General features: G+C 45.3%; 1 protein-coding gene across 1 annotated transcript; it reads right to left on the reverse strand.

Moving 5' to 3' along the window:
* Positions 1–124,979: 124,979 nt before the first annotated feature.
* On the reverse strand, positions 124,980–129,322 carry LOC147711794 (uncharacterized). The gene is made up of 3 exons (XM_086920238.1): positions 128,617–129,322; positions 127,783–128,045; positions 124,980–125,444 (listed from the first exon to the last, which is right to left on the reverse strand). The coding sequence occupies exons 1-3, from the start codon at positions 129,320–129,322 to the stop codon at positions 125,013–125,015; spliced, it is 1,401 nt and encodes a 466-aa protein (XP_086776364.1). The 3' UTR covers positions 124,980–125,012.
* Positions 129,323–144,179: the final 14,857 nt, after the last annotated feature.

Raw genomic sequence — 144,179 nt, forward strand, 5'->3', positions numbered from 1 at the left:
AGTTATTTGTCGTTATAATATAAATGAGTGGTCAGATGGAGGGATAAAGATTGAGTGGGGGTTATCCTTCATAGAGTGATCACGTCGGGTTTCGTGTTATCTTAATACATCAAGTACCTGGACTTGCACAATCTAGAGCTTGGAATCCCATTGGGCCCTTGTAAATTTGAGAAAATACAAGTGGCGCTTGTGGACTCTGAAGGAAGTGGTTGCAGAGCGTGGAGGAATAAAGGAAAATGCCCCCGAAAGGGAAGCCACGCTGGATCAAAAAGACCTTGAAAGAGGCGGTACTAAGAAAAGGAAAGAAAAAGTGCCAGCAACAAAAGTCATTGACATTGGAGAGAATCAGCATAGATTCCGTGGAGGAAACAATGGCACCAAATAGGCATGACCGTCTGCCAACCCCAGTAGAAAAAGTGAGTGGGACTTCGTTAGGGCAATCTATAAAGAAATTTGTGGGGAAGTACTTTAAAAATAAGCCGGAAGTATGTGAATACTCCCCGCAATTGAGGGGAACTCTTGAAAGGGACAGCATGAGCGGCCAAAGGACTGGAACTGGATTAGGAGTATTAATGGATGTAACGCATAACTCCCTCCAGCCATTATTTTTGGACCAAGGGGGGATAAATGAAGGGGAAATGTCTGAACTGGAGCCCAGATTGTCATCATCACCCCGTCTATCTTGTAATGAAAGGGAAGGGGAGAGCCCTAGTGTACATAAAACACCACAATGGGAACCTAATAGTCAGAAGAGGGGAACAGCAATTCCCAGGCAGAGCTTTAACTCCCCAGATTCCCTACAATCATCCTTGGCGCTTGACATGAATGCGTCCCCGGAATCATCTCTATTAGAGGTGATGTTCTTAATGCAAAAAACCCTCCAAGCAATAATAGAAGCTTTAGTTGAGAACAATGGACAAGGGAAATCCCACAAAACCCAACTACAATTGATTGCAGAGAAGTTAAAACAAATTAATAACTGTATGCAAAATATAGTGCGCCCAGTTGCGGAGAAAAGGAAACAGGAGGTAAATGTATCCCTATATATCATCGAGAATAACGCCACACAGGTGAATGAAGTTGTTCAGATTGAAAACCCCCCGACAGTATACATCTCAAAGTGCCCTATGTGGGTAATAAAGAGGAGTGCATGTAAAAGAACTAAAAGGGATAGGATTATAAGGAAGAGAGGAAGGTTCAGAAATAAGTTAGAGAAGATGTTGGGAAAGACAAGGGAGGTATACCAAAGCCAGAATATAAAATAGGGTGCCGTAATTTCAGGAAGTGAGGGACCACTGACAGATGAGTTTATAAACAAAAAGGACCAAGGGAAGATTCAGAATAGGAAAGTGATAAGTACATCAAAGAAGATGAACACCCTGTGCCCTGTATCACAGGAAAAAACAGAAAGATTGGGGAACAGGGTGAAGCGCGTACCTGCGGGTTCAAGAATGAAGGGTGAGTCCTACTTAGATAGAACAGGATTGAGAAGAGAGCCCTCTCCTATAATTAGGAGAAACACGAGGATGTACGTTAATATTGAGGACCTTTGTGTGTTTATGGAACCATGGGGTCAAAGGGTGGGGAAAAAGCGACAAAGAAAAATAAAACCGCTAAATCGTGCAAATCTATTGCAAACCCTGGTTAAATGCCCAACACTGGGAGAGGTTACAACTGAAGATGTAAGACAAATAGGTTTTGTAACAAGTTTAGAGAGAAATGAGGTAACTAAGGTGCTTTTTTATTCCGAGTTTGTAAAACATGCGGTGGTAAATGCAGAGAGAGACCTGGAAAAGAAGGGTATAAGATTTGTGCAGGGTAATGAAATTGAGAGAGAAGGGAATGAACTCTGTGGCGCTCCTTCACCACGCAGGTCTTCGTCCGGAGCAAGTACAGTATGAAGCGCTAAGCGTCCACAATAGAAGAATCTGCGCAGATAAAGATCAAGGAGGGTTAAAAGTAACAATACCGAATTCCACATATGAGCCAATGTTGAGTAACGGATATGACCTCCTAAACGAGTCTTCAAATAGTTAGGAGGAAAATCTGTCTGGTGTGTTAAGTGAAGTGGACTAGGACTCAGGGTACTCACACAGCCTACGGATTCTGTCTTGGAATATTGGGGGTTACAAGAGACTGCTAGCACAAGACACCTTTAGAGAAATGTTAGGTGTCTACGACATATTGTGTCTGCAGGAGTCCTGGTTGTGTGAGGTACCCAATCCAATAGATGGGTTTTTTATGGTATCCAAGGAGGCCGTATGAATGAATTTGGGCCAACCTTTGGGGGACTTAATTACTCTGGTATCAGTAAAAAAAAGCTAACAAAATAATTAAGCTAAAAATTAATTGTAGGTGGCTACTGGCATGTCAGGTAGAACTCTACAGTGGTACCGGGATAAAAAGACAAATTATTGTGATAAATGTATACATTCAACCAGGAGTAATAACAGACTATGAAATCCAATTGTGCATGCTAGAGAAAGATCTGGAATCTATATGTATGATTAAAGCAGCAAATTTGATAATGGTTTTAGGAGATTTTAATCAGAAGTTAGAACCATACCTTAGTGAAAAAATTGTTTAAGGAAATTTTAGCTACCTCACAAATTCCTCATGCTAATTTCGGTGGCGTAGTTAGCACCGTACAAGATAAATATTTAGTACAATTCCTTGGATCAATAGGACTATTCAGTGCCAATGGACGGACGTCTTTGGATTGCCCGGCAAAGAAGACTTTCCGTTCAGGGAATCAGAACTGCCCAATTGACTACGCTTTTATTGATGCATGGCACTTTTAGGACGTGGAACAATTGGTGGTATTGCAGAGTGATGGTAGTGATCACTGGCCTTTAGAATTGTTAATTAAGATGGAAAAGGAACCAAAGAGAGGAAGAGTGATCCCCTTGCAGATCAAATACCCCAGACGCATAACCACCCGTATAACCGAGGAAAGTCTGCAATTGCTCAATAATTTGTTTATAGATTATACTGCTGTTGGTAACGTACCACAAAAAGGAAAAACTTTAACATGGTACAAGCGGACTATCGTGCAGGTGGTACATTGCCTAAAAATAACATTTAAAAATGGGCCCGCCCACAATAAAAACGGAAGGATAAAAAACTGGTTTAATAACAAGTGTAGAAACTTGAAACTTAGGGTAAGAAAATGGGAAAGGCAGTTTAAAAAAAAACAGACAAGGAGATAGTGGAGAGCCTTCGAGTGGCGAAATTGGAATATAAAATTAAAATGAGTGAAAGGAAACTAGAATATAAATCCAAAAATTGGCAAACAATGTTAGAAGTGATATATACAAATAATATAAGGTTGTTCTGCCAATTGGTAAAAGAGGGCAAGGTGCAAGGGGAAATGCGATGCTTGGTGGGTGAAGATGGTTGGGTAACTCATCTGAGCAACCTATATAGGGGTAAATATTTGAGGAACACCTTGAAAGTAAAGCCTGAGGAGCTAGAACAACTAAAGCAGCACTTTTGCTTTCAGAATATAAAAAAACAATTCAATCTTTAAAGTTAACTAAAGCTGCAGGGCCAGACAATCGTCTGGCTATTATTTTGAAAAATAACACAGATTGGTGGGCCAGCTTCTTAAAAACAAATTTCCAACAAATTCTTGAGGTGGGGTCTTTCCCAGAAAGTTGGAAGGGAGCAACTATGAGACCAATCTATAAAAAGGATAATGCTATGTGGCCCCAGAACTATCGCCTCATAAGTTTACTGGATGTGGGGGAGAAGGTCTTCTACAAAATATTGCTAGGGGTAGTGAAAGCCTGGGCAGAACAGCATGACCTGATACCCATAGAACAAGGGGGATTTAAAGAAGAGCACTCGACCGTTGACCACTGCCTTAGTTTATGGGCATTGGCAAGAAAGGCAACAGAAGTGCGTGGGAGCTTGTTCTGCTGTTTTGTTGATTTCCGAGCCGCATTTGATTTGGTAGATCGTAAAATATTGTGGAGTATGTTGATAAAGCTCGGAATCAACAAAGCTGTTCTTTCATTAATCCAGGATATGCACTCTAAGAATTGGGCTAGAGTAATCCTGGATGATCTTGGGACATTATCTAAGAAGATTCCGATAATGAACGGCCTGAGACAGGGCTGCCTTTTAGCCCCTGTGTTATTTTCCTTGTTTTTATCTGACCTACCAACCACATTGAGTAAAGCGGGAGGCTTAAGCCCTAAGATGGGGGGAACCCATATTTCATGTCTGCTATACGAGGATGATTTAGTGATAACAGACATGACTGAGTTAGGCTTACAAAAGAAATTGGATACCTTTTTAGAATACTGCAACAAGAAAAGCCTCACAGTTAATCTGGAAAAGACCAAAATAGTGGTATTTGGTAAAAGAAAAAGTTCCTTCTACTGGAGACTGGGGGAAGTCAAAATTGGAATAGTAGATAAATACAAATATTTGGGAATGTGGTTTGATAGTGGATTAATTTGGAAAGACCACATACAGTCCTTAAAAGCGAGGTCCCTTTCCACGGTCTGGGGCCTCAAACAATTTAAACAGAAGTATGGAGGCCCTTCACTGCGACCAATACTCTCAGCTTTTACTGCATCGGTCCAACCACAATTTTTATATGGTGTTGATGTTTTAGTCATGGGTGGTAAATCAGACTGGAATCAAGAAGAGGGAAAATGTGTGAATCAACTTCTTGCCCTCCCATCTTCAACTACGTTACAGGCTGTGCGAGTAGAATGTCATCTCACAGCCTGGAACTATCGGGGCATGCAAGCGACATTTAATTTTTGGAATAGGCTGAAGGGAGAAGGCCCCCACAAAATAGCATATCTTTGCAAGAAAGAAATAGAGACCAGTGACTTTACCTGGGCAGTTCAAGCACGGAATACACTAGATAAGCTATGTGTTAAACTTACTCTAGAGCAAGACCACTGGAAATCAATGCAGCAGATCTCTAAGCGGGAGTTACGGGCCATAGTTGATGTGAAGTCACGATAAGAAGTCCTATGCTATTTGAAGAGTAAATCTTCTGTTGAGTTTCTGATAAATGGATGGGTCAATGACAATATTTTCCCCTATATAGAAGCTATGCCTAATCCTAAGCTTAGAAATTCAATATTGAAATTTAGAGTCAGTCTGAACCCAAGTAACATTAATGGGAAGATAAGATCACTTATGTCAAACGACCAAGGACTGTGCTCTTGTGGCCTACAAGTAAAATGCAGTAGCGAACATATTTTGCTGGATTGTTTGCGCTTTTTAAAAGAAAGGAAAATATTTTTAAAACCTATTTTTATTGTTTATAAAAGTTTTAGTAGAGACCGAGCACTTAGTTTAATGATAAATATGAGATTTTTAGACGTGGCATGTGCAATAGGAAGATTTTTAATTGCTATACAGGAATCAATGAATGAAATGGCATAAGTTGAACAGAACATACGGTGAAAATTAAATCTTACCTATGATCAGGGGACTATGCAGGATTTTGTACAAATGCATAGCTAAGTTATAACGCAAACCCTTGCTGCTTTGGTTAAGATTTAAGAGCCCTCATATAGGAGCCTTTTATGATATGTCTTAGTGGGCCTTCATCGTGTAGTATACTGTTTTATGGGAAAACTGTTGGGTTAAATTATGTTTTAAATGTTAGTAAAGTGGTAATTTTTATGGTTAAATACGGCAAATAAAAATATTCGGTAAACTAAACTAAAGTTATATAATGAGCCAAACCCAGTAGGAAGGCTCTGAAGCACCGGGGTATCACCAGCACATGGGCTGACCCAGGCTCAGCAACCTTAGGCTTGCTATACAGGAGGCCATTCTCCAAGTAGATCCAATGTGATCCAGACTGCTCACCTGCTGCCTGGTTTGTGGCCTGTTGCCGCAAACCCACAAGAGAAGGGCACTTCTTCTGCTCTTCACAGAATTCCTCCCTGGAGAGTCCTCCTTCTTGCTGCCAATGGGTCAGCTCAGGCAAGTCCCCCAGTTCGGCTACTTGCTCCCCTGTAAGTTCCAGGGCATCCCACTCAAGTTCTGCCTCCTCCTGGACCATGGAAACTATGGGGGCTGGTTTCCTGTACCCCTACCTCTTCTCTTTAAGGCAGGTACCTGGGCAATACTTTTAGGCTCCAGAACGTCTTGAACACCCTTATTGGCTGCCATAGACTGAGTGGTCACACATGCCCACTCAGGCAGAACCAACATCTCTAAATGAGACCTTCTCTCTACCTTAGCCCAAGGAGAGCTCTATAAATCATTGCCCAACAGACAATCCATGGGCACGGTTGGCCTCACAGCTACCTGGAGAGTATCTGAGACCCCCCACACGCAAAGGGAACCTGAGCCACCTCACACTGGCTCTCCGAGTTGTCTGTGGCAGCTACAGGGACTAATGCATGGGGTATCACCTGCTACTGAGACACCAGACAACAACTGATAGCTGTCATACTGGCCCCTGTGTCTCTCAGAGCCTCCACCCTATGACCATTGATGGTCACCTACTGCCTGTATTTTTTAGTGTTATCAGGCAGCTGGGCCCTGGTGACCACCTCACAATCTCCTAAAGAGACAAGGGACATTTTTGTGGGACCCCACCCACCTTGGGCACACATCTGCTCACCTCCCATGGCTACACTTGCCATGTGACGGGGTGGTGTACACGGTGGTGCGTTACAACCCTTCAAGGGACACTGAGGATCATACCAATGGTGGCCTACTTGCTTACACTCAAAGCATGTAGGGGCACCCTGTGAACAGGTTTACCTGTCAGGGGCTAGGTCTTCTTCGCAGGGGCAGGCTGGGAACCCATACCTTGGTTCCCTTGGGAATTACTTTGGGGCCCTTTCTGGAACTCCCTCTGTTTACCCTTGTTTCCCCCACTCTTCTGCTGGTGACCCTGCCCACCCTTGGCGGAGTCTCCCACCTGACCCTTGTGGACCCGGGTACTCACACAGCGGTCCGCCGCCTCAGCAAGCTTCCTAGGTTTAGTAAGCTTGCTATCAATAAGGTGCTGGTGTAGCTCTAGAAAACAATTACCAGACAAGTGCTCCCATGCAAACAAAATATTGAAATCCTCAAAAGTACTCACTTTGCTACCCTTCACCCAACCACCCATAGCTCTGCAAAAGAAAGAGACATACTCTACCCAGGTAGTTGCCTTCAGTTTTTTACAATTCCTGAATCTCTGTCTATAGAGCTCTGGGGTAAACCCATACCCGGTCATCAGGGCTTCCTTCATGTGGGCATAACACATCATATTCTCACTGGGCAGGTCTAATAAAATATCCCTCCCATCACTAACAAAGCGGCCCCACAATCCTGCTCCCCAATCCTTCTCAGGGACCTGGTGGGCCAACATTGCCATTTCATAGGCTGCAAACCACTGCCCAATATCCTGATGCTTATGGAAATCCTTGATGGCATCCTTGGGGAAATATACCCTGCCTTCTGGAGGCACAGATGGTGCGCTGCCACCAGAGGGACTAATTTCTAACTTTTAGCCTTAAGCTTCAATTCCTTCAAAAATCTCTCATGTGCTCATCTCTCTTTTCCCCCTTCAAAAGCTATCCTGTTATTATCATGCTCCAGCTTCTTACTCTCTAGATTATTTTGACCTTCCATCTTGAGCTTGGCCAGCTCCATTTTGTGCATTCTATTTTTCTCTCTGTCCTCCAGCTCTCCTGGGGACAGGCCCTTTGAAGAAACACTGCTGCCTATGGGGGAAGACAGTCTCTCCCTGGCTGGACCCAATGACCCATCTACCTGCCCTTTTGCACCCTCAACCTACTCTGCAGGCTCTTCCACATTATCAGAGGCATTTCTTGCTTCCATCCATGTATTTTTCCATTCTACGTTCAGGCATACTAAATACATTTTTCTACCATGTTCCCTGGGTCAGTTAGGATTATAAGATGTTATAATCAAACAACCCATTCTGGCCTATGGGGACAGGTCCCCTTGCAATAGTGAAAAATTAAATTGGCTGTAATTCACTATTAGAACCTGTCATGCACATCAGGGCATGTTCTACCTTTCCTATACAATTCGCCCTGCCTAGGGCCCACCTTAGGGGTGGCTAACATGTAGAAAAGGGAAGGTGTAGGGACTGGAAAGTGGGTGCACTTACCAAGTCGACATGGCAGAAATAGACTGCACACAGGCTCTGCAATGGCAGGCCTGAGACACACTTTACAAGCTGCTTCTGTGGATGGCACAATCAGTGCAGCAAGCCTACTAGCAGCATTTGATCTAAAGGCCTTGGGCACACATGGTGCACTGTACTATGGTCTTACAAGTAAATCAAATAAGCCAATCATGGAGTCACTAATCCATTACATCAATTTACAATAGGGAGCCCTTGCACTGTGGCACTGAATAGCAGTGGCACAGTGCCCAAAGCCTGTAACCAAGCAAAACATGTAAAAACAGAGGAGACAACAGCGAAAACTGGAAAGGAGACTCACCCCAATGGTACCAGGTCTAACAGCCACAAACCTTACAGAACTACTATATGTATGCTCTTACCGTTTAGCTTTACTCAAAGATCTCCATTCCCCTGACCCCAGTGAGCAGTGCATCCCAAACAGTGCACTCAATATAATAGTCTTCTAGAGACATGGAATAAAGATTCAGCCAAGGGAGGTCGTTTAAGGAGTGGCCAATCTCAAACTTTTGTAGGGATCAGGACACATACACTGTCACTGAATTACAGTGCCCAGTGCACAGTCTTATAATCAGCAATACATTTTAGGAAAACATGGGGGTAACCATCCAAAGAGGGTATTTTTTTCACAGTAATGTTCCAATTTTCTAGCACTTTGGATTTAAACATATTCTGTCTCTGGGTTTGTTGTGGGTAAAGGGGTTGCTTCAAAATGGATTTTAATGTTAGATCTGGGAGTACATGATGATTGCCATAGTACACTAGCCAGCCTCAGAGCTAAATTTAGTGTGGCCTACAACACCATTTTGGACTTGTCTTGGCACATTGCATTTTGGACCTTTTGGCTAAAGCAAACAGAAACTACTGCAAAAGTAGGTAGGCAGGCCAGGAGCCTTTACTCCATTACTCAGAGAGAAACTATTAATGTCTTGGGTTGTTACACACCCACAAGCTGGTAAACCTTCACCCAGCCTTCCTCAGAACACTGCTGCACTTGTGAAGGGATTTAAAATGGACCAAACCTGCTGCATTTGGCAAGTGTGATCTGTGAGAAGGCCCTGAGGAGGTTGGACCCCCTTCCACTTGAAGTCTTAGGATAGAAAGATCTCCAAGGATCATAGGGTTTATTCACTGGGTGAATGCAGGGACATGGAAAGTTGAAGGGGACATTCCTGTTAAGAATTCCAGTGGCAACTGGACCTAGACTATAACTATTGAATTTCTGAGTTTATTGTTATTCAAAACGTTAATGTTGTCACTGACGAGTTCACCAAACCATAAAGTTAATTTAACATTTGCTTTTTTCTGTGAATTTCTATGGTTTTAAAAAAAAGATCTTTTTATCGCACCTAACTAATACGTTAATTTAACCTTTATTGTTTCAGGGAATTTCTTGGCATTATTTAACAAAATTATTGAAAATGGGGAGTAGGCCACATGGCCTTCCTCCGTAAGCCATTCATGGCACCGGGGACCCCACCCCCAGGGCCAGTTCACTAGCTATGTCCTGAGGAGTGCATCCCTGGGACATAGTGGTTTCCCTGCCTGCACCAGTGCAAGCAGGGAAACCTGTTTTTACTCTCACTTGGCTAAAGCATTTTTAAATTTTCTGCCAAGCGGTAGCAAATACCAAGTCCACTCCCAGTAGACAGGAATTTTAAGAATGCTCCTGCCTGCCGGGGGTGGCCTTTTGATCTGTTTCTCTGCCAGTCGTAAAGTGGGCAGGGAAACCGCTGAAAATATTGCTCCCACCCACGCTGAGCAAAATTAGGAGTGGCTCCCTATGGGGGGTGGGCAATGCCACTCCAGATGCTTGCAGGGAGCATCCTGGGGCCTCAAGGGCCACAGGCTACTCTAGAGGCCTGCAAAAACTATATGGTGGTTGCCCTGGGTGGGTACCAGGGCATCCACCTTTTAGTGTTCAGGGCCAGGCAGATGGGACCCCATGGCCTACAGTGTCGGCAGAAGGGAGGCTGTGCAGCCCCCTCCCTTTATTTAAAGAAGTTTCGTGGGGATGGGCCCTGGGCCAATAATGGTTTGAGGAGGGGGGCTACATGGCCCCTCTACTTTATTTAAATGTATCCTTAGGGGATGGGGTACCTCGGTCTAATAACGGCTTGGGGAGAGGGGCCATATGCCCCCTTCTCCTTTTAACTTATATGTACAGCCCTGGGGAATGGGGTCCTCCAGTGCCTAAAAAGGTTGGGGAAGGGGTTCCATAGCCCCCACCCCTTTTATCTTATTTTTATGTCTCTGAGGGATGGGATCCGCTGGGTATAAAAAAAGCTTGGGAGGTGGGCCACATGGCTCCCTCTCCATACATAAAAAAGCCCTGGGGAATGGGCTCCCCTCCCCTTTAAAAAAGTATAATGCCCCGGGATCCCCAGGGCCTAATGAGCTTAAGTAGGATTGGGAGTCGGCCACATGGCCTTCCTCCCCTTTAAAAAAACATGACCCCTTGAGGCTAAGACCCATCTGCCCATCTGCCCACAGCCATAAGCTGTGCATGGTGGGGAGTTGGCTTTATGTATTTTAACAAAATATTACTTTACATTACAGTAGTGTACAGGCTCAGGGAGGTGGGCTGTGCCTCTCTTTGGACCAAATTGTGGCTGTGGGGATGGGCTCCCAGGGTCGTTTATGCCTCGGAGAGGAGATTGCGTGGTCTCCCTCCCCTTTCTTAAGAAAATCTGCCAGACAAATGGGGTCCTATTCCTGCTTTTTAAGTCGAGTCTCTGAGACCTGTTGTATACAATTTGTGAGCTTACATTCCTCCAATTGCTTTTTATTTGTTGCGTTGCTTGTCCTTCCAAAATTCTTGCTTGCTAATGGTAAATCCTTCCTTTTTATCCTTTCTTTTTTGTCTTTCATTTCCTTCCATGGAGCAGGGATCAAGTACTGCATCTATATGCTTTGGTTGTTTATATGACGTTTGGGGGACCTTTTATGTGGTTTACTGCTCATGTTACTGTTTGCATGTGTTCAACTTCAGCACCCACAGCTGCTTGCACTTTCAGGCCACATTCCGACAGTAATCCATGGAGGCTCTGTGCCCTTATCTGCTACTGTTCTGGAGCTTGAAGTAGCCTTGCCAGTGTTTATAGAAACCATGAAAAGCCTCTTGCTTTCTGTGGGACGTGTCAGTTTACATCGCTTCTGAGGTGCACACACCCCCTTCCACCTCCTTGCCTCATTGTTCTTTTGTTGCGTCCATGGCTGACTGTACCTGGCTCCTCTTCTCCTGAGAGCACTGAGGGGCACGGAATAGCTGGTTTATAAATCTTCATCATGTACTACACTGATAATGGATCATAGCAGAAGTTCGAATAATAGAAAGAGGCATTGGTTTTGAAATCGAAATGACAATTTTTCTTAAACGGGCTCACTCACGAGCAAATTATCACCCGCTTGTCCCCACTCCATTTACAGGCTGTAATAGTGTTGATCTTTTGAAATGTTAATGAATTTACAATGCTTTTTAGGGATGCTGAGATGCAGAATGTAGCATCTGAATTCCACAGGAAAAGAAGCCAACCCCCTTTGTCCAGGGCACTTTGGCACCTGGACAGGCAGGAAAATTAGCTAGCCAGATTAGCGTGCCCACCCTCTGGCCAGAACCACCCCTAAGTTGGGCTACCTGAAGTGAAGGTTACTTTTTAGAATTAGTCCTCTTGGTGATGGCAAATTTACGATCTCTGGGACAGGGTTATGTCTATTTCCCACAGGAAGTGGTCATTCCAATGCACTACCCTATTTCTCATCCTATACCCATATCAATATATCCTCTACCTCCACTCTCTCATTCATCCCAAACCCCTATACCACTACTATGATCCCAAAAATAATCCTCTGAAGACTCTTCCCTAGTCTATCCCTCCTTGCATCATCTCATCCCTTTTACTATCCAGATCTCCCAAACAATCCTTTCTAAACACCGCTGTCTGACTTTCCCCCCTCCACCTCCCTTTTACTCTTCCAAAGCGTCCTCCTACTGCTATGAGCTAAATAAAAATCTAATTCCTACCCTCTTCTATCCTTCTCAATACAAAATAACTGACTAACAAATCCACCACCCAAATTGCTTTCATACTTCACTATATAATTCACCACAAATCCTTTATGGGTTCCGGAGCAGTGTGCTACTAGCCGCAAAAGCGCTTCAATGCCTCATCACAGGTAGTAGGCGCTATATAAATGCAATTACAATACAATACAATACAACAGGTGTAGTGAACCCACAGCTAGGAAGCCCAATGGCAGCTACACTACAAATCCCTCATGCCCCTAGTTTTAGTATTTCAGGTAGTCCCAGACACCAGAAAGGCAGTCCTTGATGATCTACAAAGAAGAAGGACCCTGTAGAAACATGAAAGCAAAAGACTGAAGAAGAGCCACTGACTTAGCACCAGCGCTGCCAGCCTGTCTGCTGTTCCATGTCAAACCTGTGGCAAATACATATTATCCTGCAGCTGTTGTGCCTCCAAAGCCAAGCAGGGTTACCGGCCTTCAATAAAAACTCAAAACATTTGTGGAGTAGCAGAGCTGCTCCCCTGTATCCTGTAAGCATCCCAAGAGGAACAGTGAGGACTCCAGAACTACAAAAACATGACGCCTCTAAGCACCACTGCACTCACGCCCCCAGCTCATCTTGAAATGGGTCAACAATGTTTTAAATGTCTAAATTTGGGGGGTCGATTGATGGCCAGTGCAAACCCAAAGCACTTACAACAGCAGCCTCCTATTTTTGGTGTTAGTCTGTCTCTAGGCAAATTACACTTTGACTCCATATTAGAATAGAGCTGTGATCAAATGCATTTCAAATAAAATCTCAACTTTCAGTATCTTAATGTTCAGTTAATGATGAGAGGTTTGGAATCATTTCAATGCTTTATTAGTCATTTTTTTGTCGTTTTCATTCAGATTGCTGCATAATTTGTAAAGCGCTCTGATAACCTTGGTGGTCATGTTCGCGCTATATAAAACTTTATAAATAAGATTAGTCAATTTACAGAAATATCGAGAAATGTTTTGTTAGTCAGCATAAAATAGACAGTGTGTTACATAAAGGAAATAGACCCTATAATATTCTAAGTGTCCTAACCTAAATAAGAACCCATAAAGAGTTCTTCTGGAAAAGAACATGATGCTGAAGCTTCTAATCAGTCAAAAGAATGTACTCCCCATAAATAGTAGTTCCAGAAAACTCAGCCAAGTTTCCAAACAAGTTGCAGTAGCAACTGTTAATAAATCAAAAGTGATTAATCACAGCAGTAGTTATGATCAACGTGAGGAGAAAGTCTCCCCCAAAAGTTCCAGAGTAAAAGGAAATTGCTGTTAGCTGTAGTACACAGCAATTTGGGCAAGAATAAGGGGTACAATGCATAATGCATCGAGGGTAAGATAGCATTAATGCTAGCCGTTGTCAGTGTCCTATTGTGTGGACAATGGGCTAGTCTAAAGCAACTAAACATGTCTATCAGTAAAGTCCTGACCAAACCATGCAAACCCAGTGGTTTAGCAAGGGGAGGCTGTCCGCCCCAGATGGCACAAGTTTTGGTGGTGGCGGCCTCGACCCCACCATCCGCTCTTACATGCATTTGCGACAAACGCAGTAATCATCGCCAGCACCCCCACTCTTCAGCACAGCCTCGCGGGGTGGCAGAAGAAGGGACTGCCATGGGTGGCAAAGTGCCTAGCTACGCCACTGTGCATTATCTTAAGTAAGCTTAACGTTACTAATACTCATTATAAAATGTGGCTAAAAAGTACTTTGTTTAGAGAAATACAGAATTCATATGGTGTGAGGAAGCAAATAAATAAATTTCTCTAGAGCAGCACATTTTAAAGTGATCAACGACTTTGCAGTCAGATGATTACGCCAACAGTTTCTAAAAGGCGTTTTATTTAAGTGTCAAACAGAAGTTGAAATACATTTTCAGACCTAGTCATAGAAGCACATTGGGTATGAGAATCTACTACTTTATTTAAGCTGCGCGTTTGTTCTGCACATTCAAGAAAGCACCCTCTCCTATGGTTTAAAGCTGCATGATTTGTTTTTCACAATTAAAGAAACATTTTTCTTTGTTTTTTCCTATCGTCATGACAAAGTTAGATATATTTTCTAATGTCAGGCAGATTTTTTTCAACAATAACCAAGGTAAATTTTTCATAAAGAATTTACGCTTTAACAGTCTCTCCCTTCTTATGATTTTTAAATCACCACTCAATATTTTTTCCACAAGGGAACTTGTTTTAGAATGCACCTTCTTCTTCAGTTGAGTCCAGTCGTTTTCTTTTCATTCCCCTAAATTTTAGAGATTGTATGTAGTCATCATTCATGATGCCATGCGTTCCCATATCTCCTTCATATAATTTCTCCTGGATATGGTCCTGTCTTTTGTGTAAGAAATATTTACAACTCAGAAATAGAACATAAAGAAATATTAGACAAAGACCCACTATTACTATTGGTATTAATATAGCTCTCAATATTCCTTTCCCTGCTGTTGAGAACCAGTTCCCAATTGTGGCTATTCCTTTTCGAGAATTTTCATACAGACTTGGCGTTTCCAATCCTTGTATTTTGGGTTCTAAACCTGAAATCTTCTTTGCATAACTCTCTATCTCTTTGCTTCTGTCAGGTATGCATGAGCAGCAGTCAATGAGTAATGTGGACAAACGGCTTGAACGGTCGACCTTGGAGCTGGGGAACAGGGTTTAGTCTCAGCAGGAACGTACAACATCCTGTGATTTTGGGCAAATCACTTAATCTCCCTGTGCCTAACAAAAATTAATGTGTCCCTCCGTAACTCAACTGGTACTCATGTAAAGCTCTCTGATACCTTTGCGTTTAGTCTACGCTATATAAAACTCCCCCAAAACCTTGCACCTAACCAGGCCGGCTTCCGCCCTTGCCATTCAACCGAAGCAGTCATTCTCTCGGTGCAGAACACCTTGAGGCGGAATGCGGACAAGGGGATCCACCAGGCTCTGGTGCTGTTGGACCTCTCTGCTGCGTTCGACACGGTCGACTATACCATCTTGGTCGACCGTGTCAAGCAGGCAGGCCTCAGGGGCCCGGCACTGAGCTGGATCCGCTCGTTCATTTCTGGCCGAACTCAATCGGTTAGACTGGGCACTTTTACAGCTCCCACCATATCCACCAACTGTGGAGTGCCTCAAGGCTCTTCGTTGTCCCCCCTGCTTTTTAATTTGTACCTGTGTCCTCTTTTGTTTTCACTCAGAAACGCCAAGGTAACCATCTTCAACTATGCAGATGATTTGCAGCTCATCTTCCCTCTTAACACCAAGGACTCTGTGGTAGAATTTCAAAACACCATGTCCCACATTCCGAGTTGGATGAGCTGCAATCATTTGAAACTTAACCCAGGCAAGACCGAACTGGTCTTGCCTGGACAGAGTATACATAGTTGGAACCCTAGCTTCTGGCCCTCCTGCATGGGTACCCCTCCATCTAAGTCATCTTCGGTCAAAAGTCTGGGCATCCACATCAGTGAAGACCTTTCCTTGAAGAAACAGGTGGGAGCAGTCGTATCCTCCAGCTTTTTCCAGCTGAAAAAAATTTAAAAAATGGCATGTTTCTTTTCTTCTGCCGCTCTCACTCAGATCGTTATCTCCTTGGTCCTATCCAGATTGGACTTTTCCAATAGTCTTTATCTTGGACTCCAAAAAGGAGAGCTTAAACGCCTCCAGTTGGTTCAGAATCAAGCAGCCAGACTTCTTCTGAACATCCCTAGAAGGCAATCAGTCAGACCTGGCCTGAAACAATTACACTGGTAGCCGATGGAACAACGTGTGGCCTTTAAAGTGGGTTGCATTTTATTCAAATCCCTACATGGCATTGGCCCCCAATTCATTAGGGACCTATTCCAAAAATACAGCCCCCCCCGTTATCTCCGGTCCACCCATAAATCCCTCTTGATTGTGCCTCCGTACAAAAGGAAACGTCACGGAGGCAGCTGCTTTGACCATCTCGCAGCTGCCTTCTGGAACTCTCTCCCCCCTCATCTAAAACTAAGTGATAATCTCCTTAGTTTCAGACATCTTCTGAAGACCTGGCTCTTTTCTCAGGCACATCATTGAGCTTCCTCCTTCTATCAAATGACTGACGCGCCCTGTTCCTTCCTACAGCGCCATGAAGACTCCGGGCGAACGAGCGCTCAATAAATGACAGTTAACATTAACATTAACATTAACAAAAACCACACAAAATAAAAGTAAGCATTTGGCAATCGCCACTGTATTCTGCAATTGGTATGTTTAAAGCAAGACATTCCGTCGAAACCATGGACCTCATAGCAACTAATTCAGTGTTGATTGCAAGCAAAGCTCTAGATGTGCTGGTTGCCATTTTGTTGACAACTGTTGTTAACTTCCTAATCTTTCATCATTTGCGATGACACCTACAGGTGGAATTATTGCTCCAAATTTGTCTCCTGCTAATCTAGTTCCGATTTCTGTACTACATTTCTGTCTATGTGCTGGTGTTAATGTTAGTGCATCTAAGCTTGTAACGTGATACATCTTCTGGATTAATATGTCTAAATAGCAAGTTCCCTCTTAATGAATTGGCAACAGGATAAAAGCTTTTGGTCCACAAATATAGTAAAACACTGGACTTGCATTTTCATCTCCCTGTAATATATGCCAAGATCCCCCTCTCGATTCGAATGTGTGTTCACAACTACTAATCCGTACATGTCTTGTCATTTTTGGGATTCACCTTCTATAAATGCAAAACATACCCTTATGTCAGCTGTCTAGTCTGAGTAAACCATATTCTTTCTAAATTAATTTCTTTCTTTTGCCATGCATTCTCTTAAGACATCACCCTTTCTGTCTGTAGTTTTTATTATATTAGTATACCTTTCTTCTAAGGCCATTATTCATGCCTTTTCTACAGATCATATTGGAGCAGTTAAATTGTTTTCATAAGCATTTACACAATCTATAAGTGTGTGTAGAAAGAAATAATACCAAGCAGTGCCCATCTCTTTTGCTTGAGGGTATAAGTACATGCTTTCTATCAAGGGTACTCTAGAAAGTACAAAATCATGATTAGAATAGATGTATTAAAAATGTTCTCATGTATAAAATAATGATAGTAAAATACTTCAGGAAACAGCATAAGACAAATGTATGTAATAGTATGTAACCTCCTCAGAAACAGAAATGGGTAAATGAGCACAAACATAACAACCATTTGCATCCATAGCATTAGTGTATCCTTGAACTAATCTAGAATAAATGTTAGTAGAATATTCATCCCTTTTATAGATTACACAGGCCTAACAAAAATAATTTCCTCTAATGTTAGAAGTGTGTGTATTAGTAAGATCCTTTGCTTTAAGTTGTGACTCAGGTGTTCAGTAACACCCTATTAGTACTATAGTGATCATGGTGTGCAGACAAAATATTGAGCTGGAATTATTGAAGTACAGGAATATCGAGTCCTAAATATCGTCAGTGGGAAATAGTAACAGCAAGAATATCGTGGCCAAGAATTTTGAATTCAAGGAAAGAAATATCCTTTTTAAAAATATAGAAGTCAATATTATCTTTTGCAAAAATTTAGGCCCTCATTAGGATCGCGGAGAATCCGCATCCTCCGGGCCAGCGGAAGCCACCGCGGGCCCGGAGGATGCGGATTCTCCGCAGCGGAGCCTCCAATGCCCCCCCGCCAGATTAGGATGGCTGGGGGGACGAGAAGTCCGTCCGCCGCTTTTCCGTCGCGGTCACCTTCCGACCGCTGCGGAAAAGCTCTAATATGGTGGCGGTGTCTATCAGACACCGCCAGCCATATTAGGATGGTGGGAAAGACATGCTTTTCCGCGGCGGCTTTCCCGCCGTGGAAAAGCATAGGACTGTCACTTGAAGCTGCACTCGCCGCAATGTTGAAGATAGTGGATGTGACCGCCACCCTGGAATTCACATCCTAATCTGCTTGGAGGGAACGTCGCAGCCCCCGTGGACGTTCCCTCCTCCCCAGGGGTCGCGGACTAACTGAAGACCGTCCGCGATCCTAATCGGGCCCAAAGTTGCTTAAAATATCGATTTTTTTAATTAGTGTTATGCATTTTAGTATATATTTTAACTGTTTGTGATGTATTTTTTGTGCATACGTTTTAAAAAATGTTTTTAATATATGTGTTACATTTTTAGTAGTTGTCAATTTTATTTTAATTACATTTTGCGTTTTTTAGTTCCGTAGCAGGTGGTGGGTTTATAAAAGAATAAGGTGGGAAGTAATTAATTATGATAAATTAATGATAGCTTTTATTTAATAATATTTATTTAATTGATATTTTATAGTGGTAATTGTGTGAAGTAATTCATTTGTAATTAATTATTAATTATTTCTTAAGTAACATTAAATAATTATTTAGAACTTAGGAGCTCATGCCTTTCCGTGGCAGCATTTCCGCCTTGCGACCGGGGCAGAAAAGCGGAGGACGGTCTTTCCGCCCGCCTCGGTCCCCCCGCCATTCTAATATGGCGGGGGGGGAATACTGGAGAGGATGTCGGGCGGATTGCCCCCGCCAGGCCGGTGGTGGCTACCGCCAGCCTGGCAGGGGCATTCCGCCGACATCCTAATGGGCCCCTTAATATGGAAATGGTGTAATTATTTTAGGTACAGATTCTGGGGTTTATAGGGGTAGAAAGTGGGAAGTAATTTATTCTTATGTAATTAATAATTAGTTATTAATTAATAATAATTCCTTGAAAATTAAATATTTTAGGTGCAGGTTATGGGGTTTATAGCGGTATCGGGTGGAAAGTAATTTATTTTTAACTAATTAAGCATTAGTGGTTAATTAATATTAATTCATTGAAAATTAAATTTTGAAATTGTGTGATTAATTTTAGGTACAAGATGTGGAATGTATAGGGGTAAAGGGTGGGAAGTAATTTATTTTTAATGAATTAATATTTATTTGTTAATTATTATAAATTCATTTATAGAAAATGTAATATTGAAATTGCGTAATTAATTTTAGGTGTGGGTTGTGGGATTTAAAGTGGTTTAAGGTGGGAAGAAATGTATTTTTAATTAATTGAAAATTAAATATTGAAATTGTGTAATTAATTTTAGTTGAGGGTTGTGAGGTTTATGGGGGTAAAGGGTGGGAAGTAATTTATTTTTAAGTAATTAATAATTAGTTGTTAATTATTATTATTTAATTAATTGAAAATTAAATATTGAAATTGTTTAATTAATTTTAGGTGCAGTTTTTGGGGTTTAAAGGGGTGAAGGGTGGGAAGTCATTTATTTGTATTTAATTATTAATTAGTTGTTAATAACGATTAATTAATTAATTGAAAATTAAATATTACAATTATGTAAATAGTTTAAGGTGCAGGTTGTGGGGTAAATAGGGGTAAAGGGTGGGAAGCCATTTATTTTTAATTAATTAATATTTCATTTTTAATTAATGATATTTCATTAATTGGAAATTAAATATGAGAACCATGTAATTAATTTTAGATGTGTTTTGTGGGGTTTATAGGGCTAAAAGATGGGAAGTTAATTATTTTTTATGTGTTTTAATTTCTTTTTTAATTAAGGATATTTATTTAATTGATAATTAATTATGTAATTATGTAAGTACATAAATTATATGTGGGTTGTGAATTGTGTGATGTTATAGCATATGATGAAAATAAGATAAATGTATGAATAATGTTTTTGTTTATTAATAATTTGCGACTAAAATATTTCTTAGTCTGATTTTTTAAAATATTTTATTTAATATAATATTTGTAGGTATTTGTGATATGTATTTAACATTATAATATACTTTTATTTATCTTTTAATTATTAATATAATAATATATTTGTATTTTCATTTTTTACACTCATTTTTTTTTCAAATATTTGTTGTTGTTGATATTTTGTTGGTTTTAAAGTTTGAATTGATTTCAGTAGGAATAGTAACTTTTATTCCTCTGCAGTCCAACACTTCCCCTACTGTTACACTCACTGGAGTGGGAATAGTAATTTGTATCCCTCTGCTATCTAACACTTTTCCTGCTGTTGTACTCATTGGAGTGGGAATAGTAGAATAGTAATCTTTACCCTTCCACGATCCAACACTTTCCTTACTGTTGCACTCATTGGAGTGAAAATAATATTTTTTTCTCCTTCGCTACGTAACCTTTTCCCTACTGTTGCACTGATTGGAGTAGGAAAAGTAATTTTTACCCCTCCACTATCCAACCCTTTCCCTACTGTTGCACTCATTGGAGTGGGAATAGTAATTTTTACCCCTCCGCTATTCAATACTTTCCCTACTGTTGCACTGACTGGAGTGGTAATAGTAATCTTTACCCCTCCACTACCCAACACTTTCCTTACTTTTGCACTCATTGGAGTGGGAATTTTATTTTTTCCCCTCCCCTATCCAACCCTTTTCCTACTGTTGCACTGACTGGGGTTGGAACAGTAATTTTTACCTCTTCGCTCTCCAACCTTTTCCCTACTGTTGCACGGACTGGAGTGGGAATAGTAATTGTTACCCCTCGCTATCTAACACTTTCCCTACTGTTGCACTAACTGGAGAGGGAATATTACATTTTATCCATCCTCTATCCAACAATTGCCTACTTTTTCACTCACTGGAGTGGGAATAATAATTTTTACCCCTCCGCTATCCAACACTTTCCATACTGTTGCAATGACTGGAGTGGTAATAGTAATCTTTACCCCTCCCCTACCCAACACATTCCTTACTGTTGCACTCATTGGAGTGGGAATATCATTTTCCCGTCCCCTATCCAAACCTTTCCCTACTGTTACACTGACTGGGGTGGGAACAGTAATTTTTACCTCTTCGCTCTCCAACCCTTTCCCTACTGTTGCACGGACTGGAGTGGGAATAGTAATGTTTACCCCTCCGCTATCTAACACTTTCCATACTGTTGTACTGACTGGAGGAAGAATATTACATTTTATCCATCCGCTATCCAACAGCTGCCTACTGTTTCACTCACTGGAGTGGGAATAGTAATTTTTACCCCTCCGCTATCCAACACTTTCCCTACTGCTGCATTGATTGGAGTGTGAATTCAAGTTTAAATATTTTCAAATAGTTTTATGTTTTAACATACATTTTATTTTATTAGAATATTTATTAGTATATGTAAATATATATATATTTGTTAAATTTGTATATATTTTTAAAGTTATAAAATACATTTAAAATTAATAGTCTATTTATTGTTTTACAGTAAATATATATAATAATTATTATATATGTACGCTTAATGTTTTTAGGTTAAGTTCATTTGTTATTTGTGTTAAATGTATATTAAATCTATTTTTTTTAAATTAAGTTTACTTAATATTTACTGTTTTTGTTTATATATAAATATATATATTTCCAACAAGACGCACAGTCAGAGTGCTGGAGGCCCCGAGGGAGGTGGCGTGCGTTCCGGTCAAGCAAGCCGGAAAATAGTAATCCACACAACAGCAAGATGCACGCTCTCAGCAGCTGCCACAAAACACCAAAACAGGTATAATCCAAGGGTGTTTATTCACAAGCTACATGTTTCGGCTTCTCACAAGCCTTGTTTGGCGTGAACAAGGCTTGTGAGAAGCCGAAATATGTAGCTTGTGAATAAACACCCTTAGATTATACCTGTTTTGGTGTTTTGTGGCGGCTGCTGAGAGCGTGCATCTTGCTGTTGTGTGGATAAATATATATATATATGTATATATATTTATTTATATATATATTCAATGAAAAAACCATTGGTTATAGAACATATATAGTTAGGAATTTGCATTTACAAAACCTTATTTTACTCGCATAAAACCATTGAAATTCCATATATAGTTAGATGCGCTAACTATATATCGCGCACCCGCAATCCACTGCTGATGATGTCACATATTACATCATTCATGACATGGTCCCCCAAGACTTTTGTACAATCTTCAAGGCTGAGGGGACGCTTTCGAGAATGGAACCCAAGCTCTGGCAGACAAGGTCCGAGTTCCAAGGTGTCCCAGGGCCATTTTACTGGACCAGGCCCAAATCCGAAGAGCCGGCCGCCATTTTAAGAGTCCTGTGGCAGCCGCCTATCGCTGCACCGCAAGAGTGGGAGCAACTCAACTACATGGTGAGCGAGACGCTGTAGCCGTAAGAGCGGGCGGTAAACAGCTGAATGGCGGAAAAGGCACAGTGTAGCAAAAGCGGGCGGAATGGCGACTGAAACGATAAGGGGCGCCCCACTACAGCAGACGAGCCTCCGCCATGTGCTTCAAAACTGCATACGTATCTCGTGATATTAAGGTTGGGCAACCAGTACACAACAAGCAGTTACGAGTCCCATTTACACCGGCGCCATTTTGGGCGCGGCCGGGCAGGTCCAGGATCTAGTCAAACATAACAAATGAGGCTGACGTCTCTGAAGCAGTTGACGAACAGCAGGACATAGCAAATAAACATGAAGTCTCTAAAGCTGTTAACTCACTGCAAGACAAAACAAGTGAACCTGAAACCTCTGGAATAATTGTCGCTCAAAAGAACAACACACAAAACTCTGTAGAGCCTGAAGAAAGAAAAACAGAAGGGCACTGTAGTTTCAGACACACTAAACACTAATGACTTAACAAAGATATCGTCTGTCTATGAAGCAGTTATCATGTTCACAGAATTGACAAAGAAGTGTGCAGACACCAATGCTATTAAGAAGCACAAGGAAATCCCTAACGCATCAGCATTCTCGGAAGAGGTTGACACAGATAACATCTTAAGGAACAAAGAAAGACAAAATAAGGATGAGGAAGTTATCACTTTAGTTTTTTCATCAGCTAGCGACAGCAAGAAACATATTGTAATGGAGATTAGAGAGGCTACGGATGGATAAATAAATTATCAAAAGAAATGGCTACTCCCCCCTTTAGCAGATTAGCTAAATCTTTGCGTAATTTGGGCATAAAAGTTATATTATTGTTGTTGTTGTTGTTATCGTTATAGTTTCCGGAGAAGTATAATTCACCAATAGTTTTCTTTGTAGATGTTTTTCCATTAACAATCCCAGTTCCATCACCCGCCAAGGATATCACCACTGTTCCCCATGTCATAAAACCTTAGGATGTTCAATAACTGAAACAGCTAATATGGGTTTACTTACAGGGGACATCTTTTGTTCTGTTTTGTAAAGTAAAACTATTGTGAACGCAAGTATTATACATAGTAAGTGTTTAATATAGCATTTGTCAGTCATTGGTTAAGCAGCTAGGACCTGTTCACTCTTGACACCCCAGGTGCTGTGTATGTTGCACTATAGTGCTGCATCGGGAATACGGACAACCCTATTGATGTTGATTTTTCATTATTGATTATTGTAAAGAAATGGCGACTCCCCCCTTTAGCAGATTAGCTAAATGTTTGCGTAATTTAGGCATAAAAGTTATATTATTGTTGTTGTTGTTGTTATCGTTATAGTTCTGGTTAATTTCAAAAAATGTTTAAATATATTTACAGTTTTTGTTGCGTTCGTTATATTTAAAAGTTAATAAAGTTTTATAATCCTACTTTGTTGGAGTGCTGTATATTTTTAAAAAATCGGGTGAATGGGGCCTTGAATCGGGTTATTGTCATGTGTGGGCTTTGCAAGTGTACTGCTACAGGATCGGACATTTCAAACTCAAATGCACGTTCTTTTTCTTACCTTTCCGTAGCATGGAGCGCAATAGCAGGCAGAGAAAGGGTGATGCACGTGTTGAACACTACCTGGCCTGGCAAGTTGCTGGCAGTACCCCCCCGCCCGCTCCTGAAAGAGGGCACACACACACTGCCGCCCCGAGTACTTCACAAATCTTTAAAAGACCATGCGCTTGTTCATGAGGCTTAAATGGTTTATCACCCCTTCTAGAACCCCTGCATCGACCCTCTGACGTTTCCTGGAAGAATTAGCATGTAACACAATACCAAGCCCTGTCAGCTGAAACCCCCGAGGAATCGTGGGGCATATTATCAAGGGGGTTTATTTCAGCTTTTTTGGCTTTAAAAGCCCAAAAAAAGGAGATAAAATTATCTCCCTATTACCAAGCTGTCGCTAACACCAGTTAGTGACAGCTAAAAGGAGATAGCGACCATCTTGGGCCCCGCTTTGCATGTCAGTGATATTTATCACTAATGACATGCAAAGTGGGCGTGCCAAGATGTTAGCGACTGGAAACAGTCCCTAACCATCGCTATCTCCTATTACCAACTTTTGGAGATATTCGCGCTAAGCGCGAATATCTCCAAAAGCTAACACCGGCCCTGAGCAGTTTTTAGCCATGTTATCCAATGGAAGGTGGATAACATGGCTAAGAGCATTTGCTGGATAATGCATGAATATCGCTGACTTTTCAGCGATATTCATGCATTGCGGCCGTTTTTTATCGCATTTGCGATAAACCTTGCTAATAGCAAGGTTTATCTGCGATAAAATTCGCCGATGTGCGGCGATAATTTTTGTCTCTAAACAAGTTAGAGACAAAAATTATCGCTAGTTGTTGGTAATATGCCCCCGGATTTTTCCTTGCAGGAATCGGGAGGCGGAAGACTAGCACTGAAATCAGTAGTCTCACGCCTCAATCGGGAGGGTTGGCATGTCTGGATTCTCTACAGCTGGGGCCATAAACTACATCCGCAGGGCTAGGTGATAGCCTGGGTCCGGCCTGGACAATCGGACACAGAGGAAGAGGAGTGTCAGAGGGTGCGGTAGTGAATAGGGTGAAAGGGAGGTGTCGGGCGAGCACAGAGTGTGATTCTCAGGGAAGAGCAGCACAGATGGGGGGAAGTATATGGCCGATGCATGAGAGAGAGAGCGGGGGTGACCAGTGCGTGGGGGAGATGCTTGCGAGGGTGGGGAGCCGTGCTGAGAATCGACGGCGTGCAGAGAGTGGGTCTGGTCAAGGCATCTAAAATGGCTGCCGTGCACGACAAAATTGTGGCATTGGACAAAAAGGCAAGATGGCGCAGACAATGTTTATCAATAAGGATTCATTTATAACAAAATATTTACTCGCAGTGACAAAATGGTGGTCAACACTTCCTGATTTCCATCGAATCGAACGTTAACAGACGTCACGCAGCAAAAAAAAAAAAAAGCTCACGCACAGCCACTGGAAGACATGTATCAACATATATGAGCCTCCTCAGCCACCCTCAGAAAGCATAAGGGGTCAGGATACGTCTCCCGCACCCCCTTATACCTAGTAATTTAATTAAAACGAAACACAAAATGGCGAATTCCCGTTTCGCTACCAGTTTGCGGCCCAGTTCGCGGCCCGGGAAGCGCTTCTACCGTGAAAAATATATATTTTTTTATTTTCCCCACGAGACCCTTTAATAACCCCAACATCATTCCTAGGGGGTCAAGAGAGGTATACCTTGCCCCCTTTCATTAAATTCCCCCTTCGTTTTTCACCTCTTCTTCTCTCTCGATCCTACCGAGAGATAAGATGGCGGCCGCTCCGGACTGTTTAGAATGTTGACAGACACCGGAGAGCCAATCAGCTTTCTGCGCGCAAAGTTCAGTTTCGCGAAAAGTAAGCGAACCGGAGCGCAGCCCGGAGCGCTGTTACAGATATATATCTTGTTTTGAACGTTAATTTCTCAAAAACTACTGGAGCACATATATTGAGACCTAGCAAAGGCACATCGGGCTACCAGTCCCTACAATTTTGCCAAGTTTCGTGCAAATCCATTCAGCCGTTCGAGCTAAAAGTGAGTCCAACCGCCCTATGGAAATTAACATGGGGAAAACGTGTTTTGGGACCCCCCTTTTTTCTCGGCCCCCCCTCGACAAAACCCCCCCAAATTTTCAAGGGCTGCTCAGAAACAAAATGTGCCATTTTCCTGAGAATTTCAGCCGATTCCGTCCACAAACGCCAAAGTTATTAGACATAGAATTTTCAAAAGTTCCATAGAGAATTAATCCTAACTATATATACCTACTGGCGATAGCCAGTAGGTAATATATATATATATATATATATATATATATATATATATATATATATATATATATATATATATATATATATATATATATACCAACAGTATCCTACATGGGACCAGCTTTCACCCTCAACCCCTGTTGGCTAGTATCCCATATGGCGAATTTATTTATTTATTTGCATGAAAAGAAATTGCTCCAAGGAAAAATATGCTGAAAACAAAATCATGGAGACCACAGAAAGACTAAGATCAAGAGGATACAGTGAAAGAATACTGGAAAAAAGCAATAAAAAAGTGGAACTCAAAACAAGATCTATGATATTAACCACCAAAACAGTGAAAGACAAACTGGATGGACCACCAAGATTTGTGACAACCTTTAGTAAGGAAAGTGGCATCATCATAAGTAAAATCAAGAAATACTGGCATTTGATATCGGGGGATCCTGATTTGAGAAAAATAGTAGGTGATGGACCAATGATAAGCTACAAAAAGCCATTGTCACTAAAAGACCATCTTGTCAAAAGCCATTTCAAATCTAAGAAATTAGGAAATGAAAACAACTGGCTGACTGAACAACGAAATGGATTTCGAAAATGCAATGCCTGCAAAGCGTGCAAAATTGGCCTGAATAAAAACACCTATGATGAACCGGATGGAAAGAAAACACCTATTGAAGGAAAAATCACCTGCTCCTCAACACATGTAGTATATGTTATACAATGCAAATGTGGGTCATGCTACATTGGAAGCACAACCTGTGCTCTAAAAAAACATATACTAGAACACATCAGAGCTGTGAAAAACAAGGACATGTCGTATGCAACAGCTAAACACATGTCAATATGTCAGAAAAGTGATTGGAGAGCAATGTCATACTTCGGTATACACATGGTGAAATTGGATGAACGTGGAGGCAATAGACTACGCAAATTGCGACAAATCGAATCCAAATTTTTAATCAGACTCAAAACAAAGATGCCCGTGGGATGAATTTTGACAAGGAACTTTACATACATCTAGACTAAAAACTGATAAAACTGTAATATGCGGACAGTGAGCATACATTGAGTTGATACAGTATGATGGGGTACTATACCCGTATAAGAAATAAATGTTATAAATACCCCTGCAATCTGAATGGGTACTATACCATTCATAAAATACTCATTCTCTATATGACGTATATATGAGATATTATTTACCCTGTGCGCGTAAAGCAGCGCGAACAAAAATTGGTACACTTTAATATGTGGACAATGAACATACATTGAGTGAACAGAGAATGATGGGGTACTATACCCATCAGGGACTCAATGCTAGAAAAAACCTTGCATATTGAACGGGTACTAGACCATTTGAAAAAATGCATACTCTGCATATGACGTAAATATGAGATGTAAATTACTGTATGCGCGTAAATCAGCACGAATATAAAATGGAATATCTTGTAATGTGAATACTGTGGGCACACGTTGCATGTATTTTGCATTAAGTAACTGAAATGTAACAAACTACTAGTCCCATAATGCACCCTTATTGCCAATTGGGATAAATAGTGGACGTAGAAAAAAGCTAACTTACCGTGAACAAAGCCTGTGATGGCTGAAACGCGTTGGTCCGAGCTGGAGAAATAAAGTGAAATTGTTGAACTTTACAAACCCTGAGTGCCGCTTTCCTGGTGGAAAAATTAATTGGGCCTGGATCCTGCCCCTTGGCTGAGCACCCACAGTTGAGCGCGCAGAGTCTGAGGATCGCTTTGGTGAAGGAATATATAGTTAGTTGCACTAACTATATATCGCGCACCCGCAATCCACTGCTGATGATGTCACATATTACATCATTCATGACATGGTCAGTGACATCACTGATGACATCACTGATGACATCTCAAATGACATCACTGATGACATCTCAAATGACATCACTGATGACATCACTGATGACATCTCATTTGACATTACTGATCACATCACTGATGATATCATTCATGTGATAATACGATGAACCTCTTCAGACTCTAATATAACCTTAGATACAATCAGTGTAAACAGACACTCACAGACTGTCACTCATCCATGGAGTTACTCACACACCTAGTCAGTCATGCAAAGAATCAATCACACCTCCATTTCCTCAACTATACAGTTATACAAACTTTACTTATTCAAACATATACTAACACATATTTACTCTCTTATACAATCCCTGATACAAGTTCACAATGATCCATACAGCCACTCACACATTCACTGGCTCTTATGCACAGTTATTTATATATGTCAACTCTCACATGTACTGTGTTTTACATATGTACTTACTTTGACATGTAGCACTGAGATATCCATTCACTCACCAATACACTCATGCACACAGTCAACCGCCCATACAGCTGTTTCCACATGCACTTTTGAAACCATACATCTAGTGAATCAACTGCTCACACATCTATGCACAGAGTCATACACCTCCCAGCCACCCACACACACACTCAGTCTCCCATACAAATACTTGGGCAACCAATCAATAACCCATATAGTTACTCATATAGCTACTTATCAACACATGCAACAGTTTACAGAACAACAGACATAATGATGCACAAATTAAGACAGTTTAGTCACTAACCCATGCACTCAGTGAGACACATTTAATCACTCACTCATACAGTCAGTCATGCACCTACTAAATCCTTCATCCAGACACTTATACATCCACTCATTCTTCAATGTGTAAGACATATTTTAACTTTACAGAAACATACAGTCACTGGATGTTGTCATCAGTGATGTCATCAGTGATGTCATTTGAGATGTCATCAGTGATGTCATCAGTGATGTCACTGACCATGCCATGAATGATGTAATATGTGACATCATCAGCAGTGGATTGCGGGTGCGCGATATATAGTTAGTGCAACTAACTATATATGGAATTTCAATGGTTTTATGTGAGTAAAATAAGGTTTTGTAAATGCGAATTCCTAACTATATATGGTCTATAACCTATGGTTTTTTCAGTGAATTTTCAAGGTTTTGTAAATGCTAATTCCTAACTATATATGGTCTATAACCTATGGTTTTTTCAGTGAATTTTCAAGGTTTTGTAAATGCTAATTCCTAACTATATATGGTCTATAGCCTATGGTTTTTTCAGTGAATATATATATATACATACAAATATAAACATATATCATCTGTATATCTATATAAATACAAACATAAATGCATGCATACATATACTTATATGCATACAGATGTATGTTATTACATGAAAGTTGAAAAAACACTAATAAAAGCAAAGCTAAAAAGCCACCTCATTACAAATAGAATGGCTTTAACTTAAACAAGGGCGAGATCTATTGCATTTTCAATGCTTGTTTACTTTGGTTCCATCAAGAAGGCATTCAGATGTGTCACACATTTGCCATAAATTCTGAATGTTAGCACTCTAGTTGCACATTAGATCACTGTAGTAAAGCTACTGCTCACCAGGGACGTCTGCTGCTGGTATTCAAAGTGCATGTTTCAGTCTGCATGTCAGAATTTTTTTAATGAAATAGAAGAGGATTTGAGAAGTCACTCAAAATGATCCCTAATTTTTCTTTCTGAAGCACTAATCATACTTTCTATGGCAAAATTAACCCCCTCATGTTGTTCCTTTTTAAATTGAGTGTTTTCAGACTTACCACTTCATTCCAATCAAGATGGCTTCTGGTGTGCCATACTTTTGTCATAAGTAAGACTGTTAGCGCTCTAGTTGTTCTTTAGAACACTCTGGGACATTCTGTAATTGGGCTATACTTGGGCTACATCTGGGTGATATTTGGGCTACATTTGGGCTCTTTTGTCTCTGGTGGCCATTTTGGGAGACTGCATGTCAGAATTTTTTAATGAAATAGAAGAGGATTTGAAAAGTCACTCAAAATGTGCCCTAATTTTTCTTTCTGCAGCACTAATAATACCTTCTATTGCATAATATACCCCCTCATTTTGTTCCTTTTTAAATTAAATGTTTTAAGAGTTACCACTTTATTCCCATCACGATGGCTCCAGGTGTGCTATACCTTTGTAATAAGTAGGACTGTTAGCGCTCTAGTTGTTCTTTAGAACACTCTGGGACATTCTGTCATTGGGCCTACATCTGGGTGATATTTGGGCTACATTTGGGCTCTTTTGTCTCTGGTGGCCATTTTGGGAGACTGCATGTCAGAATGTTTTAATGAAATAGAAAAGCATTTGAGAAGTCACTCAAAATGTGCCCTAATTTTTCATTCTGCAGCACTAATCATACTTTCTATGGCAAAATATGCCCCCTCATGTTGTTTCTTTTTAAATTAAATGTTTTAAGAGCTACCACTTTATTCCAATCAAGATGGCTTCAGGTGTGCCATACCTTTGTAATAAGTAGGACTGTTAGCGCTCTAGTTGTTCTTTAGAACACTCTGGGACATTCTGTCATTGGGCTATACTTGGGCTACATCTGGGTGATATTTGGGCTACATTTGGGCTCTTTTGTCTCTGGTGGCCATTTTGGGAGACTGCATGTCAGAATGTTTTAATGAAATAGAAAAGGATTTGAGAAGTCACTCAAAATGTGCCCTAATTTTTCATTCTGCAGCACTAATCATACTTTCTATGGCAAAATATACCCCCTCATGTTGTTTCTTTTTAAATTAAATGTTTTAAGAGTTACCACTTTATTCCAATCAAGATGGCTTCAGGTGTGCCATACCTTTGTAATAAGTAGGACTGTTAGCGCTCTAGTTGTTCTTTAGAACACTCTAGAAGGCTGCTGTAGAACACAAAGGAATCAACTGACAGTCTCTGTCCTTTTTGGATGTACATGTTTTACTGAGAATGTCAGACTTCATTTTCACATGACTGAGAAAGATAATGTGAATTTACAGAAAATATGCTTTCAGTTTAACTTATAGATCCCCTTCCAAACCACTGTGGGAAAATCATGAGATATTAGTTTTCTTTCAAACAATATTCATGATATCACAGCAGAAGGTTTTTTCACATGGTAAAATCACCTTAGAACCCACCACAATTCCTAAAACGAGTATGGTACCATCAACAAATGATTTATAATGTAACTAAAGTCCTAAAACCCTCTATTAACTACAATGCTTTTTAATGAGGTGCTATCATGTATATTGGTCCCAAGATGGCTGCCAACACTTCTTGGATGAAGTGCTGACAGCCAATCAGATCAGATGTGTGGTTAGGCTCCGCCCAGATATATATCTTTTTTTGAACCTAAATTACTCAAAATCCACTGGAGCACATATATTGAGACCTAGCAAAGGCACATCGGGCTAACAGTCCCTACAATTTTGCCAAGTTTCGTGCAAATCCATTCAGCCGTTCGAGCTAAAAGTGAGGCCAACCGCCCTATGGAAATTAACATGGGAAAAACGCGTTTTGGGACCCCCCTTTTTTCTCGGCCCCCCCTTGATGAAACCCCCCCAAATTGTCAGGGGCTTCTCAGACACAAAATGTTCCATTTTCCTGAAAATTTCAGCCAATTCCGTCCACAAATGCCAAAGTTATTAGACATAGAATTTTCAAAAATCCCATAGAGAAAAAATCCTAACTATATATACCTACTGGCGACTGCCAGTAGGTAATATATATATATATATATATATATATATATATATATATATATATATATATATATATATATATATATATATATATATTACCTACTGGCGATCGCCAGTAGGTAGTTATTGTTAGGATTATTTTCAATAGAAAATCTCAACATTCTATTGTGAATAACTTTGGCGCCGGTTGAGGAATCTGCTTGAAAAGTTCCTCAAATTTGCCTCGCGGCGCTCTGGTCCTTCCATGAAAGTTTAGGGGGGATTCGTCAAGCGAGGGCCGAGATAAAAGGGGGGTCCCAAAACGTGTTTTCCCCATGTTAATTTCCATAGGGTGGTCAACCTCACTTGTAGCCCGAACGGCTGAATGGATTTCCACCAAACTTGGCAAAATTGTAGGGACTGGTAGCCCAATGTGCCTTTGCTATGTCTCAAGATATGTGCTCCAGTGAATTTTGAGTAATTTAGGTTAAAAAAATATATATATCTATAAGCGCGCCCCAGTACGCGCACCGGGGCGCTAACCAGCACGCTACACAAGTTCGCGCGTGGAAAGCTGATTGGCTCTCGGGTGTCTGTCAACATTCCAAACAGTCCGGAGCGGCCGCTATCTTGTATCTCGGTAGGATCGAGACACAAGAGGTGGCAAAAACACAGGGGGAAATGACCATAAGGGGGCAGAGTAGACCCCCCCTGACCCCCCTAGGTTTGATGTGGGGGCTATAAAAGGGCCCCGCGGGGCAAAAACATTTTTTTTTTCCGATTTGCGCGGGGGGAGCGCCCGGTACGCGCACCGGGGAGCGCTTCGGGGAGCGTACCATGGGGAAAAAAGAATGATAGAGTTTTTAAAAAATGTAGCCTTTTTTTATAATTTGGAGGTAGTTCTAAAAAGAACTGTTTTTTTTCTTCTTTTTGTTGTTTAATATTTTTTTAATGTTTTTTTGAACATTTTGTACTTTTTTTGGCTTTATGAACTATTTTATATTTTTTTTGTTATTTTTATGGGGAGAAACAAAAAACAGGGAATTGAAAACGGCTCAACTGGAGCAAAAAAAACTCAGGAAAAAATTATGGATTTTTGGAGCATTTGTGGTTGTCAACAGCACGGTTGATGAGCGTTATGCTTTGCTCACCATAGGTGATGGTCTTACCACAAAAAATACAAGTAATCTTGTATTGCCAAAACTTTGGTTGAATGTTTGGGACCATCTCCCTTGTCTCTGGTCCCAATGGAGTGGGTTGCTTTCTTTTGGAGGTGCTGGGTGAAAATTGGGGAGGGTTACTGGCCAGTTCTCTCACCTCTGCGGCAGCATAGTTGTTGGGATGCTTGCGCTGCATGTGCCGAATCATGGTGTTATTGCCAAAGGAATATTTCTTATTAGGGTTCCCCCTTGAAAGTTCAATGCCACAGATTTGGCAAGTCACCTTTGGCGCATTCACTTTCTTCTTGCCCTCTGGGATGGAAAAAAACTCCCATACAATGTTCTGCTTTGGCCTATATGGGGTATTGTCTTCTGGCAGCCACCTCCTCCCCTCCTCCTCCTCCTCCTCCTCCTCCTCCTCTTCTTCTTGACCACCAATGTGATGTTGTGGTGGTCTTCTTGGTGGTGGTGGTGGTGGTGCAGATGCTCCAGCTGCTGCTGCTACTGTAGCCATTTTAAAGTACAAAATATTACTCAAAGATCTCCAAACAGGTCTTCCTCAGTCAAAGGACAAAGTCAGAATAAGGAAACATCAGTGATGTCATGAGTGATGTAACTGATGATGTCATGAGTGATGTAATATGTGACGTCATCAGCAGTGCATTGCAGGCGCGCTTGTTATAGTGAGTCCAACTAACTACAACGTTGGAATTTCTATGGTTTTATGTCAGTAAAATTTCCAGCTAACTATAACTGGTGTGAAACCTATGGTTTTTTCAGTGAATATATATATATATATATATATATATATATATATATATATATATATATATATATATGAAACCAGCAGACTCCCAACTGCTATGGTCGCAGTATTTGGCGAGCGCAGACCTCGAAATAACTCCTTAATCTTCAACAAGCAATAGATGAGCCAGACACCAACGTTGTTAGTTGAAGCAGTGCATTTTAATTAGCAGTGGAAAGTGCAGAGCAAGTGCCCTCCATGACGCGTTTCGCCCCGCGGACGGGGCTTGGTCACATGACGCGCCAGGAGTGGGCGGTGGGTTAAATAAAATTAAAAGCCCAAACACCTAAAGAAACAGGTTGTAAGGGTAAAATAACGACATCAATTGGCAATACAATATATGAGATGATCAATACATAAACAAACAATTTCAAAAAATTAATTAATGAAAAGTTTGCAACAAAATTAGAGCATAGTGCTCATAGGCGATTAGGGATAATATACCATATCTACTTTAAGAAAAATAACAGAAATTCATGATAAAAATGAAACCACTGAATTAATGTGCAAGTGCAAAAAAGTGAAATATTTTTCTAGAAAGATATGTAAATGCATCATGTCCCTCACCATCATCAATAGAACATCACAGGTTGCCAATATATACAAGTCAACTAATTTAGACCAAAAAAAATTTTTTTTTTCTTTACGATGTTATAAATATGGGGAAACAAATGGCGACAAAGACTTCCATTCATGGAAATTTGACATAAACACACTTCAGATTTCATGGCTATACTGAGCCCAGCTGTTATTTCATTTTATGAATATCTGAAAAAACTGAAAAAAGACTGCAAACAACTCTCCCTTTTCACAAATACCAGAAGGTACACATTTTTTGATATGCATCAAGAAAAAACAAACTGAAATTATAAATAATGGTGCAATTCATCAAAAGCATTCAATCCGTTAGGGGATCTGGTATCGAGCAGGGCGATGAAATAAGCCTCTCTTTGACGGAGAAGTCTCTCTCGGTCACCCCCCCTACCTGGATTAGCCACTGAGCATAACAAGGTATATGTGAGATCTTTCAGTTTCTTGTCATGAACAGATTTAAAATGGCGAGCAACCGGGTAATTCATGTCCGAATTCACTATTGCCCGGATGTGTTGCAAGATGCGTTGATTTGCTGGCAACTTTGTACTCCCTATATATGATAATGAACATGTGCAGGTCAATTTGTATACGACAAAATCGCTGCGGCATGTCAGGTGTTCCCTGATTGGTATAGGCCGATTACTGAATGCAGATGTATATTCCGTGCCGTTGACTGCAAACGTGCAGGCACGGCATGAGGTGCATCTGAAGAAACCAGATTTATGAAGCCAAGTTGTTTTCGATTGGTTTTCTGGTTGTGCACGGTCCAGGGAATCTTTCATTGAGGGAGCCCTCCTGAAAGTTATTGCAGGAGATTTAGGCAAAAAGGGAGCAAGAATCACATCAGTTAAAACAATTGGCCATTCAGATCTAATAATCTGGCTAAGCTTGGAGCTTTGAGCACAAAAAGTAGTAATGAATCTAGCAGTTGTAGATTTGTTAACATCCATATCAACTGTTGTCTTAGGGGTCAGCAGTGATTCTCGTGTACGGATAGACACTGAATTAAAGGCCTTATCTAAAACTGCTTTTTTGTAACCCCTCCGAAGGAATCTATCCCTAGATTCTGTGAGACATTGTTCGGTGACAACTGGATCACTACAAATGCGCTTAATCCTGATAAATTCACCCAGGGGTATACTGTTGATCGTATGGCGGGGGTGAGCACTACGGGCATGTAAGATGGAATTGCCCGCAGTGCTCTTCCTGAACAGCTTGGATTGAATTTTGTTATCCTCAATGTAAACCAGTACATCTAAAAATTCAGCTGATGTATCAGTGATTGTGGCAGTGAATTTAAGGTTTCTGGTGTTCACATTGATTTCATTAACAAATTCAGCAGCTAGGGTTTGCGATCCTTTCCAGACGATAAAAATATCGTCTATGAACCGCCAATAGGCCAACAGATGAGGGAGCCAATGAGCATGGGTGACGCCAAGCACATGCTCCTCCCACCAGCCAACATGCAAGCATGAATAACTGGGGGAGAAGCATGAACCCATTGCCACCCCACGCTCCTGGTGATAGATCTCCTTGCCAAATTGGAAGTAGTTGTTGTAAAGGCATATACGGATCATATCCAATAACATTTGGTTGTGATCCCTCATGGTTGCCTCACGGGAGTCCAAAAAATACTGAACTGCTTCCAAACCCTGGTGATGATTAATGCTGGTGTAAAGTGCTTCTATGTCCATCACCAGAAAACATAATTCAGGACCCCAGGTGATACAACTTAGCTTCCCCAAAAAATCAGTAGTGTCTTTCAAAAAAGAAGGGAGAGAACTCATGTGGGGCTGTAAAAAAAAGTCAACATACTTAGAAATATTCTCGTTCATGCTCCCCTGTGCTGAAATAATAGGGCGACCTGGGACTGGGGTAGTGCATTTATGGATTTTAGGCAACAAATAAAATAGAGGCGTGATAGGGTGTAAAACATTCAAGAATTTAGATTCTTCTTTGGTTAAAAGACCGTTTTTGGACCAGGTGTTAATGTCCTTTCTTGTTTTCACATGACTGTTCTGCATCACAAACTTTGTTGATTTAGAATAACAAAGGGGGTCATTCAATTGACGAGTTGCTTCTGTCACATAGTCGTCCTTAGCCCAAAGAACTGTGTTCCCCCCTTTATCCGCACTTTTCACAACTATCTGATTGTTGCCTTGGATTTTTTTCACCAATTTAGTATATTGGGAGTTGTTATAGTCACACTGTTTTTTCTTTCCCAGTATGGTCTTATTTCACATCTTGAGCTCCGTGATGACCCTATCGCTGAAAACATCAACAGCGTCCTTTGGCATCAATGGCATGAACGTAGACTTTCCCCGAAATTCCGTAGATGGTGAGCGGTTTACTGTGACAACTTGACTGACTGTAGGCTCATTTTGTGAGCTATCCTCGTGGGCCAGAGAAATGAGGGTTTGTAATCCCTGCAAATTCCTGACTGAAAGAGCCGCATTTGTAGAAGGATCAGCTCGTTGTCTATTATCATCAGGTTTCCCAGGATGTAAAAGGAAATATTTTTGTAACTTAATTTTCCTTATAAATTTGAAAACATCGATTCTTGCCTGCACATAAGAGAAGTTGTTCGATGGGCAATAAGAGAGACCTAAGGATAACAGTTGCTCTTCTGCTTTAGACAATACAAGGTCAGTCAGATTGATCACGGTGTTATCTTGTGTTTCAATTACTTGTTCCAATTCCTGCGCGCTCTGCCCCTCCCTCCACCTCTTTTTGGCAGCTCGTTTTCTGCGCCGACGTTTTTGGCTGCTGGTTTGCCTGCTTGGGGAGGGTTGGACCGTGGGCGCAGGGAATACCTCCGGTCCTCGCTCACAAAATTTAGTTCATCAATCACTGTAAAGGATGTTGGAACAGTTGACCCAGTGTCTGTAGATAGCGTACTGTCTTCAGAGCCGGTAAAAGAGGAAACTGATAAATTGTCCTCACTCGCACCAGCAGTGGCAGCGGTTTGTGTAGTGGAACCTGGAGCAGCACTTGGTTTTTGTTGAAGAGACATTGCCTTTCTCTTATAAGAGTCGTACTTACGAGAGAAGGTAAAAATGCGTCCTGTGGCATAGTCTTGTTTGTCTCTAGCAAACTTGTGAATCTTGCGCTCTTGAATGGTATGTTCCAGTTTTGCTAGACGTAGATCAATTTCCTTCCTGGTAGTAGTTATTAACTCTGTTTCACCAGAGGCTTCCAACAAGTTGTTAATTCTGTCAATTTCCATCAGTAGCGCTTCTCTATCTGTATGGGCATATTTTATTAAGATTTCCAACATCTTTTTGGATGATTCCAAGCTGTTGTCTGCCCATTCCTGAAGCATTTTGGGGTCCGGATTTTCGTAAGTGGGAACAATCAATATTCTCAAACCACGAGGAACTCGGTTAGCCTCGACATACTTCTCCAATGACTTCTTTTCCCACCACTTCGATAATTCACTTCGAAGCAGTTTTTCCAGCGTTTTTAAGAGTTCTTTGGTATTGCTGTTGGTGCTTGCAATACGAGTCTCTTGGGCAGTTTCTCTAGAAGTGGTCGGCAAATTACCATAAAGAGCCTCTGCCGCTGACTCCCTACTCCTCAGCGCCTCCGTGGAAAACATTATTTTCTGCAAAGTTATTCCGCGGTTAAAACAATATACCGCTTCACTGCTAGCTGGCTTCAATGAAAGGAGAATAAGCCCCAACCCGCTAAATATTCAGTCTTTTGGGACAGGTAAACAAACGCACCACCGGTGCCCTACCAGCTTCCGCCTCCAAAACCGTGGAAAGTCCGCCGACCTCCCAGGTTGCGAAGCTCCTCACCGGAACCGGTCACCAGAGACGCGTTGATCAATGCCGAAGTCTCCTGAATAGCGGGGGGCACAGCAAGAAATACTGAACACAGTACAAGTCCCAAACTCCGAAGGCGTAGTCGGATTGCAAACGCCGTGCCTCTCAGTAGGGGCGGGTCCACGAAACCGGAAGCAATCCACTCCCGGTAGAATGAATGAAAACAGCAGACTCCCAACTGCTATGGTCGCAGTATTTGGCGAGCGCAGACCTCGAAATAACTCCTTAATCTTCAACAAGCAATAGAGGAGCCAGACACCAACGTTGTTAGTTGAAGCAGTGCATTTTAATTAGCAGTGGAAAGTGCAGAGCAAGTGCCCTCCATGACGCGTTTCGCCCCGCGGACGGGGCTTGGTCACATGACGCGCCAGGAGTGGGCGGTGGGTTAAATAAAATTAAAAGCCCAAACACCTAAAGAAACAGGTTGTAAGGGTAAAATAACGACATCAATTGGCAATACAATATATGAGATGATCAATACATAAACAAACAATTTCAAAAAATTAATTAATGAAAAGTTTGCAACAAAAAATTTCCAGCTAACTATAACTGGTGTGAAACCTATGGTTTTTTCAGTGAATATATATATATATATATATATATATATATATATATATATATATATATATATATATATATATATTACCTACTGGCGGTAGCCAGTAGGTATATATAGTTAGGACCTAGTTTCCATAGGAAATCCACAGCATTCTATTGGGAATAACTTTGGCTTCGGTTAATGAATCTACGTGAATTTCTCAAAGAAGATGGCCCGTTACGCTCCGCTCCTTCCCTGAAAGTTTGAGGGGGGTTCGTCAAGTGGGGGCTGAGATAAAAGGGGGGTCCCAAAACGTGTTTTCCCCATGCTAATTTCCATAGGACCTTTAGACACGGCTACAGCCCGAACGGCTGAACGGAATTATTTGAAATTTGGTAAAATGGAAGAGACTGGTTCGCAGATTATGCTTTTCTTTAAATGGTGTAAATCCGTCCAGTAATTGCTGAGAAAATTGCATTTAAAATCAATTATATATCTATCAGCGCGCACCCGTGCGCGCACTGTCCCCGCCTGCCTGCCTGAAAATCGGGCCGCCGCGCTGCCCGCGGCGACCCGGAAGTGCTGGGGCCGGCCGGCCAATCCCAGTGCGGCCGGCCGGAAATGCCCGCCCCCGCCGCGAGGGGGAAGAAGGAAGATGGCGGCTGACTCTGCATGACGATGTCATTTGAGATGTCATCAGTGATGTCATCAGTGATGTCACTGACCATGTCATGAATGATGTAATATGTGACATCATCAGCATTGGATTGTGGATGTGCGAAATATATAGTTAGTGCAACTAACTATATAGGGAATTTCATTGGTTTTATATCAATAAAATGTGCAGCTAACTATATATGGTCTCTAACCTATGGTTTTTTCAGTGAATTTCCAAGGTTTTGTAAATGCAAATTCCTAACTATATATGGTCTATAACCTATGGTTTTTTCAGTGAATATATATATATATAACAATGGGGCCTATTAGGATGGTGGGCGGAAAATCACTCCAACCGCCATGGTAGCGGGAAAACACTGCCCGCTAGGACCGCGGCATAACCGCCTGTCCAATTAGTATGCTCCGCAGTCGAAATCCGACCGCGGCGGTCAGATCCCAGCATTTAACATTGCGGCGGTTGCTGCTACCAGCAGCACCTCCAGGATGTCCAGAAAAGCATGTCCTGCATTTCCCTGCACTGTGTGGCAGGCACTGCACAGTGCCTGCCACCTGGCACAGGGACATGTAAACCCCCCAGTGCTCCCACACCCCCAAACACATTGGGGGCTCACAATGGGCCCCTGTAGATATTCTCTGCTTCTCCGCCGCGGAAAGGCTTGCTACCGCCAGCATCATAATCATGCTGGTGGAGCCTGGCCCAGCACCAGCCCCATTCTAGTGGTCCAGCTCCGCCCGTCAGGCAAGCATGCGGACTGCTACTGGCGAAAGGTAGGGGTGGGCAAAATTTGCGTAATCGCGTTACGCAAATCCTCACGAAACGGTAAAAAATCTCCGCCAACACTCAGAAATTCCGCGAACACGCGGAATTGCGTGTTCGCGATGCTTTTTTACTGTATGCAATAGCGTGCTCGGGGGAAATATCTCGCAAACACGCATTTGAGAACGCAAACAAGCAAAAAATTACGCAAAGTTGTGGAACTGTGAATTTTGGGTGATTTCGTGTTCTCCGCAGAACGCAAAATCACTAAAATTCCGCAAATTCCGCGAACGGAACAAAATTTACCGCCCAGGCCTAAAAAGTGGCAGGCAGAAAATCTCACTGCTGCAGCCATCACCGCCATGATAATTGGACTGGTGGTTTTCTGGGTTGCGATTGCGGGCGGATGACTACGGCTGGCCCGACGGTGGTCTTCCAACTGCCATCCTAATAGACCCCTATATTTTTAACATCTATAGTTATTTCATCAATATTTTTGTTTCGATATTATTGCACTTACCTTTATAAATATAGGATGTCGATATTTTTTACATCTATATTTATGACTCGATATTGTGGTATGGGGATATTTTGGGTGTTGATGAGTTATCAATGAACCAGTGATCATTATTACTGTTATTACAAAAATTGATCCTATGATATATTTACACTTATTTTGAATGCCACACATTGTTTGTGAGTCAGAGAAAAGCTTACATTAGTTGGTTTAATGGATTGTTCCTTTGGTACAGTATGGGGTCTACTATGATGGCGGGCGGACTTTGTCTGCCCGCCATCACCCCGGGGAAATGGGACTGCCCGCTAAGGGTGCGGCTGCACAATTAGGATGCGCCCGCCACTCTGGCGGGCGCATCCTGCATTTTTTGTATTGCTGTGGGCAGTGCTGTCAGCAGCATCCTCCGCAATACAAAAAAGTCATGTGTGCATTTGCATGCACAACGTGGCAGCACCACGCGCTGCCTGCCACGTCGTCCATGCAAACGCAGGGGGGTACCATAGGTACCCCCATGTGCCCCTTTCACCCCACCAACATCCTGGGGACCCGCAACAGGGCCCCAAATAAGCATGGGCAAATTTTGCGAATCTCGCGTTCGCGAATTTTGCGGATTTGCGAACTCGCAATCCGCAAAATCCGCGAATTCTCGCGAATTTGCGGATTATTTTTTTGGTGTAATCGCGCGGGTTTCTGCCAGTTCGCGAGGGTTTTGTACAATTTCGCAAACGCGAACTTACCTGTCGGGTCGCAAGTTTTGCGAACTTGTTGTTTCTACGTGTCCAGCCTGTTTGGGACACTCTTCTTCATCACTGCCACTCTCTGTCACCACTGCCACTCTCTGACTACTCATGCCACCCTCTGGCCCACCCATGCCACCCTCTGTTTCATCACCGCACCCTCTGGTTGTCCAGTGTACATTATTTTCGGCAAAGCAAAGCACACCTTCCCTGCCTCAAGTGACCTGAATTAATTTGGGGCTGATTAATGTGTCACAGAATATTTTTTTAGCTGGCACCTGCTTCCTTAGTGCTTCCTGATTAGTGATCTTTTGCACTTGCTAAGTGCTTTCATTGTTGCAAAATTAGTTACAACACCTGCCCTGCCCCAACTGACAGTAATGAATTAGGGGCTGATTAATGTGTCACTGGATTTGAACTTCCAGCCTGGCTCCTGCTTGTCTGCCTTAGCTGTAATTCAGGACCTTTGTGTAACTATTCTGAGGGTCAGAGCAGGGTCACATAATAGTTTCAAGTAGGCAACTGAACTCTGGAGGGGCCCCTCAGGAAGCACTACAGGAAATAGCTACTAATGATGAGCTTGAACTTTTGAACCTGGTAAGTAGTTTCAGTTTTGCTAAAATCGTATTTCTGCAATTTAGCGCTTATTCGCGGGGCGCGAAGTTGAACTGGGAAGCCGCGAACTCACACGAACAGTGCGAGCAAGCCATAAAATCCGCTGCTCGCGGATTTGCGGATTTTGCTGGAAATTCGCGAATCTCGCGGATTGCGAATTTACCGAAAATCCGCAAAATCCGCGACCGGAACGGATTTTCCGCCCATGCTTAGCCCCAAATCAGTAAACTGCATGCCTTTCCGTGGAAGCAATGCTGCCACGGAAAGGCTGGTTCCCGCTGCCTTCCTAATATGGATGCACAACAAACAAAGGGGCCAGACAGATTTGTTTTTTAGGAGATTTTTGATCCCGCCCAGCCAATCATTTCTGGAGGGTCATCTATTTTATTTTAGTTTTTTTGTATTTTTAGAAAAACTTTGAACCATTTGATTATATATGTCATCAAACGAACAGTCAGCGAGCAGTGAAAAAATACATACAGACAAGTGAAATGTGCAATAATGTACAAGTGTTATACAAGTAATTAAAAATATATGTACATAGTCAGTTCATACAGGCAACACCAAAAGTAATGAATCAAATACCCAGCAGTAAATTGACATTAGGAACCAGTCCTTTGTATTAGGCACAAGAAGACAGGCGGACAAACAGTTCAAAGGCACTGCCTGCCTGTCTTACTAAACCAAGGATACAGAAATTAATTGGGGGGTTACAAAACTAGGGATAACACTGTATAGATTTAAACGGCCCTAGTAGCACCCTTGATCTTTTCCAAGGCTTAGGGTCAACGCGTTTCGAACCACAACGTCAGTATGGGTTCTCCTCAGGACACGGACTGGAAGGAGCCGTAACTGGGCACGGCAGGTGGATGTCACTCATAAGTAGTTGCAGTAAGATAGATAGATGGCCTCACACGGTTCAAGGTTCTGTCTAGCGGTGCGTTGTTATGAAAGATAATGAAGATCTTTTGGGGCATCCGTAGTTATGGGCAATTTCCGGCAGGAGCCTACTTAGTTACGGGCGACCAGCGCCGTGGCTCCTGGATCCCCAATGCACATTCAAGTGCTTCTGTGTTGGTCCACAGTTTTCAGCGCAAAATTGCTATAGAGACTAGTCGGTCTGGGCGGTCTGCTCTCATCGCTCGACGGCGGCGTTTGGCCAAACGCCGCCGTCGAGCGATGGGGAAATCAATAACTACGAATTATAGGAGTTGTAAAGACAAATGTCCAGCCTCCGTTCACAAATGCTTGCAGAGTTTTTGGGGGGCTTCCACAAAACTATATCTGACCTCACTTCTGCTGACACAGGAGCATTCACAACTACCCAGCGCGTAACAATAGATACTGGGGCTGTGGTAGGCACAGCAACAACAGTTTTCCTAGCAGGAATAACAGCTGGTGGTTGAGCCATAACTGGCAGTACAATCTGCAAGTCTTGTAAGGGTAGTTCAATTGGTGTTAAACTTGGATCCACAGGTGCAGTAGCTACTGTTTGACTAATACTGGCACTCAAATCTCGTTGCTCGGCAAGGGTAGTATGCGGTGGTGGGGGTCTGGCATTCAACATCTGTTCCAATATTTCATCCCCTGAATCAGTATTTGACTCATTTCCTTCTTTCTTGATGCCAGACATATTATTTTCCTTATTAGCAGCTTTCGAGGTAAGTATTGGATATATCCTAGTTCCCTCAATATTAGTTTTTCTCCATCTACACTGTCCCTCATCAAATTGAGCATTAGCATAATTCTGCATTCCTTGCCCAGTTCTCCTCTGGTACTTTTCCTTCTCCTTTTCCTTTGCAACTTCTCTCAGACATGAAATGTCTCATGTTGAATGAGTCGAGGGGCTGGCTTCATTTCAAACAATTTTTCTTTCAAATGATCGAGGATTCTGGTGTTAAATGCCCCATATCTAGGAAAACTCAATGCACCCTCATTCTTAGTAATTCTTCTCCACTGTTGAAGCCAAAGACATGTGCTCATACCATGTTCAGTAGTCATAATGTACGCAGGGGTACCCTCAGAAGATGCCTCCTCTCTCTTACGTACTGGAGTAGTAATGTCCCATCTCCCCATTTTCTTGAAATCTTTGAAACATTTCATGATCGTATTTTGGTTTTGACATTTTAAATCAAAACAAAGATTATGATTCTATTATGTATAAGTCGATTTCCAACAACCCTATCTAATTTCTGCTGTTATTTCTCATGAAACTTACTACCAAATCCAAAGACTGTATTCACATTTAAAGATCCAATTCCAGTGTGGCACTGTGACGTTACAAGTAATCCCAGTGCAACGCACACCAACCGACCATTCCCAGGGCAAAACACAATTGTGTGCAATCTCACTCCTCACAAAGTTCACCCTCCTTTATAATTTTCTCAACCTTTACACAACACTGTTAAATAATATCTTATTAAATACTTGTTTGCTCTACTTAAAGAATCAAAGTATTACAGCCACTCAAGAAATGTTCCACAATCACAAGTGAGTTCTCGACCAGTGGGAAATCACCCAGATCAATGCAGTTTCCCCCGTCTGTGCAATTAGGTTCCATTAAAATTCATCAGTATTTGTTAATCACAAACAAATATTGAGTAACTATAATACTGATGTAGGTGATGGTACCTCACACACTACACCTAAATCCTGAATACAAGTTTAAAGCTTATATTATGCCTGGATCTTTCGGCCACTACGAACCTGAAATCTACAACCTCTTTTCTTCAATGTCTAATCAATACTTTTACCATTCACTCTCACACCCTACAGAAAATCAGAATACAACCCACTCACAACCACCTCATTTGCCCTATTAATACCCACATCTTCTAAACTGCAAACACCTTCAAATACCGCCTTGTCGGATCTTCACGTTCTGGAAATTGGAATCAGGATTTTAAAGAAATGTTTGAGATTTGTTTTATATTTCCATTCAAGGCTTAAACCGTCTCACTGCTACCAGATCTGCCAATGCCTAAAATTTGGGGGGCCAATTGATGACCAGTTCAAGTCCAAAGCACTTACAACAATAGCCTCTGATTTTTGGCACCACTCCATCTCCAGGCAAATGGATCTTTGCCACCATATTAGAATGGAGCTGTAATCAAATGCATTTCAAATAAAATCATTAACTTTCAGCATCTTAGGGGTCGATTCCGATTCGGGAAACTAATCCGTACTCCGATTCAATTTTGTAGCCGTTTCCGTCCGAATCGTATAAACCCATCCAAATCGCATAGTACGATCGGTACGTAAAAACATACGTCCAAATGTTTGCGAACCGTTCGAAAAGCAAGGGAAAATTCTTACGAAGCGGACCCTGAAAGTGAACCGTACAAATCATAAACATGCTGTACGACCCGACAAGTATGATCCAGACCCGGGAATCAGAATGCGATTTGTATGGAAAACGTTGCGTATGAGCTACGATTCATACAGAAAACTTTGCGTATGAGCGAGCCACAAAATCAAATACCAGACGAACCCTCCCTGAACGAAGCTCACGCAAACCCAGTAAAAACATCGCATATTGGCCACAAAATCCAATATGATACGAACCCCCGAACGAAGCGCAGGTGAACCCCGTAAAAATGTCGCGAATGAGCGAGCCACAAAATCAAATACGATAAGAAACCCCCTAAAAACGTTGCGTATGAGCGAGCCACAAAATCAAATACGATACAAACCCCCCCTGAACGTAGCGCACGCGAACACCGTAAAAACGTTGCGTATGATCCAGCTACAAAATCAAATACAAGACGAACCCCTAAAAACAGCACAAGGGTGTAGAAAACAACTTGTACCGCAACAACGTCACGTTGCACACACAAATAAACAAAAGCAAATACAAGCAAACGAGCCATACTGAACCACGCGGATACTGTAAAGCAGCACAAGGAGGGTGAAAATGACTCACACAACATCACAAAACACGTCTCCAGTGTACAAACCATGGAAATGAATGTCCTGGCCAGATCCAAACAGGCAAACAGAGGGGATAACTCAGGAACACCCTTTATAACACACCCACCAAAAATTCAAACTAAGCCCCACCTACAAATGGACCAATAAAAAGGGCCCACACACACAAACCATGATCCTTTGCAAAACACACAATTAGCAAGACACACTAACAACACACCACCAACTGCACACATCGCCCTTCACACATTCCCCCATCACATTCTGATCCACACCCCCCTTCACATTCAGACCCACACACCCACATCCATACACACCGTCACCCCACACCATGTCCGCACAGCAGAATCCAAAGTTCACAAAGGAGATGGAGATCCTTGTAGATGAAGTCATCAGAGTTGAGCCACAGCTGTTTGGCGCATTGGTCAGACGGACCAGCATAGCTGAGAAAACACAGCTGTGGGAGAGGATAGTAAATAGGGTGAATGCTGTTGCACCCATCAGACGCACAAGGAAGGAGTGCCAGGCTAGGTGGTACGATCTGCGGAGGATGAGTAAGCGTAAGTTGGACGAGGATTACCAACAGAGCCAGGACACGGAGGTGGTGGTCCCCGCAGACCAGTGTAGTACCAGCCCTGGGATGAGAAGGTGATGGCCCTGCTACCAACGGTGGGAGTACATGGAATTGAATGAGTTGTAGAGTCTGGTGAGTACACAAATAACTCATGTAACATGGGGGTAATGGCATCCACACCCCAAGCACAAAAAATACCTGCACCAACCCCCAAACGCCCACTGCCCACAACTACATCCAAAAACAATGCTAATGCCACTAACATGTGTATGCCCCATTTAGAAAGCAAGGCCATGCTATGTCCCATGCCACAGGAAACACAGATCCAAAAATGGACGTCAGTTATGCTGGGAGGGTGGGTGTCACAAAATGCATTGTGGGACTCCAAATCAGACCCAATTGCATGGGCATCCGCAAGGAGGGGTAAGGGGGGGCTCTCTTTTTTTTTCTTCTTTTTTTTGTTTTCCTCATATACCAATTATGGGTATTCTAGATAGGGAATCTCCTCCTCTCCTTTAGACTCAACATCACGATGTTCCAACGTTAAGAATTTGGTCCCAAATGAGAGAGGAGAAGGGAACCCCTCTAGCCTTAGCTGTTTGCTTTATCCACTCCAAACCTTTTTAAACTGGGAAGCCATTGGTTAGGTTGGAGACCAAGCGCCAACAGGACCCAGGTGAAATCATCGGAATACTCTCATCTGTTCCGCCAAGCCACGAGGGCCGCCCAGGTCTTATCTTGGCTAGAGTTATCGCACGCTATATCGGACTCAATAATGTATATGATATATTTCAGGCAGTCGGAAAAAATAGGAGCATTCTCCGAATTCCAGGCCTTACATATTTCCTGTCTAGCTAAAATCATTACGTAAAAAATTTAACTTGGTCCTCATATCATTAAGATGATACTTTACGTCCAGACCGAAAACAATCATCCTCGGTGTAATCACTAGATGTATACCTAAAACTTCTCCTATGAATTCTACAATTTTAGACCAAAAGGGTATCAATCTTGGGCACTCTACAAACATGTGCAGATCATCGGCTGCGGGAGTCTTGCAGCGTGGACAGCAATATTCAAGACTTGTGATCTTTACCAATTTCTTTGGAGATATATATGCTCTATACAGAGTGAACAAATGGTTCCGTTTTAGGGGAGCCGACTTCACTACTGCATTTAGCAGATTAAAGGAATCTCCCCATAGAGCTGATAGGTTATCACATTGCAGATCTTCAGCTCCTCCCCACAGCTTATTGAGTTCTAGTTCTGTAACTTCATCTTTCTCATTTAAGGCCTCATACCAGAAGGAGATTTCTTTTTTCCAGCTCCCCTTTCTCTTTAACAAATCAAACTTAGGGTTAACTGTTAAGTCCCAAGATATGGTAGTCCACCAGCCAGATAGCTGGTAATATTTGAACCTGGTGAGCGTTCCATCTGTCAGCCTAAAAAGGGAATCCCACCCCAAAAGCTGTGAGTAATCGAGTAAGTCCTGCCACTGCATGATACCAGCGGCTTTGAGGGGAAGAGATAATTGGTCCTTGAGACATTCTGGTGTCCCCGGTGAATCCCATATAGGGCCCTGAGGTGTGTAATACGGGATTCCTAACTTTTTTCTTACGAATACCCAATTTCTTAGAGCCGCACCTAACATCTTAAATCTAACCTTCTTGTAAAATCTAGGGTCCCCGAATTTAAATAGGAAGAATTCATGTCCTTGGGGAATACCATGTAATAATGCCTGAAATAGATGGCCCAAACAAGACGTATCAGCTTTATCAGCCATTTGTCTGAAGTTTTTAAAATGATATGAATGGCAATAATGAAGTATGTCTGGCATAGCAAGTCCACCTGTTTTCAATTTTCTCCTCAGTTTTCTCAAGGAGATTCTGGGCGATTTTGAATTCCAGATGAAAGATCCAATTTTCCCCGGTAATCTGGCTATATCTATTGGACTGAATGTCAGGGGTATTGAATTAAACAAGAAAGTGACCTTCGGAAAAATAACCATCTTTACTAGGTTCACTCTCTAAGATGTTTAGTGACAGTCCAGACCAACGATGCAAGAGCCCACAGATGTCCTTGTAGACTCTATCCAGATTTACTTTAGATGTCTCTGAGATGTTCTGAACCAGATGTATTCCGAGGTATCTCATCTGGTGCTTCATTTCGGGGAATAAAACCTCCTGATTCCACTGCATGATTTCTGTTTTTTCTTTATTAATTCTATATCCCGAGACCTCTCCAAAAGCTTCTGCTTGATCAAAAAGTCGGGGGATTGCTACCTCTGGATTAGATGTGAACATTAAAAGATCATCCGCGTATAAGGCACATTTTAGATCTAATTCAGTTATGGAAAAAGGTTTAATTAAAACATCGTATCTTACCTGGTCAACTAAAGGTTCTATGTATAAATGAAACAATAAGGGGGAGAGGGGACAACCCTGTCTAGTGTTGCGTGATATTTGAACCCAATCTGTGAGTAAGCTATTAACAAGAATCTTGGCCTTAGGATTATGGTAAAGTGTTTTTATAGATGTTAAAAAAATTGTTGGAATACCAAATCTCGATAGTGCTTCCCACAGATATAGCCAATTAACTTGGTTGAAGGCCTTGGCGGCGTCGATTGCTACAATAGTTAAGGGGAATTTCCCATCTGTAGCAAAATCGATTGCAGCAATGGCCTGGAAAGTCAGCTCGTTCAACTGTCTACCTGACATGAACCCCCTCTGATACTCGTGCACTACAGACTTGATTACTTTAGCCAATCTCGCCACCAGAACCCCTGCAAAGATTTTATAATCAGTATTTAGCAGCGATATTGGCCTATAGGACTCGACGATCAGACGGTCCTTATTGGGTTTCAAAACCAGCCAAACTGTGGCCTCCAACCAAGTTTGTGGGATAGGCTCACCAGCCTGATGTATTTTATTGAATAAAGACGTGAGGATAGGGACAACGATATCTGAGCCTATATGATACACTTCCACGGGGAGCCCGTCTGGGCCGCTGCTTTTCCTTTAGACATTCTTTTCAACTGATTGTGGACCTCCCCCTCTTTAATGGCTGAACCCAAAAATACACTGTCCACCTCAGATAGCTGTGGAAGACAGAGCCCCTCTAGCCAATTAGCTGCACCTCTGGTTGTTTTATCGTTATCTCCAGTGTATAGATTCTGCATATACATTTTTACTTCTTCAGAGATCTCATCATTATCATATGATATATCTCCAGTACTCTGTATCTTTAATCCACTGATTTGATTTCTTGCTCTATCTCATCTAGCCAAAATCAAATACAAGACGAACCCCTAAAAACAGCACAAGGATGTAGAAAACAACTTGTACCGCAACAACGTCACGTTGCACACACAAATAAACAAAAGCAAATACAAGCAAATGAGCCATACTGAACCACGCGGATACTGTAAAGCAGCACAAGGAGGGTGAAAATGACTCACACAACAGCACAAAACATGTCTCGAGTGTACAAACCACGGAAATAAATGTCCTGGCCAGATCCAGGCAGGCAAACAGAGGGGATAACTCAGGAACACCCTTTATAACACACCCACCAAAAATTCAAACTAAGCCCCACCCACAAACGGACCAATAAAAAGGGCCCACACACACAAACCATGATCCTTTGCAACAGACACAATTAGCAAGACACACTGACAACACACCACCAACTGCACACATCGACCTTCACACTTACCCACAATCACATTCTGATCCACACCCCCTTCACATTCAGACCCACACACCCACATCCATACACACCGTCACCCCACACCATGTCCGCACAGAAGAATCCAAAGTTCACAAAGGAGGATATGGAGATCCTTGTAGATGCAGTCATCAGAGTTGAGCCACAGCTGTTTGGCGAATTGGTCAGACGGACCAGCATAGCTGAGAAAACACAGCTGTGGGAGAGGATAGTCAATAGGGTGAAGGCTGTTGCACCCATCAGAGGCACAAGGAAGGAGTGCCAGGCCAGGTGGTACGATCTGCGGAGGATGATTAAGTGTAAGATAGGCGAGGATTACCAACAGAGCCAGCACACGGAGGTGGTAGTCCCCGCAGACCAGTACAGTACCAGCCCTGGGAGGAGAAGGTGATGGCCCTGCTACCAACGGTGGGAGTACATGGAATTGAATGAGTTGTAGAGTCTGGTGAGTACACAAATAACTCATGTAACATGGGGGTAATGGCATCCACACCCCAACTACTAAAAATACCTGCACCAACCCCCAAACGCCCACTTCCCACAACTACATCCAAAAACAATGCTAATGCCACTAGCATGTGTATGCCCCATTTAGAAAGCAAGGCCATGCTATGTCCCATGCTACAGGAAACACAGATCCAAAAATGGACGTCAGGTATGCTGGAGGGTGGGTGTCACAAAATGCATTGTGGGACTCCAAATCAGACCCAATTGCATGGGCATCCGCAAGGGGAGGCAAGGGGGGCTCTTGCCCCCCCCCCCCCCCTGTATCGCCAGTGCATCTGGTGTGGGTCAAGTCAGAGCCGGACCCAGTCCATCATGCTTTTGAAATGGTGACATTGTGCCAGGTGGCAGCCCCCTCCATTGAGTGGGAAGGGTGCAAGAGGTTGTCTGAGAAGGGTGCAAGGCAGAGGGCGAGAAGGGTGCAAGGGGGAGATGAGAAGTGTGCAAGGCAGAAGGGAGAAGGGTGCAAGGTATAAAAGGGTGCAAGGCAGAGGTGGAGCAGGGTACAAGGCGGAGGGGGAGAAGCTTGCAAGGGGGAGGGGGAGAAGAGTGCAAGGGGGAGGTGGAGAAGGGTGCAAGGGGGAGGGTGAGAAGGTTGCAAGGCAGAGGGGAGAAGGGTGCAAGGCAGTGGTGAGAAGGGTGCAAGGGGGATGGTGATGAAGTTAAAAAATTGCCCACCACTAGAAACATTTCTGTGGACGCCCATGCCCAATTGTCCTCATCCCATGTGGCCCAGGTACACACCCATGCATCATGCTCAATGCACAGGGAGTGGGAAAGTACTGACAAGATAGCTGACACTGGGCCCTGGTGTAGGCAGCACAAGGTTCCCTGGGACCAGTGCAAACACAAACACCAGGACAACAAGGTCAGATATCTTTGACAGGAACTCACAACCACTGTCATGGCAGCATGCTCCATGGGGGGACAGCCACACCATGAGGGAGGCCCAGTTCCAAATAAGACTGTAACTACCAGCACGGCCTGTGAAACACCCCTTACACAAACATACCCTCCTGGGACAGGCAATGGAGTGCCCCACTGTCACAATGGTCATGTAACACAACAAAACCAATATAGATCTGCTGAAGCACCCAAGCGAAAAATGCAAGATGCAGATTCACAAGCCCCTTGCGCTACTTTCACGCCGCCCTTGCGTCACCTTTGTGACGCAGCAGCCGCACAAAAGTGGCACCATGGTGCTGTGTATTCACAAGGTGACGAATTTGGGAGATGCGTCATGTTCTACAGCCCTGAGCCAGAAGTAGGTGTTCTGGCGTGAGGGGGGGGTGGGCGGCGTTCCGGCACAGCAACGCCTCCCAAAAGTGGCTGAGTGAAATCTACAAGATTTCATTAAGTCACTTTTAAGCACATGCTGCGTCAAAACCCAGTGCATGCTTGAAGCAGGCGTAAGGATTGATGCAGCATTGTGCATATAGGGCCCCACAGAGCATTGCTGGAGCTGCTTTGGGTCAGTGACGTAACTCCAGCAATGTGCCCCTTCTATGGCACAGATGCGTGACATAGCTGTGCCATTTTTCCCCCATGGTGCTCCGCATTATAAATGTGTTGCATCCATGCTGGCATAGCTGTGGTGCACAATGACTGGCCAGTCCCTGCTGATATGCAGGGCTGTGCCAGTTATTGTAAATTTGACCCCACATGTCAATGACTCCTGAGCACAGATCAATCTGACCCCACAACATACCCATCCACAAGTGAATATTGAGGACAATCCAAAGCATAGCCAACTACCAGGTACCAACTACAATGTGTATGAAAAATGGATGTTGCATTAAATGACATTAATATTGTCTGTCTCTCACACCCACAGGGCAACGTGCGGAATCTACCCCAACAATGGGGGAGATGAATCACAGTCCCAGGCTCCGCTGGACACCTGATCCCACCGACAGCAATGTCTCTCAGCACTCCACGGATGACCCCGACCAACCTGGCACCTCTGGTGCCCAAACCCGTGCAGCACCTGGATCAGGAACATCTGCGCCAACCACCACTACCATTCCTGCCGCATCCCAGCAGACATCTCGGAGCCCTGCCCACAGTCAACAACTGAGCCAGTCGGACAATGAGGAACAAGGTTCGCCGGGCACCCAGGAGGTGGCAGACAACACCACCACTGCCATCCCTCAGGGGTCCCGTCGAACCGATGTGCCCACAACGGCAGGCCAGGCTCATGTGGGCAGGGGTGGTGGGAGTGGCGGCGGGCGGAGGCGAGAACCTGACCAGCCAGCTGTAGGGCCCAGTATGTCTGAACTACGCAACATCCTAGAGGCATACTGGCGGGACACCAGGGAGTTCAGCCAGGTAGTTGGGACCCTCACAGAGATCAAAAACCTGCAGGCTGAGCAACACGCCAGTCAACAAGAACACCAAGGACGGATGGAGGCAAGACTGGCTGAGCTCCTGGCGGTGCAAAGGGACATAAGCCATTCACTCCGTCCGATCGCAGACAACATGGAGCACCTTCCCTGCGTAACCAGGCAAGAAACATCTAGGCAAAGACCGCCACCAGGCACAGGGAGGGAGGAGGAGGAGTAATCGTCCGACACAGCATCCCATGCATCGTCAAGGCCTGCATATGAGGGCCCCCCAAGGAAGGTGGGTCGTCCACGGAAAAGACAGTGAGAGGCAGCGGGCCATGTGCATCTCCCAGGTCACCTGGTCTGGCACCTTGACTTTGTGTGCCACAGCATCACCTCATTGACTGTCCTACTCTCCCACATGAACTTGCTGGTTGCAGTCTGAACAATGATGCCAAGCACTGTGGTCTGGACTCTGTTGACTCAAACTGAAAGGCATCACAACTCCCTCTGTGTACTTTGGATTCCCGGCATTTTTGTACAGCACCTATCACTTACTCACGTTTCACGCACAAGACAGATAAAGAAACAAAACAATCACAAGTAAAATTGGTGTTGCAGTCATTTAGCATGAGTCAATAACATACGTGTGGGGATATGTCAAAGTATGCCAGAGTGTGGAATAAACTCAAGCTTTCCATACACTGGGATCTGAGTCTGGTCGAGGACACACATAGGTCACAATGTATCATCAAATACATACATGGAGGGCAATACTCACCTGTGATGGTTTCATGCTGCTTGGGGGGGGGGGGGGCTTGCCATACTGCTTGGACAGACAGCTTTGGAAGAGTTTTATGAAGGTGTAGAGGTCATGGGTCATGTGCAGGTGCCCAGGGAGGGAGTACCAGTTTGGTGAGGTGGGAGAACTATCTCCTGCATGCAGCTGTACTGTGGATGTGATGAATGGTGACCAGGGCAAGGTTGGATGGACGGAGTTGGGGCAATGGGGCGTTGGACGGGAGACGTCCATGTTCGTCTTTGGGGATGGGGTTGTGGCGTGCCTCCTGAGTGTGGCTGAGGAGTCTGAAGGTGATCCTGCAGTTGACAGTAAGCCTATTGTAGGCATCTCAGGTGGACGGTCATGTGGCTGTGGCAGGGGATGTTGAGGATGAGGTGTGCGGATGCACCCTGGATGTGCACAAGTCTTCCTAGAGTCTGGATGTTGTTCCTGCGTAGAGGACGTTGCTGTAGTTGAGTTGGCTGGTGTCGTGGACCTGTGTGACTGTCTGTCTTGCCTAGGAGTGTATCTATCTGAAGATCATTTGCAGCATGCGGAAGGGAGTTGTAGCATGAGGTAGAGATTGTGTTGAGTTACATGGTTATGGTGAGCGAGGAGTGTAGGATGAACACCTGCTTGCGTGTGTTGGCACTGTGTGCTGGTGCGCTGCCCAGGCCGGTGTGGCACAAAGAGATGTCCCTACTGTAAGGGGACAATCCTTAGATGATGACCTCAGTCTTGTCCATGTCCAGCCCCAGGTGGCTGATGGTCATCCATTCGTCAACGCACCTCATGCCCTCTTGAAGGTTGGATCTGGGAGTGGCTGGGTCTCTGGTGAGGGTGAAGAGCAGCTGGGTGTCGATGGCATAGGACATGATGATGAGGTTGTGTGCGCATGTGATGGTGGAGAGGGGGGTCATGGAGACATTGAAGATTGTGACGCTGAGAGATGAGCCCTGGGGCATGGGCCCGATTACCCCAGTGTACTACCTGCTAAAGGGGGAAGGCGGACTCCCTGGGCATTGCTGGTGAGGTACTTTGCGATTTCATCCTGGGTCCTCCTCTGGATCCCAGTGTTGGAGATGTGTGATCTGACAGTGTGGTAGCACATGGTGTAGAATGCTATTGAGAGGTCGAGGGGGTGAGGGTGGTGGTCTGACCATTGTTGAGGAGGGTCCAAGATGTCATTGGTGGTGTTGATGAGGGCTGTTGCAGTGGGGTGATGACTGTGGAAGATGGGGTGAATTGCCTGGAGGTGTTTGCTTGGAGGGAGATGGTCAGTTGCTCGTTGACTGTCTTCTTGATGACATTTGCCAGGTAGGGAAGCAGGGTGATGTTCCTGGCGATCCTGCAGTACTGCCGTCCATTGTTAAAGAAGGGCCTGGGTCTCTGCATGCCTCCAGCTCCCATGGAATGTGGCGTACTCAAAGGAGACATTCATGACTTGCCGGAGGTGGGTTCCAAGGATGGGGTAGGCTGTGATTGAGATGTTTTGTGGGAAGGGTCCTGAAGGAGAGCCGGAGTGGATTGTGTACATGAGCCGGGTGGTGTCTTTGCTGCTGACGGGAGTCCAGGAACTGAGGGGGGGTATGTCCTGTGGATAATAGCGCTGTCTGCCTCTGTGTGGCGAGGCTGTCGTGTACGTCCATGAGCTTGCAGTGGTAGAATGTTGCGAGCGATCCGCTTGGCCTTGCAAAGGTGGGATGTCTTTTGGATGGAGGGCTGGGGTTAGATAGTTCACACACAATGCCGATTAGCTCCTTGATGTTGTGTGTGTTGGTGCCTATGCCCTACCTGAAGGATGTCCTCTTGTCCGTGCTGATGATATGGTAATGCCTGTGTGTGGCGGGTTTCAGGGCTGAAAGGTAACTGATGGTTGTTTGTTTCGCAAGGTTTGCACGAGAGTCCGGCTAGACTTGTATGAGTCCAGTAGGTCTGCCTTGTCCCAGGTGGCTTAACTGTTGTACTTCACAGGAAATTCCGCCAATGTGGCAAGAGTGTTGGATCAGTCGCTGATCCAGTGTGTGAGGTTGCAGGGTGTGGCGGTGGCATTGGTTGGAGTGTCCTGGGCGAGGGTGCCACACAGCTCGTCTGTGGTGACTTAGGTAAAGCATCTCTGGGGGATCTGTAGCGGAGTGTGGGGCAGTGTGTTGCTTGTCAAAGAACTGGATGCAAATGTTGTTGTACCAATGAAGGATGGTGGTGTGGTTGTCCCCCAGCCCGAAGTTGCTGTCCCCCTGCCACACGTGGTCTGTGTAGGTGAGGGCCTGCGTGCTGATGTAGTTGTTGATGGCTTAGCGGAATTGTGGTTGTAGGCCTGGAGATCTGTAGATGAGTGTTAGACTGAGGGTGGTCAGGGGGTTGGAGTGAAACCTGAAATGCAGGTTCTTCACAATGCTGAGTGTGTCCTTGTTGTTGTATGTGACTCTGAGGGTGTAGTTCTGAATGAATTGCAATTCATCCTCCTGCATTGTTGGTGCGGTCCCTGCGGGTGATCTTGTATCACTCTGTGATGGCAATGTCGAAGTTGTGTGCTGAGGTTACTGTAATGAAGGGGATGTGTGGAGCTGTTGTGTTGAGGAGGTAACAGAGTCCAATGGCGTGCTGGTGGATGGAGCGGGTGTGCAGTAGGAGGCACATGACCTGGTTGTCCGGACATGGTCTGTGAGGCGGGGGAGCACAGTGTAGGCAGTAGGAGTTGCACACACAGCATGTGAAGCTGTTGTGTGTGCGCTTAGGGGTTGCCTGATAGCAGGTGGTTGATTGTCTGGTGTTCATTGTTTGGAGGGTGGCTGGAGCATGAGTCTGTTGTGTTACGTAGGTCAGGCAAGGATCAGAGGGTCCTGCACTGTGCATGTTGCAGGCACTGATGGGCGCTGAACAGCGCTGACGGTCCTGACTTTGGCACGGAAGTGGCGCAACAGTGGCACAGACAAGATGTTGCCTGCATTAAGAATGGGTGGAGGGAGGAGCATCTGAGAGGCGTGTGGGTTGCAAAATCAGGGCACTCGGTGGTGCGGTGCTGCATGGGAGGCAGCAGCAGGAATGAGTGAACACCTGGCGGCGGAAGGGGTGAGACACCAGGCAAAAAGTAGCACACAAAGAAAAGGAAGTTAGAAAGGCACAGTGTAACAGGTGTATGGAAAGGCAGGAGTGTCTGGTTACTCATGGGTCACTCAAAGAAAATGGATGAATGACGGGCCTAGGATCGGGCACCAAAAGGCCAAGCTGCGCCCAGGATAGTTGGACACACAGCGTCAGCGGGTGTTGCCTGCCCGTTGTGGGCAGCAACCTGCACAAATACATTTGCAACCAAGTACTTCATGCACAATAGGGATAATTAGCCATGAAGAACTGCATGCATGTTGGCAAAATACACATACTCCCATATGTACAATCTTTGTCAATTATTCCATAGATAACTCATGCAAAGTGCCAAGAGATCTGCGGTGACAGTGATGAGGCACATTGTACTGTGGTGAACACATTTGCTACACAAACGGATCAAGTATGTGTTGAGGCCATGCTGCATAAGCCAATGTCCATGGCCAGTGCCATAGCTCTGAATAAATTAACAGTCATGTAATGAGTTTACCTGTACTGCTGGTGAAACAATGTGCACAGGACTGCCTGTGACTGTCAGGGCCTTGAATCCTCAGAAACGTGCAATGCTCAAAGTGGTCCATCTCCAGATAGCCCCTTGGTCTGAGTGGAAATGACAGACTCAAAAGGGTGATCAGGCAAGGGAAGGAAAGGAAGGGAACAGCAGGGAGGGAGATCTGAAACAAAGGTAAACAAGCATAAGGATTCAACACTTCTTGTCACTGAATCACAGAATACCTCAGGACCTACACCTGTAAAGGAAAACAACAGCCACTGTATCCTAGTTGGGATCACAGTAATGAAAGTGCTACTAGATCTAACGATCAAACAAGGACATTACTACACACTTACAAAGAAGGATGTTCCATAGTCTTACATGTATTTATCCAGCAGTTATCAACATACCCAAAAAGGTCCTAACAGCCACGTAACTGGGAAATTTGAGCTTACTTCTGGACGAGCTCTACAAGCCCTTGCTGTGAAGACAGAGATGAACAATGCACATGAATTCATAGCACAAGGAAAGGTGATGAAACACCATAACACACCAAAGATTATGTTGTACGATTTGCAAAGGAAATGGACAATATTATGATCCTGTTCCAAGGATTTTGCAAGTAGCACAGGGATCACAAAAGACACATAAAAGGTAGCAGAGTATTGCAGCGATATGAAGGGGGTATGACGCTCTGCAGGCTGCTTCAAGGCAAGTTAAGCCATGCAGTAATCCTTGAAATCACAGTGTATGAATAAGGTCCAATAAACAGAAATTCAAATGCGCTGCAGCGCCACTCACCCAAAGCCAACAATCCGTAGTTAGCCCAGGGAATCAGTGAGGGTCAAGAATGGAAATTACACATCCCCCGCAAGACCCTTAAGAAGCTCATCCAACGAGGGAGGGAATTAGGTAAACACAAGTAAGCCCCGCAAGAGCCAGTCATGGGCTCGGCCAACTGGGCTTTGAAATGCCAAACAGAATAAGCTGCTGGGCCGGAACTCAACAGAGAGTAATGAGGAGCGATGGCACAAAAGCACCCCTACCGTGACCAGGATATGCAGCACGCCACAAAAGAATGCTGGAATTCACGGCACCCGACAGGTGCCATGGAAGCGTTTACATTTGCTACAGCGCAACGTTGTGACATCATCAGCGCAACGTTCTTGGCTTCATGGGAATAGAAATTTCTTATCAACTTACCGAGAAGGCTTGCAAAGCAGTGTTCTCCACCGGCCCTGAGGAAGCAACGTGACAGTGACATGACATACTGGCACAAAGGGCAATGCATCCATACGAACAGACTCACAGGACAGTTGACAGAACATGTGGTACATACACTGGCCCACACCTTCGCAACATGTTTGTTGGAAATCAAAATGTACTGACACACAAGATTAAGTGGATGAGCCAAACACATACTGCTGCACACAGCGAGGCTGCAATTCCCCAAAGGACCTGTTGTTGTGATGTCCCACACAATGTCAACACGTGGTATCCGCAATGTGTCAGGGGCAAGGTTTACACACATTGATGCCTTCACCAGAGTCCACACTCCACTACAGATGACTGTCAAGAAGGGTGACTGTCATTTCATGGGAGTGGTGCAACATGTAATTTGATCCATGGTGATGAGACATGTATGCATCGTACTACAACATGTACAGAAACAGTTCCCACATATTCTCAAACCATACCAACACAAAAAAGCCTGTTTGGATCTCTTACCCGAACTGACATTTACACATAGAACGCTGATTCAGCCCACTTTGCAATCATCATGAGGAATAGCAGGAGGACAAAGATGACACAAACAGACAACTGGCACAGCAACCTGGGAATGACAGACGCAAAAGAGTCCACCGGTAAAAATCTTTGCAAAAGACATGGGCAGTTATGAAACAGGAACTATGTAGGACACATGCAAATTTCAAGGAAAGTCATTGCGCATTACTGTGTGGCATGACATCAGCACTTGAGTGACATATCAGAACACACATCAAAGTCACTTTGCATACAGTCAGCTGGACACACACATTGCAACACATGCCACTCAATGCTTCAAGCTTGCTCACTCATTCCCAGTGACTCACAATTATGAGAAGAAGTTGCGTATGAGCTGACTCCGGATATCATCCTCCTCCTCCTCATCACTTGCATCGTGACCAAGCCCTTGATCCTCAACGGGTGGATGTTCCTGATCCTCAGGATCCAGGATGAGTGGCACTGCCTTCTCAACTGCCATGTTGTGCAGGATGCAGCACACGATGAAGATCTTACAGACCTTGTCCGGTGCATATGGGAGGGATCCGCCGGTCTTATCGAGGCACCGGAATCGGCTCTTCAGGAGGCCAAACGTCCTCTCAATCACTCCTCTGGTCTGCCCGTGTTCATTATTGTACCGCTGATCTGCAGCTGTTCTTGGGTTGCGGAGAGGTGTCATTAGCCATGGCATGTTGGGATATCCCGAGTCCCCTACATAGATACATCATGTAAATAAGTGGGTCAGGAGATGCCGTCAGAGCAAAAGATACTGAAACACACAGGACAAACAGAGTTTACCTACCAACAAGACATGCCCTCTCGTTGCACAGCTGCAGCATCATTTGTGGCACCCTTCTACGACTCATGATCAATGCATCGTGTGCCGATCCTGAAAAACGTGCACAAACGTGGGAAATCAGCATGTTAACAAGATACACCACAAGGGCATTTATTGAATGATAATGTTTATGGACGGTTGCGGTAAGCCTGCTTCTGTGCCTGTGGTGGCACCAAAGCCACATATGTCCCATCAATGGACCCAATGACATGTGGCATCTCTCCCAGGGCATGGAAATCACCCTTGACATCGCTCAACTCTTCAGGAGTAGGAAATTTGATGAATTCATCAATGTGCTCCAACATGGCTGCCAAAACATCACGTAGGGCACGCTGAAAATTGTCTGTGACATTCCACCAACATCAGCTATGGTTAATTGAAACATACCTGTAGCAAAATAATGGAATGCTGCCATCACCTTTATCTTGGGGATCAGCGCAGTAGGATACCTGTGTTGCAGTTGGAGATGTAGTGCCAGCTTGTTTGTCAACTCCTGAATCAACTGTTGAGTGAATCTGTAATGTCGGATGCAGGCACATTCCCTCATTGTAGCCAAGTCTGGGAATGGCCTCGGTAGAGGCGGTGCCCTGCAGGACATATTTGGGAATAATGAAGATTAACAGTAAGCCAACATCAATGGCAATGTACATAACACATGCAAAACTGCTACTGGACATCATGTCACTTTGGAGTCTGGCTTGTGCAATACATCCAGGACACTCCTACGAAAAGCCAGATACACCTGTTGATTGACAAATAAACATGACATGCCCTGAAATGAGCTGCTGGGCCGGTCTGAGTGAACAGACCGAGGTATCACTGGAGTGACACACGTGACGTCACCATACCTGCAGTGGAAGGTTATCATCCCATCTAGACAGATGACTGCAAGGCACATGCACAGGTCACATGCAATATCAAATGTACATATCAAACACATTGCGATTAAGGTGTACACGTGACAACAAAGCAACACAGCCATTGTCACGACGCAGGCATGTATGCCTGGGGAAATATGATGTCTGATACCATCAGACCCAACAGCCGTGGGAATGCATATGTAGCATGGTGTGCACGGATTTGAAACCATTCCCATCTCAACACAGACCCATGTTAGACACACTAACAGCAGATGCAGTTTACGTAACACAAACAGCAAGCTCATAGTAACACATGACACACACCTGACATAGTCACATAGGGTCATGCTGAGCATGACATGTGCAGGTGTAGTGATGTTGTTTCACTGTGTCTTCCTGACAGGTAACTACCTACGAGAAGGGGGAAATCTGGCAGGACATTGTCAGGGCCGTCAGGTCTGCGGGGGGCCCTCGCCGGCGGCTGTGCAACGTGCAGAAGAGATGGCAGGACATCCGGTGCTGGACCTGGCTTATCGCCCGGGTCCAGCTGAAGCTGTCACCTCCACGCCAGCATGGTGGACGCCGTCACCTGACCCCCCCCCCCACATGATCCGTGTCCTGGCGGTGGTGTTCCCAGACCTCGATGGGCAGTTTGAGGTGAGACAGCAGCAAGGAGCGGGTAGGTACATGGCTGTTTGTTGTGTTGTGTGTCACCTGCTTTTTGAAGTGCTCTGAAGCCTGGCTACACTCCCACAGTTGGGGTGTCTGGTCAGACAGGTTATATGTGCAGTGTCTTTTCAATTCCCCATAGTCACCTGGTGCTCATTTTCATCCCTTCCTCTCCTTAACATGTGTCCTCTGGTCTTTGTGTAATCACATTTGTACATGTTCATCTAGGGTGCAAGAAAATAAGACAGCACATTGATTTCCGCATCATGTGGGAGGGTGGTCTGTGTCATGTGTTGGGACCTTGCCTGTGCCATGACCTGTGCACTGTGTTTGGGCTTCATATTTGTTTGCACTGATGATGAGTCTCAACATAGGAGTGTGAGGTTTCAACTGCACACCCTTGCAGCATGCATGACCTATGTTGTGTTCTCAGACATGATGTACATCAGTGGGAGATATGCATAGTACCATGACGGTTACTCATGGTACAGTCAGCTCATTCCAGACCCACGGATCAGTGTGCCCACTACAGTCCCCTGAGACACACTGGCCTCCTAATCATGTGTGTCATCCAGCACTGTGCCCATTCTATGTGGGTTCAGCATGGGTCTGCCTCTGTGGCATTGGTCCCTGGCATAGTTTGTATTTTTCCTGTTTCTGCTACATGTGTCCACTGGACAGTGAAACAACATTTGGCTTGTGCATACTCACACTGGGCAGTGCCTGTGTGCCTATTCACAACAATCTGTTGATAGTTGTTTGTCACAAATATGTATTGCCAGCCCCACAGGGTGAGCTTGGGTTACTTTTGTTACCCCGATTCAGAGGTCTCACTTCTTGAGCTGTACCAATCACATTGACTGAGGGATGGGGGTGTTGTGCATGAGCCTGCCTGATTTAGCCTTGCCAGATCTGACCTGTGGGTGAGAATTGGCTGACCAATAATTCACCATGCACTGCCCCTGTGATGGTGGCCAGTGCTTTAAGTTGGGGCTTGGCAGCCTATGTCATTTTGTTCCAGACATGATTCAGGCTCATACATTTTTGCCACATGTATGTAGTTCAGATGCAATGCTGTTTTGTCTTAGTGTGCACACTTCTATGTTGACATTTTTCCTGGGGATAACGGTGTGTCCACAATGCAGCAATGATTTTGTTCATCACAATTGCTTGCCCAATAGCTTAAGCATTGCCCAGAGTTCGAACATGTATGCCACTCCACATGACAGCCAGTAAGTTTTATGTGCAAGCAACTGTGTCATCAGGGAATGGATGCCCATGTGAGGAATTACCTATTTCAAGTTGTGTCACATAGATGATTGTACCTTGGCACTCACAACACTTGTTAAAAGTTGTTCATGTTTAGAATGTGTTAATATGACGAATTGTGTAAATGAAACTTATGTGCCTGCATGATAGATGTCTCACAAGGTAGTGCACACAAAACAACATTTCCACTTTCTTGAAAGAAGCTAGCACCTTCTTAAAGAGGTCAGTGTTAGCAAATAATGGTGTGCCTTGATCTCCATATACATGTCCCCACAGTGGTCTTAAGGTCTTGAAACTCCTTTGTTGTCAATTATACAAACTAATGAGTGTAAAGACATCAAGACCTCCGTTGGAAAATGTATATGGACAATCTGAAACACCAATTGTTTCTAACAGTGTTTTATCTTAAAGGGTGCCAGTTTTTTCAATGAATGTGTAAATGTTTTTTAATTTGCATTTCATTGTGAGACATCTTTCATGCAGGCACATACGTGTTCCCTTCACAAGATGGCGAATTGCCACATCAATACATGTTGATTGTGTAAAGTATGGTGAGTCCCAAGATACCAACATTTGATTACATTTATTTTTTGCCCAATGTACTTACAGGGCTCTGAGTGTGGTGTCACCTTGGGGAGTGAGGTGGGTTAGTTTGCCCTGAGAGGCACCACTACTGTTTATTTCTTTGTGAACTTCAGGTGGCATCACTTCATTGCATTGATCTGCTCCCCTGTAAACAAACACTAGCTTCTCTGTGTATTTCTCCTTCAAGTTGTGGCCTGGTGTGTCCAAGTAGCATTGTGTCTATACCAACTGGGCAGTACAAGGTTCAAATATGTGCAGAGTTATCTGGCTGTTACTCATGATGCATGGCATGATTTGCAGTGTGACCTACTAATTTTGTGCTCATGTGTCAGATGTGTACAGGTGACTGATGCATTTCTGTTTCTTCTCCTTGACCACAGCATCATCACCAGAAGCAGGAGGAGACAGCTGCAAGGAGGGTGAGGGGAGTCAGTCTGTGGACCTGTTGGAAGGCGAAACATCTTACCACGCCGACGGATCCGATTCTGGCTCCCTGGAGGAGGGGGAATATGCAGCAACACTGGGCAGCTGCACAGAGTCTGTACCCGCCCCCTCCAGCACCATCTCCACCCTCTCAGTTGCTCCCGTCCCTTCTGTCCGTGCAGCCCCCCATGTCTCCTTCAGCCCCACACCGCAGCCCCTGCACCTGTCACCCTTTCTGCCCTCAGTGCGGAGTCTGTGGACTTACTCCTCCAGTTGCAGGTAGGTCCGACATCGATGCTGAGTGTCCTCCATGGCCACACTCAAATACTGATCCAGTTGTTTTCTTTCATGGAGGGCATGTCAGCAATGATGTCTGACCAACGTCAGATTATGCACTCCATGGACTCATCATTGACGGCAGCAGTTTCCCTCCTGCAGTGGTCCGTCCCCCCCTCCTTCGGACCCATCGATACTCCCCTCTCCCATACCTGTCCAACGCACACGCAGGAAGACACCATCACGCACCCCAACAGACACAGGCAGCACACCCTCACATATGGCGAAGCGCACACCTCCTGGCACGCACACTCAGGGGGCTGCAGGCACACCCAAAGGGACTGGGCTAAGACCCCATACACGCAGCCAGAGTAACAGTGCACAACCCTCACAGCCCTCTCCCTCCACTCCAATTGTGTCCTCAGGTGTAGGGGTTGGGCTGGCCGATTGGCTGCAGTGTGCAGCTCAGAGTATGAGTCCACCTTCGGTGCTGCACACACCACTGAGGAGGATACGTCCACCCCTGCACCCACCACACCTACCCTTACCACTCCTGTCCCTGCGGTGCCTGGCACTGCGCCCGATGATGCACCCCAAGGGTCCACATCCCATTAACTACTCCATGTGCAGGCAAGTTGGGGTAGATGGCCTACCCAACGTCCCCCTACAAGGACATTTGTCTGGACTGGCCATTGGCCTTATTTGAGCAGAGACTCATTTTTGCACATCTTTTTTGTTCCTCCTGAATAAAGCCTTTTATTTTACGTTCAACACTATTGCATTTCAGGTACTTGATGTTGGTTATGAGGGACCTGGAGTTGGTGTCATGGTAATGTTTTGGGGTTCTGAAAGATGTTTTTTGTTGATGGTCATGATGTGGACCATGGTATCTGTGTGCCATCACAATGTCTCTGCAATTAATCATTGGTTGTGTGGGTTCAGTTTGGCTAGAGACATTGTCCCAAGGAGTGTTCCTTCCTCTGTGGCACCTGACATCTTCAATTCAGACAGTTGCACAATTGTTGTGCTGACATGTGTGCACATTTCCTTTTTTGATGACGATGCCCTTCAACAATGGCCATGCCTGCTCACAGATGTCTACTGCTCATTCGTCTGTGCCATGCTTGCAAATCACTGTACTTGTGTTTTGAGTATGTACAAATGCCTTCATGGACACATTCAACCTTTTCACCACTATGTCTGTGTATAATCACAGCCTACCCCTATGTTGGGGATTGTTATGCAGGGTATTTGGGCACATGACTCACAATTTTGTGCATTGTATCTAAGGGGTTTCAACCCTATTCCTTCCATGATAGACTATATCTTGGTGGTCTGACCACCACCTGGACATTCATATCAGTCCTGGGATGTGCGTGACAGTGTGTGTTCCCTTTCGCTCTTTTTGTTTGGTAGGCTGCTACATCACTATACACTATTGTGTCATGATGGTAGGGTGTGTATTTCGCTAACAACCTCCATGGGTGGGTATGGATGTGGAATTTGACATCACACCCACATGTGGTGTGTCACGCAGTGTGTGAAAGTAATCCATCCTCCAGGGAGTGGGACACTGCCGTAAGTGATGTGTTGCTATGGCACTATCATTATAGTCACAAGTCAGGGATGTGCACATACCCCCATGTAGTTGTGGTTTGCTGATGATGATGTACCCACCCTATATCTGAGCACTGCTGGGAGTCCACTGCACCCACCCCTCATATGTCTGGCCACTGATGGGAGTCCTCTGCACCCACCCTCATATGTCTGGCCACTGCTTGGAGTCATATCCACCCACCCCTCATATATCTGGGCTCTGCTGGGAGTCCTCTATACCCACCCCCACACTGTTGGCCTCTGCTAGGATTCCTCTGCACCCACCCCTCATATGTTTGGCCACTGCTGGGAGTCCTCTGCACCCAACCATACTGTTGGCCTCTGCTGGGAGTCATATCCACCCACCCCTCATATGTCTGGCCACTGCTGGAAGTCCTCTGCACCCATCCCTCATATGTATGGCCACTGCTAGGAGTCCTCTGCACCCACCCCTCATATGTCTGGCCACTGCTCGGAGTCATATCCACCCACCCCTCATATGTCTGGCCACTGCTGGGAGTCCTCTGCACCCACCCCTCATATGTCTGGGCACTGCTGGAAGTCCTCTGCACCTACCCCTCATATGTCTGACCTCTGCTGGGAGTCCTCTGCACCCACCCCTCATATGTCTGGGCACTGCTGGGAGTCCTCTGCACCCACCCCATACTGCTGGCCTCTGCTGGGAGTCATATTCACCCACCCCTCATATGTCTGGCCACTGCTGGGAGTCCTCTGCACCCACCCCTCATATGTCTGGGCACCACTGGGAGTCCTCTGCACCTACCCCTCATATGTCTGGCCTCTGCTGGGAGTCCTCTGCACCCACCCCTCATATGTCTGGGCACTGCTGGGAGTCCACTGCACCCACCCCGCATATGTCTGGCCACTGCTGGGAGTCCTCTGCACCCACCCACATATGTCTGGCCACTGCTTGGAGTCATATCCACCCACCCCTCATATATCTGGGCTCTGCTGGGAGTCCTCTACACCCACCCCCATACTGTTGGCCTCTGCTGGGAGTCATATCCACCCACCCCTTATATGTCTAGGCACTGCTGGGAGTCCTCTGCCTCCACCCATACTGTTGGCCTCTGCTGGGAGTCATATCCACCCACCCCTCATATGTCTGGCCACTGCTGGGAGTCCTCTGCACCCATCCCTCATGTCTGGCCACTGCTGGAAGTCCTCTGCACCCACCCCTCATATGTCTAGCCACTGCTCGGAGTCATATCCACTCACCCCTCCTATGTCTGGCCACTGCTGGGAGTCCTCTGCACCCACCCCTAATATGTCTGGGCACTGCTGGGAGTCCTCTGCACCTACCCCTCATATGTCTGGGTACTGCTGGGAGTCCTCTGCAGCCACCCCCATAATGTTGGCCTCTGCTGGGAGTCATATCCCCCACCCCTCATATGTCTGGCCACTGCTGGGAGTCCTCTGCACCCACCCCTCATATGTCTGGCCACTGCTGGGAGTCATATCCACCACCCCTCATATGTATGGCCACTGCTGGGAGTCCGCTGCAACCACCCCCCATACTGTTGACCTCTGCTGGGAGTCCTCTGCACCCACCCCTTATATGGCTGGCCACTGCTGGGAGTCCTCTGCACCCACCCCCATACTGTTGGCCTCTCCTGGGAGTCATATCCACCCACCCTTCATATGTCTGGGCACTGCTGGGAGTCCTCTGCACCCACCCCTCATATGTTTGGGCACTGCTGGGAGTCCTCTGCTCCCACCCCTCATATGTCTGGCCTCTGCTGGGAGTCCTCTGCACCCACACCTCATATGTCTGGCCTTTGCTGGGGGTCCTCTGCACCCACCCCCATACTGTTGGCCTCTGCTGAGAGTCATATCCACCCACCCCTCTTATGGCTTGCCACTGCTGGGAGTCCTCTGCACCCACCCCTCATATGTCTGGTCACTGCTGTGAAGAGGATGGGCTTTGGGCCAAAGTTCATACAGGCCGTGAAAGCACTCTACCGTAATGCCTCGGCCTGTGTCTCTATTAAGCATGGGCGAATTTTGCGAATCTCGAGTTCGCGAAATTTGCGGATTTGCGAATTCGCAATCCGCAAAATCCGCAAATTCTCGCGAATTTGCGGATTTTTTTTTTGTGTGTTCGCAAGTGTTTCTGCCAGTTCGCGAGGATTTGGTACTAGTTCGCAATTGCGAACTTACTTGTCGGCTCGCAACGGTCGCGACTATGTTGTTTCTACGTCTGGTTCATCATCACAGCCTCCCAGCACCCTCTGTTTCACCACTGGCACCCTCTCTTTGACCCATGCCACCCTCTGTTACATCAATGCCACCCTCTGGTTCATCATCACTGACTGTAGAAGATGGGGGGGAAAAGCAAGCCCACCTGCCCTGCTTGAACTGACATGAATTAATTTGGGGTTAGTTTATTAACAACACCTGCCCTGCCCCAACTGACAATAATGAATTAGGGGCTAATTAATGTGTCACTGAAAGAATTTGAAGTTCCAGCCTGGCACCTGCTTGTCTGCTCCTTTAGCTGTAAATCAGGACCTTTGTGGCATACAGTTAAGGTCAGAGCAGGGTCACACAATAGTTGCAAGCAGGCAACCGAATTCTGGAGGGCCCCCTCAGGAAGCACTACAGGGAATCGTTACAAATCATGAGGTTGACCTTTTGCACCTGCTCATTGCTTTTGCTTTTGCAAAAATCGTTTTTCGGTTTTTTCGCGCTATTCGCGGGGCGCGGCGTCGTGCGAAACCGACCGCGGAAGCCGCCAATTCGTGCGAATGAGCTTTTTATTTTTTTGCGGCTTGTTGTTTCGCAAGTTTTTTTGCAGTATTCGCGAGCCGCTTGCAGCGCAACACGCGAATTTACCCCAAGGTCGAGTACGGGCGCGGCCATTTTGTTTGCGTGACGTATTTCCGTTTCCGCCCGCTATGTATAATCTCGCGCAGTAAGCGCATTGCGAGTAGAGGTTCGCACGAGATCGCGAGGAAAATCTCACGCGAACTTACTTTCGCGCTCGTGAACGGGCGCCGGCCATCTTGTTTTTCATTCATTTCCTGTGTCTGGGCATGGTGTTTAATCCTCTTGCTATCTTTGCCATCCTTTGCTTGTTTTCAGTTTTTTTTTACGATTTTGCTTCTTATCTATCCCTCTCTTTTCCTAGCCGTATATTTTTGTCTTTTCTGCTATTTTTCTTTACTTTTAAACTACTTTTTTAAACTCTTTTCTTTTCTTCTTCCCTATCCTATTCCTTCCTAATTTTCTACTTCCTACCTTACCTGCCCAGACCATGGTGAAGCCAGGCGCCGTGAAGCTGCCCAGGCACTTGAGGGCGGCAGCGGCGGCGGGGAGGAGGAGTCCTGGACCCCGTGCCAGGACACCATGCGGTCGATTGAGGAGGGAGCAGGTGATGCGACGGGAGATCTTCAGCCCGGAGGAAGTGGGCGCGCTGGTCTACTTCGTCCAGCGCCGCCTGCCCAGGACCATCGCGGGAGGCGGCAGGATCGCGGCCGGCGGCTACAACATGCGGGAGCGCTGGAAGCGGTGGGAGAAGGTGTGCTGGTCCATATCCCACCTCTACGGGGTCCAGCGCACCTACAGCCAGGTCACCCATCGCTGGACGGACCTCCTGGACCGGGAGCGCGACCTGCTGGACCAGCTCGGCTTGGAGATCCCCGGGCTTGGTGAGTAGTAGTAGCCATTTCATCACTCACTACTATGATGTTTTCTCCTGCTCTGTGTTGTTGTATTGCAAATATTTGTTTTTTACATGGAGCAAGCCAATAATGCCGCTGATGACGATTACAAAGTAGTTAAATTATATTTCAAAATCTTCTGTGCATTTCAGGTGCACTGCTCTCCTTCTCAGTGGCGTTGCTACTATGCTTATTTGTTTTCTATTTTGTGGTCTCATTGGCCTGAGTAACTATTATGTATGAGTGTACTTTACAGAACTGCGTAATGATAGACACTAGGGGGCAGATTACATTTACAAGCCCCTTGCGCCACGTTTACGTTGCCTTGCGTGACGCAACAGCGGCGTAAACGTGCCGCATCCCTGCGAGTCATTTACAGCATGACGCATCTAGGGAGATGCGTCACGTTATAAAGCCATGGGCCTGCACCACAATGGGTGCGTTCCTAGTACGCAGGGTGGGCGGTCCGGCGGCTGTGCGCCTCGCAAAATTGCCTGCGTGAAATCTACAAGATTTAACGCAGGCACTTCTGCGACGCTGCTACGTCAATTCAATTGCTTGCTTGAAGCAGGCGAAAGGACTGACACAGCATGTTAAGTATTGGGTGGCCCTGAGCATTACTGGAGTTGCATTGCATTGGCGACGTGACTCCAGCGATGCGCCGCTCTTACGTGACATGATGCATCACGCAAGTGCCTACCCTTGCGCCAGGGCGCGCCGCATTGTAAATGAGGCGCATCTGCCGTGTCGCAAGTGTAGTTTTGCGTGACGCATTTGATCTGGCGCATCTCTGGAGATGCGCCAGAACGCGTAAGTAAGTATGCCCCTAAGGGGCAGAATTACAATTACCGTCGCATCCCTGCAAAGTAGCAGGGATGCGCCATTAATTGTGCGGCCCGCTACCACCACCAAACATAGTGCGCCGTATTTGCAATGCGGAGCACCATGGGCCCAAAACGTCACCAAAGCTTTACTGCTGGAGTTGCGTCGCAACGATGGCGCAGCTCCAGCAATGCTCTGGGGTACCCTATCTCCCCAATGCTGGGTCAAGCCGAACGTCTGCTTCAAGCAGGTGCAGGGTTTGTGTGACGCATCATTGTCCTAAAGGTGACTGATTGAAATTTTGTAGATTTCCCTGAGCCACTTTTAGGATGTGTTCCAGCGCAGGAATGCCCTCCCTTGCGCCGGAACGCCCCCTGATGGCGCAGGGCTTTATAACGGGATGCATCTCCCAAATGCATCACGTTGTTATAATATTATACGCCGCACCATGGCGCCCTTTTTTGTTTAGCTGCTGCGTCACAAAAGTCACGCAAGAACGGAGCAAAAGAGCCGCAAGGGGCTTAAATCTGCCCCTTCCTTTGTACCCCTGACAATAAGAAAAATAGTGGCGGTGGATTGATAGTTTGACTATTTAAATGACTGGTAATGTAGCAGGCAACTGTTAGTGTTGTCACTGATCTGACTGAAATCACAATGGAGTTTGTCTGTCACTTTGCGTCTTGCCTGCGGACTGCTGCCTGCCAGTCCTAGGTGAACCTTTCAGTACTTTGTTTAGTGAGTTACGTGACTTTTGAAGTCACAGGTCCGCAAATAAATGAAAAGTAATCCTAATCAATATAATTTCGTGGAAATATTTTGTTATTGTTCTTTTGAAATGTTTGATTTGGTTGACATTGACAAGCAACAATCATCCATGTTTTCTGTTCTTTCTTTCATGTTGTACGTCAGCTCCCCCCAGGGGCGAGGGGAGGACACAGGAGCAGCAGGCGGCGGATGCTGTTCAACAGGGCCAGGATCGGGCAGGCGAGGGCTCCTTTGCTGGCCCCAGTAAGTTTTCATTTTAGACTAGTACCTATTTTTCCTAGCGTTCCTCATTTGATTTTTTCAAAATCGTCTTTGATCTTCTTGTAGACTCTATCTAAATTCTTATCCTGCCTCTACTATGACTCCCTGTGGTATTACTAGATTATTCTTATTAGTCTGTCTGTGTAGCTAACTAAGATTGCACGGTTGGCGAAACTCCCATTCTAGTCAGCAACAGCTCTATCAACTTAGTGCAGTCCTCTGGGATTGTCCATAATGTCTTTTGAAGTGTTCTATCTGCTTTGAAAATTCCCAACTATAAAATGTGAATGACCACCAAGAAATAATAAGATACTACCTTTTGGTTTGGATAGGAGAACAATCCATACCACTACAGTGGCGCGGACAATTCTTCTGCAGAAACAGAACTATGGACAATAAATAGTGCATTGCTTATGAATTATAATAGGCGCTGTTAGAGTTTCCACATACCTCTGTGATAACAGACTTTGAACCCCCAATGTCCTTACTGACTGACTACTACATAGTGTGGCACAGTCATTTACCTCCCGAATTCATCGATCATTGATCCCCAATGATGATTATTATCCAACGTAGCTGAAGAGTACGGAGTCAGAGTCAAGAAGTGTCAGAGGCACGGACTCATGCTTGCAAAAATTGCAAAACCTTTCGCTCAGTCACTCTAGTCACTCTGGACCAAAAAACACAGAGTCTCTCTAAGTTTAAAAGCTTTATTAAAAGTAAACACATTTATTAAAATGAAGTCATAATTAAAAAACGAAACGTTTAACTGAGAATGTAAAAGTGGTTAGTGCTGACGATTAATTGAAGACATTTCTTGTGGTCGAGCCGAGCTCTCACCTTGTTTCAACTTGATCTTGTTGTTAGAAGTCCATCTTCTGTCTGTGTGGAAAAAAATGGTGCGTGTTAAAAAGCCAGCCTTCATCAGTTGTGCCAAAAAGTGCTGCATTACATTGTTTTCACATGTCTTCATTCCTTGACCAAATACTAGTGAGTGGTTTATTCTAACATTCTTAAATGTACTTTGTAGGTAGAACATCAGGTGGCGGGGCCAACGCGGAGGTGGTGGTGGTGCTCGACACGGAGGCGGAGGGCAATTCCTCAGGGGAGGATGCGGCGGTTCCAGTGCGGGCTGTGAGAGTTCAGACGGTGGTGGTGGCGGGCAGAGGTAAGCTCTTATATATTCCTTACTTATTGAGATTGAAGACGTGGCTGGGAAGGAAAGAATATGAGATGCATGGCTGGGTGAATGATGAAGCAATGATTGGTGGAAGGACAACAGCCTGGGTGGGTGACACAGAAACTGTATGTGTCCATATACCTGGATCATGCTACTATCTGACTCTTAGATAGCATATGTGTATCTAGAGCAGGGGTACTCATAGTACGGCCCGCGGGCCGGTGGCGGCCCGGCAAGCCTTCCTTGGCGGTGTGCAGACCTTGCAGACAATCACTGCTCCCCCGGCCCCCACAGAGCAGAGTGGAGATGCAGGGCCACAAAAAGGTGAAATAGAACAAAGCCTCTGCTCTGTGGTGCCGGGCAAGCAGTGATTGTCAGGGTGGAGATGCAGGGGCGCTACAACAAACAAAGCCTCAATAATATGTTAATGGTCTCTTTAAAGATCTGTTAAGTACTTTGGTGTGGCTGTCTGTGTGTGCGCGTTGAGGAAGCTGTCTCAGCCCGGGCTGAAGGCTGACACAGACAGACACACACACAGTGAGATGACAGAGGGGGAGGGAGAGGGAGGGCAGGAGGGAGAGAGAGATGGAGAGGGAGGGCAGGAGGGAGAGCATGAGTGAGAGAGATGTATGTAAATGCTGGGTCTGGTGGCTCAGTGGATGAAGGCATCTGCTGCAGGGACCTGTGTGCAACCTCATGGTCACAAGTTTCCGTTTTGATTTAGCCCCGCCCCCTCTGACTCCGCCCCCACCAGTGCAGCCCTCAGCCACAAACTACACTGTAAATTTAGCCCCTGAGAGAAAGTTTGTGAGTACCCATGATCTACAGAGAGTAGACGGTCAGTGGATGAACTAAGTGTAACTTTGAAGAGCATGTAACACTGCACCCGCACGTCCGTTCCAGTGTAGGAAAGGCAAGGAAAAGAAGTTTTAATTTTGTCCAAATACTACCATCAATAGTAGCAGTAGTTTGTATTGCAAGCACAGCATAGATCCGGTTATTAGGGTGGCCACTCCCTACCTCTCTTAATAAGTTTAGTAGTACTCAGTCATTCATGTGTGGATGTATCACTGGTCACTCAATAAAAAGCAAAGCACCTAAAGTCATCCCATATATAAGCAAAAACATCCCATGTGAAGTGATAGATAATCCGATTATTTATCTTCTTCAATTTTCCATTTATAGTACTCATTTCCACTGTAGGGTGAAAGTTAAATTAATTAAGCAGTAGCCCTTGAGTTGTAACAGAGTATTCTCAGTGCCACCCGTAATAGAAAAGTAAGAGCTTCACCACCTGCATGTACTGGACGGGTACAGTAACGCAACGCAAGTCTAGGTCACTCCTCATGGCGTGCGTCTCTTTTTCTCGGGTGCAAGTTTACTGCGCTGGCATTATGCCGGCTTGCAGAAGATAACGTACCAATTTTCCTAAACAAGAGACAAGAAGAAGAATAAGACTGGTGTACTTTCATAGTCGACTCCAATGGAAGTCCATAGAGCTCGTAGAATTTGTTCCTTAAACTCCCACTAATGTTAGAGCAAGGATGAAGAAGTGTGAGGTTAGATAGATACTGGCCTCAATAGTTATGTAATGCGCTTGCAAGTTGCTAGTTGTAGTGCAACACAAATTTCTGCTGAATGATTGAGTTAATCTTAAAGAGCATTGTTTACAGACTATGTCTTTCTTTCTTCATATAGGTTCTCCTTCCAAACGAACAAGGAGGAAGGAGCTGGCTAGAGCGGCCCGGCAACGGAGGATCGATGCCACTGTGGCCGAATATCGGCGGCTGGTGGCCCTGGAGGACGAAGAAAGTGTGCAGTCGACCACAACAACTACGTCGTCTGCATCGGCCTCCGTGCCCCCACGGGCTGCCACCCAGCACAGTAGTCCACCCAGACTGAGCCGGGCTGCCAAAGCCAAACGCCACCGCCGAGTAGCAAGGACAACAGCTTCCTCTCACAGCCGTTGCACCTGCAAGACATTGAAGGGACGCCTGCGCCGCAGTACCCTGATGGTGTCCCGCCTCCAGCAGGAGCTCCACCACTTTTCAAACGAGTTGGAGGGGCTCCGCGTAGAGCACGCCTTGCTCCGCCAGGAGCATGTTGCCCTGGCCCAAAAAGTAGACAGCATCCACCCATAGTGTCCCTTGCCCCTTTTTTAGAGACTTTTGGGGGGTGGGAATTTGGAGTTGGGTTTTTGGGGACTTTTGAAGGACAATCGTTGGGGTTAGGGAGGGTCTTGCGGGAGATTATTTTGTTAGGGATATAAATATACTTTTTCAAACTTTATCTGAGCATACCCGTTTCTTACTGCTTGCCTGGTGGGTGGGGGTTTAACAGTGACTTTGTTTTCCTGAAAGTTTAGTTCCATTTTCTTCCTTTAAGTGTAAATGCCCAAATGTTTTCAACACTAAGTGCCTCTCACAGAGTAAGTGAAGTGAATCCAAGAGTCCTAGGACTTTAGTAGTACTACCGTCAGTCTCTCGTCTCTCCTACTAATACTCCATTATACCCCCAAACCACCAAACGCTTATCTTACCTGTAATTTGTGTTTGAAAGTAGGGCTAGACCCAGGGCTGGCTCCACGGCAAACAGCGAATAAGGTTGGCAATCTTGGTCGGATAAAATTTCCTCATAGCGGTGGTACTAGTGGTGTGACACAGTGGCAGTTGCATGCCTATGAAAAAAAAGAAAATTAAATCTGGTTTGTCCTCCTGAGCAATTCAACGGTACAACTGAGAATATAGAAGGTGACAAAAGTGCACTAGAACAGTGCCACATTGTAGCCTAACAAATGGTAAAGTATAACTACTAATTCGGTTTAAGTTCTTTGACATTAGCCATGGGTCTTTGTCAAGCAGAGTAAGAATATATCCTCGGATTTCTTCACCAGCCTGTTGCTATCACTTTATCCTCCCCAGCAAGTGTGTGGATTTATTGCTGTAATTTAGTCACACATCAATCAAAACCACACAGCCCGGGGGAAGAGGGTTAGGGTTTGAAAAATGGATGGGTACGGGGGTTTTTGGGAAAGGTTTTGGGAGACAAGAAAAAATAGCACAGCATGGACAAACAATTGTGAACATAAACAAATCTTTGGGTACAAACCTATCCATCAATCTTTGAAAGTGCATGCACTACTGCATGCATGTCAGTGAAAAGTAAGTAGTACTTTCGACAACTGTGGAAGAAAGAATGCGACAGTACAGGGCGTGTGTGGAATTATTCATACCGATATTCAACATAAGGTCTCTGTAGCCAGATACCCGAGAGCCTTGCTGGTCACTATAAATCCATTCACAACAACACTCAATGGGGTTGGTCTGGAAGGTATAGTAGATAGAAAAGGAGAAATTGCTTTTTTTCTAGGTGTCCCCTCACTCACCAGGGTTGCCCCTTGGTGACATGCTTCATCATTGGGGCCATCCCAGTCCTCTACGGGCTGGGGCGTGCTGCGACTTGCGAATTACGTAGGAGCACTTACAAATGACTATGTGTGGTGCAGATGTGATAGTGGAGTGGACTAAGTGATGTGTTAAGGGATCAATTTAGAAGCAGAGAGAGATCCAAGAAATGCAGTCACAGTCAGAGAAAAAGGCAAGGGATACTGTATCTATGTTGTTGTAGTTGTCCTGTTGGAAGTGGTAAGTAAGTTGATTGCAGAAAAAAAATCCTCTTATTAGCGGCACTCCTCCATTGCAGCCGACGCTTCGTCCATCGATGTTGGTCACCAGAAGACACCCTGTAAAAAAAGCACAGCATAGACAAACAATTGAACATAAACAATTCTTTGGGTACAAACCTATCCATCAATCTTTGAAAGTGCATGCACTACTGCATGCATGTCAGTGAAAAGTAAGTAGTACTTTCGACAACTGTGGAAGAAAGAATGCGACAGTACAGGGCGTGTGTGGAATTATTCATAACGATATTCAACATAAGGTCTCTGTAGCCAGATACCTGAGAGCCTTGCTGGTCACTATGAATCCATTCACAGCAACACTCAATGGGGTTGGTCTGGAAGGTATAGTAGATAGGAAAGGAGAAATTGCTTTTTTTCTAGGTGTCCCCTCACTCACCAGGGTTGCCCCTTGGTGACATGCTTCATCATTGGGGCCATCCCAGTCCTCTACGGGCTGGGGCGTGCTGCGACTTGCGAATTACGTAGGAGCACTTACAAATGACTATGTGTGGTGCAGATGTGATAGTGGAGTGGACTAAGTGATGTGTTAAGGGATCAATTTAGAAGCAGAGAGAGATCCAAGAAATGCAGTCACAGTCAGAGAAAAAGGCAAGGGATACTGTATCTATGTTGTTGTCCTGTTGGAAGTGGTAAGTAAGTTGCCTGCAGAAAAAAAATCCTCTTATTAGCGGCACTCCTCCGTTGCAGCCGACGCTTCGTCCATCGATGTTGGTCACCAGAAGACACCCCAGAGACAAACAATTGAACATAAACAATTCTTTGGGTACAAACCTATCCATCAATCTTTGAAAGTGCATGCACTACTGCATGCATGTCAGTGAAAAGTAAGTAGTACTTTCGACAACTGTGGAAGAAAGAATGCGACAGTACAGGGCGTGTGTGGAATTATTCATAACGATATTCAACATAAGGTCTCTGTAGCCAGATACCTGAGAGCCTTGCTGGTCACTATAAATCCATTCACAGCAACACTCAATGGGGTTGGTCTGGAAGGTATAGTAGATAGGAAAGGAGAAATTGCTTTTTTTCTAGGTGTCCCCTCACTCACAAGGGTTGCCCCTTGGTGATATGCTTCATCATTGCGGCCATCCCAGTCCTCTACGGGCTGGGGCGTGCTGCGACTTGCGAATTACGTAGGAGCACTTACAAATGACTATGTGTGGTGCAGATGTGATAGTGGAGTGGACTAAGTGATGTGTTAAGGGATCAATTTAGAAGCAGAGAGAGATCCAAGAAATGCAGTCACAGTCAGAGAAAAAGGCAAGGGATACTGTATCTATGTTGTTGTAGTTGTCCTGTTGGAAGTGGTAAGTAAGTTGCCTGCAGAAAAAAAATCCTCTTATTAGCGGCACTCCTCCATTGCAGCCGACGCTTCGTCCATCGATATTGGTCACCAGAAGACACCCTGTCCACTGCCTGCCTGATGCTGAATTGTGGCTCGCTAATGTGAAGCCTGACTCCATCCTTTTTTCCCCATTGCAGAGACTGAAACCCGGCCTGTAATTATTCAACGAAAAACAGGAAGTGATATAATATTACAACACCACTGATAAATAAATATAAGGTATGTAGGCTGTGGAGTGCAAAAAGTCACAATTTGATTTTCCTAGTAGACAGTACAATATTTTTGAAAGTGCGTACTCTGTCTGAGTCACCTTTTGAAGGATAAATAAGTAGGGGCAAATTAATGTAGCGGATCTTTCCCCTCAAGCTAGGTGTACTGTAAACTGTGTTTTAGAACAAAATTAGATCTTCCTAGCAGTGCTCCCACCCAGACCCTTACTAAAGCCAGTCGCAAAAATGTAGAAGACCCCCAATCAAATCTCAAAAAACGAGGCCTAGCAGAAAACTGGTGACAAAACTTACTTGAAAGTAAAAGTAGGCCGAAGTACCCCCTTCCTAATTACCCCTTACCCACCGTGGATTGCATTCAAACCACTTGCAAGCAACCAAGCAAAAGTAGCCATAGCCAGCATCGCTCCAAGACTCGAAATCCCCCCCACTCAAACACATGCAATAGAAATACTGCTAACCCTAACGAACCCTAAGTTAAGAATAGTGGCAAAGGCTTTCTTTAACTATGCCAAATCCCCCCTTTCCCACCATGGATTTTCTTCAAATGACTTGCAACCAAAATTACACATTCTCACGAGTACTCTAAGACCCCAGAACTCAGTTGCAAAAATCTAAAACACCCCGAAACACATGCAATCCTGCTGCTAGGGCTAACCCTAACGAACCCTAAGTTACAAAAAGTGCCAAAAGGCTTTTCCGCGAGGATTTTGTCCCAACCACTTCTACCCGGCATTAGACCTTCCCAGGAATGCCCCAAGACCCGCCAACCCACGCGCCAAGAAGCATAACACCCCCAAACAGGCCAAAAGCAAAATCTCATACTTGCAATATTTCTCGGCCTTCGGTCCAAACGCGCTGCGTAGCTAGGCCATAAGTCGGGGTTGCCACGACGGATTTCCTGAAAAGCAAATGCAAGCAAGATTAGAGTGTCCCAGCAGTGCTCCCAGACCACGAAACTCACCCACAAACAGACGGAACCCCCCCTAAGAGCACCTCAAAGGCAAGCAATCATCATAAACACAAAAAAAATTCCGCCTGGGATTTGGTCCAAAACACTTTTATCCGGTATTAGAGCTTCCCAGCAATGGCCCCAGAGCCGTCAACCCAGGAGAAAACGAGTAGAAGACCCCCAAACAGCCAAAGAGCAAAAGTACAAAAATGGGGACTTAGTCATTTTTTTCAAAATATCCCAAATCACTCCACGCGCGCTCTGCAGCTAGGCCCTAACTCCCCTCTGCCACCATGGATTTGCTTCGAATCTCTTGCAAAGTAAAGTATATATAGCCAGCAGTGCGCCCAGACCCCGAAACACACCCACAAACACCAGGAAGCCCCCCAAACAGGCCCCCGAAAACGCTACATTGAGCAAAATGTCAGAAATAGCCAAAAAAAAATCGGCCTGGATTTTGTCCCAACCACTTCTACCCGGTATTAGACCATCCCAGGAATGCCCCAAGACCCGCCAACCCACCCGCCAAGAAGCATAACACCCCCAAACAGGCCAAAATCAAAATCTCATACTTGCAATATTTCTCGACCTTCGGTCCAAACGCGCTGCGTAGCTAGGCCATAAGTCGGGGTTGCCACGACGGATTTCCTGAAAAGCAAATGCAATCAAGATTAGAGTGTCCCAGCAGTGCTCCCAGACCCCGAAACTCACCCACAAACACCAGGAAGCCCCCCAAACAGGCCCCCGAAAAGGCTACATTGAGCAAAATGTCAGAAATAGCCAAAAAAAAAATCGGCCTGGATTTTGTCCCAACCACTTCTACCCGGTATTAGACCTTCCCAGGAATGCCCCAAGACCCGCCAACCCACCCGCCAAGAAGCATAACACCCCCAAACAGGCCAAAAGCAAAATCTCATACTTGCAATATTTCTCGGCCTTCGGTCCAAACGCGCTGCGTAGCTAGGCCATAAGTCGGGGTTGCCACGACGGATTTCCTGAAAAGCAAATGCAATCAAGATTAGAGTGTCCCAGCAGTGCTCCCAGACCACGAAACTCACCCACAAACAGACGGAACCCCCCCTAAGAGCACCTCAAAGGCAAGCAAGTCATCAAAAACACAAAAAAAATTCCGCCTGGGATTTGGTCCAAAACACTTTTATCCGGTATTAGAGATTCCCAGCAATGGCCCCAGAGCCGTCAACTCACCTGCAAAGAGGTACAACAACACCCCCACAAGTGTTGAGTCTTTCTTCATTGGGCGTAAACCAGCCCTCTGGTTTGATGGAAATAGGAGTCTGGAGGAGGAGGATAGAGGAGCATGTTCTTCTGAACTTGTGAACCTGAGGAATGCAGACTGCGGCAACTTCAAATCAATTAGCAAACCAGTGAAGACAGTTCTGCTGATGAGCTTGATTTTGTGATTATCTGATTAAAGTTTGAAATATATTAACTGTGCACAACAAAGAAAGACAGACACACAGGAATAAAAGTGAATAAGAATGAAAAAGAAAGTTATTGATTCGTTGTCTCATTTTCAGGGCTCGGTATCACGGTCCAGGAATAAGAATAAGGCTTCGTCATCATACTCTGCGAATTCAGGCAGGGTGAGCTCAGAGTCACCTGACAGAGTAGAAATTCCCTCATCTATGTTGCTGGCCACCTCCTCTTCATCCGGCACGCTTTCTCGTACTCTGAAATCTGGTGGTATGAGGTGCTGATTCATCTTGATCATTTTTAACCTCTCCACATTTTTGGGCGAGAGGCGGCTCCGTTTGGGAGTTACAATGCCACCAGCAGCACTGAAAACCCGTTCAGAAGACACACTTGCGAGTGGGCAAGACAAGTAGTTTAAAGCCGGGTTGGTGAGCTGTGGCCACAATTCTTTTTTCCCATGCCAATACCCCAATGGGTCAGAATTAACATAGACCTCTGTTGAGTCATTCAGATAGTCCTTCACCATCGACTCAAGGTCCTCATCAAAGGTTCCTCCACTTTACTTAGCTCTTGCTGTGCCTCTGACCTTTTGAGAACCAAACCCACGCAGAGCTAGCCAATCCTCTTCAGCCTCCAATGTTTCTGTTGTGTCTCGTGCAGATGATCCGGTTGCCGGTGTCTTTAACGGCTGAGAGGTCACTTGTGCCACAGCCACAGGTGCAGAAGTGGATTGTTTTGACTGGGGATGGCCTGCTGATGTACTGCCATTTCCTTCAATTTTCAGCCGTTCTCTTTCAAACCTCTTGGCTGACAAGGCTAGCCAACGTTTGTACTTTGGAACATGTTCATCATCAAAAGGAAAGAATGCTTGGCCTGCCAGCGCCTTTTCATAGCGTGGATCCAGAATAGTAGCACAAATGTAATGCTGTTCTGAGTGGATCTTTTTAAGACGTTCATCACCTTGTAGGAGCTCTAATAATTTCTCAGCCAGAAGCAAAGAGTCTTGGTTTTTGTCATCTTTTTCAAACACAGAACACACCTCCTTCAGTTGGTCCTCCAGCATGTACAACAATGGGATAGCTTTTCCCAAATTAGAGTCCTCCTTGCTGACTGCACGCGTGAAGAACTCAAAAGGACGAAGCATGCGTGTCAGGCTTTGAACTATGTTCCATTGCGCCGCACCCATCCTCAGCTCCTCTGTACCCTCTGTAAGGAAATATTGATCGAGTTCCGTATACTGCTCATACAGACGCTCAAGCATGTAGAAGGTTGAGTTCCAACGTGTTACCACCTCCTGGATGAGTGCTTTCACTGGCATTTGACGTTGATATAGCAGGCTCCTCAGCTGCTTCCGGGCCTTAAAAGAATGGCTGAAATGCTTGCACATTTTTCGGCAGGTGTCCAATACACTGTACGCTGCACTGCCTTTATTACCCAAGAATTTTTGGACAACCAGGTTTATACAGTGCGCCAAACACGGCACTCTGAAATAGTCACCGTCCCTCATGGCCTTAACTATATTGGAGCCATTGTCCGTGGAAACATAACCAACCTGGCGTTTTAGTGGGGACAGACAGTTAAGGACCTTTGTGTTAAAGACATCCAAAATGTTATCTGCTGTGTGACGTTTCTCCAAACCAAACATGGCTAGTGTTGCATGTTTCCGAGCAGCTTTAAAAACAATGTCCGCGTCAACACCTGAGTTTAGCTTTGCTTTAGCACCTGAAAAAGAGACCCAGTGTGCAGTGATGCACATGTAATCAGCGCCTGCGCCACTGGTCCACATGTCTGTTGTCAGATGTGTAGTGTGAACAGCACTCTTCTGCAAAGCTGCCCCAATCACCTTCAGAACATCTTCATGTAGTGCTGGAACCGCAACTCGGGCAAAATAGAACCGGCTAGGAACCTTCCATTTAGGGCAGAGCGCCACTAATTCTAGAAAACCAACCCCTTCTACAAAAGAAAAAGGGAGAAGGTCCAGAGCTAGCATTTTAGCCAGCTTAGTGTTATACAGACGCGTCAGTGGGTGGTTGCGTTCATATTGCGCTTCTGTAAACAACATCTTTTTAATGTTGCCCTGGACCAAGGATTTACGGGATGATGATGATATCTTCGACCCAGTTACGCTCGCTGATGAACTTTTCCGCATTGATGTCTCACTCTCTCCCACACTCTTAGTGTGCCTCACATGGGGTGTGCTGCTGACAGGGGTACTGGGTGTAAGTGAAGTGTTTGAATCATCTTCTTCCTCCTCGTCATCATCAGATGAAAAATCAACGTTTTCATTACGTGCAATTCCGGCCTGCTTAAACGCCTCTAGGTGCGGAAACCATTGGACAGGGTGCGCTCTCTTAAGATGACCTCTCTGGCCTCCGGTACCATAGTTAGAACCAAGCTTACCATGGCCAACTCGAAGCTTACAAATGCTACAAATGGCTACGTTTTCCATTTTTGGGCAAACACTAAAGAAGTCCCAAACTGGAGACTTGAAATGTCTTTGGGGGCCGGAGGAGGCGGCGATACTGGTGGTGGTGGTCCTGCTGCTAATGCCAGATGAAGTGGAGGATGTGGATTGCTGAACTTCAGTACGTTTTGCACTTTCACCACCACGAATTGAGGTCGAGGGTGGTACCTTCTTGCGAGGAAGAAATATGGAAGCGGTAGGTTTTGGTGTACTACTTAACTCCAAATCTAATGATTGTTGTGTTTCCATTTCCATTGCCTCCTCGTCGAGATCATCATCACGCTCAGCAGCTTCTCGGGATAGGGTCAAAATGTCTCTTTGCTGCATGCCCGGTGGGGCTGCAGTGACCTTTGTGATGACTGGCTCGTCGTCATCGTGAGAGGCTTCATCACCAGCAGTATCTGTCACTTCTTGTTGAGCCTCATCACACTCCATAGGTATGAGTTTTTTGACGACCTTCCTTTTACGCTTAGGTACCTTTGTCAGATCATGGTGTGCCTCACTGTCAGACCGCAGTTGTGGTTCCCAAGACGGATCACTTGCATCAGAAGGAGGTGGGCTTGAAGAAGATGTAGACACCCCCCTTGATCTTTTCCTTGCTAGGGATGTGGAAGACAATGAATGATCATCAGGAGGAGTGGCTTCCAATACCTCGGCTTCATTGTCGATTTCCTGATGTGCCCCTACTTCGGGAGGAACAACTATTGTGGGCACTTGTGAACCTCCATGCACCTTTGCTTGCGCATCTCCTTTTGCTGCCTCTCCTTCCACATGTACTTGGGCGTGTACTTGCACATGGTGTTGTTGTTGCGGCTGTGGTTGTTCAACACTTGTCAGATGAGTTACAACAACCTGTGTTGATTCAGGGACATTGCTGCTACTTTCTTGCGATGAGCCAACATCACTGGTCGATGGTGATTCAATCAATCAGTGACACTTATAAAGCGCGCTACATACCCGTGGGGTCTCAAGGCGCTGGGGGGGGGGGAGCCGCTACTGCTCGAACAGCCAGGTCTTCAGCTTCTTCCTGAAGGAGAGGTGGTCTTGGGTCAGGCGCAGGTCGGTCGGGAGGGAGTTCCAGGTCTTGGCGGCCAGGTGGGAGAAGGACCTTCCTCCTGTAGTCGCTCTTCGGATGCGGGGGACGGCGGCGAGGGCGTGGTTGGCTGATTGGAGAAGTACACTGACTGCCTCTGAAGCACTCAAGGGCTTTGACTTAAGTTGGCGTGGTGGTGGAGGCACTGAACCCAATGGAGCAGGGGTGCTGCTCCCAGCTTGGTCCCCAGCAGATCCTGCTGCTGCAGGCGTACTTTTTTTTTTCTCCCAAAAAACGTGGCGGGTGGCACACCAGCCTCCTTGGTAACTTGCTTCTTCTGCTCCTTACTAGCAACTTTCTTGCTAGAGGAGCTACGGAGACCTTTTTTTTGGGCCATCTTCTTCAGAGCAGGTCAGACAGCAGGCCGCAGTTGCACAAATTGTAGAGTTGTCTGAGGCCAGACGTGACGTCGCATGACGTTATGCTGCACACACACACCGCTGCAGGACTTCTTCCTGGCACTGGTGGTTCTCTTGAGTCTTGTGCACCTAAAAACAATGGAAGACAGAGGAACATCAGTTCAGTTATACAGCACAAAAAAAATCGAAAAACACTGCAAAATCAGCACAATCCCATTCCATCCATGCCCTCCATGATGTTTAAGTTCAAGACAGCCCACAGAAAGACTAGGCCCATGCTAGACTCAAATTGTTTTTGCAAACTCGCTATAAGTGTACTGGGGATGCCCAGACGTGGGTCCCAGGCACTCCACACCACTGGAGTCAAGCTAGCCGGGCTGATGAGAGGTGTTACCTCGAAACCGGTCCGGTCCTCGGATGCTTGATTCCGTTCTGGGAAGGACATGGCTTTTGTAGTTCGGACTGGACTGTTCCCATGGGGCACAGGGTCAGAGCTGATTTGCATATCGCCATTGTCTAACCCAGGGTGGTGTGGAGTGCAAAAAACCGATGGATTAGGACCCAGATCTTTTGACTGGGTTGAATGTGTGACATTGATCCTCATTCGGTCCATCACCTGTTGTTTTTGCAAACTCGCTATAAGTGTACTGGGGATGCCCAGACGTGGGTCCCAGGCACTCCACACCACTGGAGTCAAGCTAGCCGGGCTGATGAGAGGTGTTACCTCGAAACCGGTCCGGTCCTCGGATGCTTGATTCCGTTCTGGGAAGGACATGGCTTTTGTAGTTCGGACTGGACTGTTCCCATGGGGCACAGGGTCAGAGCTGATTTGCATATCGCCATTGTCTAACCCAGGGTGGTGTGGAGTGCAAAAAAACGATGGATTAGGACCCAGATCTTTTGACTGGGTTGAATGTGTGACATTGATCCTCATTCGGTCCATCACCTGTTGTTTTTGCAAACTCGCTATAAGTGTACTGGGGATGCCCAGACGTGGGTCCCAGGCACTCCACACCACTGGAGTCAAGCTAGCCGGGCTGATGAGAGGTGTTATCTCGAAACCGGTCCGGTCCTCGGATGCTTGATTCCGTTCTGGGAAGGACATGGCTTTTGTAGTTCGGACTGGACTGTTCCCATGGGGCACAGGGTCAGAGCTGATTTGCAAATCGCCATTGTCTAACCCAGGGTGGTGTGGAGTGCAAAAAAACGATGGATTAGGACCCAGATCTTTTGACTGGGTTGAATGTGTGACATTGATCCTCATTCGGTCCATCACCTGTTGTTTTTGCAGACTCAAATACCCTGCCCTGGTGAAAAGGCCACAAGTACAGGCCCAAAAACGAAAATCACTGAAAAATCAGCACAATCCCAATCCATCCATGCCCTCCATGATGTTTAAGTTCAAGACAGCCCACAGAAAGACTAGGCCCATGCTAGACTCAAAAAACCCCTGGTGAAAAGGCTACAAGTACAGGCCCAAAAAACGAAAATCACTGAAAAATCAGCACAATCCCAATCCATCCATGCACTCCATGATGTTTAAATTCAAGACAACCCACAGAAAGACTAGGCCCATGCAAGACTCACTACGCCTGGACATAAATAAAGCTTGAAAAGTAGGCAAAATGGTTGCTGGCCTAACAACAAAGCCTGCATTCAAAATGGCCACTTGCGTGCCAGCACATGGCCAGTGCCTGTAGCTGCACTCAAAATGGCCACCAGCCACATGGCCTGTCCCTCCCCATGAACACCCCCAAAAATCGAAAAACACTGCAAAATCAGCACAACCCCAATCCATCCATGCCCTCCATGATGTTTAAATTCAAGACAACCCACAGAAAGACTAGGCCCATGCAAGACTCACTACCCCTGGGCAAAAATAAAGGTTGAAAAGTAGGCAAAATGGTTGCAGGCCTAACAACAAAGCCTGCATTCAAAATGGCCACTTGCCTGCCAGCACATGGCCAGTGCCTGTAGCTGCACTCAAAATGGCCACCAGCCACATGGCCTGTCTCTCCCCGTGAACACCCCCAAAAATCGAAAAACACTGCAAAATCAGCACAATCCCATTCCATCCATGGCCTCCATGATGTTTAAGTTCAAGACAGCCCACAGAAAGACTAGGCCCATGCTAGACTCAAATACCCTGCCCTGGTGAAAAGGCCACAAGTACAGCCCCAAAAAACGAAAATCACTGAAAAATCAGCACAATACCAATCCATCCATGCCCTCCATGATGTTTAAATTCAAGACAACCTACAGAAAGACTAGGCCCATGCTAGACTCAAATACCCCTGGTGAAAAGGCCACAAGTACAGGCCCAAAAAACGAAAATCACTGAAAAATCAGCACAATCCCAATCCATCCATGCCCTCCATGATGTTTAAATTCAAGACAACCCACAGAAAGACTAGGCCCATGCAAGACTCACTACCCCTGGGCATAAATAAAGGTTGAAAAGTAGGCAAAATGGTTGCAGGCCTAACAACAAAGCCTGCATTCAAAATGGCCACTTGCCTGCCAGCACATGGCCAGTGCCTGTAGCTGCACTCAAAATGGCCACCAGCCACATGGCCTGTCCCTCCCCATGAACACCCCCAAAAATCGAAAAACACTGCAAAATCAGCACAATCCCATTCCATCCATGCCCTCCATGATGTTTAAGTTCAAGACAGCCCACAGAAAGACTAGGCCCATGCTAGACTCAAATACCCTGCCCTGGTGAAAAGGCCACAAGTACAGCCCCAAAAAACGAAAATCAATGAAAAATCAGCACAATCCCAATCCATCCATGCCCTCCATGATGTTTAAATTCAAGACAACCTGCAGAAAGACTAGGCCCATGCTAGACTCAAATGCCCCTGGTAAAAAGGCCACAAGTACAGGCCCAAAAAACGAAAATCTCTGAAAAATCAGCACAATCCCAATCCATCCATGCCCTCCATGATGTTTAAATTCACGACAACCCACAGAAAGACTAGGCCCATGCAAGACTCACTACCCCTGGGCATAAATAAAGGTTGAAAAGCAGGCAAAATGGTTGCAGGCCTAACAACAAAGCCTGCATTCAAAATGGCCACTTGCCTGTCAGCACATGGCCAGTGCCTGTAGCTGCACTCAAAATGGCCACCAGCCACATGGCCTGTCCCTCCCCATGAACACCCCCAAAAATCGAAAAACACTGCAAAATCAGCACAATCCCATTCCATCCATGCCCTCCATGATGTTTAAGTTCAAGACAGCCCACAGAAAGACTAGGCCCATGCTAGACTCAAATACCCTGCCCTGGTGAAAAGGCCACAAGTACAGCCCCAAAAAACGAAAATCAATGAAAAATCAGCACAATCCCAATCCATCCATGCCCTCCATGATGTTTAAATTCAAGACAACCTACAGAAAGACTAGGCCCATGCTAGACTCAAATACCCCTGGTGAAAAGGCCACAAGTACAGGCCCAAAAAACGAAAGTCACTGAAAAATCAGCACAATCCCAATCCATCCATGCCCTCCATGATGTTTAAATTCAAGACAACCCACAGAAAGACTAGGCCCATGCAAGACTCACTACCCCTGGGCATAAATAAAGGTTGAAAAGTAGGCAAAATGGTTGCAGGCCTAACAACAAAGCCTGCATTCAAAATGGCCACTTGCCTGCCAGCACATGGCCAGTGCCTGTAGCTGCACTCAAAATAGCCACCAGCCACATGGCCTGTCCCTCCCCATGAACACCCCCAAAAATCGAAAAACACTGCAAAATCAGCACAATCCCATTCCATCCATGCCCTCCATGATGTTTAAGTTCAAGACAGCCCATAGAAAGACTAGGCCCATGCTAGACTCAAATACCCCTGGTGAAAAGGCCACAAGTACAGCCCCAAAAAACGAAAATCACTGAAAAATCAGCACAATCCCATTCCATCCATGGCCTCCATGATGTTTAAGTTCAAGACAGCCCACAGAAAGACTAGGCCCATGCTAGACTCAAATACCCCTGGTGAAAAGGCCACAAGTACAGCCCCAAAAAACGAAAATCACTGAAAAATCAGCACAATCCCAATCCATCCATGCCCTCCATGATGTTTAAGTTTAAGACAACCCACAGAAAGACTCAGTCCACCCACCACTGAGTACCCCTGGGCAAAAGGCCCCAAAACAGCCCAAAAATCGAAAATTCCAAAATTTTAGTTGCAGCAACTGTAATGCCCCAAACAAACTTACTTGTAAAATTTCTAATCCAACAGTGATCCAAAGAAAGTCAAAAAGGCCTCAAATCCAAAGATCCAGCAGCATCCACAAAAAGTAATCCTTCCAGCTCCAGATCCAAATGAAAAGTGACCAGGAGATGGACAAAGCACTGGGAGGAGCCTGCTGAACAGGAACAGGAAGTTGAAGACTGTGGGGCACTTCCTTCCTCCCACCCCCCTCCCCCCTCCCCAAAATGGACTCCTCGCTAATAAAGTGCATGCAAATGTCAACCTAAGGAGTTATTCAGATAAAAATCATCATTTCAAGAAGGTTTATGCTGCTTGCTGGTGGATTTCTTGTGCAGAATTGCAAATTTTATATTTTCGCTTGTGCGAGATTCTTGCTGCTCGCCGCATCTCAAATCTCGCAATTGCGAAGTACCGCGAGACGTGATCTCGCCGTACTCGCGTTGACAAACTATCGCTGGCAAGCCGCGATTACGTAATCGTGCTCGCCAATTCCCGCGGGATCACACAGCAAGATCCAAAATGGCGCAGCACTCGCAAACTATCGAGAAAAACAACTCGGCAAACGATGATAAACGCAGCGCGCCGCAAAAATTGTATCACCAACGCCGCGCGCCGCAAAAAAAATCCGCTGCGTGCGAATTTGCGGATTTTGCGGGAAATTCGCAAATCTCGCGGATTGCGAATTTCCCAAAAATCGGCAAAATCCGCGAGCGAAACGGATTTTCCGCCCATGCTTAGTCTCTATAAACTGTCAATTAACCGAGCAACTGGAGATATCCAGAGGCACCAGACAGGGTTGCCCCTGCTCCCCTCTGCTGTTTGTCCTGTACCTGGACCCCTTTATTAAACAGATTGAAAACAACCATAACATCCCACCGATTCGTTTCCAAGGCTCCAATACAAAAATTTTAGCATGCGCAGATGACTTAGCCATTACATCACCAGACCCTCTAAAAGCCATAACGGGATTAGAACACAAGGCAAAAAAAGTTTGGAAAGATCTCTGGCTATACTCTTAATAAAAATAAGACACAGATAATAACTAATAGCAAAATCTCCTGGGCCAATCACAGGGTGGTAGCTAAAGCTAAATATTTAGGAGTATTTATTTTGTCTAATCTGGACGAAGTTGTTTCCAATAATCTACTCCCGCTCGCCACACAAACCAGGAAAGCACTGAAACAAATAAATAACCTTCACCTCACTTTAGTTGGTAGATGCAACGTCGTAAAAATGACCTATTTTCCCAAACTTCTATATTTTTTCCGGATAATACCTTTGGAATTTAGTAAAGCTAACCTTATGAAATTCCAACAAATCTACACACAATTTATTTGGGCATATTCACAACCTGGGAGGGCACTCAGACAGCTATGCCTGCCTAAAGACCGAGGCGGCTGGTCCTTTCCCAACATCACTTTGTATTACTGGGCCGCGGTCATGCAATACAGTACTGAGCTAACTAAAGAACGTCCTGACGTGTACCCTACAGTGTTGCCCTCTCCCTTCCAACTGTTACGAGAAACTACCTTTGGATACTTTAAACGGGTCAGATTCAAGACCTTGCTCAACTCGTTTAAAGCATTTCGAAGCATCCGCAGATACTTTGGCATAGGCAGATACAACCATTATTCTCCAATTCTAAGTAATAGTAATCTCCCTGACATTTTTGGAAGGGCCTACTTATCTGATTGGTATAGGGCGGGTATTAGAAAATTAGATGACTTAATCACCAGTGAGGGAGTTATCCCCTTCCCTGACCTTGTAGATAAATTCAGCCTCAAGAAAGAGGACGCTTTTAAATATATGTCTATCTACGACTTTCTCTCTAGGAAGGTAGGGGGAACCCCTGGTTTTATGGAGGTAGAACTCCTTAATGTCCTACGGAAACCTCTGACCCCCCGAATTGGCCTCCTATACAGCATCCTAAATAGACAGACTCCTGACGATTTGCAAACTATTGCAGGCAAATGGTCTATCAAACTTGATTCTACTAGGAATGTTTTTTTTAATTCACTTACCCTCTCACAAAATATTTTACTGTCTGCTAAACTACAAGCTCAGCACTTTAAAACAATTTTTTTCTTATATATCACTCCTAGCAGAATAGCAAAATGGGGGACCGGCCAAGGTACTCTTTGCCCCAGATGCGCTGAATTCGGGGTCAACTCCATATACATATTTGCTTCTTGCACAAAGCTCGCATTTACTTTGAACCGAATACAGGGGTTTCTAAGAGAAGTCACCTCTCAGCCAATAACTCTGAACCATACTACCATCATGCTTGGGACACAAACAGAAGCCCCACATCTGAAGAGGGAGGGCCTAACATTTATAGCAATGGCCGTCTGGAGGATCTGTGTTGCCACAGCCTGGCTAGACCCAGAGCCCCCTTCTTTCTCTCAATAGCTTGCCAGATTTATGGCAACATATCACCTGGAAATAGCTGTATATGCAAAAAAAGGACGTAAGGGCCAGAGAAAGGGCACTGAGGTGTGGAAAAACCTAACTAACTGGCTGACTCTTTCCGATTAGCCTGTGCTCTCCTGTTCTTCTTTGTATTATTCGGTGTCCGCTCTCTCGGTCAGTTTTCTCTGCACCTTTCTATGTCTGCTTCTTTCTTTTCCCTCTTTTTTTCTTTTGATTCTCCTCTAGTTTTTTTTTTCTTCCTCGTTTTTTTGTGCCCTTTATTAGGTCTCGCCTGTCGATGCGCATGCGCATCGAGCAAGAGAGACTATGGGGGCTTATCCACTCTTTGTCCAACTTGCAAGGAATCGTGGCGATTCCTTGCAGTGCCCGTGACTTTTAAGCTCAATGCGCATGCGCATTGAGCTTAAAAGCGCGTGCACATGCCCCCAGCCGTATTTTCCCTCAAGGCGCACTCCTCCCACACCCCCGCTCCGCCCCCCCCCCCCTGCCCGCCGTGTCGCATTTCTCCTCCCCCTCCCCTTCCCCTTCTCTGCCTTCCCTCCGTCTTGTCTCTTCACTTCGCCGTGCCTACCCTACTCTCCTTCCCCCTCCTCCTCCTACTCTCCTCCCCCCTCCTCCTCCTACTCTCCTCCCCACTCTCTCTCTCTCCCAGCACTCTTCTACAGTCTTTCCGCTGCAACCTTCCATCGAATCTCTTCCTCCTACTGCTCCCAATACTACCTTAACTGTTCTTCTCTTCACTCCTAACACCGTCCTTCTTATGTTCGTAAACCACCCGCTCCTCAGGTTGCCCCGTCAGCCTTGATCTCGGAGCCGATCCTTCTCCTTCCCTCCCCCGATTATGTTTCTCCTTTGTGTCGCCCTGGTGTTTACCTTCTTAGGCTCGCCGTCACCGGTCAGTCTTGTTTTTTGCAGCTGATAGATCTGCCCGCGTCACGCTGCCATTGTTCCGGAAGGCTGTGCGCAAGTCACGGGAGCAGGTATTGTTTGTTACTGTGGTGACTAGACGCTGTAAGTAAACACTGCCAACACATACCGTTGAATACTGTGTAGTGCAGTGCATACAGCGCAGAGTGAATATTCATGCTACGAGGCTAGGGGTTCAGAATGCTTTGACTGGAAACTGTTTTTGCGGTGGAATTGTAATTGTCTACCACCAATTATTTGTAATAGGTCCCATAACATTCGAGAAACCCACGTCCAGTTCTTGTATTTAAGTAGTAGTCTCCTCACCACAGAGCTGTTACAGTAATGATATATGAATCTGTGCAGTTGTGCTGTAACTACAGCTAAATTTCCAGTTTACACATTTACAATAAATAATCTTCATTGTGTTCAATGTTTTGTTGTCATGTGTCTGGTAATGCTAATATTATTCCTATATGGGTTCCTGGAGTGCCTCAGTCTCCCTATGAAAATCAGCGCACCTTACAGTGCTGTTGACACAACCCACGTGCATAGTGAGCTACCCCTAGGAAATTTCAGGCAGTGTGGTTTTGGTTTGAAATTAGTAAACCTCTCCTTTGGCTTTCAACGCCTGTTTTTTGGCAGTCAACCCACTACCCATGTTCAAGAATTCTTTTCATTGATATCTTGTGAAGAACTTTTTTTTCTCCTTTTCATTTTTCAGGAAGGTTTTTGGGTATTTGGAGCTCTGCACAAGACAATGTAGTATCATCAGGTGCACATACTATTTGCACACAGTTTTGCATCTCACATTTGTTACTTTATCTGATCGAAATTCTCCGAGCATTTTGCAACCCCCAATTCCTCCGGGTTCATAGCTGTGCAGTGCTGGTGAGTAGGTGCTCAAAAAAGAGAGTTGCACACGTTATTCCCCGTTGCACTGGGGGAAACAACTCGTAATATGGTAAAAAAAAAAAAGAGCCTACTGATGAAATGCTTGAATATTCTTCAGGCATTTCAGCACTGAGAATGTGGCCGTATGCTTTTACATTTTTTTTTTTTTTTTTTTACTTGAACAGTGTTTGTATTCCTCCCCCATATCCATGTATTTGCCTGTACAACATTTATTGTTGAAATGCTTTGAGATGTGTGACTACATTCGTTTCCCTTCACTAGATGTCCAGCTTGCCTAAGTGGCCGTGATGGGGCGGTTTCTGCTTTGCTGTGCAGACATGGCCCCCCGTTTTGAGTGGGTCCCTGTGAGCGCTGCTACTCACCCGTCCCCTTCTTATGTCTGTAGGACAGTACCCTCAAGGTCACCTTTATTTAGAGTGCAGGGTCGCCCCGTACTGAGGAGCCCCGGACGACACCGGAAACAGTATTATGCGATGTGGTGGTGCACACGGACCTCTTCCGGGTCACCGGGTGCCCAATATCAATGCCCTGAGTACATGCCGAAAGCAAACCTACGTAGCTCTTCCGTGTGCCTTTTAAAACCCGTTTAAGACTTGAAAACCCAGAGAGAGCTTGCTTAGCAGGGGGATTGATTTATCGACACAAACCAGAAAGTCCTGCGCTATCTTCTGATCCTGCCTGCGGGCCAGATTAGATTTTACTTGGAGATTTCAGGTGCGCCTTTAATGAAGCCGGCGCAGACATAGCTGCTGGCTACGTGCAGCAATTGCCTTCGTCTTCTGGATGACACTGTGAAATTACCTGCGGAAGGAATTCATTGTGTCCGGAGACAGCAGTATAAGCAGCTCCCGTTTTTAAGCGCCCCCCTCCACCCCCAACAAATCACTTCGGTGCCTTTTCAGTAAATCGTCTGCAGTTTTAATTTCCTCTGCCTCTGAGACTGTCGGTGACTCACGCCTGCTACTTTAAACCCCTACTGTTTGTAGGAAGCCACAATGCTGGAGGCAGACGGGGCTGGAACATGTAGTTTACTAGTTTCTGTGAGACTGAGCTATTTGGGAGACAAGATGGCGAAAGCTGGTCCCTACGCGTCTCGGTCAGAATCATGCAGATTTTTTTCTAAAGATGTCCGGATCTGGCAGAATCAAGACAACCCTCTTGAATTTGTGTGTCTTTAGACTGCTGCATAGTTTAAGCAGTCCAACGTTCTCACTGCTTTTTAAAGTCACTGCAGTCACAAAGTAACCCCACGCTGTTGAGCTCTGTCAAAGGTTTCGTGCAAATGATAGCGCACTGCAGCAAAATGTGCCTGTCTCTTGATTTGGGTAGACTCCTGTTTGGTTTGCTTACTGGACCCCTGTGCTGATTTACAACTCAGTTTCTGGTGGATGGAGAGAGCAAGCAGTCACCTCAGCTGGACACAGACCAACTGGTTATGTTCGAAGGGTAACTAACTCAAGTCCTTTATATGCAAAATTGGCACACCCTTCTTTACATACGTCCTCAAATAGCATTCTTGGCAAGTTTAGCTCATCCCGCCTTGACTGCGGCTTGTCTGGCTAGGCTACCTGCATAGTGCAAACAATGCAAACTGCATCAACAGTGTTGGCCGGTGGGACAAAGAGGACATTCTCTAGCTCGCTGATCCTGGCACCTATTCATCAGCCGCTGGTGCATTAGTGTACAAAGTCTACAGAGACCTTTACACAGCACATGCACCATATCATAGCCCATCTTTAGCTTTTGCTAAATTCCTTAATTTAACTAGTAACTCGGTGACATCCCGCGGGGGCCGAGGAGCCACACAGTGGCAAAGACTCACCCTCACTCACCCTCACCCTCACTCACCCTCACTCACCCTCACCCTCACTCACCCTCACCCACCCTCAACACCTCATCCTCACTCACCCTCACCCTCACTCACCCTCAACCCCTCACCCTCACTCACCCTCACCCCCACTCACCCTCCCCCTCACTCACCCTCACCCTCACTCACCCTCAACCCCTCACCCTCAATCCCTCACCCTCACTCACCATCACCCTCACCCTCACTCACCCTCAACCCCTCACCCTCACTCACCCTCAACCCCTCACCCTCACTCACCCTCACCCTCACCCACCCTCACCCTCACTCACCCTCACTCACCCTCACTCACCCTCACTCACCCTCACTCACCCTCACTCACCCTTACTCACCCTCACTCACCCTCACCCACCCTCACTCACCCTCAACCCCTCACCCACCCTCACTCACCCTCAACCCCTCACTCACCCTCACTCACCCTCACCCTCACTCACCCTCACTCAGCGCAACCACAGCATCTTCACTAAATATATTTAATAAGCTTTAAGCTATTGGCAATATAAAATAAAATCCATTTTATTTACGTATTAATTATTAATTGTTTTTTAAAGCCATTGATTTTTTTTATATCAATACATATAAGTCACATATAAGTCCCTTTAATACAAAACATGTTGCTTTACAAATGCTAGAGGTGTCACATTTACAAAAATTATAACTATTGGCTTTGTAAAGAAGAAAGCTATTAATTTAGCTATTTAGAAAAAACAACACATAAATAAAAAACAAAAAAATAAATAACACCTATAGCTCAAACTTTACTACTGCGAGACCTATTGCATTTCCAATGCTTGTTCCAATTACCGCTGTAACCTTTTTCTTCATTGGTACAGGTGGGTGGGGGGTGGGGGGGATTGGGGATCAGACCTTCAATGTAAATTTGTATGTGTACTTACTTTGTAATTTGAAAATAAAAAATAAATAAAAAATGAACCCAAAGCCTCTGTTTGCAGGGTCCCTCAACCGCAAGTTCTCCCTGAGGAAGAAACCCAACACCCAAACACCCTCTGCACCTGACCTTCCCAGCCAAGGAGAAGACCACTTATGTTCCCACGCCCCCTAATATTGTAAGACTTGAAACCTGCTGCTGGTTCAACCCGACTGGCCACCAGTCAAAACCTGCTACCTCTTTTATGAAAGGCAATCCCTATTGACTAACATTGGGCACCGACGCTGTATTGCACCACTGCATCCGGCCACCGTAGGGATGCTGGAGGTGACCTGCTTGTGCTGCTTTGGACCTTGCCCGATACACACCTTAAGTCCCAGAGATTGGTCTCGTAAGTTGCTGTACTGTACCTAAATACTGTACTTGTTTTTCCTCCAGTAGGGTAATGTTGCAGCTTCTGAAAAATGCCTTAAGTGTAGACTTTTTTAAAAATTCTTTTTATTAACCATGAAACATATGCTTCCATAGAAAACAGTAAAATATACACAGTGGTGGTTCAGCGTATACAAATACTTAGTAGCGTTCACATCGCAACATTCCCACTAGCCCATCGTTACCCCCAAGGTGATCGGAGATGTCACAAACCACCTGCTCCCTGTCCATGGGCTACCCACGTACATCTAGTCAGTGGCCCCTGTAATTCATCCAGGCACCCCATATCCTTTCCGACTTGCATGGGCACCCTCTGCTCTAATATACAGTCTGTTAAGCCCGTTGACACCAATCCAAGTCATTTTTCCAGCACTCCACAGTTGGTACCTCCCCGGCACTCCATAATCGAGCAATATTCCTTTTTGCCACTACACCAGCCAGTGCGCGCCGGATTTTGGCCCATTTAGGCCAGACTATATCCCCCGTCACTCCTAGGATAATCCACCTCGCATCTACCAGGACTGTGGATCCAACAGCCGTTGACATCACCTCGGCCAGATTTTCCCAATATCTTTGAATCCTGGGGCAAGCCCACAGTATATGAAAGAATGTCCCGGTCTCACCACATTCCTTTGCACACTCCTCAGACACACAATGTCCAATACGATATTGCACGGTCCTGGGGACATATGACCTATGGATAATTCGGAGTTGAATTAATTGGAACCTTGCCCTCACAGCAATTTCACTGGGGCTCCTCAGGACCTCCGCCCAGTCGTCATACTCGAGGAGACCCACATCTGACTCCCAGGCCTCTCTCAATGGTCCTAAGGGGTCTGGTGTGTTATTTATCAGCTTCTTATATGTGAGGGATATAGCCCTATCTGTCATAGGATCAAGCAGGAGCCTATCCTCCAGTGGTGTGTACTCTGGCAGAAGATCTCCTTCTTTCAAGTGACAGTGAAGTGCATGTTGCAGCTGCAAATATCGAAAATAGTTGCCCCTCACCATCTGGTACTTTTTTTGTAAGGTGGCAAATTCTAACATTTTTCCAAACATCACCCAGGAGATCTATGCCTATATTGCTCCCTCCCACAGCGGGGTTTGCTCCGTGAGTTGGATCTTCCACCTGGTCATCTTGGTTGCCTTCCGCCATACTGCAAGCACCGTCCACCTGTGAATTGAGAGGGACTTGTAACCCCTTCTTTTTGTGTAGAGTGCAGAGAGATTACTACTCCTACCCAAGGCCATTCAAACAACCCAATAAACTGCCTCCTGAGTAGAAGAAAATACCCACTTGTTGACATTGACAAGTTGTGCCACCCAGTAGTTCTTTCTAATATCTGGCACCGCCAGCCCTTCCTCATACACACCCAGCTGTCGTTTACGCAGGGTGAGTCTGGGACTCCCCCCCCCCACAACAACGTACGCTGCTCTGACTCAATCGCACGAAAGAAAGCCTCTGGGATCAGAAAAGGAGTGTTCTGTATTGCGTCCTGTAAGCGCGGGAGAGCCAACATTTTAAACAGAACTGCCCGTCCCATGAGATATTCTGGAAGGCGTAGCCAGTGGGCCATGTTTCTCTTCAATCTATCCAGTTGTGCATTTATGTTTAATTGCATAAATTCCTCCTCCGATTTGGTAAACAAAATGCCCAGGTATTTGAAAGTCGCTGTGAGTACCAATTCCTTATACGCTGACGTCAACACAGGAGGTGCACCTGCAAGCGAGAACACCAGGTTTTTATCCCTTTTCATGCGATACCCAGAGTATACACCAAAGGACTGTATGATGTGGATGAGTCTATGAAATGTCTGTCTAGGTCTAGGGGCATAGAGAAGGATGTCGTCTGCATAGCGGTAATTACGCTCCTCCCAACCCCCTCCTATATCAAAGCCATTAACCAACGGATGCCTTCGTACTCATGAGGCCAGCAGTTCGAGCGAGAAGAGGATCGGCGAGAGCAGGCAGCCCTGCTGTGTGCCCCTATGCAATTCGAAGACCCTTGACATGACCCCATTCACCCTAAGCCATGCCAACGGCCCTGAATATAGAAGCCCAACTCATGCCCAAAAGCTTGGACCAAATGCCAGTTTAGTCAAAACTGCTAATAAGTATGGCCGTTCAATACTGTCAAACTCCATATGAGCATCGAGCGACAGGAGTGCTGCCGGCACCTTCTGTTGTTATGAAACCATATGCATCACACCATATAGGCGTCAGAGATTTAACCTGGTGCTTCTGTGGGGCATGAAGCCGGACTGGTTGTGATGTATCAGGGATTGTATGACTGGCCTTAACCTGTTAGCTAAGACCTTTGCTAGCACTTTGGCCTCAAAGTTAAGCAGCAAAAGAGGCCTATAGGAGCTACAGAGATCCTGAGGCTTCCCTTTTATATGACTTACTACCATGGTTGCCGTTCTCAGGTCCCTTGGTAGTTGGCCTGCTGCCTTTGCCTCTTGGAACATGTCAAGCATATATGGTGCGATTGTCCCCGCCACACACATGAATGATTCCTCCGGAAAACAGTTGCGGCCCGCCGCCTTCCCGGATTGTAAATCCCTCATGGCCCCTTTAATTTCTTCAATTCTCAGGTCCGAGTCAGCCACTTCCCGCTCTTCTACACTATGCTTTAGCAGCACTATGCCCTTTAGAAACTCATTACAGTCTTCTTCCCCTCTCCCAGTCTATGAATGGTAAATCTTCCCATAGTATTGAGCAAAAGCCTCTGCAATATCTGTGCCCGCAGCCCGCTGCACACCCTCGGAAGCCTGAATTCCAGAGACCCAGTTATGACTCATGTCCCTCCTTTCCAGCCTTGCAATAAGCTTATTGGCTTTGTTACCCAAGTCATAAATATGCCTCTGTGTCGCTATTGCATGCGCCCCAGTTAGGTTTTCTCCTAGATCTCTAAGCTGCACTTGTTTAAGCTTAATGGTGTGTTTACGTCCTGCCTCGTCCCCAGGTTCCAACCCCTATCCCAATTCAAGTAACATTGTGTCTTGTTCCAGACTGTCACATTGCGCCCCGTTCTCCTTACGTTTAACCCCAGCTGCTGCCTGCACAAAGTTACTAGACACTGCCTTGTATGCCTCCCGCAGTACGCAGTGGGATTGCACAGTCCCGGAGTTCTCTGCAAAGTATTGCTCTGTTCGTTCCCTGAACCTGTCCTTGAACTCGTGGTCTCTGAATAAATAAGGGTCTAGGCGTGGGGGTACAGTCCAGTCTCTCTCCGGGCCCCGCATACACACCTCTACCGGGGAGAGATCCGCTAGTCCACGGGCATTGTGGCATCCGGCCTGAAAGAGACCAGCTGGCACAGGGTGCATGAAAATATAGTCTTACTGTGATCCGCTGCTCTGCGCCGCTAAGATACGAGTGTAGTGTCTTGTGCCAGGGTTATGTGCTCTCCAAAAATCTACCAGCTCCATCGGACTTGCGAAAGCAGTTAACGGTTGTGGCCCCCGAACTCTGTGGGATAGCATGTCTCGATCCAAAACTAGTGACATTGTCTCATTCATATCCCCTCCCAGGATCAAGGTTCCCAGAGGCATATTGAGCAACAATTTGCTAAGGTCTGGAAACATAACCCCATGCATCCTAGGAGGAATGTATACTGAGCTTATATTCAGGGTTAGGCACTCCCACATCCCTGTGAGCACCATGTAGCGTGCCAGGTGGTCACATCATGTGCAGTTTAGTACTAGTGGCACCGAGTTTTTGAGCAATATGGCCATTCCCCTTGAACCAGTAGTGAACCCAGCATGGGCCAAGAGTGTGTACCCAAACCGGTTAAGGGCTAGGTCATTATTGCCTCTCAGGTGCTTCCCCTACAGGAGCACTATGTCTGGGCTGTATCTATGCAAATACTGAAGCACCATAGTCCGCTTTATTTTATCCCCCAGTCCGCTCACATTCCACGATAACGCCTTAAGTTGTTTACCTGGTTGTATGGCCATCTGGGAGTCGTGCAGTTCCCCTCCCCCCCTCGTTCCTTCCAGTCAGCCCACCACCACCCACCCTGCACTTGTACAGATTCAGAAGCTTTATAGACATAAATATATGAGAGTAAACCCCACTAACTAATCCACCCTCCCTGCTACCCTGCATTGAAGGTCTAAAACTACCCACATCCCCAACTAGCAGAGCGCCTGTCACCCAATACACAGACAAGTAAAGTATGGGTTGCCGGGCGCCACCTCCTTTAAATTCCCAGATGGCCCAACTCAGCCCGAGTCCTTCAAAGTTTGTTGCAGTATAAAGTCTGTAGCTCATTGTGGCTTAATAACATGCAGGACCATCCACCTTAATGAGTGCAGTTTCCCCCAACTGGACACTTTCATATACGTTACATGTTTCATCTGTGAGTTCCAATAACCACACATCTGTGAAGCTGGGGTTACTTTCTTTGATTCTCTGAGACTGCTGGGCTCATCAACCATGACCTCCTAGACCGTTTCTCACTATTGTCCATTCCTTCACGCCCGCTTGGAGATCCTGATTGACAACCATGATTTCCTCTCCAGCCACCATCCTTATGGGATTGCCCCTCGTCCAGCCAGTCCTGTACTTCCGAAGGGGTTGTAAAGAACCAGGACCTGCAAATGTCGATCACTTTGAGCTTCTACGGAAAAAAACATTATATACTTTATGACCCTCTCTCTGAGGGTCTTCTATTCTCCATCAAAGGTGAGGCGTTCCTGTTGTACCTTTAGAGTAAAGTCCAGAAAAAATGTCATGGTCGTGTTCTCATAGGGGAGGTCACCATGAATTCTAGCCGCCTGCAGAATGGCATCCTGGTCCCTAGAATTCAGAATCCTAGCAATGATTGTACTGGGGGGGATGCCCCAGGTTTCAGTGGAGGGACTGGGGCCCTGTGAGCCCTCTCCACTGTAAAGAAGGTTGACCGTTGTTTAGGTTTAAGATGGTTCAATATTATGTCCTCAAGGAAGAGGTCCATACTGGGGCCCTCCGCCCCCTCTGGGACTCCCACCACCAGTATGTTGTTCCGGCAAGCCCTTCCTTCCTGATCCTCCAGCTTCAGGGCCACTTGTTTGTGAACTAGTGGCTGGACTCTTTCCTCCAATTTGCGTGTAATAGCTTAAAGTTCTGTTATACTTGTCTCCTCCACTGTAACCCTCTCCGATGTTTTGTTCATGTCAGCCTGTATTAAGTTCATTTCTAGCAAGACTGTCAATCTTTGTCTCTAACGTCGCTCCCAGAACCTGAATGGCCGCCATTATTGATCCTAGAGACGGTTCAGATGTTTCCTCCCGATCGCCAGTAGCTCCTTCCTCCAGTTGCTTCTGCTTTGGGAGCGCATATTAGTCCAATTTTTGGACTGCATCGGCGGGGCCCCCTTAGGCTTCATTGTGGCAGGGTCCAGTCCTCGGTAGGGTCAGTTTATGGTGGGCACCCAATGCCCTCCTGTCTTCCCCTGCACCTCCAACCCGATCCCACCACTGATCCGTTTGGTTGTTTTTAGGCCCACATCAGGAGGAGGCCCGTAGTAAGACTGCACGCACCTTCTGCAGGCTCCTGGTTTGCAACTAGTCTCCACGCGGGTCGGTAGCTATGCTCGACCCCTGCGTCGGAGTGCTCTGGTATGCTGGGCCTTTCCCCCACGATGCAGATGGTGTGGCTCCATGCACCTTTCTCCACTACCTGAACTGAATTTTCACCCCACCGTAGTTGGGGCGTGACAATGTGTGTGCCCCAGTTCCCCTTCCCGCGTTAACCCCAGGGCAAAACACAGCTCCAAAAATACTGCTTCTCTGGTCCCCGCCCTTTAGCCGATGATGCTGTTGTATGAGTAGGGGTGTCATGGTGTTCCATGTACACAATCAGGGCCTGTCTTGCAAGGTGCCCCAGGCTTAAATGATAAGGAATTGTGTGGTGATGGGGTGAGGGGACACCTCTTCTGCCCCGCCAGCTCAGTCTGTTCAAATGGACTGCTGCCCTGACGATTATACTCCCTCTGGCTGCTCCCTTCCTCAGCCGCCACCCATCTCTGCCCGGCATACCAGCTCTCACCGGACAGGAGCGGCAGCGTGTTACAGGATACAGGACCTCCGGAGTCTGACCCGGATGTCTTTTTGCCTCACACAGTTGCTTCCCTGCCTCAAAGCCTTCCTTGGTGTGTGAAACTCCAGGGCTTCCCAGCACCTCTGCAGGCCTCCACGTCTTGTGGCTGTGCAGGCCTGCATTCGTCCAGCTCCGCGATCATGAGACATGGCCCCCGTCTCCGGACACCAAACAATGCTCGGTGCCACACCATCCTACACACAAGTATAGCGATGCAGCAGCAGGATTTCATAGGGATATTTTGGGCTTTCGTTGAGCCCTGGTGGAGCTTTCGCTCTAAGCTGCCATCTTGGCAGATGCCAGGCCACGCCCCCAAGTGTAGACTTTTTAAACTACAAATTATTTCTCTTGCAAAACGTACTTACATGAGTGTATTGATTCTGGTGCCTGAATATATATAAACATGCATGATATTTTTATAGACTGGTGTGGATATCCTTATTGAATCATGTGCATCATGTATTGACTATTGTGTGTATTTGCCAATGTCTAACACTCCTCTACGATAAGCCTAAGTTCTGCTCGACCATATTACCTTGAGATTGTTAGAGCAAGCCCCTGTCCTTTCATAAGGGAACGCCTGTATTTGCGTGGTAAAACTAATTTTAGTATGTCATATAAAGAACTAGCTCCCTACACTCGACAGCAAATGTTACTAATGAAACACTGAAAAAATGTACCAAAACATTTGCATCAGAACAGGCCAGCTGGAGGAGCAATGGAAGAGCTGACGGGGTGAACCCTTAGGAAAAGTAGTCAATGTAGGAACAGGTTTGAGCAAAGAAATAGTTTAAGATTTTATTTTGTTGATCAATAAATCCCTTGAAAAGTTTTAGGATTAAATGGGAAAAGGCATTTTAGATTCTGATGATTATAATTTTCTGATAAATGGTAAACCATCCTACACCAAAGGTAGCATATATATTTTAAGAAAATTCCATATCCCAATATGGGGCACATAATTTCTGATGGTTATACCAGATGTCAACTCAGGTTACATTTGCACTTAGCATGAATATGAAATTAAGATATGTTTTCAACGCATATAAGAAGCCAAACTATTTGTTCCCAACACAGAACAGAAACAACTCCAAATGACTTTGTCTAAACTACAAGAGTTGCCTAATATAATAGTGAAACCATCAGATAAAGCAATCAACATAGTTCTGTGAGACTGGCAAGAATATCTGCGAGAAGCATATAAGCAATTGAATAAAAAGGAATGTTATTGGACTATTACCAATAAGGAGATATCAAGACGTAAATGTTGATTATGGGAAATTGCTTAAAGAATGGCATGAAAGGGAGCTTTTGAATTGGGATGAATTACATTTTCTGAAACAGGATTACCCTAATTGCCTACCTTTTATCTTATACCTAAAGTGGACAAAGATGCCCGATTGCCACAGGGCACCCCATCATTGCAGCCCAGGAAAGCATCTTCGAGAACACATCAAAATATATCGACTTCTTCCTTAACCCTATTGTAAAGACTTTACAATCATACATTCAGGATAGTGCAGATTTTGTACGTAGAATATTGGATTTAAGTGGGAAGATAATTTGTATCTTATGACTTTAGATGTAGCTACACCCTATACTAGCATAAGACACAGCGATGGCCTGCGGGCAACACAACATTATCTGAGAATGAGGCCAATGAAATTTGTGGAGCACAATAAGATGCTACAAACAATGATGGAATGGTGTCTCACGAAGAACATGTTCATATTTAATAACACACTGTATCATCAGCTGAGAGTAACTGCAATCAGAGCGAGCTCTGGGAAATAAAACAAAAAGGGGAAAAGTTGTACCTAGAGGGGAAACAAGGAAAATGAGAGAAGGGTAGGGAGAGATGGAGATAGGCAGTGAGATCAAAACAAGCATGGTCGCGAAAGCGAGCGTGTTTGTTTACTTAGGAAAATGAGCCAAGATCACAATAAGGAATGTATGCAGCTGGCACCCAGCTGCGCAGCTGCTTGTTCCAGTGCTCCCTAGGCCAGGGAAATTAACGTTTAGAGAGAAGGCGGGACATGCACCCGCCTCTGGCCAAATGAGGGCTTTCAATTTTTGAAAGCCTCACGCAAAGGCCAATAGAATTTGACAAGCAGACGCACAAGCTTTCAGAAAGCTTTCTGAATGTCTGCAGTGATTACAAGAGGCCCTCTCCAAGAGCAGCGCATGTGCGCTGCGCTTGGCGAGACCTAAAAAGCAGGCGCGAGTGCACATCAGTAACCTACACTGGATATAGGCTATATTAAAGACAGAGACTGAATCGTGGCTTGCCCTCACTTGTTTTGCGGTCTGGGGACAATATTTGAAAGATCTTTGATCTATGGTAAATTGCTATCTGAAGCGAACCAATCGGCAACTGCAATACAACAAAATCCAAAAGGGGGAGGGGGAACCATTAGTAATTCAAAGGAGACCCCATCAGTACAGTGAAACAATCCATAGAAATGCCCGCATATTAGCGAAGATAAATTTTCAGCAGCCCGGGGCGATGTCAGCGCCTTGCACAGCACTGTAGGACTGACTCGGGCAAAGAAGAGTCTCTGGTGAGTAGTGTGAGGACTTTGCCGTTGATGCACCAGGAATGTCTGCCTGTTGCTGTCACTTGCTCAATGGCACTGAGTCAGTCACGTTAAAAGGAAAGGAAAGACTAATCCTAATCAGTATAGAGCAGGTGGTGTGTGTACCGGTTTCAGGCTAACAGCCCTCATCAGCCAGGCTAGCATGAATCCAGTGGCAAAGTGAGCAAGGGACCCATGTCTGGGCATACCCTGCCAACTTAGGGCAAACAAAGCAAACACAAGGAGATGATGGACCGAGGGCTGAAACTTTTCAGACACTCACCCCCAGTCACACATCTGGGTTGAATCCATCATCATTCTTTAGCTCCCTTTGCCAAACCAGTTCAGACACAGCTTTTTGCAAATCAGCCTTGACCCTGTGCCTCATGGGAACAGTCCAGCCCGAACTGCCAAGCCATGTCTTCCCTGGACCGGAAACAAGCATCCTGGACTGGACTGTTCCCAATGGGTGCAGGGTCAAGACTGATTTGCATATGGCTGTGTCCAAATCGAAAGGGATTGGTGAGCACAAAAACGACTGATTTAGGCCCAGATCCCTTTACTGGGGTGAATGTATGACATTGTTCTCCATTCTGTCCATCAATTGTTATTTTTGCATTTGTCACCCCGAGTGGAATGAGTATGCCCAGACGTGGGTCCTGTGCTCTCCATGCCACTAGATTCAAGCTATCCTGGCTGATGAGGGCTGAAAGCCCGAAACCAGTCCTAGGATGCTTGTTTCCAGTCCAGGGAGGTCCTGGCCTGGCAGTTCAGGCTGGACTGTTCCCAATGGGTGCAGGGTCAAGACTCATTTGCATAAGGCTGGATCCAAATTGGAATGACATGGTGAGCAAAAAAACTATGGATTTAGGCCCAGATCTCTGTACTGGGGTGAATGTATGACATTGTTCTGCATTCTGTCCATCAACTGCTCTTTTTGCAACATTATATGAAAACAACCGATACATCAAATTAATTGAATAAAGGTTAATCACATAAGACCTAAAGCATTGATCAATCTGTTATACGCTGTGTAACATAAACAGATGCACAGACATAAGACAGTAAGGAGGAGGGTGCCTTTTTGCGGCATCAAAACGAATTGGCAAACTTACAAGGAGTGTGAAAACTCCTTCAATTAGGCTGAGAAAAAAGGAGGAGGGCCTACTCATTCAGTGTCATGAGGTAGATAAGTGAAAAAATGCTACCAAAATCATTAACCATTATTAATGACACCCATACATTGAAATTGGCATGGTCATGAGAGGGATGACTTCTTAGCCATTATTCAAAAAAGCCACTTGCAGGCAATTTCCTCATATTCGTTGAGGCCTCTCACCACAGTGTCAAAAAGATTTCTCCACCTGAATTCATGGATACTCAACGTATTAGTAAAGTCTCCTTCCCTTGGGTTGACTTTCACTTTTTCTTTGACCCACCACTTAAGACTCTTCGGTGTTTGTCTAAATGTTGTGGAATGCTCCACTAAAGGTGCATCCTGGACCTTGCGGCATATACGACTGCAGTGCTGCAGAATGCGTCTTCACTTTCTGTATGGTCAGACCAATATGCATAAAGTCACATGAAATGAAATGGCATTTATATAGCGCATGGCTACCCGGGAACATTCCAGCACTGAAGCAGAAGCTAGAGTGGACAGAGACCCTAAGGGAAGAGCTAGGTCTTTAGCGGTTTTTAGAAGGTAAGATGGTTGGGTTCCCTACGAAGATACAGCGGTAGGGTATTCCAGAGCCTGGCGGCATTGTACGAAAAAACTGGCCACCACTTATGGCTTTCTTGATCTTGGGAACCACTACTAGGTGGAGCTCATCTGAGCAGGGTTTTCTGTTTGCCCTATAGGGGCAAATCATAGCTGTATTGATAGGTGGTCCGCTCCCTTCCAGAGACTTATGGACAACAAAGAGGGAGTTAAAGTTAATTCTCTGCTGCACTGGCAGCCAATGGAGAGAGCATAACGTGGGCCTTGCTGAACAACTATTCGGGATCCCCATAAGCAATCTTGAGCACAATTTTGTACAGTCTGCAGTTTCGCAACCACAGGGTCTGGGGCACCCAAATATAGGGCATTGCCATAGTCTATCCTCAAAAGAATTAGGGGCAGATGTATCAAGAAACCATTTGCACTTCTCAAATAGCGATTGTTAAGGAATCGCTATTTGAGAAGTGCAAAATGGTATGTATGTAGAATTTCGCTATTTTTTAGAGATTCCTTCAAATTCCGCAATTAAGGAATAATTTCCCATTCATTTCTATGGGCCAGGAGGCCCATAGGAATGATTGTGCAGTAATTCTCAAATTGCGAATTCGCAATTTGCTAATCGCAATTTGAGAATTATTTCAAGGGTGCAGGGGTGTCTCATGGACACCCTGCTGCACCCCTGAAACTTACATGTGTGTGCATATGGCACACATACATGCCCTATGGGCATGTATGTGTGTCACATGCCACCTTCAAAATAGTCATATTTTGTTTTTTAAAAGGATTTCGCAAATTAACACGAACCTCAAATTGGTGTTAATTTGCGTTTCCTTAACGCGAATTCGCAATTTAGAAAAGTTTCATACATGTCATTTAAGGAATCGCAAAATTGCGATTCCTTAAATGCATAAGCAAAATAAGGAATCGCAATTTTTTGCGATTCCTTATTTTGCTAATTTCTGATACATCCCAAAAGATGCTAAATGTCCGTTTGCGATTCCTTAAGGCCGAAATTCTGCGAATTTCGGCCTTAAAGAATCGCAAAAGGCTTGATACATCTAGGCCTTAGTGCCTGAATCAGCTGTTTTTCTGCTTGAAAGGGTCGAAGGGGAAGCACTTTGCAGGTCATTCTAAGCAAGCTGTAGCATGAAGCAGCAGTCTTCCTGACATGAGCTTTAAAGATGTGGTCCTGATCTAGTCAGATGCCCAGACTTTTTATCTCGGTTTTTGGGGCCGGCACCCGGCGATACCCGCTAGCCGCATAGTGCTTGCTTTGAAGCTTAAGGGGTTGACGAGAATCATGAGCTAGGTTTTTCACCATTAAGTTTTAAATGTGACAAACTCATCCATTTGGCAAATTCCTCAAGACAGGAGTGGAGGCCATTGGACGTCTGTTCGGCATGGTTCAATACTACAACCAGCTGTGTATCATCAGCGTATGTTACTATATGGATCCCAAAGGGGCATACATTATCTGCCAACTGGGCCATATAGACAATGAAAAGAGTGGGGCTTAATGATGAAGCCTGAGGAACTCCACACAGTAAGGGGAGAGGTTTTGAGATTGTGTCACCTTCAAATACCTGTATGAATCTTTCTTTAAGAAAAGATTGCAGCCATAGTAAAGGTGTGCTGGTCACTCCTGCTCTCTTGAGACGGTGAACCAAAATTCGATGGTTCACCCTATCGAAGGTCACGCTCAAATCAAGGAGGATTATGGCTAATGACCCTCCTGAAATCAAGAATCTTTCTAGATTCTTCCACCACAGCTAACAAAGCGGTTTCAGTACCTTGGCGTGGGTACATTATTGTGTATATTACACATGTTGGTTACAGTTACTCCTGTAATGTATGTGTATGGTTGTTATGAGTGAATTGTTTAATTTCCCTCGTCATGGGACAAGCCTTACATTGTCCACACTTATGTTGTCCTTTCACAGGAGGGGTATCCCATAGTGTTGAATGTCTGTCCCTTGCCTCCACCGGTAGTAGTGATTTGACCATGTGGTCCCTCACATTGTTACCCTTCCTGAAGGCATGCATAGGAGGTTCCATATTCCCTATCTCTTCCACTACCAAATGCCAGTGGTGGTTTATGATCTTCTTAATCTCATGACTTTTCGTACAGAAAGTGGTAACACATACAAACCTTTCCTGATCATTGGTATTTCTCTGTTTGGGCTTGAGGAGAAACTCCCTGTGAATGAACCACGCTTGTTTACGTGCTTTCTTCAGTAGCCTAACAGGGTACCCTCTTTCAGTGAGACGTATCATCAAATCTGAAGATTCCTCAAAATAATCTTGTTTCTTTGGGCAGTTTCCTCCGCAACCTCAGGAACTGACGAAAGGTAGATTGTCCCTGAGGTTGCGAGGATGGTGACTGGAATATGGTAAAAGTGTATTTCTTTCAATTGGTTTTCTGTATAAACTGGTGGCCAATCTATCCTCATCAATTCTTTGTAAGGATTTAATACCTCCTTGCTCACTGCATGCATGCATTAAGTTACTTCTAACAATAACAATAACTTTCCCCAGAAATTGCATATTTTGAAAAAAGAAAGGTCCAGGACCAATTGTTTTCTGTACTACTCGATACCCAGGCCCAAGGACTCTTATTGGTTTACCCCATTTCTTTATAATGGCCAGGCCATGAGAGGCATTAGTGGAAGAGTTGAAACACCCGAATTCCTCCTCCATCGAGGAGACACTAGACACCCTGTTATTACGCTGGTAGCACTCCCAAACACTACTTTGAAATCCTGTTCTGAGGGCATGTAATCTTCCAAAATATGGGGGTCTCTGGTGGGCAGGGACTAGATGACACAGACTGGCCTGCGGGACTATCTTACACCCTCTTAACTCTGTGCCGTAAAAGATTGCTGTCACATAGTCAAAGTATGGCCCAGCCATTGCACACCTGGGGAGGGTGGGTTTAGATTGTTTATCATAGTTATGTTCACAGTATATAGACCAGGGGACCTTTGGATACATACTGATTGAATACACTCAGGGTAACGAATATTTCCACCCCTGTACTTTCCACATTGAGAACTGGTCTAGTATTATGGCACACCAGGCCCAGCCAGGTGGGAGCTTGTATGGGCTTTCAGTTTGACTGGATTTTTAAGCATGTGATTGTCTATTTGTTTCCTATTGTACCAAGGACCTGGGGGCATATTACCAACAACTAGCGATAATTATCGCTATGTTGGTTTAGCGGCGATATTTTTATCGCCGAGCTACGGCGATTTTTATCGCTTAGGAACCTTGCTATTATCAAGGTTTATCTCCTAAGCGATAAAAATCGGCCGAAATGCATGAATATTGCTGAAAAGTCAGCGATATTCATGCATTACCGAGCTAATGGTCTTAGCCATGTTATCCACCTACCATTGGATAACATGGCTAAGAACTGCTCAGGGGCAGGTGTTAGCTTTTGGAGATATTCGCGCTTAGCGCGAATATCTCCAAAAGTTGGTAATAGGAGATAGCGATGTTAGCGACTGTTTCCAGTCGCTAACATCTTGGCACGCCCACTTTGCATGTCATTAGTGATAAACATAACTGACATGCAAAGCGGGGCCCAAGATGGTCGCTATCTCCTACTAGCTGTCGCTAACTGGTGTTAGCGGCAGCTAGGTAATAGGGAGATAATTTTATCTCCGCTTTCTTTGCTTTTAAAGCCAAAAAAGCGGAGATAAACACCCTTGATAATATGCCCCCTGGTTCTTTTTTTCAAGAGCACATTTTAACAAACTGTACCTCAGACAAGTTATACCAATATCTATTAGATACAGAGCTTTCTAGCCCCAGAGAGCTGGCCAAGAACGCTGATGAGTGAGTAAGGACAAGAGTGCCCCATAAAACTCAGGGGGTGACTCCAGGAAGGGGATTGGGTCCACAAAAAACAACTGCTGGAGTGGTAAGCCCAGCAAAGAGACTTCCTCAGGACCCCTTAACCCTACAAATGAGGAGACTAGAACTCACCCCAACTCTGGCAAGCAAGGCAAAAAAAACTATTGGAGAAAAGACTATACTTTGACTGCCAACCAGCAGGTCAATACTGATGGGCTGCAGCCTGCCCCAAAAAGGTGGTTAGCACCTGACTGCCCAGTCCAGCCATAGGTAGGGGAAGGCACCTCAGATTTGAAATTCCTCTTAAATTTTAGCTAGGAGAAGGGTCAAGATGGTAAACTGTTGATCTCTGAGGGTGGTAGTAAGCACTTCCACTCCATTCAAGTGAATGGGATCCCTACCACTTCTGTGAGAGACACAAGTGCTGATCATACCATAGTGGTTGACAGGTTGGTGTCCCCAGATCAGTATGTGCCAGGGGAAAAAAGAAGAGTAAGGGTAGTCCCAGGGAGGTCACAGTCAAAACTGTTGCCTTAGTGCCCCTATAAAGAGAGGGTATCTTCAGCTGGCATAGGGCGGTAGTTATTCCTAACCTCCCCCTAGATTGCATCTTAGACAATGACCTCCCAGAGATTGGTCTTATCCCAAAATCCAAAGATACTGGGGATTCAGTTCCTATAGTTAAGAAACTGGGACCCCAAAAGAAAGATAAGAAGAAAAGGAATGGGAAGCCACTCTTAATTTGAGATCTAGTAAGCCAATGGCATTCTACCGCATTAAAGGAGAACCACAAAGTTGGCACTGGAAAGGCTTTGCCTGACCCCAAAGAAGTCTTGAAAAGTCAGGCAGATGTTCAGAAGCAGTGTGTTGCCCTTGAACATAAAGAAGGGAGAGTCGAAGAAGGGTGCCAGCCCCAGGAAGTGGTACCCCCTCTAAACAGCAAGAGAGATTCAAGAACTAACAGTTACCACAAAAGAAGCTCGGCCACCTGTCAGTGGAGAGCTCGGGGTGTGGTTTTAGATACTGACAGCTGTCAATAGCCTCTGCTGGGTGCTAGCCTTCATGGCAGCACTGTCCTTGGCATGGGAGGCAGACCTCGTAGCCAAATGTAAGTTAGGCCCCCTGACCCTGCTGGGCATGGTGGGGTTCCTCAAGCGTTGGGCGACCTCTGTGGGTAAGATAGGTGTTGCCCTACCAAATATAGTGCTAGAAGAGTTGGGCATTTCACTACTTAAAGTAGAAGGGAAGGAATGAAAAGAACCAGCTGCAGTTAAGGGTTAATATAAAATGGGTCCTGTTAATGTTTAATGGATCAACTGCCTAGAGGGTGTGACCTTGACCGGAGGATCTGAGGCATAGTAGGCCCTGCAGTAGTACAGCCCATTTTCCTTACCTTCTACCTCACTGACAATCCAGGAAGCCTCTCGCAGGGTTGGACTGAGTCTCCTGGGCATGTTGGTTAGGGGTGGGGGTAACAGGGGGATGTGTGGAAGAAATAGGAGTCTTTGTAGATGCTCCCCACTTTTTTGCACCCATTTGGACTACTAGATTCTGTTTTTCTGACAATGCAATGAAACCTTATACCAGGCCCAAGTGCCAGTGCTCTCTTCCTAAAACTGTGTGTAAATTACCATTCCCACTTGACAAGGACTTTACCCCGCTTATAAGTCTCTAGTATATGGTACCAGTGGTTTCCAGGGTGCGGGTGGTAAACAGGTCCACAGGGCTGCAGCACAGTTTTGTGCCACCATGAATGACCCGAGTAAACTACTCACAGCAGGCCTGCCATTACAGATTACAGGAGCAGTGCAAACTGCTTGAACTTGACTGTGCCCTCATGATGTGTGGCACAGTCAATACACTATTTTTATGTATGCCAGGCACCCCTAAGGGAGGTCTCCTCCGCCAAGGATGCAGGGTGCATTATATATATTAAAAGTGAGGACATATAAGTGCAAGCTTACATGACCCTGTAGTGCCCTATACCATTAAAGCACACTATAAGTGATAGACGGCCCATAGGATAACATTGGCTGGCACCCCACCAAACCCAATGTTGGCAGCTCCATTATGGTACCGCCTAAATATGTTGTATTTGGTATGAAACAACGTACCTTCTCACCCTTGGCACAAATCTTGTGTCAATACTGATGTGGCATGCACCCAGGTGGCTACCTTAGAAGTTACCCACCATTTTGCCCCAGCTTCCTTGTGCTCTGGATGGCAAGCCTGCATTTTCCACATTTGCCGCCTCCAAGACAGGATTCTAACCTCCTTCCAGGCAGTTTGGTCACTCCCAGGGGTCAGGAAAAAAGTCTTGGGCAAGAGGGGCATCACAGCTCCATTCTCCCGAGCAGATTAGTGAAGTGGTACATCAAGGCGATGACCTTCAAACGCTACACAACACCTGATATGCATCAGGGCTGAGTCCAGGAGGATGAAAAAGTCCTTCCCCTGTCCCTGGTACATTTACACCTGAACAGGCTGGCAATTACTTAGTCAAGGAGGTGTACTCCCCGGAAGGCTATTCACACATCCAGGGTGATCGTCCTGGTTTGTACAGAAAAATAGATGTCTGTAATTTTTGGAAGTGGCAGAATAGATGGGTCTGGGTAGAAAAGATGACCTAGCTGATGGTATTCGCTGCCCATTGGCTACTGGCTCCCACACCCCTAACAACCCTAAATCTAGGATTTCAGGTGAATGGGATCCCTATCCACTGCTGTGAGAGACACAAGTGCTGATCATACCATAGTGGTTGACAGGTTGGTGTCCCCAGATCAGTATGTGCCAGGGGAAAAAAGAAGAGTAAGGGAAGTCCCAGGGAGGTCACAGTCAAAACTGTTGCCTTAGTGCCCCTATAAAGAGAGGGTATCTTCAGCTGGCATAGGGCGGTAGTTATTCCTAACCTCCCCCTAGATTGCATCTTAGACAATGACCTCCCAGAGATTGGTCTTATCCCAAAATCCAAAGATACTGGGGATTCAGTTCCTATAGTTAAGAAACTGGGACCCCAAAAGAAAGATAAGAAGAAAAGGAATGGGAAGCCACTCTTAATTTGAGATCTAGTAAGCCAATGGCATTCTACCGCATTAAAGGAGAACCACAAAGTTGGCACTGGAAAGGCTTTGCCTGACCCCAAAGAAGTCTTAAAAAGTCAGGCAGATGTTCAGAAGCAGTGTGTTGCCCTTGAACATAAAGAAGGGAGAGTCGAAGAAGGGTGCCAGCCCCAGGAAGTGGTACCCCCTCTAAACAGCAAGAGAGATTCAAGAACTAACAGTTACCACAAAAGAAGCTCGGCCACCTGTCAGTGGAGAGCTCAGGGTGTGGTTTTAGATACTGACAGCTGTCAATAGCCTCTGCTGGGTGCTAGCCTTCATGGCAGCACTGTCCTTGGCATGGGAGGCAGACCTCGTAGCCAAATGTAAGTTAGGCCCCCTGACCCTGCTGGGCATGGTGGGGTTCCTCAAGCGTTGGGCGACCTCTGTGGGTAAGATAGGTGTTGCCCTACCAAATATAGTGCTAGAAGAGTTGGGCATTTCTCTACTTAAAGTAGAAGGGAAGGAATGAAAAGAACCAGCTGCAGTTAAGGTTTAATATAAAATGGGTCCTGTTAATGTTTAATGGATCAACTGCCTAGAGGGTGTGACCTTGACCGGAGGATCTGAGGCATAGTAGGCCCTGCAGTAGTACAGCCCATTTTCCTTACCTTCTACCTCACTGACAATCCAGGAAGCCTCTCGCAGGGTTGGACTGAGTCTCCTGGGCATGTTGGTTAGGGGTGGGGGTAACAGGGGGATGTGTGGAAGAAATAGGAGTCTTTGTAGATGCTCCCCACTTTTTTGCACCCATTTGGACTACTAGATTCTGTTTTTCTGACAATGCAATGAAACCTTATACCAGGCCCAAGTGCCAGTGCTCTCTTCCTAAAACTGTGTGTAAATTACCATTCCCACTTGACAAGGACTTTACCCCGCTTATAAGTCTCTAGTATATGGTACCAGTGGTTTCCAGGGTGCGGGTGGTAAACAGGTCCACAGGGCTGCAGCACAGTTTTGTGCCACCATGAATGACCCGAGTAAACTACTCACAGCAGGCCTGCCATTACAGATTACAGGAGCAGTGCAAACTGCTTGAACTTGACTGTGCCCTCATGATGTGTGGCACAGTCAATACACTATTTTTATGTATGCCAGGCACCCCTAAGGGAGGTCTCCTCCGCCAAGGATGCAGGGTGCATTATATATATTAAAAGTGAGGACATATAAGTGCAAGCTTACATGACCCTGTAGTGCCCTATACCATTAAAGTACACTATAAATGATAGACGGCCCATAGGATAACATTGGCTGGCACCCCACCAAACCCAATGTTGGCAGCTCCATTATGGTACCGCCTAAATATGTTGTATTTGGTATGAAACAACGTACCTTCTCACCCTTGGCACAAATCTTGTGTCAATACTGATGTGGCATGCACCCAGGTGGCTACCTTAGAAGTTACCCACCATTTTGCCCCAGCTTCCTTGTGCTCTGGATGGCAAGCCTGCATTTTCCACATTTGCCGCCTCCAAGACAGGATTCTAACCTCCTTCCAGGCAGTTTGGTCACTCCCAGGGGTCAGGAAAAAAGTCTTGGGCAAGAGGGGCATCACAGCTCCATTCTCCCAAGCAGATTAGTGAAGTGGTACATCAAGGCGATGACCTTCAAACGCTACACAACACCTGATATGCATCAGGGCTGAGTCCAGGAGGATGAAAAAGTCCTTCCCCTGTCCCTGGTACATTTACACCTGAACAGGCTGGCAATTACTTAGTCAAGGAGGTGTACTCCCCGGAAGGCTATTCACACATCCAGGGTGATCGTCCTGGTTTGTACAGAAAAATAGATGTCTGTAATTTTTGGAAGTGGCAGAATAGATGGGTCTGGGTAGAAAAGATGACCTAGCTGATGGTATTCGCTGCCCATTGGCTACTGGCTCCCACACCCCTAACAACCCTAAATCTAGGATTTCAGGTGAATGGGATCCCTATCCACTGCTGTGAGAGACACAAGTGCTGATCATACCATAGTGGTTGACAGGTTGGTGTCCCCAGATCAGTATGTGCCAGGGGAAAAAAGAAGAGTAAGGGTAGTCCCAGGGAGGTCACAGTCAAAACTGTTGCCTTAGTGCCCCTATAAAGAGAGGGTATCTTCAGCTGGCAGAGGGCGGTAGTTATTCCTAACCTCCCCCTAGATTGCATCTTAGACAATGACGTCCCAGAGATTGGTCTTATCCCAAAATCCAAAGATACTGGGGATTCAGTTCCTATAGTTAAGAAACTGGGACCCCAAAAGAAAGATAAGAAGAAAAGGAATGGGAAGCCACTCTTAATTTGAGATCTAGTAAGCCAATGGCATTCTACCTCATTAAAGGAGAACCACAAAGTTGGCACTGGAAAGGCTTTGCCTGACCCCAAAGAAGTCTTGAAAAGTCAGGCAGATGTTCAGAAGCAGTGTGTTGCCCTTGAACATAAAGAAGGGAGAGTCGAAGAAGGGTGCCAGCCCCAGGAAGTGGTACCCCCTCTAAACAGCAAGAGAGATTCAAGAACTAACAGTTACCACAAAAGAAGCTCGGCCACCTGTCAGTGGAGAGCTCAGGGTGTGGTTTTAGATACTGACAGCTGTCAATAGCCTCTGCTGGGTGCTAGCCTTCATGGCAGCACTGTCCTTGGCATGGGAGGCAGACCTCGTAGCCAAATGTAAGTTAGGCCCCCTGACCCTGCTGAGCATGGTGGGGTTTCTCAAGCGTTGGGCGACCTCTGTGGGTAAGATAGGTGTTGCCCTACCAAATATAGTGCTAGAAGAGTTGGGCATTTCACTACTTAAAGTAGAAGGGAAGGAATGAAAAGAACCAGCTGCATTTAAGGTTTAATATAAAATGGGTCCTGTTAATGTTTAATGGATCAACTGCCCTAGAGGGTGTGACCTTGACCGGAGGATCTGAGGCATAGTAGGCCCTGCAGTAGTACAGCCCATTTTCCTTACCTTCTACCTCACTGACAATCCAGGAAGCCTCTCGCAGGGTTGGACTGAGTCTCCTGGGCATGTTGGTTAGGGGTGGGGGTAACAGGGGGATGTGTGGAAGAAATAGGAGTCTTTGTAGATGCTCCCCACTTTTTTGCACCCATTTGGACTACTGGATTCTGTTTTTCTGACAATGCAATGAAACCTTATACCAGGCCCAAGTGCCAGTGCTCTCTTCCTAAAACTGTGTGTAAATTACCATTCCCACTTGACAAGGACTTTACCCCGCTTATAAGTCTCTAGTATATGGTACCAGTGGTTTCCAGGGTGCGGGTGGTAAACAGGTCCACAGGGCTGCAGCACAGTTTTGTGCCACCATGAATGACCCGAGTAAACTACTCACAGCAGGCCTGCCATTACAGATTACAGGAGCAGTGCAAACTGCTTGAACTTGACTGTGCCCTCATGATGTGTGGCACAGTCAATACACTATTTTTATGTATGCCAGGCACCCCTAAGGGAGGTCTCCTCCGCCAAGGATGCAGGGTGCATTATATATATTAAAAGTGAGGACATATAAGTGCAAGCTTACATGACCCTGTAGTGCCCTATACCATTAAAGTACACTATAAGTGATAGACGGCCCATAGCATAACATTGGCTGGCACCCCACCAAACCCAATGTTGGCAGCTCCATTATGGTACCGCCTAAATATGTTGCATTTGGTATGAAACAACGTACCTTCTCACCCTTGGCACAAATCTTGTGTCAATACTGATGTGGCATGCACCCAGGTGGCTACCTTAGAAGTTACCCACCATTTTGCCCCAGCTTCCTTGTGCTCTGGATGGCAAGCCTGCATTTTCCACATTTGCCGCCTCCAAGACAGGATTCTAACCTCCTTCCAGGCAGTTTGGTCACTCCCAGGGGTCAGGAAAAAAGTCTTGGGCAAGAGGGGCATCACAGCTCAATTCTCCCAAGCAGATTAGTGAAGTGGTACATCAAGGCGATGACCTTCAAACGCTACACAACACTTGATATGCCTCAGGGCTGAGTCCAGGAGGATGAAACAGTCCTTCCCCTGTCCCTGGTACATTTACACCTGAACAGGCTGGCAATTACTTAGTCAAGGAGGTGTACTCCCCGGAAGGCTATTCACACATCCAGGGTGATCGTCCTGGTTTGTACAGAAAAATAGATGTCTGTAATTTTTGGAAGTGGCAGAATAGATGGGTCTGGGTAGAAAAGATGACCTAGCTGATGGTATTCGCTGCCCATTGGCTACTGGCTCCCACAGCCCTAACAACCCTAAATCTAGGATTTAAGGGACCCCCCCTGACACCAGAACCTTAGTTCGGAACAACCTGCATCGCAGAGGACAGAAAAAGAAACCTGTGACAGCAACAACAAGACTTGCACAAAGCAAAAGAGGGATATCTTGCTCCTGTGGCACTTATTTTGGAACTGTCAGTTTGAGACTCATCCTAGTCTGTCTCTTGGTTTCCCCAGATAGAGGTACACCTATTAGAAACTGAAGTACTCTCAGACTTCCCTGGACGAGTAGCACTAGTCCCCTGCAGGTAAAACAACGCTCTGGATCTGATAAATCACAGGCCATCGGGCCCCCTGAGGGATCGCTCAAATCTAGATGGTCTAGTGCATTTTGGGGAAAGTAGTTCTGTTTTCCATGAAGTTACAGCCTGCTACCACTTTCCCCTGGGCCACCGGACATCAACGCCACTTTTTGCTCACCTTACCGCTGGCATCCCGTTTTGGTTGTAAGTCCAGCAAACAACCCCTTTACTTGATGCTGCATTAAGAGGGAATTCCCTCCAAACTGTGACTAACATCTGCTAGCACTCCATTTTTGTCCTTTTTCATCTTTTCCCCCCTGCAGCACAGTTACAGTGGTAAAGGCACCTCTCCCACAGCACACATTCAGCACCAAGGACAGCCTGTTCATCGGCTCCAAGGTCGACATCCGGCCTCTGCGCATGCGCCTAAGAATACCGAAGAACCGGCAGTGCACATGCGCGAACGGGAGACAACCACGCGGCAGCTGCATCGCTGGGTCTCTCGATCAGCGAGAGCAAAAGAAACAGCAAGTGAGTGGCTGACAAGCGGAAAGTCCATATTTGGTCATACCAAACCCGGTAATAAACGAATAACAGAGGGTTCCATGTTACATGTGACTAGACCACATGCGTGGAGGGGGCGGCAACACAGGTATTGTCCTTACATGGTCATTTGCCATTTCCGCTAATTAACCAATGGAAACACATCCTATCCTCCTTTAAATACCGCCAAGCTCATCCGTACTTCATTTACGGCGGAGCAGCACAGGGTGGTAGAAGAAGGCCAATATAGGCGGATTTCGTGAGTATTTGTCTAACAAAGTCCGACCTCTGTAGGTGTATGACGGAGTTAAAAAGTGAGTAGAAACAACAATACGGAATCCACTCCTCTACCCTTATAGATTGTGGATCCACCTACCTACCTTGATGCTCAGGACTTGCTCATGAGGCAATATTCAACCCGGACCATAAGTATGTCTAAAAAACACCAAATCCTAAATGTGTCTTACATGTGTTTGTGTGTGTTGTGTGTTTTGTATGTCTATTTTCCTTTACAGGTTAAATCAACTGTTTGGGGCTCCAGGTGACTGCACCTGTCTGAGCCAACCCTATATGGTAACCAAACCTAATGGTTTTTTCTTTTTTTCAGGACATGTAATTACATGTTCCAGAGAACCGCTGTAGGCACATTGTAGCCGTCTTTAATGAGTGTAATCACTTTTTAGAAAAATTAGAATAAAATCCAATTTCTTTAGAAAAACGTGAGTAGGGTTGGGAGTTGTGCCCCGTCCTGAAGAAGGTACACCTGTACCGAAACATGTCGACGCACACCAGAGGTTCTGTCCCTAATTAAGACAGAAAACCTCGCTCTTTTGCACAGTTTTTAACAGCACCAGCCAGGGGTACGAAATAAAGTTTTTCTTTTTACCCACTAGCCAGTTACTTTTTAATTTTTTCACTACACCTCCCACTCACATCTAAACCCCTTCACTTGCACTCAACACACACCACACATAGTCTGATCTGTCAACGCTCCCGCGTAGTCGCAGGTCGCAGCGTGCCGCATCCCCTTAGCGGGGTGCGAAGACCCCGATGATGAAGCATGACACCAAGGGGCCTGTTGGTGTGTGAGGGGTATTTTACACAACACTGAGTGTTCCCCCCTTTTCCCTTTTTCTTTTCACACTGGTAGTAGGATTCTCCTTGTTTATGCATCGGCTCCAAGGACCAGGTAAAATGGAACTGACTGTCATGGTTTGGTCCTGAGACCCGTATCTCCTTTACCATGCAAGGGTAAAATGCAACTTGACCTGCAAGTGATTGATTGTCACAGTGATTTTTCCCATTGTGGCAATGTAAGATTTTCACTAAATCTTTTTGTATTGATTTTCTATCACTTCTAAAAATCTATAACTCTTGTTGTATGTGTGCAATTCCGTTCCTTTTCTTGTCTAAATTAAGAGACATATAAACATTATTTTTTTAATTTGGTGTTGGATTTCTCTCCAGTCGTGTCAATTACTTATCGTCCATGTTGGTTCTCTGAAATTTTTAACACGTTCTTCTAGTAAAGGCTGACTGCTCTTTGCCACTCTACGAGGACTGAGATAAGGATATTTTAGTGTGAATCCAAGGACCTTCTTTGGGGTATTGTGATAGCATTATATGGTGAGGACTAGCCCCCTACACCACATAATACTCCACATCCCTACAAACCTTAAATGACATCATTGATGGCATCACTGATGATATCACGGATGAGATAATCCAAGCTTCTTTTGTACACATTGCTCTGTAAATGGGTATAGCATCAGAGCTATGAAAGTAAGTGCAAAATATCTCAGAATAATATGAAGCATAATTACTGCTACCATACCTACGACCCCCATAGTAAAGCTAGCCTTTGCTGGATGTATGAGGAATCCATGCATGCTATTTCCACGCATGCCATTACAATGCGTCCTTAACAACGCTTATGCCTTCATAACGCAAAATTTTACTATGCATATGCCTTTACCACACATACCTTTACATCTAAAATGTAAGCAAATAAGTATGAAATACGTACATTTTCATTGCAAAGGCTTGTGTGGTAAAGGCATATGCATTGTAAAATTTTTCATGGTAATGGTATATGCATTGTAATGGATGAGTGGCAATTGTATTGCGTTTTAATGGCCGCACTGTAAACACTTTTTCCTGCTTGTGTGATGTGCAACATTTCCTGTATACCATACTCTTAATGGTTAGTCGAGTTCATGTTGACTATGAATCACAGATGTAAAGGTAACCTATCCTGCACATGTTGTGCAATCTGCATACAACTGCTTAGGGAAAACCAAGGGGCATATTATCAAGGACAGGCGATACATTATCGCTGCTTTGATCGGCAGGAAACTGCCGATAAAGCGGCGATAATGGCCTTGATAATATGCGCTATGAAATCCAATCGAAGCCCATGTTAGATGTGTTGACATCTAACATGGGCTTCGATTGGAATTCATAGAGCATATTATCAAGGCCATTATTGCCGCTTTATCAGCAGTTTACTGCCGATCAAAGCGTCGATAATGTATCGCCTGTCCTTGATAATATGCCCCCAAGTTTCTCCCGAAACTGAAGATCTGTTACGTAATAATTACCTACTATGTACAGTCTTTACCTGTAACAAACCCCTAACAGTCAGTGAACTTATATTGATTTAAAAAAAACATGATATTATTAAAATCCGCAAACTCTGCGAGCGGAGCAGAGTTTTATGCCCATGGTTAATTATTAGAAAAGTGGGTGCTGTAAACAGCGTTTACTTTTTGGAGACTGTTTGAAGACACTAAAACTCTCATGAGATATACACCACAGAGTATTAAAAAAGTACCTCTTTGGAACAGTGTACACTCAAAAAAAAGACACTATTCGCTTAAAATAACCATGGTCTGAAGGTCATACTACCTGCAGCCTTTATACTGTGGTGAAGACTTTACAGCTAACCTATCTTCTGAAGAAAAGCATGCACATGTACACAGATTAGCACCTGGTGCAGTCTTCTATTTTAAGAAGTTTTTGTCATGCTGAGACGATTCTGTTGATGAACTCAAAGTTGCGTACAATACTAAGGGGCTTATTTATGAGCCCATGCGTCACTTTTTCTGATGCAACAGCAGGGTAAAAAATGTGCCTTGTTGCCGTCATATTTACAAAGTGACGCATGTAGGGAGATGCTTCACTTTGTAAACCCCGGCGCCACATTATACCTGCGCCAGGTATAATGTATTCGGGGGGGGGGGGGGGGAACGTTCCGACGCAAGAAAGGTCGTAGAAGTGATGCAGTGAAATCTATAAGATTTCACTGTGTCACTTTTAGGAAGCCAATGCGTCAATATCTCACGCCTGCCTCATGGCAGGCGTAAGACTGATACAGGCACATTTCACATGGTACTTACCCATGTGTAAGGACCCGTTGCTGGAGTTGCATCACTTTTGTGACACGCTCCAGCAATGCGTCATTTTTGCGCCTACAGATACGTCAAAATACTGATGCATCTGTAACTCCTCACGGCATGATGCGTCATACTGTAAATATGACGCATCATTGGTGTCGCAAGGAGGGCGAAATGAAAAGTGACGCTTCGCTGTTTTCTCGCAGCGATGCATCAATTTTCATAAATGAGGCCCTTTGTCTGTAGTACATAGAATCAACAGTCACCTGCACAGGGTTACTCATCAATGCAAAGATTTATAACGTTCAACACCTCTACACAGCTATGATGAGGGCCACTGGAATTATGCTACTGTACAGCGATTTTCACATAAATATAGATTTGACGCATTTGCCACATAATTAATCATTTTTCGCATAATCTGCAGAATTTAATCCACAAACATTGCTTCTAGCTCAAACAGTTCAAAAGTTACTAAAAATGCAGCAGTGGAAGACCATTTGCACAGCTGAACTGGTCACCTTTCTATTGCTTATTTCTATATTTGGGTGTTAAAATGGTATCAATGAGGTGCAATCAATGTCTTGACAGTGTTACCAAGTTTAAAAATGAAGAAATAATAACATAATACTATTTCAAAATGTGCTGCATAATTCGTCTATACATAAGCTTTGATTCGTGCATTGATCCATTTAACTAACATTAACTGTAGCTCTGTCTTTGGGTTACATCAAAAGAGTAATACTAAGTTGTCTTTGTGCCAATTAGAATTTCCCTTTGATGTGCCTCTGTCCAAATTATGAAATTCCCTTCCAGAGCACCTAAGAGCTCTTCCGCAAGTGCTTGTAGACCTGGCTTATCTAGGCTGACGTACTCATAATTCCTTTATCTCTGCAGCCTTGTGCTAGGAAACCTCTAGGGGTTGCTGTGGGCACTACATATCTGTTAATAAAAGAAATGAATAACTGTGCATTCAAACTAAAAAGTGGTTCTAGGTTTCTTTAGTGCACTTGCTTGCTAGAAAACACCGATACTGTTCTATAAAGCTAATGTGAAAGTTAAGTTGTTCTTAAGTTTGACGTTTTTGTGGCAAGCATATGGCCACCATGTCTAGGCAGCAGGTTCTTCTCTTTTTTTTCAGTATGCTAGGAATGAAAAATAAGCCTCCATCACATCACTTGACCAAGGCCTTGGTTATTGATTACTTTATTGGTTTTACCATTGCTTATTTATGATAAAATTATCTAATTATCTTAATAATAAATGCTTGCCATATTTTATATGCTAGATGAGAAGCCCTGCCTAAAAGCACAGGATAGTGTCTCTAGCATGGCTGCCCGGGCTCCATAATGACCAGTATCCTTCAAATAGGTGAGACAGTGAGCCCCTGTTTTCTCCATCGAGGCAGGCGTAAAGTAGGAGAAATGTCTGTTTTCTGACTTTGTGTGATCCACTGTACATAAGACACAACAGCTATGCTATGTTGTACTGGAAGGGTACTCTTTCAATATAAAACCTATGCTTGCCATCGTGCAAACATCTTTACGCTATTGTGCAAGGGCATGTGCAAAGGTAGTGTACGTTGACGCAAGGCGGCCTAGAGTGAGCCATCGCAGGGGTAGATGTAGATATTGCACTATTCCGCTTGCTGCACTTCACTCAACGCAGCACAGAAAGGTTTCTTGATATGCTGTGCTGCCTGAAAAATTAGTAACTTTGCTCCTGCCCCCGGAGTCGTGGAGGGACTCGGTCATCATTTACAATATTTTGCCATAAGGCAGCTGCAAGTCTTCCTGCTGCACTGCCCTGTGGGGGAAAAAGGGCAGGAATGTGCTGTTTCTAACAGATACAGTGCATTCCTGTCCATTTTCTCTATGCTGGTACTCAATTGGCTACCTTGTGCCCATGCAGGCACCCTTGCACCCTGGTGCCAGGGTGTCTGTCTATAGGGCTAATTGCCATTGTGCAGGAAAGGAAATCTTCCTGCACAAAAACAGGCAATGGAGGCGCTTTCCTCATTCTGCGTGGGCTGCTGAATGTAGCACACATAGAAATAGGAAAAAATGAGGAATAATGTAATTTCTTCTTGTTGTGCGTGCCATAGGGAAGCGTAGGCATTTCCAGGTTTATAACTTGTTGTAAATCTGGGAATGTGTCAAATGCCATGAGTGTTATGCGGGAACACCCACTGTTACGCCTATGGCACCCCATCGCAGTGCGTGGCAATGCAGTGACCTATGTAGCGTTGCCTCACTCCATATGTACAAGGCCATGAAAAGTCACACAGGGTGGCTTTACCGCATCTTGTAGCTATAGCTAAGCCCTGTGCGCCGACAGAACCTCAATAAAAGTGACGTTCTGGCAGCACACATGGCTTATAAATGAGGTGCTCAGTGTGGGACAAGGGGTAAACCCGGTGATGTCTCCAGGGGTTAATATAGGCTTGTGTCGTCACTTCCACTACCCTGGCTGTTGTGGTGAATCAACGGCCATTCCATGATATCCCAGTATACAAGGTGCTGTCAGCCTAAACTGCATGGTGCAACGATTCCCTCTTGACACTGGACTAATTCTGCAGCTATGGACGGGTGCCAGGAGGCTAGTAAGGCAGCGAAGAACAGTGGACATGGGGCTAATACAGGAACTTCCGACTGTGGACATGGGAGTAGTATGAGTGGGGGAGAGGATGTGGTAAAACGGCTAGAGCAGTCAATCTCATATCTGGGTCTCGGCAATGATTCTCAACATCCTGTGATTCTGAGCAAATCACTTAATCCTCCAGTGCCTAACAAAAATGAATGTGTCCTTGTGTAACACAACTGGTGCTTGTGTAAAGCTCCATGATACCTGATACCTTCCGGTCAAGTTTGCTCTATATAAAATTCTGGAAGGATCAAAAAGGGAGCGAAGAACTGTGTATATGGGGCTAGTGCAGGAACTTAGGGGCATATTATCAAGACAGGTAATAAAATTATCGCCGCTTTAGCGGCAGAAAATTGCCGCTAAAACGGCGGTAATGGGCTTATTAATATGCTCTATGGAATTCCAATTGAAGCCCATGTTAGATGTCTTTCACATCTAACATGGGCTTCAATTGGAATTCCATAGAGCATATTATCAAGCTCATTATCGCCATTTTAGAGGTAGTTTTCTGCCGCTAAAGCGGTGATAATTTTATCGCCTGTCTTGATAATATGCCCCTCAAGGCGGTGGACATGGGCGTGGGATGGTGGACATGGGGCTAGTACTGGAGCCAAGGACTGCAGACATGGGGCTAGTAAGGTGCATCAGCGATCACAGCATATTTTGCAGCAGATTTTGTGCATGAACACTTTTCACCTATACACTTTAGCCGAGTGCAACATCTTAAGATGTTCATCACAATGATTGTTCAGAAAGTTAAATCCTTCTGCCTGGCAATACGAAATGAAGCAATTAATACATTAAATGAATTATGCTAGTCTCCTCTTTCTTGGTGGGGCCTGGCAGTCTTGCCAAAGTGAACCCTTCAAGAACCAGCTAACAAAAGAAGCCAAGAAACCACTGAAAGATTAAATATTCTTTTTAATTTAACCAAACAAATGTGCAATGCGAACAGAACATAGATAAACTGAGACCTTAGTGCACGAGCCCCACGCCACTGTCTAGGTCCATCAGCACTTCAAGGTGCCAGCCAAGTGATGAAGTGCATGTGGGTATTGTTCCTGAGCGTCCCTGCTCATCAGCCCAAGGTTCAAGGGCGGGCAGTCGAAGGGAGGTTGGTATTGCGGCTGGAAGGGAGGCTGGAGGAACGGGAGCTGCTGGGGGGAGGACTGCTGGTAGTAGTTCATGCCGTACCCATACAGCTGATGGGGCGAGTTCTGGATAAGTGCTGGGTTCATCTGGCCCCCGTAGTTCAGGGGGTAGGGTGGGAATGCTGGATGCTGGTATCCATAGTGATAGGCCATGACGTCTTCGGGTGTCCCAAAAGGCCTCTGACGGTAGGAGTAGGGCTGCACAAATGGCGTCGGGGGCACCGGGCTTTGTGGATGGTCCTGAGCCTGTCTTTTCAACTTGGATCTGCGGTTCTGGAACCAGTTTTTGATCTGAGGAAAAATGGAGGGCTTTGTTAGTCTCATTAAGACATTAATTAATCAGGTTCGCAATCACCATAGCAAAATAAAGAAGTAAAACAATTATACATTCAATGGTTAAAGGGATACATTCTATAAATATAATGGAATTTACTCGTAAAACAAATGTCAGTCCTTGGAATGCGGTTTGCAGAACGTTTCTTTTTAAATGTTTTAATGTAATCAAACACTTCCACACATGAACTTGGACCAATCAAATGTCCACCTACAGAAATAGAGAAGCGGCTATGCAAAAAAAATCATCCCCACGTTTTGCAAATCCTATAGCTTTGGAAAATAAAATGTGATCCAATTGAACTAGCAGACCAGAAAACAGTTATTTGAGGAAGAAAAGAACAGTCTAATTCTGGAGCGCTGGTCTTTGATGCCTCGAAAGGCATCTGGGTTGAACTTGTAGGTATTTTGTTATCCCACATCTATTAATAAATAACAAATGAGTATGACTAAATTGTGACTTGCAACCAGGCTGTTCAACAGCGATGGGGTGTCAGGGCTTGTGTGTTTCTGCCCCTCTTCTAATATACCAATAGTGAATAGTAAAATCATTCGCTACTGGTATAATGAAGAAATGCCAACCATCAGTGGGTTTGAGAAATAACCTCAGGCAGTGAATCTGTCTGGAGACAGGTGCAGGCAGAAATGGGCCTGCTCAGCCAGACATACTGCCCAGGACTGGGGAAGTTCCAGTTCTGGACGCAGGGGTCTTACACACCTGCGTCCCACCCCATGTGTGAGGTGCTGTAGCATCTCCCATACAGGAGGCCTTGTGCACTGTAGGCTTAAATCCTGCAGTGCTAGGAGCTATCCATCAACCAGCTGTCGCACTCTTTTTCATCTCCTTGAGAATGACCCCATCCCACCCACTGACGAATTGGGAGAGGATGAGGTGAAAAACCATAATCCTGAAAACTGAGGCCTGTGTAGTCTGCAGGTTGGAGTTTCCTACTTCAGTAGCTGGAACAGGAATGAGCTATGTGTCTGCCTCTATAACCAACACCTGAAGCTGACCGGTGCAGGCAGCTGAAGGTTCATAACAAAAATCTGTAAAATGTATGTGTGTCAGAATGTGAATGTCTGAGTGTATGAGCATGTATGTGAAAGTTAGAAAGTGAGTGATGGGGAGTGTATGAGAATAAGTGAAAGTGAATGACAGTGGGTTTACCTGTCAGTGAAAATAAGTGACCATAAAAGTAAAAGACAGTGACAGTCAGTGAGAATTATTGACTATGAGGCATTTGTGAGTGAGAATGAGCATGGGCAGTATGAGGGTCTGAGGGATCAAGGGTGAGAATGAAGGAGTAACAGTGAGAGAGTGCCATAAGTGAAGTAAGGGGCTGAGAGTGAGTGAGAATAAGGTAATTTAAAGGAATATGAATGAATTTGAATGAGTGTGATTTAGTTTCACTTGTTCACAAGTAAGTTTAATGGTATATAGTATTCTAAAAATGTATATATATCCTGTTTTCTATTTCATATGTGGTAGGTTGGATTTAATACCTAATTTGTTTAAGAGATCTCATCCAAGGTGCCAATAATACGCGATTCATTTAGGTAGTATTATTCTAGAACGAGTGTTCTTTCATTTCTATCATGGAGAAAAGGGATTTTGTTTATTTTGCAATTGTCAGTCCATCACTGGTGCTGCATATTCATAATGGTCAACCAGGGCAAAATGCTATCGCTGGCATATTAGTGGCGTTTCTAGGCATAATGGGTACCCATATTAAAATGCCTGCACTGGCACACTAGAGTAAAGTCTTTACCTAAGGGAGACCCATGGCAAAATGGTGGCATTGGCATACTAGTCATAATTGGCACCCATGGCAATATGCTGGTCTGTCATACTGGATGTATTGTATTGTGCACCCATGATAAATTCTGAGCCTGACCTACTGCAGATTGTTTTGATATGTGAATCACCAATTGTACATGTATGCAACGTAATAAAAACGTATGGTACTGACATGTTATGTGTAATGGCATGTTGTCACACTTGTCAAAATGCTGACCCATGCAAGTGATAGTTGATTTAGGGAGACTTCCTATAAAGTATGCAAATAAGTCGGACGAATTACTGGGAAGGAATCACTGGCTCGACACACCATGAATATACTTGAGCATACAATGAGGACCTTTAAGAGGCCTATGACCCAAAAAAGTGTTTTAAAATTACCTATTTGAACCTTTATTCAAAATTCACTCTGGATACCCCGAAGTTGAACTCGAGGTAAGCATTATACTACAAAACGTTCTAAGCTCAGCAGCCGGCTGCACGTGTGTACACACTCACCTGCTTCTCAGAGATCTGCAGCGAGGCTGCTAGCTTCAGCCTATCCTGGGCCGACAGGTACTGCTGCTTCCGGAACGTGGTCTCCAGCCTCGAGGTCTGCCGAGCGCTGAAGGCAATCTTCGTCTTGCGGTGGGGTACGCGGCTCAGAGCACCCCTTTCCTCGGTCAGGTCTGGAGAGCTCAGGGCTCCGGCCTCCATTTCTTCGCTGTCATTCTCCGAGGAGGTGAAGGAGGCCTCGTCTGCTCTCCAAGCTCTCGCTTCCACTGTGCGGAAAACAAACAACAGTTAGCTATAGGGGAAGTCTCACGACTCAGACAGACAATCATAAGGAACATTAGAAACCAGGACTAACCACATCACCTGTGAGCCATTGTTTAATATAACACATACCAATAAACTCAGATTTCACAACGCTCTCTGCAGCTCGAAGCACAAGGTACACATGGGCTGCTTAACTTATTTTATGGACTTCCAAACGATTATTAAAGGCCGGGCTGAGATGCTCAAGCGAGGTTAGAATCTCTGGGGCCTCATTTATGAAAGCCTTGCGCCACGGATGCGTCACTTTTTCCCATGTTAAAAGTGACGCACCGGCGGCGCAAGGCCTTCATAAATAAGGCCCTGGTTTACAGTTTACAAAACAGTTGCGACAGGCGTTCAACCAATCAGCTATCTTGCTAGAAAAACACACTTATGAAAGGCCTGTAAAAATCACCCTTAAGTCTTCCCTATTATGGAATTAGCGCTACCGGGTCCAGGTAACGCCTGGGGGACTAATTTGAGTGGCTTGCAGGCTAGATAACCGCAGGTGAGCATGGTGGCGAGGGTACTTACCGAATGGTTCCGGTGCGCATGCTGCGGGCTGCGTTCTCTTCTCGCTTAAGGACTCCTGCCTTTCCCTTTCCGTGGTGTGTCTGCTCTCACAGGCCGACGTCTCCAGTTCGCACCCCTGCTGCCTGCTGTCTAAAGCCTTCAGCGCCTTCTCTGTGGGCTGTCTGTCTCCACAGACCGCGGTCTCCTGCTCACTCGCCTGCAGCCTGCTGTCTGACCCCCGTCCATCTATCTGCGGCGGGGTGTGCTGCAGCTCCCAAGTCGATGTCTCCAGTTCTCTTTCCCGAAGCCTGCTCTCATATTTCTGCAGTCTTGTCTCTGAGATTGGACAGTTCCTCTCACACGCCGGCTTCTGCCAGCCCCGTTCAGAGGAAGGCGAGCCCTCGGAAACCGAGCCCAGCTGCTCGCTGCCCCGCACTGCCCCCTCCGACCCTTGCTGCCTCCTTCCGACCAATGGCTCTCGCTGCTCCCCGGCCGAGGCCAGCCTGACGCCGCAGACCGGGGCCTGCGTCCTGCTGCTCGGGCCCCCATGCCCCCTGCCGGTAGGGGGCCCCCTCTTGGCCCTGTTCAGCGGTGTCACCTTGTAGAGGGACGTGGGTGGACCCGGTGGCGCCTGACATGGGACGTGAGGCCTGGCTGGCGGGCTCGGGAGCCCCCGGACACTCTGGCTTCGCGCAAGGCAGTCTACGTAGACGCGCTCCCTGTCCATCTTCCTCTCCCCCCGCACCAGGTGTGAATGAACTGCCCCGCGCCCTGCCCCGTCTTCCTTTATACGCCCCATTTACAAGCCAAGGCTACTTCAAAGCGGCGACAAAGAGCAACAGATAATGGCTATCAGTTAGGACTAATTAACCCAAACACTTGAAATTCACACTTCGGCAAATGTTTGAATGGTGGCTCCAGTAAGTCTGGGAGGGCAGAGCCGCCCCTTGTGATGCAAACCCCGCTTTTCCCAGCCTGTCGCCCCGCAGCAGTTGTCAGTTGCAGCTAACTGCCTCGACAACTGCATACGAATGAGGGCGGTTTATCTCAAGCACTTGCAAAGTACCCACCTGTAAAGCTCGCCTGAGATCCCCAGAACTGCCCCCCCCCCCCCCCACTGGCAGTCTCAACGTCTCTTCCCTAACCCTACACTGTCTGTAAACTGATACAACAGGATAGTAATGGCCAACCTTATACTACAGATCATATTCAAGACATACAGATCCCTAATGTTTCACTAAACAGCTTTGTAGCTGCTTATTGTTACTGCTTCTTCATAGCGCCCTGATTTATAGAAAAGGCATAGCGCTTCAATATATCTGCACGTTCAGCAACATCACTGGGCCATTAAAAAAAAAAAAAAAACGGGGGAGGTTCCATTTTAATAGTTTGAACCTAGTGTCTGCTGGGCAGAGGTGGTAGTGCGGGTGGATCAGGCTAACAAATATGGGCTTGAAAAGAAACCTTAGCACAGCAGTGCAGTCACAGTAGCCTACACACCACACTGCTTAATGTATTGCCGAAAATGTGTAGCTAGCCTACAGTGTGTCTTCTAACCTTGGAGTAGGGGCACCTGTGCAGTACTGTTGGGTAGCGCTTATTTCTGCATTAATGTGGGCTTTTGGAAAGACATTTCTTTCCCGAGTTTTTATGTAGCGCGAACACGACCCGAAGACATCAGAGCGCTTTAATGAATGAACAACACTTTAATTTTTATGTCAGGCACGAGGAAATTAACCTATTTGCCCAGAATTACAGGATGTTGAGCGTTGTTGCTGAGACTCGAACCCATTTCCCCTGATTTGAGGCCCACCGCCCTAGCCGTTAGGACACATCCTCTCCCCTGAGACACCCCTCCCTGCCCCCTTTGAATTTGGTGCGGGGGGCGCTGGTGAAAATATGGAGGAGATGCAGCCGAGTCAGGAGGGCAGAGTTCTGGAAATTAAGGCAGTTAATATCCCGCTATACCCACGCTGTCACGCGGTTTATAAACAAGATGTCCAGGGGTGTGGGCCTACAGAAGGAGCCTCTGAGGCCTTTTCAGTAACTGAGCGAAGGTCGTAGAGACGTAACCCTTCGGATGGGTTAACTGTTTGGCTCAGCTATTTATGGACAGGCACTATGGTCATTAAAATGGTGAATTCGTCACGTGGTTCGTGGGGGACACAGGCGGTGGTGCGGTCGGTAGGGCTGGCCACGGAGCAGCCCGGGCCTTGAATGAAGACTCTGTTTCCCCTCAGAGCGTGTGTTATCTTCAGCATTAATGACGGACGCTGCCCTATGGCCACATAAAGGAAAGGCCTCAACTGGCTTGTTTATGGACGCAGTTTAGAGAGGCGAACAAAGGCCCTCGGAAGATAACAGAGAATGCCAGACACCACTCACGGGCCCTTCCTCAAAGAGACAATCTCTTGCAAGTGTCCAGGCAACCAGGTCTGTGGACTATTAAAAGGGAAAGATTGTGATATCGGAGGAGAGCACGCCGTATCCATCCATCGGCCCATGCAATGGTCATAGCTTCCATCGCAGGTGCAGTGGCACCGGGGCCCGCTAAAGGCTGATTATTGCTGTACTCACAGTTTAAACAGCGGCGGCGTTTGGAGGGGTGTGGCATTTACTTCCTTGCACTGGGATTTATGATACACTGTCTAGGGGACTGACCCACGTTTAGTCAAGTTTAGTATGCGTGGTCGCCATCTTTACCTTACTAACGTACGACTGCCCACCCCAGTACTACGCGTTTGACCGACCCATCCTTAGTAAAACTAAATATATATGCACTGTGTTCCAAATGCATCCAACCGGGTTGAAGTTTACCAACACGGAAGAGGTGTAATCTTTCAATGAACAGCATGCTATAGACTTCTATAGAAAACATGATATATGCTCTACTAACAGATTCCTATCATTCATAACAGCTACCATCCCTGCTGTAAACTATCGAGTGACCAAATGAAGCCAAGTGCAGGCAGTAATATTGTAGATATTGTAAGTATTATGTTTGGTTCTTCTTTCCCCTGGCCTCTAATTTGGTGAATTTTCTCCGTGCTTGTCTTTTTTGTTCGGATTTGTGGACTTCTTCATGTTGACCTTTTTTTGTGCCACATTTTATTTAATAAGGGAGGTGGGAGCTCGTGGTTTGGGCCCACATTCTCTATGGTCGAGTGCACACGCAGTGTCTGCAGCTGCTGTTTGTATTGTAAAGTACATTAATAATCAGGGTTCCTTGCCCTGTGCCACTGCACCTGTTCCACCAACGGAAGCTGCGTTTCTGGGGGAACAGTGCCATTCTTGCGAAAGGGCAGTGTGCCAAGCTCACGATGTGCGCCTTTCCGCAGTATGAGCATGTCTTTCTTGTCGTGTCCATAAGCTGCTGCGATACCCCGGTTCCCAGGGCTCCGCGAACGCATCGTTTTCTAACAACCAAGGTATGGTAGCGGTAGGCCATGTTTAAGGCCGGGCTGGCATCTTTCCGGGCACTTCCAGTGCAAGAACATTAGTTGGGGTTTCTGTTTTTTTTTTTTTAAGGGACTGGTGAGGGGCTTCTTCTGCTGCGGTAACGCCCTTTGCAGGGTCCTTTGTTTTACGGTGTTTGTCCCCCCGTCTCATCCCTTTGATGCCCCCGCGGGTATCCACAGCCTAATCGCGCCCTTTGTCTCATCACTAAGAGCCCATTTCCCGTATCCTCTTGTTCTTGGGGGTCTGCAGGAGGGGCGCCAGTTTATGATGTCAAAGCAGCCCAGACAGCCTCGGCTGTATCCAGTAGCAATAAAAAAAACGCTCCAAAGCAGAGAAGCCGGGCAGCACGAACCCCGCAGTCTTCCATGTTAGAACTGTGGGTTTGTAAATGTGTGTTGTTCTTTGTAATGATCGTGTATGTTTGTGTGATATTTTTTGATGCACAATATAAACAGCCTAGGCAGGTACCCACACATACACAGGGGCAATACCCATAGGCACACACCTGCAGGCACATTTACAATCAGGTAAAACACATTCGTGCACAGGCAGAGACGGGTGTGTTGGATAGATGGAATAACGAATTTATGTGTAAGTGATGGTGGGTGGATGATGGGTGCAGTTGCATAGCCGAGTGGGTGGAAAGATGAATCGTTGTGTGTTATGCTATGGATGAATGCTTGGGTCAGGGTGAATAGACATGCATGCATCGTGTGGAAGATGGCTGCATGGATATGGATGAATGGTAGTTAGTGTGGAAAGATGCCTGTGGAAGGGGACAGCTGAGGGTCCCGAATAGGCATCTAGTAGAAGGCATTGTCTCTTGATAAATGAGTGACCAAAGGGAAATGCCCCCCCCCCATACATACACTATGTCCATGAAGAAAGACTGAACCAAGAAAAGGGTCGACTGAATAAAGTCATTATAGTAAGAGATTTGAGAGCGTCTTGCCTCACCATATGTGCAGCATGTTAGTGGGTGCGTCCTGAGCAGGGATCCAATAGCCCTGAAGAAGGCTGTTCAAGCAGCAGGGCAGGCTAATGGGTGAAACATATAGGCAATGATTGGAGATACAAGAAGCAGTAACCTACTTAGATGTGGAAAGATTACTGATGATGAAGCAAGCCTCAAGGTACAGTGGGTGAGATGTTCTTTTCCAATATTCTTTATACTTGGGACATAGTAGTAGGCTTGAATGAGAATATCTCTGTACTTTCTGTGTAGTATCTAAACAGAATGAGAGGGACCCTTTAGTAACCAAAGGCACACATCAGCGGACTAATCTACGTATACCACTCTGAATGAAAGGTGAGATAAGATTAATTAAAAATGTGTTTTAAATACCATATCAATTTAAATTGCTATTATAATATGCAATATGGGGATACTTAGACACTTTCTCGGGTCTCCACTCAGGTTTTAATGATGAATTCCTGTTTTGGAAGAAGCAACTGAAATTACCTAACAAGGAGCTCCAACAGAGTTAAAGTGATTCTTGCACCTTGGTAAAATAATTACGCAGGTGAGGTATAGTCCACTTCTGTATGGGTTTAGTGGCTTGCTCCTTTGTAGTGTTCTACCATGTGGGTGGGACTGAGAGTGAATGAATGAATGAGTGCGTTGCTTACTGTGAGACCTACGGAGGGATTTGGATTGGATTGTTGAAGCAGTGATGTCCTGAACACCAATAGTGACAGTTGTAACATTTGGCCATATATTTAAGTATAATAACAGACTAATCGTATTGCTAATATCATGAGTGTTTTTCCTTTTCTCTTTTCACTGTATATAATTGTAGAAATAATGTCTCATGCCTATGTGTTGTGTGTAATAATTGTCTGTTTTTATTATAGATATATCGCCAGAGAGTAATATCTAAACCATGGGTACTGACAAACTTTCTGTCTGGGGCCAAAATTACAGTGTGGTTTGTGGCCGAGGGCCGCACCATTAGAGGCGGGGTCAGTGGGGGGGGGGGGGGGCAGGGCTAGAGTATAAAAAAATCAAGGTTGTTTCAAAACATTAGACAATGCGACCATGCTGTATTTCAAAAGCAGATGCAACTACAAAGAGCACATTTTGACAATACATTTTTATTCGCAGACAATTGCAATCTTAAGGGGCATTGCGTAGCTTCATACACACTTTGGCCTCAATTCCACCACAGTCTCTCTCTCTGTCAGTCAGTCTCTCTCTCTCTGCCAGTCAGTCTCCCCCTCTCTCTCTCTATCTATCAGCCATTCAGTCTCTCTGTCAGTCAGTCTCTCTTTCTCTCTCTCTCAGCCAGTCAGTGTCTCCGTCAGTATCTCTCTGTCAGTCTCTCTCTCTCCTTAGTCAGTCTCTCTCTCAGTCTATCTCTCTCTGTCAGACAGTATCTCTGTCAGACAGTATCTGTCAGACAGTCTCTCTGTCAGACTGTCTCTCTGTCAGACTGTCTCCCTGTCAGACAGACAATCCCTCTCTCAGTCAGACAGTCCCTCTCTGTCTCTTTCTCAGTTAGTCAGTCTCTCTCTCTGTCAGTCAGTCTCTCTCTCAGTCAGTCTCTCTCGCTCTCTCAGTCAGTTTCTCTCTTAGTCAGTCTCTCAGTCAGTCAGTCGTCAGTCAGTCAGTCTCTCTGTCTATCCCTGTCAGTCTCTCTCTCTCTCTCTTAGTCAGTCAGTCTCTCTCGGTCAGTCAGTCTCTCTCAGTCAGTCAGTCTCTCTGTCTCTCTCAGTCCATCTCTCCCTCAGTCAGTCAGTCTCTCTCTCTGTCAGTCAGTCTCTCTCTCTCTCAGTCAGTCAGTTTCTCTCCCTCAGTCAGTCAGTATTTTTCTCTGTCAGTCAGTCTCTCCCTCAGTCAGTTTCAATCAGTCTCTCTCTCTCTCTCTCTCTTTAAATAGCAGTATTTCTCTATTATAAACAGGCACACAACAGAACCTAAACATAGATTTTTAGATCAAACTATGGCGATATATGACATAACTGACACTGATCGCCTGGTTACAGTGCTTTAAGTGGGATGAAAAACCTGGGGGTTCTCTCAAAGGGCCATGACCGATAAAATGAAGGGCATGGCTTAAAAACATGTAAACAAAAATCAGTGCTTATCATAGTATGCCAACCCACTGGTATTTTGCTGTTTGCCACTGGATCAAGATATATCAGATACAACCAGTAACATTATACCTGCAACAAATCAGGACTATTGGCTTTGCCAATAGTTGTTAGTTGCATAAGCTAAATAAGCAACAATTATGGCTTTGTTGTATATAAATTATAATATTGAAAATGCTTCAGTTCTGAAAAGATGAGACTATGAAAGACGTAAAATCAGTCTATTTGAAATTACATCAAAGTCTTTGAGCAATGATGCTGCTACTGAGATGAGATTTTTTTGGTTCACCCTGAGGGTGAAAATGGAGACCTCGATAGTTAGTTGCATTAGATAAATAAGCAACAATCATGCTTTGTTGTATATAATATATAACATTGAAAATGCTTTAGTTCTTAAATTATGAAACTGTGAAAGAACTTAACCCCTCCCATGCCCATGACGAGCTCAGCTCGTCATGAGCCACGATGCTCCGGAGCTCATGACGAGCTGAGCTCGTCATGTCCCGTGGAACGCTCGCACGCTGGGCTAATTCCCCTGCTGTGCTGAGCGTTCCATTAACCCTTTCGCTGCTAATGACGGAACGGTTCCATCATGAGCATCAGTTGGGCTGTGCTCATGACGGAACCGTTCCGTCATGACCACACCCATTTGCATGGGGACCCAGCACCAGAGGGGAATCGTTGGAGCATGGATGAGGTTAAACGGGCGTGGGTCATGATGAGCTGAGCTCGTCATGAGCACCGAAGCACCATGGCTCATGACGAGCTGAGATCGTCATGAGCATGGGGGCGCTGTGCGTGCCTCCCACCCCCCAGCACAGCAGGGGAATAGCCCCAGCAGCCAAGGGGTTAAACAAGCCTTTTTGGAATTACATCAAAGGCTTTGTGCTGCTGATGAGTTGAGACTTATCTAAGGGTGAAAATGGAGACCCAAGTAGTTGTTAGTTGCATAAGATAAATAAGCAAAATCTATGGCTTTGTTGTATATAAAATTGAAAATGCTTCAGGTTTGAAAAGATGAGATTGAAAGAATTAAAGCAGTTGATTTGAACTGACAAAGGCTTTCTGAGCAGTAGTGCTGCTGACGAGTTGATTTATATATTTTTTATCAACCTGAAGGCAAAAATGGAGCCCCAATAGCTACCTGTCTCAGCACCTGCTTTGAAGCACTTGGCCCACTAAAAGCCCTGCCTCTTATCTCAGGGAGAACAAACTCGCATAAAAAGGAAATTACAGCTGATGATTAACTCACAATTGGTCACAGAATGTGGCAACAGCTCCATCTACTGTCGCATTCACTTACATTAATATGTAAAACCTAACCACTCGCAATAAATCAAAGAGAAATACATACATAATAACTCTGCCCAAGATTTTAAGCCCCTATCGAAAACCCCAAAGGATATCTTTACCTTTAGTGTCGGTGAATGAACAAGGAGGTCTAGCAACAGAAAACCACAAAATAAGGGGGACTAGCAATAACAATTATGGCATTGGCATACACTTACTGCTTTCAGAGGGGAGGATGACACAGCAATTGGTGCCAGGGGCCAGTGAATATGGGCTCAGTTTCAGCTGGGCACACCCTGCTTCTACTGGTGCTGGGGTGAGCATGCGAGACACTATTTGTCTGCGCATGCCCCTTTGACCTTTTCCCTGCAAATGCGGCCCGAGGAATCACAACAGCAGTAACGGCGCTGACTCCCTGACTGCTGTTGTTTTCCATGGGGGCCACAAGGGAAGGTCTGGCGGGCCGCAAGTGGCCCACGGGCCATACTATGAGTTCCGCTGATCTAAAGTCTTGATAAAGAGGGTCTAAGTCAAGCTAATACCATCGAAACGTGTCAATGCATTGGCTTCATTATCCGTGCAGTGTACTGTTACACTCGATATTGATTGTCCCCTGTATACCAGGTCCCAGCTCCAACGCCATTTTACACAGATATGGTTTTTTAATGACAAAGTGTAATGTCTTTTTATACTCTCCCCCTTATTTCTTTTGGAATTCAATCTGTTTATCCGTCAATTTATTGTGTGATTTTTCTATTTAGAAGTATATGAATTATGATCAAATGTTCTCTTGTTTTTAACTTGCTATATTTGTTTTACATGTTTTTAATACTTTGATATCTAACGTTTTCAGTATTATTTGTGTGTTGGCACACTCAATTGTAATCATCTCCCCCCTGGTTGAATTTGTGTGATATAGATGTATGAATAAATAAGGCATTTCAGTATTGGTGGACCAAAGGACACATTGTTGTTATTTGTGTGTGTAGTAAGCAGAAGGGAGGACAAAAGTGGTTGAATAGATAACTGTGACTACAAGAGTAGGTGGACAGATGACTCGAGGTGGGAGAATAGGTGGATGCATGGGTGATTAAAAGGATGCATAACTGTGGTTCCAGGAATTAACTGGCGATTAATTGAATGCATCGATGAATGCATTGGTGAGAGAATTGATGAATGAATGAGCAAGTGCAGGGATAAAAAGGAGAGTGAATATATGAGTGAGTGGCAGGATGAATAAATGAGAGAATGAACGGGTGAGTGCCTGGACAGATAAATGGGTACAATGATTAATGAAGGTCTAAACGGTTGAAGAGGTTGTGGGTGGTAGGAGTCCCATTGGTTGCAGGTGGTTATTCTCTTCTGCCATAGTTGCTCATCTATCCATGCATTCACTCATCCATTCATGTGGCCAGTGACTGGCACATTCGTCCATCCTTCCACTCATTAATCCTAATCACTCATTCAGCTACAGGTTAACTTTCAAATTAACCTACTAACACAGCCAACCAGCCACACACAAACTCACCAGCTGATGAAGAAACACTTGCAGATACAACAAAGCCAAGAATATTGGATTTGTCAATGTTTACTTGTCGACAAAGAGCCTATTGGGTCTCTCCTACTGTCTGCTTGCGTGTCGTATTGTTAGCACACAGTTTGCCTAGGGTCCTCCCATTACTTACCATTGGTTGGTTTCATTGTCATTCTTATTTGCCTTTTTCATATTTGTGAGCTTGTATGGGCTTTCCTTCCTCTTCTTGTGTTTGTCCTCTCCTGGACAGGGATGCATTTCTTGTGTCCTTCTGCAGCTCATTTTTCAATCACTACTTTTTTTCTTTTTGTTTAAGTACTCCACAAGAGTGCAGGTGTTTAGCAGCTGTCTCCATAGTGTGCTTCTTTTCCCCCTCTGTGTTTTGTGTTGTGCTCTCTCGTTTGCCACTGTGCTTTTCCCTGCAACTCATGTTTCTGTCTCGCCCAGTTACTTTTCCTTCCCATGCTTTACAGTGCTCTCTATCCTCATTATTTTGTCTACCTCCCATACGCCTTCTGTGTTACTTACCCCTCCCAACGGCTCAGTGTTGGTTCCGCCATGCTGTCTTGCTGCTGCTTCCCCCATCCCCCTCCGTATTGATTACACTTCCCAACACCTCCTCCTGCTCCATGCTGCTGTCTTGCATCATTGTTTCTCTTTTTTAGGTCTCGGCCTATTCCATTCCGCAGGAATGAATAGGACGAGTCTATAGCAGTGAAACCAAGAAGTTAAACTATGTTCTCCCAAAGCGGATTTCCCCGAGTGCATGTGGTCTCGTGCACGAGCTTTTGTCCGAGCCGCCTGCCTTCCAAGACCTTCACATCCAAGCCATCTGTTACTTCCCCAGCGCACTCGGCCTCACTTCTCCTCCCCCTAATTAACACACACTTCTTTCACGGCCGCGAGGCCGTGCTTCAAAGGGATCCGCTCCCCTGCCCCTAAAAACTTCTTTCGGCGATGTTCTTTAATTGCTCTTGTTTTTTAATGCTTAGTTCTAAAAACGAAACTACGGAATAGACTTAACTTCAAAGCATGCTTTTGTTAATTTTGTTTCACGCACACTGCTTTTGTTTTTTTAACATTTGAATTCACTATTCTTAAATAGCCATCTGCCAAGTTAGAGTGGTAAAATAAAAATCACTGCCTGCATCATGACGCATGTGCACATATATCACTAGTCGTGTGCAGAGACTTCCCAATGTACATGCCATGACACCTGCATGCACATCAGCAAGTATCTTGTTTTTTTTTGGGTGGTCCCACTCTGGAACAGACCGTGCCCGACCCCCGCCCTGTCCTCCCATCGCCCGCCGAACTGCACCCCAACCCAAACAGCCTCAGAAGGATGAAAGGCCCCTGCTGCGACCACCCCCTTAATGTAATGTCTCTCCTGCAAGCACCCCCCTCCTCCCGCGCACCGCCGACCGCCCCCCCATTCCTCCACCTCCATTGAGACCCCGCATCCCAGGACGCCTCCCCCACTAGCGCCCCTCCTGTACCCATCCCCTTTCCACCTCCTCCCGAGCCATGCTACCCCCCACCTCCCTCACCCATCCAAACTGCGAGCCCAACTCCGCCCCACTGAAACCTCAGGCTCTCTTCCCAATTAGCCCCCCCAGCCTCCATCCTCACTGACTGACGACCAAACCACACCCCACCCACTACGCCAATCTACTCGGATCCAATGTACAGGGACATGGGTGGTCTCCAGGGCTTTATTTCGGGTCCGGCACATAAGAAAGTGTTGTCTGTTTGTATAAACGTGGACCCTGTACTCAGTGTTTACATCTTTAATAGCACTTGCTATAAACACACTTTACCACTGATGAAGACGAACTGACCCTCCTCTAAAATACCAGAAGGCTGGTCGCCAATACCCCCACAAAGCCCGTGAAGCTTTTACAACACACTGTAGATTATCTGTTTAAAATACGCAGCATAGGTAAAGTCAACAAAGCCTAAAACAGAAGCCTTTTATTTTTATTTTGCGTGAGCAAATGTTGCTAGTATTTAGTGTTCAAGCCAGGTGAATGCAAATTATTAAACTTTCACATATTGTCCACATCAAAACTAAAGGTGCTAGACTGGCAGAAGACGGATAAAAGCGGCAGCTTCAAAAATACTAAATCTTGGTCTTGAGGTGAACCAGCAGTGCCTATTTAAGAATCTAAAACACGGCGAAGCTTCCTTCTTAATGTCTTGCTTCATTCTGTTTTGGAGAACGGAGGATAAAATAGGATTTGCACAGCTTTTCATCAAATCATTAATGTTATTACGGAGGCGTGGCCATAGCCGGCGTGCTCAGGAAATGACAGGCAGTGGCTGGACTCATCTAACCCTTTGCTCCCCGCTCTGACCAAGAAGCGCTGCAACCTGAGCCTGTGTGCAAATTCTTCGCCATTCACAAACCATCAATGGGGTGGGGGAGGAGACTGCCGAGGAAGCACACATGCAAATCCTGTTGCATCCAGCTCTTGTTTTCAACTGCTGAACCGGTGGGCTGAATTTATGAATTGAGAGGGCATACTCATTTCCGACAAAAGATATGGCTTCAGTGTAGTTCCATGAGATTGTGAGCATGTGCTTACAACGTTTGTCACTGTATCTGCAGCAACACCAAAATAAAGTAACATGCCTGATAAATGTGGGTTTTAATACATTTTGCAAAATATTTACAAACTGGTTTATTTACACGTTGACATACTGACCTATAGTCTATAGAAGAAACACATACGATACTATGAAACATACAGAGTTTAACAATCGGATTTAAATGTATGTAGGATTTAGCATTAGGAAGCAAGATTACTAGCTCAATAAGACTCATAAAACAATCACACACTGCCACAGAATTCCAATGTAATTGTTGCTTGACAGTCCTACTCCGAGTAGGTACATAGTTGTGCTAACATGTCCTCATTAAGGTACATATATTACAGTGGAACATCATGCATTCTGACACAACGTACATATGATTATTTAGTACTAATATGGAAACTATTTCAAGAGGGAAGGGTGTCCATCCTTTCACCAGTTTCAATACTGTTTCTTGCCTTCTGCTCCCTGATTGCCCTCGTTTTCTTACCTTCTGCTTCCCTGATTGTACTATCCATCCATCCAACCCACTCCATCCATCCATCCATCCCACACCATCCATCCATCTTCATCCATCCCACTCCATCCATCCATCCCCCCACTCCATCCATCCATCCCCCACTCCATCCTTCCACCCCCCACTCCATCCATCCATCCATCCCCCACTCCATCCATCCATCCATCCATCCATCCCCCCACTCCATCCATCCATTCAACTCCATCCATCAATCCCCCCACTCCATCCATCCATCCCACTCCATCCATCCATCCCCCCACTCAATCCATCCACCCCACTCCACCCATCCATCCATCCATCCATCCCACTCCATCCATCCATCTCCATCCATCCATCTCCATCCACCCATCCCCCACTCCATCTATCCATCCCCCACTCCATCCATCCATCCATCCCACTCCATCCATCCATCCCCCCACTCCATCCATCCATCCACCCCCCACTCCAACCATCCATCCATCCCCCCCACTCCATCCATCCATCACCCCACTCCATCCATCTATCCCCGCTCTCCATCCATCCATCCCTGCACTCCATCCATCCATCCATCCATCCATCCATCCATTCACCCGACTCCATCCATCCCTCCCCGCCCCACACTCCATCCCTCCCCCGCCCCACACTCCATCCCTCCCCCGCCCCACACTCCATCCCTACCCGCCCCACATTCCATTCTTCCCCCGGATCACACTCCATCCCTCACCCACTCTCCATCCCTCGCCCACACTCCATCCCTCGCTTTCTTGCCCTGCCTCTATCTCTCACCCTGCCTCTATCTCTCGCCCTCCCTCTATCTATCTTTCGCCCTCCCTCTATCTGTCGCCCTCACTATCCATCGGATCACCACAGCATCACTCAGGGGCACCACAACATCACTATGCGCTACCAGAGCATCAGTGAACGCCACAGCATCACTCGTCGCCGCCACAACATCATTCAGAGCCACTACAGCATCAATCTGTGCAACCATTCAACAACAACTGATTCAAATATGTTCTCTCAATGTTTCAAACTTTATTACAAATGTCACACATTTTTTTTAATATTTCACTTCTGTTCTTGTATTTTCATCACAATAAAATATACTAAACATAATCTTCAAAAAAGTTATTTGCAAAAGTTTAAGCTATTGCCATTATAAATTACAATAACTTTTATTTAAGTATTACATATTGAAAAAAATACAATCCATTGTTATGTTTAATATTAATACATCTAAGTCATGTAAATACAAAACATGTTGCAATACAAATGCTCTAGGTGTCACATTATGATTGACAAAGCTATTAATTTAGCTATTTTCCAAACCAACACATAAATAAAAAAATTGTCATTTACAAGAGCAATAGCTCAAACTTTCCTAATGCGAGAAATATACATGTAGCTTTACTAATGATATAGGTGTCACATTTGCAAATTCTATAAATATTGGCATTTACAATAACAAAATTAATACATTTGCTATTATAAAAACATAAAAATAAGTTAACAAATTATAACATTTATAAGACAAATAGCTCCAACTTTTCTAATGCGAGACCTATTGCATTTCCAATGCTTGTTTGAGCTTGCCTTCCAAAGAAACTAAGGATACTTGGAAATGGAGCAAATTACCTGCAAAAATTCTGATGAAACTTCACAGGGGAACAACTACTTCAGCTTCACTTCTAAAGAGGGGAAGTGGCACCAAGAGCCCCCGGATCTACAATCATGGCATGTGGTGTCATGGTGGAGGAGGTCAGGCCCTCAGCTTTCATTCACTGAAGAGCACAACTCCCCCTTCTAAGGGGTAACCCTGCGGTGCTGCTGCCCTCTCAAAGACGCTACACAAAGAGTGCCACAGAGAAGCAAAGAAGTCAATCCATCTATGTGCTCCACAAGTTTTAGATTTGACTCCAAAGACTCTAGAGTTTTATAACATCAGAATTTAGGTCTCGAATAAGACAATTTTTAGATATCTGTAAGAAAAAGCCTATTGTGATTTAAGTGAAATGAAAAAGGTTTGGGGTCTCCAAAAGAGGTGTGAGCCTAAGTAATTTAGGGTGTGGCTTAAAACACATGAACTACAATCCTGTGCTTTACACAGCATGCTGCCTAACCAGCATTTACGTGTCTCTTTGTAAGCTTTCTGCTTTTGTATCCAGACAATTTCCTAACTACAAACATGCTTAAAACAAGCCAGACCTATTGTATTTGTGAGTGCTGGTTTGTGCAATCTGTCCCACATTATTTGGTAATTTTCCATCTCAACCCATGATCTGTGCCATGAATATTGCCCGACTCCATCCTGACCCTACCCCTGGCTAAGCCCTGCCATGAGAATTTAACAAAAGCTGTGACAATAAAAAAGAGCCAGAGGTCTTGGTGCACTAAACAAGATTTGAGTCAAATGCCTTGGTACTGTTTTCCTATGTACCTCTTGCCTTTTCAATAGGATTTTTGCATTGTGAAAAGAACTCTCAAATCCTTGTGCGATTTCAGTGTTGTCACATGACCAGGCAGCCATCTTGGCTGGAGTGGGTATGATGCTTAGCTTCGACCATCAGGGAGCTGACTCCCCCGCTCACCGCGCCTTGCTACTGCTGGAGCAGGTATCAATTTAAATAAAAATATTTGATCATCCCTATCTCACACCACCAAGGTTGATCCTGCCCAGGTGTTTGTTGTTACTTCTCTCCGACAGACCTATGCCATCATGTATGAAAAGATCAGGAGCTAAGCACCTCAAAATCGTAATCACAATTCTAATTCCGTCAATAAAGATAATGTAGATTAGTTTTAAAGGTTTTATTTCCATGAAAAAGTTCAGTAAATTCTCTTTTTCTCTTTATTCAGTTAGTTAAACGTATCAGTCAAATTACAGAATTGATAATTAAAATATGGCCAGAACAAATCATAACAAAAAATGCATCAAGCACGTTCCATAAAGGAAAGAATCTGTATTCTAAGAATGGGGCAAAATGATGTTAGCAGTAACCCATAAAGAGTTCCAGTTCGAGAAGGAAGAGTGGGATAGAGCATGAAGCTCAAAATTGGACCAGTCAATAACAGCTGAACTTCCCATAAAGAGGGTTCCACAAAACTCAGTAGAGTCTC

Source organism: Lissotriton vulgaris, chromosome 5, assembly GCF_964263255.1.
Source record: "Lissotriton vulgaris chromosome 5, aLisVul1.2, whole genome shotgun sequence".
Taxonomy (NCBI): Eukaryota; Metazoa; Chordata; class Amphibia; order Caudata; family Salamandridae; genus Lissotriton; species Lissotriton vulgaris.

Bases quoted from the DNA above. Each gene is read 5' to 3' on its own strand.
- LOC147711794 (XM_086920238.1), bottom strand. From the start codon at position 129,322: ATGGACAGGGAGCGCGTCTACGTAGACTGCCTTGCGCGAAGCCAGAGT. The intron at 128,046-128,616 runs GTAAGTACCCTC...TTTTCCGCACAG, and splicing joins ATGCGCACCGGAACCATTCG to TGGAAGCGAGAGCTTGGAGA. The intron at 125,445-127,782 runs GTGAGTGTGTAC...ATTTTTCCTCAG, and splicing joins TGCAGATCTCTGAGAAGCAG to ATCAAAAACTGGTTCCAGAA.